Source organism: Rhea americana, unplaced genomic scaffold, assembly GCF_003343005.1.
Source record: "Rhea americana isolate MKP2758 unplaced genomic scaffold, rheAme1 scaffold_58, whole genome shotgun sequence".
Lineage (NCBI taxonomy): Eukaryota > Metazoa > Chordata > Aves > Rheiformes > Rheidae > Rhea > Rhea americana.
The window spans coordinates 4,601,583-4,723,322 of record NW_028186734.1 but is presented as its reverse complement, the minus strand read 5'-3'; the positions used below and the strand labels follow the sequence as shown (position 1 = coordinate 4,723,322).

At 42.1% G+C, this 121,740-nt stretch overlaps 2 protein-coding genes across 6 annotated transcripts in view; one reads left to right on the top strand and one right to left on the bottom strand.

Annotated features, from left to right (window-relative positions):
• Positions 1 to 38,077, top strand: part of SLC35D4 (solute carrier family 35 member D4) — a 60,903-nt gene extending 22,826 nt beyond the window's left edge. For 3 of the 5 annotated variants that reach the window (XM_085319317.1, XM_085319316.1, XM_085319320.1), the window contains exons 11-15: positions 5,043 to 5,077; positions 6,143 to 6,212; positions 8,927 to 9,020; positions 32,990 to 33,054; positions 37,387 to 38,077. In XM_085319317.1, coding sequence (XP_085175443.1) covers positions 5,043 to 5,077; positions 6,143 to 6,212; positions 8,927 to 9,020; positions 32,990 to 33,054; positions 37,387 to 37,447 — 325 coding nt within the window. In that variant the 3' untranslated portion in view covers positions 37,448 to 38,077. Of the gene's footprint in view, positions 1 to 5,042; positions 5,078 to 6,142; positions 6,213 to 8,926; positions 9,021 to 32,989; positions 33,055 to 34,762; positions 34,829 to 37,386 lie in introns of all 5 variants that reach the window. The other 2 variants (XM_085319318.1, XM_085319319.1) reach the window with 2 other exon arrangements.
• Positions 38,078 to 56,102: 18,025 nt separating this feature from the next.
• Positions 56,103 to 112,569, bottom strand: CABLES1 (Cdk5 and Abl enzyme substrate 1). The gene is made up of 11 exons (XM_085319281.1): positions 112,423 to 112,569; positions 111,386 to 111,495; positions 90,498 to 90,569; positions 86,634 to 86,726; positions 80,314 to 80,391; positions 71,719 to 71,818; positions 70,125 to 70,281; positions 69,091 to 69,194; positions 60,366 to 60,472; positions 59,231 to 59,438; positions 56,103 to 57,336 (listed from the first exon to the last, which is right to left on the bottom strand). Exons 1-11 carry the CDS (start codon positions 112,567 to 112,569, stop codon positions 57,196 to 57,198), a joined length of 1,317 nt encoding a protein of 438 aa, XP_085175407.1. The 3' UTR covers positions 56,103 to 57,195.
• Between the last annotated feature and the right edge of the window lie 9,171 nt (positions 112,570 to 121,740).

Genomic DNA, 121,740 nt, shown 5'->3' with positions numbered 1-121,740 from the left:
TTTAGAATGTATTTTTTTTTTTAAGAAATGGAGTTGTAGGAGTTGGGAGACTGCCTTTTTTGTTGTTTTTAGCAGCTCTTCACAGACTTTGATAACACATTGGCTTGTAAAGATTTTCATCAGCATAGCTTGGGAGGTGATGGTGCAAAGCAATTCCTAGAGAACAGGTTGCTCTTTGAAAAGAGAAAGCAGATGAATRTATGTTTGTTTGTGTATGTTGAGTCTGTAGACATGCACATGTGCACACACACACTTCTGTCTGTTAGAGAACATTGCAATCCATGGGCATTTGGACGTCATCTTGTCAATGGAAAACAAATGGTTACATAAACAGTGGAACAACTGGCATCTGGTTTCTTACAGATTTCTGTTTTGTTGTTATAGTCAATGATGTTCAACAGGGTGTGAAATTTGACAGAAGCTTTTGCCTTGTTTGTGACCTTCATGAGGTACCACTGCAGTGGAGATTCTCAGGTGTCTAATGAGGCTGAGAGCTTTCTGTCACAGAAGGCACAGGTAGGAGTTGTTCATGAGACCTGTGAGTATGTAATTATGTTTGAGGTGTCTGCTTCTTAAATTCATGTGAAACTGATTGGTGTGTTTGAGAGCTGAAAAGGGTGACTGACACACAGCATTATTGCATAAGCTTGATTTCCATAGAAGACAGTTAAATACAATTTAAAAYATATTTTATTCTGAACATTATCTGAATGAGTGCTAACTTCTTATAGTCAATTCTTGGTCAGAATTACTGTGAATATGGGATTACCTCTGGCAGAGGATATGCAGCATCCCGTTCTGTGATTTAGCTTGTGTTGGGGTATATGCTGCTTTCTCTACACCAGACTTCTCAAAGACTGTTTCAGCTGTGAGAGGAACTCAGGTCCATCTCCAGAATCAGAAAGTGTGACATGCTGGTGGTCTTGTCTGTACTATGAAGAAACTTCTTAGGGCAGTATCCTTGCAACTCCTTTTTATTAGGAATAGTATCAATGGGCCTTTATAGCTCCTTATTTCTAACGTGAGAGAGGTAACATGGGACTGTGTGGGGAAAAGAGAGCAGCTGTATGAACACAGCCAGACAGTGTTTATTATAGTGGGATCTGCTGAAAGTGTTTGTTTGGTACAAAAACAGACTTGCACTCTGAATGTAGATGCTGCCTGGATAGAACAGATTAAAAGTTTTACCCCAGGCTACTACATGTTTTCGTGTACTAATATGTTAGATTAAAAAATACATATGGAGATTAAAAAATATATTGCCWACATTGGCTCTGTTGGACGTTGCGAGAGGTACAACTGAAACTAGCAAAGTCTCCTACTGTACTCTGTCKCTACATGCACTATTTCTTTAATATCTGGAACAAATTTTGGGAGAGAGTGTTTTAAGTTAAGGTGTTAGCAAATGTACATGGATGGGAACTTTCCAGAACCAAATGGGTCTGAAGAAATATTTGCTGATGTTAAAAGCGTGGCGTTCCTCACTTCATCACTTGCGGCATCGCTGTGTTTTGTTTTTTTTTTTTTTTAGGTGTCAGATAGGAGGGAAAGCAAAGCTGTACTTTTATTCTCTTGACCCTCTCCCTTGTATTTAAGTGGGGAGAGGAGGAGAGGGAAATATACTTCCAAGAATATCCTTCTATTTTTTCTCAATCTTACTCCTTCCTTAAAAAAAAAAAAAAAAAAGTGTTGTATTTCCTGCATTCTCAGACTTCATTGCTGCTGATACTTGCCAGTGTTTGCTCAGTAACCTTGCATTTTCTTTTATTCATTTCCAGTCCCTTGCCAATGTGGGAGCCAGATTTTGCTCCCACAGCTGGCTGGCAAGATGCTGTGAGGGGGTTGTAGTGTCTACCTGGCATGCTGAGGGGTACCTAATGCTTCTTAGAAGTGAATCACAGCTTGTCTTGGTCTTTTTTTCCTATGGAGAGGTATATAGAGATACATTGCTCCTGGAAAACCTGAAAAAAGATGTTGGCACATCCCAATATCTGTTGCTGTTTGCAAAGGCATGGCAGACAACCTAGTAGTCACTGATGAAGAGAAAACAAAGACATAGAGCAGGAGGATGTCAAACATTGAATAAATGGCACTGGCAAAGATGTGGGGTAGAGGCTGTAGCCTGTGCAACTATCCTGTATCTGGCTTTTGGAAGAGCTGCTGATTTGTCACATTTGTGAATTAAAAAAGCTGCAGTAGGTTTTGTGTAGTAGAGAAAGGCAACTTTGTGGGCATAAATTGTTTTTCCTGCTGAAATACACCTCTTCTTAGCTAGATAGAAGACTGCAGATGACTCAGTCCAAAGTAGAGCAATAGGAGTCTGGAGGAAGAAAAGAGGAACAGAGGAGCCCTGCAAAGGGCTTTTATTTCTACTGTGGTCTGATGTCCAGACTGGTCCTTCTGGAAACCGCTGAATCCCTAGACTGGTCCTGCARCATCATTGTCTTTCCTGTTGATGTTCAGTTCAGAGCAGAGTTCCAGTGTGATTATACTGCCATTTAACCCATTTACCTAAACTTGCCCCTCACTCACAAAAACGGCTTTGTTTTCCTCCCATGTTTTTTTTATTTTTTATTTTTTATTTTTTATTTTTTATTTTTTATTTTTTATTTTTTATTTTTTATTTTTTATTTTTTATTTTTTATTTTTTATTTTTTATTTTTTATTTTTTATTTTTTATTTTAGCCTGGGATGTCTAGTAGGGCTATCGATTTCTCTTCATTGCAGAAGGAAGTTTTTCTCACCTTTTTGTTTAAGAGGCAATAAAGCAGAAAGCAAAAACGGAGGAACACAGCTTAGTCATAATTCTCATCAGTGTTGATACAGTTTCACTTGTCCTTCCAGTCAGTCTTTCTGACTCAGTCTAAAGCAAYAGGCCTTTGCTTCCTTTCCTGCCTTTAACAGGAAACTGTGGTATTGAGCCTGTTTATTGTGAACTCCTTTTGGCCATCTAGTGTGGGGAGAAAGTGTATACATGGGGAGGAGAGGCAGAAGAGTATTCTATACTGTAAGTCTTTCAGAGACTTTATATATAATGTTAAGCCTAAAACACCTGGCTGTATATCCCTCATAAACAGTTGCCTTTTTCAGCCCTTCATCTTCTACTWCTTATTTCAGTTATGATCTTCCCCTGTGAGACTTTAGTCACAGGATTTCCATGTTCTTTGGAGTTCCTCTCGTGCTGGCGCCTCTGGGARTATCTCTGATTCACTAAAGCATGCTGAAGGCAGGCCACAAAGTGCAGTCACATGGTCGCAGAGAGAACGGGAACTAGCTGAAAGTGAACTAGCATGGAAACCATAAGTGCGTTAATGCTGAAAAGCAGAATTGGTCTGGTCTGAGCGCCTTGTTGATGAGATTGTATGGGTGTGGGTACCTGAGTTAGCTCATTTACAATGAGTTCAGTTTTCTACCCATCACTGTATGTGCTGGGAACCACTTCCAACTGTTGCTCTGCCTTATCTTTTTGTCATGCAGGCTTCCACTCCTCCGCTGTTTGGGTTTGTATTTTACTGCTACTACTGGGCATAGTAAGAATTGGTGATATTTAGGAGAAAATGCCTGGCTTTAGCATTCATAACATTAACAAATGTCTTTTTGCTTTCAGAAGCACAGTGCTTGCTACTTATCTCAGAAAAGGCCCTTCAGATACTCTTTTGTCCCTTGTGTCCATCATTTGCATGTATTGTTGGTATCTGGAGGGAGGTGTAGTTTTGCTTTGAAAGATTTGCTTGCTTCTCCCAGCTTACAATGCCCAAGAATCTTTGTCTGTAGCTGTTTAATCTTGGAAACAATGTGGAATGACAGGAACAGTCAGTAGTGATGGAAAAGCCTCTGTACAGCTTATACTTAAAAACTCAGAGCATGAAGTTCTTATGGGACCTCAGAAATATTAAGTGATTCTCCAGTAAAGAACTGATCATAGCTGATTTTCTTATTCACTTGCATCTTTGTAAAAAGTGTGCATGAGTTGAGATGATGCTTAGTATTTAAAAATGCATGAAAAACACTGTTTATTTGCAGCATTTGTTTTTTTTTCTGGGTGACTTTTGGGGCATGAATGTACAGTGCATGCACAATCACACAGATAGAACTGGATATTTGTTATACAAAATATGTGTGTTCCTATAGGCTAGATATTTGCATACAGGCAGTTGAAATTCATCCTTGGACAGAGGGACACACAAGTTTACACCATTATAGCTCATATAAATTCTGTCTCAATGGTGTCACTAACTAGCAGCACTGAATAGCACTCCTAATGAAAAGGACTTGGGGGTTACRATGAATTGTGAGATCAGTATGAGGCACACTCATAGCAAATGAAGGCAAACCATGTATCCTGGAATACATACAGGAAGAGTGTGGCAAACGGATCTAGGGAAATTACAGTTCCGCTCAGTATGATCCTGTGTAGCATTTTGGAGGCTGCCCCTGCAATAAACCTGGAAAATTTTGGCCCCTGAGATCAAGAAAGATGCTGAGATACTGTGGAGAATCTAGCAGACGGCTGCTGTCATTGTTAAAGAGCCAGAGTATACAGTCTACTACAAGGAGAGTTTGAGGGAACTGACCTTGTTGAGACTGGCAAAATGCAGCCAAGGGGCAACCTAACAAATGTCTATACTTTCTTGACAAGGAGTTACAAAGATGACAGAACCAAATCTTTCTAAGGAATGGCAGATGGTATAATATGGTACAACAGCCATAAATTGTAGCTTAGGCAGTTTTAAAACTGCACATTAGGAGGGATGGGGCGATACTAGAACAAATTACACAGAGATGTAATCTGCATGCTGGGAATTTTTTTTAAACCTGGTTAAACAAAGCCACAGGGCACATGTCAGTATTGGTGATAGACCCACTTCATGTGARCCACACTGGGCTAGGTGACCCCAGAGATCCCATCTCAACCAACATTACTGATTTGATGCTTCCGCCTCATTTATTCTCTTCAGTGGAAAAAATTTCACTCATGGAAGAAAACATGCAAAGTTATCTATTTATAYAATTAATACAATCATACTTTTTTCTCTTTTTAGTGTGATGCTGTTGGCTTCTGCATCCCATCCAGCAGGTAAAGTGGACTGAGATGTTCCCTTTTTTGGTTTGCATACTGCTTTTCCCTTTTCATGCATGTAAACTCCTTATCCTATAGGAGTTTAGCCCTAGAATTCCATGGCAATATGACTAATAATAYGCATGTTGTAGGAAAAGGAAGAAGGTACCTAGCACTGTGTAATCTGTGTGATATTTAGTAATATCTTTCTTATCTGCCCTTTGTAAAGAAGCAACATAGGATAGACAATAAACAACAGCTTTTGAGCTGGTTTATGGTAAAAAAAAATAAAGATTCTTTATCAATAAAAATGAAAGGATAGAAGTGGAGAAAGAAAAGAAAGACAAAGAAAAATATTAAGTAAACTTAAATTTCCTCTTTTGCTTGGTCGTTCACATTGTGTATACAGCATTCCCACATGAGGATAGACACGAAATGCCAAGGAAGATAGACCTGCATTTCAAAAAGTGAAAGACTGAACTTTCTCTGAATCCGTAGAGCCTTGAAGGCAAGACAACTCCAGGGAACTGCTATTACCTAGAGCTCCTGGGCCCAAGTGCCTGGAAATGCAAGTACTCTAGAGCTCTCCTTGAATTTAGGAGAATGTTTCTAAGTCTCTTGACTTGTGCTAGGTGTCAGAGTTTAAATCTGAGAGGGAGAAACAGCCAATATACATCTGTTTCCTATTGCTTCAGTAAGCCAGTTTCCTGACTTCAGTAGGAAGCATTGCAGGCTCTGAAGTAAAAGATGAATGTGACGCATGTCTAACTGGTAACTGTTGCATCGACAGGATTAGTTGTATACTAACACAGAATATTCTTAGGTTTTGTGTAATCACTTCCCCCCTTTTCAACTGAAGGCAGGAACTGGCTGGAATCAAGAAGGTCAGACAGAAATCAATAAACACACTAGAAATGTGGAAAGCATTATAAACAAAAAGTCAGGCAGCTACAAGGGCTTAAAGGAATGTTAAACTAGTAATGGTCATATAATTGCTGTTCCCCTGCCTGTAACAATGGGTAATTATTTCCCCACCACCACCCCGTTCTGTTTTCCTCTGAGTGTACTGCTTTTTCCCCTCAGGTGATCTCTTCAGTGCCTTGGACTTTCCATTCCTGTACTTCTACAGATTTCATAGCAGCTGCTGTGCTAGGTAACCTTTCTGTAACAGGCCATGTGAATGTGTTCAAAATAAGAGAACCTGCTGAGCTCCAAGCAAGACTCTCAGTTAAATTTGGAACATGCAAAGCTTTAGTTACACTAGTTTCTCCTGCACAAGGCAGTAAAACTATAGAGAAGTGACTCTGTCAATATGCATTTGAAGCCTTGTCACAGATGGAAGTATGTATGTTTTTTTGGGTGAGCGTATTCTGACCATAAGTGTTCCCAGTCTCCAGTAAAATATTTTTTACTTAGTGTAAAATATAATGTTTTTACCTAATGTAAAATGCAAACCTTTGATAATCAGCGTCTCTTAAATGCTTTCCAAGTTGGATTAGCCCTTGTAAAACTTGCTGTTTGCAGTGATTACAAAGTATTAGTCTTTAGTATATGAGTGTATGTGGATTTATTTGCTTGTACATCTTGTTATTTGGCAGAATGCTTTTTTGGGGTAAAAGGGAAAAGCTTTAACAAGTGTCCCTCTATTCTGAGTAGCAATAGTTCACAGCCCTCACAGGACAACGTAAGCATGTCTTTTGTAGCTCTTAATTATCTCAAATTTTACTCCTCTTTCTCCTCCAAACTTTTGCCCAAGGAAAGTGTTTTCTTTTTAAAGGGGGAAAAGCTTGTATTTTCATGCTAATTTCTGATTGTTAAAACTTTTCTATCTGGGCTATCTATTAAAAGGTGTGAAAAACGATCATTAAATAATTCCCCAGTGTAGATTCCCCTGCATTTGGACACAAAACTTTATTCAAGAGTAGATTATCCCCACCACTAACAACTTGCATTTAGTTTTTGATGAATAGCTTGTTCCCTGGCAGCTAAGTGAAGTACGTTTCTTCTTTTCTTGAAGACAAAGTCCAGCTTCAGGCCCCAATGAATATTAGCTAGCCCAGATACTCCTTCTCTTTTACTTCATTAAATTTTTGTTCTTGAAGCCTCCTACTTATGTTTCCTTTTCATTATACATATAGTAGATAGGACTGTGTGTCACACCTCTAAAATTGGAAGAGAGTAGCTAGATGTAGAAACAAACGTCTCAGTTGGTCCTCTACATCTTGTCATACAGTGCCTTTGTAAACATTAAGGATGTGGAAGAAAACTCATGATATAAAGCAAGAGCAACTGATKCAGTGAAATCTGCCACCTGTGTAGAATGTCTGGCACATTAGGAGTTGAAGCAAACTGCTTCAATTATTTCACTCAATGTTCAACTCAATGGCATCTGCATTTCAGGTATAATATTTAGCTGTTTCACTTTTTATCTCTGAATTGCCCTAAACGGCTTTGAATCAGTCTTACTAAAAGCCTGTTTCAGAAAGGAAGATGTTGTTAAACTTTAGCCAGCTACTAGACTTTCAGAAGTTTGGGCAATGCTGCTTAGTATTTCATTGAATTCACCAGCTTCTCAGGGTGGAATGTTCTGCCCATTTTCTGTAACTGGTAGTTGACTCTGGGCCTTTTTATTGTCATCAGAGCAGCAGCTGCTTGGTTCCAGGTGCAGCAGGTCATCCTTTGGGGTCTTGTGTTATGGTTCAGTGAAAGACATTGTAGTATCTCCTTCTCCTGGGTGGTTATAGTAATACCATGCTGTGTTTTGTGTTTCAAAAACACCAGCATGGATGTGGGGCTGATTCATGACTTTGCTCCATGTCCTGAGCAGGGAGCAGCTCTTGGCTCAGGTTAAAGGCCCAGCATAAAACTTTTAGCCCGGAGAGGCCCTCAATCTGCTTCTTTCTGCTGAAGCAGAGAGGGGACCAATTGTATTGCATCAGTATCTAGGACAGCATACCCCTTTCAAGAGCCAAGGCACATTTTGCCTCACTACCTGCATACTTTGTTGATCCTACTTGCTGCTTTCCCATGCTTCCTCCCACAATACTTTAGTCTCTTATGCCTCTGTACTAGTTAGGCAGTGATTTGTCCCTTATGCATTTTGAAGTCCCTTTCTATCCTCTGCTTGCTTCACTCTGTCACTGTTTCATAACCAGTGGGATGCAAATCCATTACAAGTGAAACAAAATCCAGAACCCAAGCTGATTTGTCTGAAGTCCAGTGAGATGTGGAACAAAGTTTCTTTATAGTAGGCTTGGCTGCAGGAGCCCTGGGGACTGCTATCTTAGGTGAYTTGAGAATCAGAATTTACTTAATAGTCAGCTGAGAGTTTGAGTCATCTGTCTGCTGTCTGGTAGAGACGTACTTGACTTCTTCATTGGAAATTGGAATTTGGGCTTTATGAAGTTTGCATGACTAGAAAGCATCAGACAAATTTTCCGATAGTATGAGGTTTGGGATTTTTTTTTCCCCAATCTAAGGCTCCATAGTGGTTGAAGTGAGTTAATGGTTAAATATGTGTGGTTTCTGTTGAAATTTTCACTGCCTTTATTCAGAGTCATTTCAATGCCAGAAGCTAATATTTGACCYTGTGTTTCCAATAATCTCTACTTTTCTGATTATGCAAGTGCATTAGAGACCAAGCATAGAACTATCTGACTTTTTTCAGACTGCAGCCACTGGCTGAACAAGCCCTCAAATTTACTAGACAAAGTTCTTTGTCCAAAAAATATCCCTATTTTTTCCCCAAATGGGATTAACAGTGCTTGAAGGGTGTCTGTTCAGTTGTGCATTAGGAAAAYGAAGATGCCTGTAAGAGGCTGCTTAGTAAGAGACTTTATTAACAAAAGCTTTCCCCATCTTTTGCAGTGGACTGTTGGGATTCTTTCTGATGTTGCACTCAGTGAAACTAAAAAACAGCACAACCTCAGGGCAATATGCAGCATGGAGTTTCCTTGCAAAGGTAAGAGAAAGACCGTCACAAGAACATAGTGTATTTTTGTGCCTCCTTGGGGAACTGTGAGGAAGTTCACATCTCTATCTCTCTAATTTCCCTAGCTATTCCTGTCAGATCCCTCAGGGCCTGTCCATATAATATTCTGCTAAAGAACTGAGGCAACAAATATCAGTCACTTGCATAACAAAGCAGGATTGTTAGCTGAGGCAAAGTATTGAAGTTAGACTGAGTTTAATGGAGCTATGCTGATACTAAATCCAAGTAATACAAATTGATACTCTGCGGGGGTRTTTGGGGGAAAAATACTCCTTCTGAGAGTGTGTGCACCAGCCCTTGTTTCTAGTGAGTCTTCCCAACAGTGCTGGTTTACTGAGTCAAGAGTTAAACCTAGTTTGCTGAAGGTTAATACCAGAATTCCCACTGCTGTCATCACAGGGGAGAGCAATGAATGTCATTTGCTTTGACTTTAGCGAGGTGTTTGACATCATCTCCCACAATGATCTTATATGCAAGTCAGACTGTTATAATCTGAATGGGCAGATAATGAGATCAGTTTAAAAAAAAAAGAGAGAGAGAGAGAGATTGGATGATCAGGCTCAGAGGGTAGTGCTTAATGGGTCAAAAGCTACCTGGAGGCCAGTAGCGTGGGGTCTATCCTGGAACCTGTTTAACATCTTTATCAGTGACCTGATGGAAGTGATCAGTACATTCAAGTTTGTAAATAACACCAAGCTGTGGGAACCAGCCAGTACGGTAAATACGCAGAGTTGTCTTCTAGAGAGACTAAGACAGGCTGGAGGAGTGGACCAGCAGGAGTCTTAGAAGATTTGGCAAGGACAAACAGTCATGCACGAGGGAAGGAAGAGTCCCTGACAATCATAAGTTGGGGACTGGCTGGCTGACTGAGAAGCAGCTCGGGGGARAAGAACCTGGAGGTTTTGGTAGGTGACAAGGTGAGCTTGAGCCAGCAGTGTGCCCTGGTAGCAAAGAAGGCCAGCAGTATCCTGGGTTTTATTAACAGGAACACAGGCAGTAGATTCAGGAAAGTGATTATCCTCTTCGACTAGGCACTTGCTAGACCACATCTGGGACACCGTGTCTTATTTTGGGTCCTTCAGCACAGGAGAGACAAACTGGAGCAAGTTGAACTGAGAGCCACCACGATGGGAGCTGGAGCACTTACCCTTTTAGAAGAGGTTGAGGGAGTGGGGTTTGTTCAGCCTGGAGATGAGACAGCTTCAGAGGCACCTAACGGCAGCTGCCTAATACATACAAAGAAGTTATTTAGAAGATGGAGCCAGACTCTTTACAGTGGTGTGTGTTAGGAGGACAAGARATAACAAGTGTAAGTTGAAACAAGAGAGGTTCAAACTGACTATAAGGAAAACCTTTTTCAACCCTAGGATAGTCAAGCCGAGACACAGATAGCCCAGAGAGGTTGGGCAGTCTCCACCCTGAGGTTTTCAAAATCTGACTGAACATAGATCTGAACAACTTGGTCTGATCTCACAGCTGACCCTACTTGGAGCAGGCGGGTTGTTCTAGAGATCTCCTGAGATCCCTTCATATCTGAATTATTCTATGATCCATGGGTCTTAGGGGTCTGGATGTGTGGAGGCTTTTGTTGTTGTTGGTTGTGGTGGTGGTGGTGGTGGTTGTTTTTTTTTATTATTATTATTATTGAGTTACTGACACTTCGTTTAATAATCTAATGAGGTCAGAAGAGCTGATCTGATTCCTTTTCCTCAGATAGATTTGCCTAATTTCATCACTGTCAGCTAGGCCATCTAAAAACCACAGCCTTCTTGCGTGGTTTGTGATCACTGCTTTATTACTGCAGTGAATGAAGCTGTTACCTTAAACAAAATGGACTTGCACAATATACTTGTTTAGAAACTGTAGTCAAATCATTCGTTGTTTTTTTCTGGGGATAGTAAAAAAGGAGTAGTATGGCAGGTTTTGGGCTTGGCAAGTTTTTTCACACTGTACAACTCTCAGAGATTGTAGCTGGTTTGAATTTCCCTCAGAAGCTCCAGAACAGGTTGCTTGTGGAGATTTTAGTACTTTAGATTTCTCCTTGTTCCTTAGGAGCAAGTCAACTGATCTAAAGCTTGCTGTTACTGTTTTTTTACTATGCTTTAGGTTGGAGRTGGGAATAGCTGACTCTGCTAACAGGCATTGTGAATAAGGAAAAATGGGTCTGCGTGCGGTATTTATGACCTACCTATAAAAAAAATGCAGGCAAAAAATATGTTCAGAAATATATTTTAAGCAGATCTAGGTCCTTCCCAAGCTGAAGTGAATCAGAGCCATAAAGTCTGGAGTGGATCAAAGCTTTCCCAAAGTTCAAGGGTTTCTAGATTTGTGGGGTTTTGGCCAACTGTAGATACAGACTTCAGAGTTTGTTCTAGACACTGTTGGCAATGAGATTATATGCCTTTACTGCAACTGAAGATTTGTCTTTGTATCATTGTGTTAATTTAATCTGTTGTTTTATAAACAATCTTAAAAGTCTGTTTGTTCACGTGCAAGTCTGTGGTTTTATTAGTTTTGCTTAGGAGGGTTTTTGTAACAACAACAAAAAAAATCAGTCCTTTTCCTGTTATAACTCTTAATCTGTTGTTCAATCTATATGCCTTTTCTGGAGTTTGAAGTGGGGGATAAGTAGTGAGGACATTAGAGTTGTCTAACTCTAAAAATAATAAAACTAGCATTTTCTCTAATATCGTTCACTAGCATTTTAAAGCTTGTCATAGGAATGTCACTATGACTCAGTCATACCCTTCTCAGAAAATACGAGCAGTATGCAGGAACTGCTCAGTGATGAAATGTAGCTGATTCTTGTGTCAAAGTCCATGAATGCTTAAAATTCAGAAACATGCCATTTTTAGAATGGGGAGCAAAGGAGACTGCAGAGAGATAGATCAGCAGCAACCAATGAGATTGGAATTTGCATGCAAGGGTTGGGATAGATGTATCGGTGCCTTCAGAAGTCTACCAAGGTATCTTATAACAATTGGGAACCATAGATTTAAATATGGCCTAATTAGAAAAAATTGTATCTCTATGATCACTGATACTGCTTCCTATAGGTGTCTTGAAGAATTGCAGTTGAATATTGACTCAGCCTGACATTGCCTGGGTATGAGGCCTGTCTCAATCACACCACAAGTCGTCATAGGTGTAGAAAATGAGTATTTAAGTAATACTGTAAAAATGTTTTTGAATCCAAGTGTGCAACTCCCCTTTAAAAAAAATAAAAGAAAAGATAAGAAGGAAGTTGATGTGGATAAAGAATAAAGATAGAAACTACTTGAATCTGGACTTGCAGAATGAGGTTCAGTGGGAAAAAAACACTGTGTCACAACAGCAGCTTTGCGTTCCCACGTGAGCGTTTTTCTTGGATTGAGTAGTGTCCTAGATCATCCTCTTAATCTCTCAGACTGACYGGAGTTTTCACCAGCAGTTGGAAAGGAGCAGCGTTTGAGGCCAAAATATGTTTATCTTGCAAATGAGCCAAGACAGGAGAATGCTGTAGTCCTCAGGCAGCAATGCAGGCCTCTAGGGAGGGGAAGAGAATCAGAAAATGTTTTCCATTTGCATGCTTTGTACTTCTGTGACTGACGAGTTGGGACCAAGATTGCTGCCATCACTTTGTTCCTTGTTTGGTGCCGATAGACTAATAAATTAACCATAAGATCTAATTGGTCCTGCTTTACAGATTCAAGGAGACATTCTTTCTGAAGCTTGCATATTTGGCTTCCTTGCCTCTAATTTTTCATTCACTTAAAAACTAGAGCTGGGTCATAACTTGCCTTTATGGTACTTACTTCGGCTGCAGAAACTTGGTCATTGTATGAGGTTTTTAAATTCTTATTTTGTAATTATTTTTTGACAGCTTTGGTGTCAAAGCTTGGCTCTGTGCACAGAAAAAGTCCAGATTTCATCTGTTTGTATAGCCCTGTGTGATATTTATAATGACAAATATACTCAACACTTTTGCTGTGAAAGCAAATAGCCTGTGCATTAGTCATATTTGTATAGACACACAAGAAATGCCAAAAATGCTAAAGTGATCTGTAAAACAAAAATTGCTTTTAAGAAGCCCAATAAATGTGGAATTGTCATAGCCTTGCATACACTTAATCTCCAGAAGAGCAAGAATTTGAAGCTGTGTTTTGATTTCTTGCTTTAATTTGAAAGCGATGCTAGTATCACAGGTCATGTACTAGAAGGAAAAACTGGAGATGCTCATATATATAGACAGAAGCATCTGGTGAGAACACTAATGAGCTCAAACAGTGCAGTTAGTGAGTTTGTTATGGCTGCTAATCTGTATCTGGTGATGAAACCTGTTAGATTCTCTAGAAATTAGACAGCAGAAGTAATTGAAATCATGAATAGAAGGGAACAATGACATTTCATAACTTTTCTTCAGCAAGATACTGGTTACTTATGAATACATACTCCTGTGTCATATGTAGTGTTATCCTAATAAAATYTGCAGCGGTTTGTTTCTGGTAGGAACCTATTGAGACAGCTTATTACAAAGAGGAAGAATAAATAGGACAGACAGTGGAAAGTGGATTTTGTATTCTCTTTCTTCCTCCCTCTGAAGAAGTGAAGTTGGATAGCTAGAATCAGGTTGCATTGACTTTTTCACTGGTTCTTATACATTGAAGAAAATTTAGTTTAATTTTAACAGGAATATGCAGGTCTTCTCTACAGCATTCCTGTGCAGCCTTATGCAATCTCTGGTGTGTCTGAGTAGTGTTAGCAGCTGTCTGGTATGTAAAAGCATCTCCTGACAGCTGCTTTGGTTCCTTATTTGTTAATTTCCGAAGTGTTTGTCCCAAGTCACCCTGTGTTTTTTTTGCTGGCTGCCAGAGATTGCAAACATGCTTTTGCAAGAGCTTCTGAAAGACTATTTTACCTCCAGATTATATGCAACTAACTCTAGCCCAGTGTATTTATACCCCAGGAGTTTTAGCCTTCCCCCAACATATATAACAGCTATTAGAATACCTCTTGTGGTCTCCAGTTTGTGTCTGTGTATCTGGTTCTTAGGTCTGTATGATGTCTTGAGGAGAAAGGATAGGCTAGATTCATCTTCATTTCAGCTCAAAGATGTGGATGATATCCCTCTTAAAAACTAGAAATAGGACCAGTTCAGACTCAGTGCCTTACTTTCACYGAAAAGCACTTACTTGCAGAAATAGATGCCATTGTAAGAGAGTCTTGCCATTGGCACCTTCTGAAGTGAGTGGCTCTTTTGTACCGCTACCTCAGTGGAAGAGATGCATATATCGTAACCACAACAAGAATGTATTTTATTTTCTGGCACTTGCCCATTCAGTTGTATTGCAATTTCAAGTAGTGTGTTGGTATACTCAGACAGAAGTGACAGTGAGATTTTTGGCTGAAAATCACATTGCTTCCTTGGCTTGGACCTCATAAAACTTAATACAAGAATGTCATAAACTCCCACTGGAGTTTCATAAACACAGTATATTTTCATTTGGCAAGTCTTCTGCACAGCATGTAAGACTGTCTCAAGATCTCTGTTTCTGACCTGAAAAAACTGTGCAGATGCGTGCCAAAGCCCTGGAAGAGAGGGAGAATTGTGCACCAGAACTGATGAGGCTCTGCTGGTGCATGCTTGCTGTGGCACAGAGATGGTTTAAATACATCTCTAACCTGAGAGAGAGATTTTTTAAACCCTACAGCTTTCACATACGCTGAGAAGGAATTTAAAGGTAAAAATTAAGTAAACTTCTTCCATCTACCCACCATAATTGTGTACTTTTATGTATATGCATAAATAAGAATGAAAAATCCTCACTCATTTGTGGCCCTCATTCTATGAAATGCAGGACATGCTTTATTCTTGACACATGTAATTGATTCTTGTCAATCACCATAGGGACTATGTAAATACCTTGGAAGACAGAATGTGTTTCTCAGCTGAACTTGACAAGCAAATAAGGCAATCAGTGTGCTCTTAAATACATCTTAACAGTCTATAAAAAATACCAGTTGCTAAAACCTTAAAAGTATAGGTTTTCTGCTAGTTACCATGGAGACAGCTTGATAGTTGCGTTGTAGCATCCAACACTAATTACAGCCTAGAATTGCTGGGAAGACATCAGTCTCCRTAACAACTCCCCTGTGTGCTACATGACCACTAAGCTAAGTAGCACATGTTCCTAGGGGTACTCATATAATTTAATACGGATGCTGTCTTGTAAAAATAGCTGAGACTTACTGGAGATCTTGAGACTCTTGATAATAGTTTTAATATGTATATTAACAGATGTTGCATAGGGCTGCCAACAATTATGTATCTGCTGAAAATAACAGCCACCCAGCTTGTGGCCGTGCCATAGTTATACAAGTAAGTAGATAAAGTTATCTGTTGCCAGTTGGGGTAGTAGCATTGCACAATTTTCTTTTGTGCTCGATAAAAATACATTCCTTTTCCAGTCTCAATGAGTATTAATAAGTTAAGCACAAAGAGATGCTCTGAATTGGTTTGTTTAGTCTCTATCCTGATAACCATTTAAAAAGCATTTGGTATTGATGTTCTCTGGAACATGGAGATTACTACTGATCTGCCAGCTTGGAGTATGTCTTTGGAAGGTGCTTTTTCACCCTCACCTGTGCAAGCTACCTCTATCTTTGTATATTTGACACCAGAGAATTACAATTTAAAGATAGATTTTTGTCAAATCTAACAGATTTTTAAATTGCAGGGGAAGCAGGTTCATTGGTTCATCTGCATAATAGATTCCTACCCTCCTATGTTTTTATTTATTCTCCTGGAGTTATATATGGAGAACTGAGGCTGAGAGGTGAATCATAAGTGAGACAAGACAAAAGAATCAAGATTGGTTTGGAAAYAGTTTTCATTCCTAATGTACTGATTTCAATGCCAAATTTGTATGGAGGCGCCACATGTACTATAACAAACTAATGTAGAAGTTTTCAAAGTTAGCCACATCTTGGATTCCAAAAWTGGCCAAACTCAGCCACATTCTACTCCTTTGCTGATTCCTTGTTCTTTTCTGGATTGCCAGCTGCCCTTTTACTATTTAAAACCCTTCATGGGTGAAGTATCTCCAGATTGTCTCACAAATCTTGAGCCTGATCATTTACCTCTCTGATACATGCTGAGTTGCTTTCTTCAGACATTTCTCATGCTAGTCAGACATGGCTGTCTCAAATGGGTCTACCCTGTCTCTCTCTTCCTCTCCTCCCCAACTTGGAAGCAATCTGTCTAAAATTACATATGCATTCATTTCTAAATCCCTCTCTCTACAGTTATCTAAGGATTAGATTATGACTTCTAACCGCTGGTTGGCAAACGGCTATAGGGCTCTGAGGGAGGCAGACTGAGTGACTTATGTCTCCAATGTATACATACTTATCAGACATACTGATGTATGTCCTGTCCCTGAAAGATGATGCTTGAGACTTACRTAGGCTTTGAACAATTTCCTGAGATGTGACCTGCAAGTTACTCTATTCCTATTCATGGCTAGCWTGGAGAGGAATGGGGCAGAGTCCAGTTTTCTCTCCGTGTCTCATGATGAATTGTTGTCCTAGGGTGCAGGAGGAAACGGTTCGTACTGCAGAGGTTCCCTTCTTCTTTCTCAGATAATGGGAGACCAGGGAGTCTGTCCCTGTAGTCTCATCCATTAAAGCCTGTGAACGGCTGAGGCCCACAGAGCTAACTCTTTAACCTTGTGACATTGCTCAAAGGAATTACTCAAAATGGATTAACTATATTAACATTTTTAAAAGTACCACATTTTTAAGGTTTCTGATGGAATATTTTGACCTTTTGTAACAGTGAATGGTTAGAAAGCCCTGGACAAGCTTTTGTTTTTGAATGGAAAATTAAAACCTTAAAGAATACCAGTTCTTCCTTGCAGTCCTTAGCGTAACAAAAATATGTCAATTTCTTTCCATTACATCATTGCTAAAGTAGCATAAACACGCCAGAAAGTGGCAATGCAGAGACTGTGGTTCTGTTATTATTGGGTTGTATGGAAAAGGATCAGTCGAGAGATTTAGTTATCTGGGCTGGGAATTGTTTGTTTATGAAGTCGGTTTTCCCCAAGGAGGCATGAGTTGGGAAATACAATAGGAAATGGACTTCATACGTTCACAGAAATACCAAAACAGTAAGTGTCATGCGGGAGAGAGGTTGATGGAAACTTGCTATTTTTACTAACTGATTTTTCAAAAATACTTGATTACGCATCCCCAAGTTTCCTATGCTATTTTTGATACTAGTGATATCCCCCACAGAGTAATGAGTTTTAGAGACATGACAGAAAAGTGTTTTGCATCTGATTTGGTTGACTARGAATATAGAGACTTCAGGTGTTTCTACAGATTGCAACAATGGAAAAAGGGCATTATTTCTTCTTACAACTAAAATATTCCTCCTTAAACTAGATATCCTCACTGATTCTACCAATATTCTTGAATGCTTCTCAGTCACATTTTTGCTATTCGTGTACAAGTAAAGCAGCATGCTTGGGGTCTGTTCACTTACAGCAGTGATACTGAGAACAAGACAACATTTGAAAATGCACTCAAACTCTTTGATCTTGAACCGGTAATGGTCTTAGTCTATACAGTTCAGCCTGAGACCAGGCAATTTAGCGTGCAGAGAGCAGTCATCAGGAGTATATGCAGCATCCCCGAGATTTGGTCAGTTCTGGCACCATGGGCTACAGCACATCTTGGGTGTTTAAGCCAGTTGCAGAGGTGACTTCAGAGCACATAGCTGGATAGTGTTCATCTACGTGGTATCTATGTGAGGATTTGTGGACAGTACTGTGTTTTTTACCAAGGTGAGGCAGTAATGTCAACAGGCATATCAGGGTCCAGGTTGGAGAAGTCAGTAGGAATATGGATCCCATCCTTTGTCTTGGCAGAGATCACACACAGCATTTGGTAATACTTGCTGGATGCATTCTTGCTTGAGGTTGGGGAGTTGTTGGCGAAGAATGTTAGCTTCACTGCACATCTGATAGCTCTTAGTGTTGAGTGATCAAGATATATCTGATGTAGTGAGAATGTAAATAAAGTATAAAGCATAGTGTTTTCCAACTACATAGCAGAGAGCAAGTCCAATTAGGAGGAAAAAAAAAGAAAGAAAAATTTACCATAGGTTTCCTAGGTTGCTCAGGGGATATTTTCTGCTCAGTCTTCTACTTTGTTATGATGTTTCCTGGTGTAGGGCAATACCTAAGTGCATGACTTTGGATTGAATGTCAATCTGGCATTTGAAAAGATGTTGAGTTGTTAGGGGTACATGGAAACATGTTGACTTTTAGTTTGTAACATATCTGCCTTTTCCCCCATGTTTTGCCTTATTCACCTCATTGGTGAAGTTCTCTTTCAGAAGTCATTGTCCCTTGAACTATATTCTCTCGCACTTCAGGAGAGAACAAACTGAAAATGACTGAAACTATTAGATTCTAGTTAATTTGGACTGTGCTAAGAACTCTGAAATTGGGGGACATAGTATAGTATAGATGGCTGCTAAGCCATCTACTCTTAAAAGGTATTGTCTTCCACCACAATGCTGATGTATTCAAGACAAGCCAGTTTGCCTGTTCTTTATGGACTGAAACTGAAAAGAACTCTGTGCTCTGCCTGTTGGAACAATCTTTTTTTTTCCTGGATGTCAGCTGTCACTTCTGTGGGATGTCATGGTCCACCTGTGAGGTGCTTGCTTCCTCATCTCATGTTTTTTTCAAAGATTCTGGTGCTATAAGGTCGGCTGTTACAATAGCCCCAGTACAGTACCTGCCTGATCTGGATACTGGCTCACCCACTAGTATCTGGTACTTAGGAGGAAGATAGCCACAGGCAGGTGCTGAACTCAGTCCTTCCCAAGGAGTCTGCAGAACTATGTAGCAAACTGTCAGTGCCTTGGCTCTAACCCCAAAGGGTGACACTGAAAAATATGGTTTTCTTACTAGGGTTATCAGGCTCCTCTGTCTCCTTATAGTAATCACTATTTCATAATCTAATCTCATAAGGGTTAGATGAGGTGAAGAATAATTTGGAGTGCCAAAAGGCTAGCTGTTGACGAGCTTTTAACATAATGTGAAGACTATTTTACTGCAGTATTTACTGCAGCAGAGCACTGGAACAGCTGGCCACTCCCCCAAACTCAAAAGTAATATGTTTCAAATCAGATAGAAGAAATAATTCTTTAGCATAGTATACTGTGTTACTGACCAGGAAAATTCAGGATGTTGAATGTAAGAAATACTAGGAAAATTGACTAAGGAGAGAGGTTTATATTTTATATGAACTGGGATCTGCTCAAAAGGTTTCAGTGGTGGTGTTCCTAGTAATTTTGCAGAAGCAGACATATGTAAATCTTAAATAGAAGTGGAAAGTCTAATAAACTGCATGCCATGGGATCTAAGTTCTCTATTAGTTAAGGCAAAGATGCAAATCCCTTCTTTTGTCTGATGTGTACCTGGGTTGCAGACCATCGATGTTATGGGAGGATCTTAAATTCTCCTGATGTCTCTGGTACTAGCCAGTACTTGAGCAAACACACACTTTTGTCCATTCCAGTAAAGGAGTGTCTGTGGAACACTTTGCTGCTGTTAATGCTGTTGTTCAATGAATACTTACTCCACTATACAAATATTTAATAATTCATGAAATGAGAACAAGATGAATTGCATTGCCCTGCCAACTTCTGAGCTCAGAGGAGAGACTAAAATGTCAGGAGCAGTTTAAGGCTTTTGTGGTAGTGAGACAGTTTAAGGAAAAGTGATTCCTTGATAGGGTGGAATGACAGAGAAGTATGGTTATGCAGAACGCTCCTTGCTGGATGCTGCGTGAAGCAGTTACAGGAGGTAGGAGACTTTGGGACTTAAGTTTGGTATAATCTGGAAATACAAAAATATTTTACCTTTTGGTCAAATTTACGTGATTCAACAATCGATCTTGTAACAGTAGGAATGGGGAAAAAAACAAAAAAACCCCACCACCACCAAAAAAAAAAAAAAAAAAAAAAAAAGAAAAAGAAAAAAAACCCCACTTCCTGGCAGAATTGAAGTTACTTGGCCTAATGAAGCCTTCTCTTCTCTCTCCTCAAATGACCTTTGTTTTCCTTATTTGACAAGACTTCAGCTGCTGAATCGATTCTGCCTCTCATTTTCAGAGCTTCAGCTAAATAGATGCTATTAATCTGGAGTATGTATGTGCACCTGTTAGAATCATGATTGATAGTGATTTATATCAGCAAAGTATGTTTTGGGGAGAAGTTACGTGAATTGACAAGGTTTTCTCTTTTCCTCTTCAATGCAGAAACTGAATAGCCAGAGGAATATTTGTATCTGGATTACGTTTATAGTGGTCACATTTAAAAGAAATATTTAAATATGAACTGAAGCATGGTTAAAATTGAATTCTGCACTGTAACCACATTACATTTTATAGGCTGAAGCTCGGTAGCACTTTACCAGCTACCCTATTAGTCATAGGAAGGAGAAATGTATGTTTTGGCTGCTATCTCCAGTAGCAGAAAGTACATGCTTCTTGTTTTGGCTTTCTCTTTATTATGACAGGACGTTTGATATTTGTGTTTGAGTGAAGGTTGGGTGGAGTGGTTACTTGATGTTCAAAAAGAAATAGCTACCATAAATTTAAACCAAATCTAGTGTTTTACAAGTGGCAAAAGAATTTTCTTTTTTAAAGGTTTCAAGGTATCTTTCATTCCTTGCAAAAAATTAAGAATGAGTTATGATGCGTTGAATATTCTAATCATAATTCAGCAGTAATGCATATTATATAGTTGTACACTATATATATATATATATATATATATATATATATAATCTGCTGATTGTATATGTATGTATATATTGATATATATTTGTACCTTGATGGATGTAGACCTTTCTGAAGAGATTGAAGAGATGTCTTGTCTTTTTTTTTTTTCCCCTCTGATCATTCATTATAAATATGAGCATGGTATCACTGTATTTCTAATAAGAGGAGAGTTGTCCTTATATGGCTGAGAGTCCCTTCCAATTGTAGGATAGGGCTGGGCATATAGCTATGTTCCAGGATGACCTGGTAATGACAACTTCAGTATCTGCAGGTGGCTCATTTTCTCCCACAGCTGAACTCCTAATGAGATGCATACAGTTCAAGGAAAATAGCTTGGCCACCTCTGCCTTATAAGGAATAAAAGAATGGTGAAGTTAGCCAGCAATTCAGTATTTCTTTTGGCATTCACATGATATTCCAGGTTCTTCTTTAAAAAAATAAAAACAAAACAAAACAAAAATCTATCACTTTATCATGTCCTCGGCAATGTATTAATCTGATAGGACTGGATTCTGAATGAGTTTATGAAAGCTGATAAAATCACCTATTGCTTCAGTTTTGCCCTGGGAGCACTTGCAGCATCAGGGTCATGGGTGTGTGGGTTTACTCGTCAGATCCAAGAATAAAAAGAATGTTCAAAAAACAATGCTGAAATCTTCATAAATGTGATCGGAAATAGAGGATGTTTATCTAATTCCCTAACTATTGGAACTGTGTACATGCATCTAGGCATAGACTTGCAGAGGAATCTATCTTCTAAAATCATACTGGAGATACTTAAGAAATCTGCTTTCTTGTAGCAATTGAAAAGGTAATAAATAGAAACACTTCCTGTGAGATACAGATTTTTACTCTGGGTATCAGTGTGGTAAAAAAAAAAAAAAAAAAAAAACAAAAAAAAAAACCCTACACCCTTAAAATGTCTGATTTTGCTGGAGTTGAGCATGCATACTGCCTCTGTTCTGAAAATGTTTTAGAAGGCAGGCTGCTTGTTTTGCTTTTGTTTGTCATTTAATCAACTCTCCTGCCTTTCTTCTTTTCATACTTTTTTTTATTTGTTTGTTTTATATGCATCACGTAGCTGATTCTAAGTTGGACTAGAAGTTAATTGTTATATAAATAAAATAGATTTATTTACACTAGGACTAAGTGTTATTATTCTCACTAGACATTTGCCTGCCAGGGTATATTTAGACACTGGCTGATTTCAGGTTATAGTACATGAAGCTAATTGTATGCTTAAAGAACCATTTGAATTTGCCATTGTGATTCTAATAATGCTCAAAATTTAGAATTAAAATATAAGGGCAAGGCAGAAGACAGTGACTAAACCTCCTCTAAGGACAGTGTACTCTAGGGAAGCTGAGACCTGTGCAGGCACTTAAGCAAATATGAAAGAAATGGTCCAAAATTTATAGCAGCGGGTAAAACTGCTGAGTGGCTGGATCTAAACTGTGTAGATCATGAAGTTGCTGACTGTGTCACCATTGCCATGGTGCCAGCAGCACCAGACTGTCATTTAAGTAATAATTTTGCCCAGTTCCATACACTTCTTGATCAGGGATGTGGGGGGTTAGAAAGGTTCATTCTTCCTTTTTGCTCATCAAACAGCTACAGTAAAGGTGAGCAGAGTCCACGTTCTGTGAGCAAAGTACACCTAACTGCTCTAATACATGAATTCAGTRCACCGCCTGCTAAATTCATGCTGTGGTGTGTGCTGAAAAGGTGACTGTATCGGTCTCCAATTAAGTCTGTCAGGGAATGAAAACCCTTGGGGCATGTCAGCACTTTGTTCAGACTGTGAGGGCAGAGCAGGTAGACATGTTCAAATTACCTTTAAATTAGTAAGCAGAACTGAGAGCAAAATCTGTTTTGCTTTTCCTCCTTTTCTAACAYGTTTCACTTTGAATTGTTTGTTTCCCTTGTTCGGGCTGCTCTGCTTTGCAGGCAGGATCACAGCATTGCTGTTTCCATTTGGAAGGGCCTTTTTTTTTTGTTTTGTTTTGTTTCAAGGCTAAAGATTCTTTTTTTTTTCCTCCCCCCCCCACCTTCTTTCTCCTTACAAAAAGCTGACTATACTTTAAATCCTTCCTTGTCAGTGGATTTATTTAGTTCTGCTCATTCAAGGGGCTCTTCTATCACCTGAAGCAGTTAAGCAGCATATTTTGTCTTTCCTTTTGACTGGACTCATAACAGCAGACCCTCAGAATGAAGTAAAATCTCTCATGGGTCCTTTCAGTGTTTTGATCAGTACAGCTGAGTTGATATCTAGGGGAAGGAGGCTTTACAGGAGAGTGGGGTAAAGAAATTTTGCCCTCAGTTGCTGTATCTCTTTTAACCAAAGATCGACTTTAGCACTTCAAACATTGTTTACAAGGAGCCAGTAGTTAGTGTTCAGGCTTCTAGAAATGATCCAGATTGCAGCCTTCTTATTATAATAAGCAGTATGCTTGAAAGCTTCCAGGGACTTTTTTTTTTTCTTTCCTCTTTTTTTTTTTTTTTTTTTTTTTTAGATCTGAAATTAAATAGGGAATGCTAGTCTGATATTTTTATCTGTTTTTCTCTGAAGGATTCATTCAGGTACTTTATAGGGTTGGAGAGAACAAGCGAGGAAATCTTCCATGGACAGTATGTGCAGCTATTAGTGCTTTATTTTGGCTGATGACCATGGGAATAAAATAGTGGGTTTGGATTTTTTTCTTCATCTTTGATTCTTCCGTGCCATATTCACAAACATTCCAGATGGCATTACTTTAGTTCCATCCTATCTTTGTGAGAAAGGATCTGTACCATGTTTGTCTTCAGCAGGGAGACTTGTTCCACTCCCTGTTCTGCCCAGATAAAATTTGCAGTGCCTGTAACAGCCCTCCATAGTCAGGAAGCTTACTGGTGCTTGTCAGATGTTTCTTGCCGTGCTGGCTTTATGCTGTTGGTGAAACTTCACAGTCGGCATCTAATCTACAAAGATCTTCTCTCGAAGCTTGTAATTTCAGAAGGGCTTGTCGGTGTACAGTGGGCCATTCTAGTCAGGGTTTACACAGAGGGCGTCCAGGTCCCACAGTGTTCTTGTTTTGGATGTTCCTGGCCATCAGAGTCATGGCCTTGTTCATCTGTTTCTGTAGCTCATGGATCTCTCTGGATCAATATAGTCCTGCTTAGGTGCAAAGACGTTTCCCATTTGACAATGCTTGGTTGCGTTAAATTTGGATGTAGCAAAGCAGAGGAGAGCTAAATAGAAGTGGCTTGTAGTCCAGATGAAATGAAAAATATATATGTAAACAATGAGGAATGGTGTTAATAGTCTGTAAAATTCATGTGAATTAATGAATAGAGATGATGGCATCAAAAGGTAAATTTTTTCTTCATTTTCTTCATTTTTTCCTGTTCTGATTCTGTTTGTTTGATCTTTGTTAAATCTTTATACCTGACAGTGTTTTATATTTGAGTGTGTGTGTGTGTGTGTGTGTGTATACACACACACATAAAAGATGTAACTCCTGAAATCTGGGAAATTATTTCAGTAGCTTTCCCTGAAGAAACAAAAGAAAATACATTGCTGCTGATTTTTGTCTTTGTGGTAGTACTAGATTATCTTGATTTAGCTGTTTTCAGTGGCACTAACAGTGATCCATTTCCCTGGCAATTTTTGCTGATTATCTTAGCAGCTGGTTAAAACACACAGAAGAAGGACAAAACAAATATGGCTATAAAAAGCCTGACATTGCTTTAATTCCAACAGTAGAATGAAAACAAAGGTTACGTACAACAGAAGCTTTTTCCTGATGTTTTGAGAAGATGACCTGATGATAAATAGGATGATTTATTTTGAACAGTGAGTGAACTTGATGAGCTGTTTCAAAATAGTCTTTGGAAAAAAATATTATTTTTTGTAAGGACAGAGGTTTTGKCAGTTTGGGGAAGTGAGGTTGAATGAGATGGCTCTGTGTACACAAACTAAGGTAAATTTCCATGAAGTATTTTATGTTCACTGACAACACGAACCACAGCATTTAACCATCTAGCTGTATAAGAGTGAATCAGAAGAAATATACTTTTTCTAGAGTATATAAAAGTGTGGTTATAATACTAAAAAATCAGTTGTCTGGACTAAATTCCCCCATATTTTTCCATTCTAGATGGGAAGATTAAATCAAAATCTAAATTTTGGAAATATCCAGATCTGTTCTTGACTATATAAACAGTATGTCCCTGAATACCATGGAAATGTTAGATATTCAAAATCTAGGCCCAAATTTTGCAGTTTGAAAACCTTTCCATGTAATTCAGGTAATCACAACATCAGGAATGGAAGGGATCCAATATATTTTTGTCAAAATGACAAAATTACTTATTTGTCTACTTAGAACTGACTGGTTTGAACTATTTGAGAATTGGCACCACAGAGTCTGTGGGTAGTCACAACTCTGGTCTGTGGAGGAGGCAAGGCAGTGAAGAATGCTGATCCAACATTTCTGTATCTCCCAGGATTCAAGTATCTGCTCAGTCAAGATCTGTGAGCTCTTAGGATGCCATTGCTGTCTCCTGTCCTTAAGTCATTTTTTTCAGGAGTCATACTTTTACCAGAATTTTCTTACATTATATGTTCAGAAGTAGATCTAATTGGGAAGCTGGACCAACTTTGGTTTTGCATGTTCTTAAGGTCCTTCAGCAAATAATTCTCTGAAGAATCTACATTTTTGCTTCATTCTCTATAAAGCRTTTTGGGTTTTTTTATTTGTTTTTTAAATGCCTATTGTAAATCTTTTGTACTAAATTCGGGTGCACTAATTCTTATCCTTGAGAGGATTAGGACTGATTAGGATTAGTGCTTAGGAAATCCTTTTCCAAGACACTGAGAAGGTGTCAGGAGCTCTTGACTAGATTTCTGTCTCTAACAGAGGTGTGGGCAAGCTCAGTTGGGACTGGATATTAATGTCACTGTCTGGCCTAAGGAATAACAGATGCTTGAGACTTGGCTGGCAATAGCGGAACTCAGGAATGGATTGCAGCCCTAACAGTTACAGCAATAAAACGCACAGAGGAAGTAGCCAATTTACCTTGTAGTGTCTCTAGCCAGGTTTATCTTCCTCCAATAGGTCGTTCCTCTTGGTGCGGTGAAGGTACCCCCAGCTGGAATGCCCTATCTGTTTCCTTTCTGAAGGATTGTGTTGTGTTTGGAGTGGTCAGGTTTCATTTCTTTTACATACCATCAGGCACTTTYGGAGTTGGCACCTGTACCTCAGCACTTGGCCTGCCCTGATTTTTGTCTGCATAGTCATCTCAAGGACCCCCATGCAGGTTTCTGTGAAGGGTCAATGTTTTCCTTACTGTCAGCCTTCATGCTGACTTTGTTGCACTGAAATGTTTCAGCAAGCTTGGAGAAGAGCAAGAGAGGGTGAGAGTCTCTAGGAAGAGGCAAAAATGCTCTGTAGTCACAACTCAGTGATATATGGCTAAATTGCTAGAGGCACCTTATCAGTACAAATGGGCCAACGATGTTACTTTGGTTTTGTTTAGCATCATCAGTATCTAACAGTTGGCTCCTAATTTCGGTATATGCCTTGTACCATCAGTTACTACTGGTTCTGCAAAGGCAGAATACTCATTTCTGGTATTGCCTTTGGAAGCTGGCTATATCAGGTTTGTACAGATCTAGGACCAGAGGCTTCAGTATTGACAAGTCCATTGCAGCCATCACTGCAGTGAAAGTGCTGAAGTCTGTATAATGGCCAGTCTATGCCTGGTTGGTTGGGGCTGAAGGTGTCTAGGAGAGTATTGCAACTTTCTGGAGAAAGGGTAGGCTCAGTTATGTCAGGGCCCATCAGTGGAACATATATATCCATAGAGTTTCTGTTGGAAGAAGACTAGGATTATCAGAATAAAAAAGGGTGTCATTCCATCATTGCAAGTCATCACCAAGACTGTACACACTAATGCCAAGGTCACTGGTTGTGTGTGTATTGTCTCCATGTTTGTAGTCTTAATTATCTTCCAACAAACTCATACTGATGTTGATGACATGAAGACACTGACTTGAACTGTTGGCAGCAGAGCTTGCTCCTTGCTACTGCTGTGTATCTGGTATATCCTAATGACCACAGTGCCATCTGGGATTTCAGCTGCATCCTCAATTCATCCTGGATATCCATCTTCTTCAGGAAGCTCATGAACCATTTGACTTGACCATCAGCTTAACTCCTGGACAAAGAGGTCCTGCCAGATTTTCTGTGACTAACACAGGCTTCATGCTCTGGTTGTAGCAAAGAGGGAGCTCCTGCCAGCTCYAGTGGCTCCAATATAAGTGGACGTGCCTGAGACCTTTCTCCTAAGCCAGTGGCAACCTTGGTTAGAGAGCTGGTGCGTAGGACTTATGTCAGAAAAGAGAATGTGAAATGTAAGCATAGATATCATAGCTCTCCTGGGGACCTATCCTATCAGTTTATAAACATATCTCTACTTGACCCTGCAATATTGCTTTGTTTCTCTCCCGCACCACCCCTTTTCCCTCTTAGAAAACATTTTCCTTCTGGATACACACCACTCACCTCMTAGCATTTTTCTTCCTCCTCTGAGCATTCCTCCTTCTGTTGTCTGAACTGTTAACAGCACTTAACTCTGTCTCTGTCTCTCTTGCGCTTTTTTTTTCTTTCCAAAAACACCTTCTATGAAATACATTTAGCTCTCCATTGGGAACTTCTTTTCTCATCCAGCTATAATGTGATTTGGAGAAAGAGGGGATGATTCACGGTGTTGGTTGTGTAGTAGCATATCTAACAAAGTTCCTTGGGAGCCTCTTTAAAGCTTGTGGGAATGATGCTTCCCTATGCTCATGGACTGGTAAAGCAAATTTACAAACAGATGTAGAGGAGAACGTTCTTTCCTATGCCTCCGTTTTTCCTGTGCAAGGTTGACTTGACATCCTGGATTTGCTCCTACATTGCAACAAATGTTTCCGCACATTAGGATATTTGTGCTTTATGAACCTTAGCCTGGTGTCCACCTCTTTAAGGACAATATCATTGTTCTTGCTGCCAGTACTTCAGCCTGATGTGGAGTGAGCTCTGCAYCTGTGGAATTGACTCCAACCTCTCCTTGGATCGCGAACTTAAGCGCTGTATTGTCCTTCAGTGCAGTTTGTTGAATGTAAAAAATGATTAAAAAAAAAAAATGTGCAATGTTATATGGCTTCTGGGCCTGTTTTTGCTTCCTATAATGATGGAACTGCCTTAAATTTTCACCCTTTTTGGTGGGGAATTGGATCTGGGAATCTCTCCTAAGCGGAAGGTTTGAAACCTCTGGCCATCCTACTTCCTGTGAGTTAATACTCTAGATCCCCCACATTACTGTACTTTGTCAGGCTGTGGTGTGTCCATGGTTACTGTCCACTTATCTACCCRAAGCTCCACATATCAGGCAGGCAGTATATGCCCATTTCACAGCAGAGGAAACAGACACAAACTTTATTTCTCCTAAGGGATTCCTTACGCAGTTCAGGCCTTATCAGCTCCTGATGAGTTATTTTTGATGGTCCTAATTCCTCTGCTATACTAGAGCTGTTGCATGTTCATAGCCATTATGTAAAATCAGTTCAGGCCTCACTTTCTTCAGTTTCACTACTTACAATGATCAGTTATTGAACCTTCTCAGAATATTTCACTCCCTAGTCAGAGACTGGAGCAGATATCTTGCAGGAGCAAGTCATTTCCCTCTGTATGGAGCAACTTCTAAAGTGATGAATGAGTCTATATTTCTCTCTCTATCATCTTTTCTAGGTGGGTCCAATCCCACTTCCGGTATGAAGTTGTGAAAGGTTTGCTGTTTTGAGGCACTTCCCAGTGGCATAAGCAAACCGTAGAGCTGTATTGCCTGCTCTTTTCTGGCTTTTGTTCTCTCCCTGTTATTAGAAAATCTGCATAAAGAAGCCCCTTCTGTTTTGTTTCATTACCTAACTATTCAGGCCCAGTCTTTGCTCCAGTAGTCCTACAACAATTCTCCCTGTGCTTGAGGTAATCACTTCTCTAAACTTCTTTCTTCTCCTGGGCTGGAGATCAGCAAACTGTTTATTCATAGACCTGATCCCAGATGAAGCTGTCTATCACAAGGGTAGTTATTTCCCTCAGTTACCTGCTGAAACACACTTTGTAAAGAGCTAGAACTGTTTGAGATGTTGACGAACAAATGCAGTCTGTCATACCAAGATTTTTGTTTACTTACATAATTACCTGTAAATAATTCAGTGATTGGAACTATAGAAATATTTGAAATTGAGGTAAATATGTATTAATCAAATGCACCTTCTAAATGGATGTTGTTTCCACAGTACAATAGAGTGGCACATTAGATTTAGACTGTTTATTTTTAGGAAGCAACTTTTTTTTTCCCTTTTGTGCCAGGTGTTTGAAACGATTTCTCAGGAACAATTTCAACTCTCATAGAAATATTTTCTTAAATGATACTACACCTGGATTTTTTTTCTAAATTACTGAAAGCTGTGTCAGAATTCTGTAGAAATGTTCACAGCATAAATGTCTTTAAAAGTAGCTTTTGTAATACTGCATGGGCAGTTTTAAGCACATAAAGAATCAGTGAATGGAACTATTATTGTGTCTAAGGTTGTTAGGGCTCACCAGTCTAGTCCGAATCATTTGGTAGAATATCTGTCAATCTTGGGTAACTTAATTTATAATATACTGGTTATAGCTAATTAAAATTTTATTTCTATCTTTTAATGATTCAGTCCCATAACAAATTTTGCCATAATCAACTTTAGTTTGCCCTTTACTTGGTTTTCTTTGTCTTGAAAGCTTATTCCTTCTCCTAATGCATCTGAATGCCTCAGAAGACAACTGTGACCTTTAAAGTGAGGAAAGCGAGATTATTGCACGTAACATGATTTTTTTTTCTTTTAAAGGACATTCAAAACATCAACGTAGGTGTCTTTTCTTTTTTTAATCTAAATACTTGTGCACTTACTACACTTCAGTAAAAGCTGAAATGTAATAAGAGGAATAGCTTCTGAACTATGTCTTTAGATTTTAGATTGTTCCTGTGGAACAAAATATATGGTTGACTTCCCTGAAAATTTGTTTTTCATTTTTGAATGTGTTCCTCTTCTGTATAAACAAGAGAAGATGGCCATTTTAGCAATGTTTTTTCCTTTTGTTTTTGTTTTTTCTTGCACACACTTATTCCACGTGCTCTTCCAACCCACATTCTTTTTCTCTTTGGCACTGAGACACTCTTACATAATTTTTCAAATACACAAATGTTCTGCAGTAATAGTCCAAAAGGCTACAGGCTGCAGTAGTGTTTTTGCAAAGGTTTGAGATGATCACAGTAGAATGGTGTACTGTTTTTGATAAACCTTATTCTCAGAGAGTTTTTAAAATGTCTGTTCCTCTGTTCTTGGCCTCCTCTCATGTTTCTAATAAACATGAATATTGTGGAGTGGCTGACAACTTCAACTTGTGCCATGTCTCAAATAGAGTTTCTTTCAGGAGAACASCTCTAAGAAAAGAATTGCTCTATAGGTATTATGGCTGCCACCATTCATTACTTTCTATTTATATGTTTGATAATGAATATTGTATGTTTTTACATACTAAACTAGCATTAGCCTAAGATAAGCACAGTACAATTAACTCTACAATCATTTGCACTGGTGTATAGTTCTGTGTAGGTTAGCATAGTTCCTGCAAGATATGCAAGGGGAAGATCTAGCTTGCTAAGAATGAGATAGTCTTTTATTTTACAAAATGCTATATTTGAGCTGACAGATACCTAGCATAGGAGCTGTATTTAGGTAAGCTGTATAACAGATTGAGCTTCCAAATGGTTAGTGTTTCACTCTTCGGAGTTTCTACTCCCTCTGGCTGCAAATGAAACCCGTCTAAAGTGTGATCTCAATGTGGGCAGCTGCAATATCATCTTTCTGAGTTCTGCAGAATAATTCTCTGTTGGTGACCTGACTTTCTCCTCTGTTTCTCTTGAGTGCATCTATTTATTCACAAGTTTACTTGTATACACGTTTTACTGGCATACAGCAGAGGAGAGAGGAGTAGTAGTAATACATATCACTGTTTTTTTTTGTTGTTGTTTTTTGTTGTTGTTTTTTTTTCTGCTGGAGTGGAAACTTCTACTGTCTATTAGCTTCAAGCTTTTCAACACTGCCGGTGTTGTTGTATGCTACTATGATAGGCACTGCAGAAATAATTTAAGTCTGATGGGTGAATAGTTCATACTGGGAGATGCATTGGCTGTTCCGATACCAGCAGTTTGATTCCTGTGCAGGAATGGAGTAGATCTGCAGTCCTGTGGTGTCCTTTATGGACCAAATCCAACTCCTCCCTTATTCCCTGTGCAAGGCACTTGTACCGTAGGCAAATAGAGAACAGTCAGGGCATGATGTATGGTAATGTCAAGGAAGTAAAAAGCCTTTTGTGCATCTCTGCTTCTCCCTAAAGTAGACAGCATCCCCAAGGAGGCCTCAGGAGGCTCTAGCTCTGCTGTGCCCACCGAACACCACAGCTTGTGTATGGGGCTTGCTGCTATTTTGTGCTCTCACTGCCAGCCTCATATTACTGCCAGCTACTCTCCTCTCCAGCTAACTGTTTGACTGGGGCTGGAGGAGTGATATATAGACATCTTTTCCTGGTCAGCTGTGCTTAATTCTATGGCGATTCCACTCAAGGCAGCCTCAGGCCCTGTCTTTTCAAATGTAATCATAACAAATATACTGGGTATAGACTAACAGACTGTTATTCCAAGTTCTGCTGTGCAGAGTTTACTCTGAAGAGGCATTTGCTTCTCTACTGCAGATGTATTAGTGTTTTTTTAACAAGTCTTTAATGGATTAAGTAATGAAATTTCTGGTGTCTCCCCTGGGACACAACTAGACAAACAACTATTAGGAAATAGTTCCTGATAATTATTTAGATGTTTTGTTTCTTAATTTCATCTTTTTTACTTAGGCAATTTTGTATTATCCTAAACAGTTCCTTACATTCCTCAATGCTTGTGTTTCCCAGGCATTTGTAAATCACTACTGTCTTCCTTTCCCACAGGCATTGCTTATCCTAACTGTTGACTGAAAATGAATCCCTCCATCTAATGACTCTGTCACTGTTCTCTGAGCTCCTTCCATTTTACATTATCCATCTGGCAACAAAATGTCCAAAACTGAGTGCAGAGTGCAGATGTGGTAGCTCCATAGCTGTTGAAACAGAGATATATTACAAACTATTGTATGTCAGGAACTAGCTATTTCCAGCTGTTTCTTGGRTCAGTGCTGTAAGGATGTGAAGTTATTTGCCACCAACTTCTCTGAGCCGTTCGACAGACAGCTTGGTATAATGAGAGATTTGGGATATAAATGTACCAAAATTGCATTGCTTTTCTTTACCCCATACCCTTTTCCTTACCCCATACCCTTGTTCTTTTTTGTCTTCTCTACATCCACAAACACACATCAAGCTTTCATTCTTCTTAGAAATATAAAGTTTTTCAAGCCCAAGGCCTGACTACTGTCCCCAGTCTAGTCCACAATCAGCAAAGAAAAGCTAGCAGGTTTCCAAGCTACACTGGCTGGGCTGGGTAACAAGGGACTTTTTGCTCTGGTTCCCTGCCTTGCCCCTGCTGCATCCTAAGTTCTCTGGAAGTAAAAATAAAACTGCAGTGTTTAACAGTCATACTATCTTCACTGATTTCCCAGCCTATTGAGCAGCCTATGTGCTTTCCTAGAGGTKCCTGCCTCTTAGGTGCCTGCAGCTGGCTGCACAGCTATTGCTCTCCTGTGTGTTTGCTCTTTCTGCGGTTTCTGGCCTGCCTCCTACTGGCCRGAGGAAGAAGGAGGTGCCTGTATTTCTCTGTACTTAATGTAGAGAGGGAGGTTTGGCAGGAGTGGCAGTTTCACGTTCAGCAGTACGTTTGCCTCCCTGGGTTTTCTGTAGTCCATTGACTGCCTATTTTAGGTACTCAATCTAAGGGTTAAAAATAAAATAATAAAAAAAAATATGGCTGCATGTGTAGGAATTTAATGTCAACAAAAATATTTCAGTTTTCACTTATGATGTCAAGTTTTTTCCTTTTCAATTTTACAGGTTATCACTGCTAGCTTATCACCGTTCTTCTTTATCATGACAGCCAATGTACTAACAATTTCTTGGTAAGTGCCTACGTGAGCTTTTTCCTTGATAGTAAAAATGAATTTCTACACATTGCTTCATGTGGAAATATTTTTTAAATGGCAAATTCTATTAGTGTCAGTAATATTTTACCTGTAAGGAGAACCAGGTGTGCAATGAGGGATGCAGTATAATAATACAAATGGAACAGAGTTTCTTTTGCTTGTGGGAGAACATAGAAATTTTTGAATGTTAAGCCTAACCACAATTCACTCAGCACATTTTAGAGCTAGATAAATGGATRCAATAGGCAAATAAATGACCCATTCAAAGTTGGACTATAAATCAGTGGCGGAGTTGGAAGTAAAACATTTGAGTCATGGTTTTGTAACAGCGTTGTTCTAAGCAATAGGAATGCTTTCAAATTTCTGAATAGTCCCTAATGCAGTGTATACTTTGAAAACATTAATACAAGTAGGAAAATGAAATAATATGTAACTCTTTCCAAAGCTCTGTTTGTCTTTTGTAACATGTGTCCTAACATATTATGAATCACCTACCTTGAAATTTTTAGGAAGTGATATAAACRTTTAGGCTGCAATCGCCTTTGGTGAAAGACAAGGTTTTGTTCTGTTTGTACAGCACCCAGCAAAAGGGAATTCCACTGCATGGCCGATGCTCCTAAATGGTTCTGTCATACAAATAACTAAAAAAGGGTTAAGTGTGTATTTCTAAGGCTAGATTTGTTATTGGAAATAAAAATCTGTTTACTTTTCAGAAGTTTTAGGCTTCCTTTTTTCTTCCTAGTCTGATTGTCACCCTGAAGATTCAGCTTTGTGCTAAATGGAATTTGCATATTTTTATTCCAGGTGTGATATTTAAAATAGTAGCAAGACTCTGAATTAATGTGCCACTAACCGCAGATTTGTTTCTGAGGATATCCTGAGCTGTTTCTAAATCTCTGGTCTTATAATATTTATGCCACTTTTAAGCCATTTGAAACATACTTTTCTCTCAGTTATTAAATCAGTTATTATATAAGACGACTATATTGCTAAAGCCAACATTGATAAAATCATATAGGCAACTGAATCCTTCATTTAAATCAGTAAAAGTGGAGAGGCAACACATCCCAATAGGGTTCTCATGTTTAAACACTTCATTTACAAATAGCCTGATTTATAGGCCAAGTCTGTAAAAGCTGCTTCTGACACTTAATTCGAGCCTGTTTTCTGTAGATGCATGTGCTCAGTTTACTTTGACAATCCTGGAAATTTCTTCCAAAACTCATTCTGCTTATCAGGAAAATTTTGATTTCAATGGCTAGACACACCATTTGCATTTTTGTATGGTAAATAAGTGCATRTCTATGCCCTGTATAGCTCAAAAATTACCATCCTACCACACATAATCCAGTTTGTACTGTATTTGACTTTTCTTCATTATCTCAAAGAATTTCAGAAATGAAAAGCACACATTTCCTTCCTGTATTTGACATTTTATTGGTTATATAAAGGTATTTGTGCCTTAATCACCCAGAAGCAAAGAATCGTTTTGAAAAGTGACCTTGAGAATGGAAAGGTAAAGATACAGAATATTGCCTCTGCCACCATGCAACCATTACAGTTGAAGCTATGTAATTAGTATCTACCAGGAGTCCTTGGAAACGTAATGAAATGGATTTAAGATACTGCCATTTATATGCTGCTCTATTTTCCCAAGTGATTTCTCCTCTTGCCTCTTCTTCAGCTTCTACTTGGAAGTTAAAAGAAGTTACTGAAAGCAGAATTTCAATTTAGCTCCATATTTGGTTGTGTGAGTGTGCATCCATATATGTATGTTATGCATATGTAATCTCAAATGCTCAAATGAATGTGTATTTTTCTTTAGCTCTAGGAATACATTTCTGTGGCCTATGTGCATAGGAGACTGAACTAGTTGAACTAATACCAGTGCAACTACAACTCTCCTGGTCCAGGCCATTAACTTGCTGTGTCTTACCATGTTTTACATGTGTTTGTGTAGGTCTGTTGTGTGCATGCTAGAGTAGACTTTTATAATATATACTTATTTACTGACTGTATGCTAAAAAAAAAAAAAATCACATGCACCACTGTGAATATGAATACATGAGCCCGTACAGTTGCACACATACTACRTATCCTTTATGCATTGACAGTGATATAAATAATGAACACATTCACATCTTTGCAAGAAACTTTGCTTTGACCCTTAGGCAGCTTTTATGTTTTGTTTGTCACAATTTAAGAAGATAACCATTTCTTGTATTTATTGTTTGAATTCCATGCATCAGCAGAGTCTGGGCTATCAGCAAAGCTCTGGTAATACAGTTTGTTAGATGACAGCAGCTGCAAAGTACTCATGAGATCCTAAACCACTGAGGTTTTTGGTGTTGCTCCAGTGTTACTGTGGAATGTTATATTGTACGTTAATTTCTGAGTGATGGGCAAGTGCAGTTAGCTGTCTCCTCATAATAAACAGAAGCCAGAGGATTTGCAGATGGTAAACTGAATGTAAATCAAGGGCCTGCATTTAGCCATGTTTTTGCTTTGCTCTATCTTGAGGTTACACTAATGGTTTCTGTTGGTCCAGTAATCTGGTGAACATGTTTTGCGTCGTGCATGCAGACACCTGGCATTTCAGATCTTTCAAAAGGAGATTCTTCTTTTGTCTRCTATGGAACATAAGATATTAAAGAATGGTTTAGATGCAAATGCCCCTCTACAGAACAGTGCTGTGCAGTTTAATACCTTTTGTACAGAATTACTGGTCTAACTTTTAGAATTCTGTAGCAGAGATAGGAATCTGTTAAAGTCTCTGTTAAAAATTTAACAGAAGACTACACTTCCATAGAAAGTAAAAACGGAAAGAAAAATTTTGAGTCATTTCTAAGAATCTGSTGGGTTTAGTCCTTGTTATATTCATTGTGATTTTTCCTTAGGGTAGTAGCATGCATTAGCTGACCTTAGCTTCAGAAGGAATTAATGCAGAGTGAATGTTTATAACTGGTGGTGAAATCTAGGCAAGACACGAAGGTTAATCTTCTTCAGAGAAAAGTGCTTCAAGATTGTTAGTGATTAGACGCAGACAGACTCTTGTGTTGTAGATCTTTTTGAAAAGCTTGTGTCCTTAGCTGCCATTTGCTCTTTCTTGGTAATTCCACGTCAAAAAGTAGACTGTCTCCAGAACTGCATGTCTCTATCCCGCAGCACCTACTTTCCAGGTCTGTTTACTGTATTATTAGAAAATACTATGTTTTTGTTACATAATRTTAGTTCCTTTCAGGAGCAAGGGGAATTAGGCAATTTTATTTTTTATTTTTTTAAAAATGATTCACTGAAGCTAAGAATTAAGTAAATATAATGGTATTAAAGTCTAGACAGCCATCAGCTTTACATGTTGGGGTTTTTTTTCCAAGAAAAAAAAAAACACCCTAACTATGAACTTACAAAAGTTTGGTTTGTTTATAGAGTTCGTTAAGGAGCTTTTCTATTTCATAAGCTAAACCATGAGGCTAAGATGAAAGATCAGTACATCTAGCTTTATGCTGTTACAAAAGGGGAGAAGAGTCTGAGTCCTACCATATTCCTCTTGATTATGATAGCAGAGGAGACTTGGGGATTTTTAACTATTGCGTAAATAGCTTATTTCAGTGAATTATCGTTTGTTTGTAAAACTATTCATCCTTATTTGGAGCCCTACTTCTAGCCTGGATCTTAGAAAAAAATATTWGTGCCACCACTATGTTGTGGGGAAGTTCTTGGACGCTCGTGCTTTTTTGGCTCAAGCAGTTCTGTTCTACTGGGTTCCCCACAAAAAGCAGCAGATGCAGGAATTTCCACTGGCCTGGCTAGGCCAGCGGGATCTCCCCAGCACAAAATTCTTTCCTGATTTCCTTAGTCCCTAAAACCTAGGGTTTTGTCTCCCTCCTGACTTGTCAGGTGGCAAGTTTTCACACTAGAATACAAGCAGAAAATGTGAAGGGAATCATTAATAACCTGAAGAGGTTCAAACTCTCCTGCCATTCTTTCTTTCTTCTTGCCAATGTGCTAGCATGCACCTGTTCTCACATCTAGATGAATTCTTTTCTGTGTAGATCTCTGTCTATGTACTTTCTRTATACCACTAGCCCTAAAGTATAGGAAGGGCAGGATTTTGAGATCTGTAAAATAAGGCATTTGTAATTTAAGCCATTGTTTACCAACATGAACGAAAARATCACCTGGGGTACTGTCACTAGGATGAAATATGTTTAGACAAATTAATACCTTTCACTTTGATATTGTGACATTTGGTATTTTATCAAGTGGAGGGATTGCTGATGCTAAATTTGTGCTATGCTTTGTTTACAGCCTTGTGATCGGTGGAGTTGGAGARGCTTTGCTTGTTTATACTGAACGGACGGGCACATAAAGAGGAACCGTATCTCACCAGCTGGAAAAGAGCTGACTTGCAGCTTAAATTCTAGTATGCAGTGGCAAGAATGATGAAATGCAACCAAACACAAGGAAAGAGACCCACTGGTTTTTTTTTATTATTATTATTTTATTAAGAAGGGGAAAATACGCTATTAATAGTGCTGGTAAGAGAACAGCATAGTTGGTAGGCTGACTAGGAGGCTTTGCCTCAAAGCACAAGACAAAAGCTATTTCTGATTGATGAAGTAAAGGAAAAACTACACTATCTCATTCTGATGGCTCTGTGTGAGAACCTCTCAGTAGCAGCTTCTTGCACAGGGATCTGAACTCAGGAAAAGCAGCATTCCTCACTGGATACCCTCATTTTTTGTTGGAGGCTGACAGCAGGTTGTACCAAGCAATGTCAGAATCTAGATCCTGCCATGAATTGAGTGTCAGGAAGCATGGATTTTGTTCCCAGCGGTTCTGTAGCAGCAACCTACCACGCACAGTTCTCTAGTCATGTTGTCTGAACTAYCACGATGACTGAGGCCGTGGAACTTCTGAAGATAGTTCCCTTCTGCGATTGTGGCAGATTGACAGCTTTGCTGAGTGGGGAAATGAGCAATAAATCTCATTGTCTGTAGTGCTTGCTGTTTGTGTGTTTTTCTTCCTCCTATTGTCCAAGATTTCTCTTAAACTCTGAATTTTTGTTATCCATAGGGGGCTGGAGGGACTCATACTGTTCCCAGCAGTGGTTTGTCTCTTAAATTATTGCAAGAGGCAAAAGAGATTATAAAATTTGAATGAATGTCATAAAGAGTAGAAGGCAATTAATCTCAAAAATTCTTAAAATAATTTCGTTTTCAGTTGTTTAATGGCTGTTAGAAATTAGTCTTGACAGATTAATGCCTGGGAAAGCAAACTGTGTAAAAGCAATACTAAATGGTGATTTGATAATGTTTTGGGGAAGTTTTACTTGGTAAAAAGAGTTTGGTAACAGAAACAGTGGAGGGGAGGCACTTTTATCACATAACATTAGATATCTGAAGTGTTGTCTTTTAATCTAAGTTGACTGAATTTCAATTTGACTTTGTACCCAATGGAAAGAGAAAGATTCCCTCACAGAGATGATTCTTAACAGAGGTAGATTGCTGTGTTGATGTGGCTGAAAGACCMTCTGGAAGTAATCGTCTCTTATAAGTGGAAACTACGTGACTAATCCAGACAAGACACTTAGCTTTTAGAAAGCTACAGTTAGCTGAGACGTGCAAGTCCAGCTGGGATTTAAAGCGTATCTACATACAGCATCCTTTCAACAAATAAGGCACATTTTAGAAAGGATTGCAGTCAATTTCTATGCCTGGAAAGTTTAGATAAAGATTAGGTTTTTTTTTCCAGAAAAAAATACTGTAGTTAAAAAAAAAAAAAAAAAAAAAAAAAACATAAGTACTGTGGCCTGTATTATACTTATGGTTATCCTAATTAATCATAAGAGGTTTGTTTATACTGGCATGTTATCCATGTATGTTGGATCACACTCTGGCTTGAGTTTGGAGTGAGCCATTTTCTTGGCAGGTGGTAAAATTCACATTTGGGAAGAAAGTAGGGAGMGAGAGGGACAAGGATGAAAAACATATGCTTGCATTCGAATGCTGGTCCTGCAACCAACATGAGCCACCTGGCACAGTGAATTAGGGCCCACACTYAGCCCCTGTGAGCCAAGACACACATGTAGCCAGGGACCCTCACTGCCTTCCACTCCTGTGAATTCAGACAGTGCTGGAAGTGATGATTAAAGAGTTAAATAGGTAATGGAGGCATGCTGGCTCTCCAGGTGGTTAATTCTGCTAGCTGGTGTGACAAAATGGCAGGACCATTGTCATTCCACCTTCCTGCTGATTTTGAAATGATTAGTAACCCTGGGATAACAAGGGATTCTCATCAAAGTCACTGTGCCTAGGTTTTGCAGTCATAGCCAGAACCTTTGTTGTGGAAAAAGCTCTTTGTGTACCTCTCCTCTTGCAYAACATTAAAGGGTAGGCTACAGTTTGGATTTTTTTCCCCCCTTTCTTGTCTTTGCTATTCATCACAATGTACCAGAACCCAGAACACCCRTTTGCTTAGTTGCTGGTGGTCTCAACAAAAAGCCAGTGGCCAAACCAGCAGGGTTTTTGCCGTATTTGTTTAATTCTAGAAGGCATGTCTGGGCTGGAGGGTATGTTGTGGAAAAGTTATTTGGCTATGTTGGGCATTACATTGTCTGGATTCTGGAGGAATTCAGTTTCTGCAGCTGCTGAGTTACTACCTCCCTGTGTAGTAACTCCATTACCTAATTAACTCTTTAACTTGCTGGGCTGTTTGCTTCTGCTTTCATTTTTGTGCCTTAGTGCATTTTCAATACTCTGATATATGTAAAAGTTTGCAGTTTTCAATTAATCACCACGTAAGGAAACCAAGAAAACAAGAGTTACTAATGGTTTTGTGCTTTTCTATCAAACATGGCTGGCAAGGAAAACCATGCTCCGAACCAAACTGACCTTGCTTCAGTTGAGGATGACCCTGGAGAGTCAACACAGGGACTGTCAGTCCTGCTGAAGATTGAAAATAGGGTGGAAGTGGAGCTCCAGGGCCTTTAAATTCCATCTTTGTGTATTCAGAGCTGTACTGATGTGTTAAAATTGCCAAGCACGAAGCCATGGGTTGGCTTCCTTCCTCCAGAGCTACAGCTGACAGCAGAGCAGTGGTCCCAGATGGCAGCCAGCCCTTGTTGGAGTGTATGTAAGTGAAAGGCTGCCTAAGTATTGCCAGTAGCAAGCCTATGAATGGTTAGACGCGTTGTAGAGTGAGAGATGGTGCTGAGAGCCATTTGGAGGCCTTCTGGCTCTTAGAACAAGTGGTATCTTCATTTATTAATGTTTCCTATGGTGGAGACTTTCAGTCTGGGAACTGATGAGATGCAGCAGTTGTAAAGCTTTAAGACTGTTTTATCTGGAAGTTCAGAGCAAGCCAGCAACAGATCTAGAAGTGAGCCATGACCTGGGTTCTCCTGCCTGACTTGGTATCTGATGGGGAGGAACGGCCACCTTCAGCAGGCCCTGCAGTGGTAAAATAAATAAATAAAACCAGCTTTTCTCAACTCTGAGGTGGAAGGAGAATGACTCTGAGTCACCCCTCAACCAGCTGTCAGAGGGAACCTATGTGAAGACCCCAGCGTCCCTCCTACCTTTTTGGGGAAGAGATGCTTTTGCACCAGTAGGCTCTGGCTGAGAACAGACTGCAAGAGGTGTATTTTGGGGTTCTCAGATCCAAGCAAGCAAGTAGGCTTGAGATGCAGAGGTGATTATGGCAGGGAGGGAATGCAGGGTTAAGAAGACAAGAACATGCTGGCCACTTGTATGCTATGTATGGATTATGTTAAAAGAGTTGGCTACCTAGCTTTTGAGTAAGACTGCATAGCCTTGAGTACCCTATAAAGCTCCTTGTCAGGTTTCATTATTTGAAACCCCAACCACTGACAATGTTTTTTTCCAGCTGCTGCTGTTGGGTCAGGTCCCAGACAATGTAACCAGAATTAATGTGAAAGACGTTAGGCTATGAGCTCTTTTTTTTCTGAGGCAAAGCTTTTAGTTAATTCTTTTTTGTTCCCTCAGAAAATACAAAAGTCTTATTTTGTTCTCGGTGAGCTGCAGAGCAGGTTGGGCTTAAGGGGATTGGTGACCAGAGGGGAAAGGATAGAGCAAATGTGGTAATTTTCTGAAGAAACAATGGCCTAATCTTTAATTCAGCCCTATCTCCAAAGGAGGATGTTGCAAGAGTAAAAAACACATTTCAGAGTTATAGTAATGGTCTTCAAAGTATGAAATTTTAGAAGTCCAAACTCAAGATTGCTCATGCAAGACATGCAAACAGTTACGTTTAGTGACTTTGCAAATATGCAAAGGGCGCAGAGTGCATATATATAATTGACCTTTTCTGTGGTCATTCAAAGATACCAAATAACAAGTATAAAGTTCTGAGCACAGAGAAGCTTGTTTACATTGGAGAGATGCAATGAAACTAATTAATGCCTAAATGCATAGCAATGTTCTGTGGTTAAGCTGGTGGAAAAAAACTTCTTTTTTTCAGTATCCATCGTCTAAGGACCCTTAGAGTCTAAAGGCTTTTCAGTTCTTAGGCCTACAGAATGTAGGATGACAGACAAAAACTTGTGTGGTGGTCTCTTTGAGGGAAAGTCGATCACTGGCAGCTTTCTCATTGCACTGTTTTCATATCTACTGGTTTCGATCAAATCACAAAAGTGAATCACGTAACAGCTTTTGGATCTTGTATTGCTTACCCCTCCTTCCCCCCCCCCTTCTTTCTTTTTCTTTCTTTTTCTCCAAGTGAGCGTGGAGGCTTTCTTGGTCAAAGCAATAGGTTAGTGAGGAGGCTTGTGTTGTCTGCYGCAACAGTGTGCCTTTGTGTGCGACTGACCTTCATGGTAAGGAGACTTTAATTAAAACACAGAGAAGTGCCATGGAACGAAGAATGAAACAGTAAAGCTGATGGATTTTGGCTGCAAGTGGGTTACTAAAACACAGGCCACATGGATGCTGCATAGAAACAATCTTCTRGTCTGGTTGCTGTAACGTAGCTTGCAGCAGAAGATTTTATTGAATGAATGAAATGAATTTGATGCTTACCACTGAAGCACTTTTTTCYGTTATTGCTTATTGCAGTGTGATTGTTGTGCTTAGTGTTGGGAAGAGGACGTGTGCCAATCTTCCAGTGCCAATTTAGTAGTGAAGCTGAAAATCTGCAGAGCCAGTGATCTTAACAAAAAGCGATAGGAAATGATGTTTTTTGAAAAAGCAATGGACATATTAAATGTCTTGATAAGGGACAGAGTTCTGGTTTACAATTATGTTGTGAACAACTATGTCCTAGCTGGTGGAGGAGTGTGTGTATTTATGTTCTTATTTCCCATCTTCAAACAAGAAGATCTGAAGAGTTCAAGATACACTGTGTGGGCATAAAACATGTTTTGAAAAGGATACTTTTAATGAGTATTGTAGAAAAGTGGTTACTTGAAGCCSTACAGAGTGCTGAGAAAAGAACATTTCTCCTAATTTTCTGTTTCACTGTGAGCTAAAGGAGGTAGTAGGATGAAGAAAACCCTAAAGCAAATTTTCTTGCCCTGAGCAGAAGCTGACTGAATACCTTTCAAAAATATCATCTGTTACTGTGAACCAGGCAACAGACCCAGTGTGAAACTTYAATCCTGTTTCAGATGATAAGTACAGAGACAGACTCAAATTTTATTTTGAAAAGAAGGCATGGGTGAAGGCTTAGAGATTCAGGGCTGGACTGAAAAAAATTGAGACTAAATAGTTTTATATCAGGAGATAAAACAGGAAGAGATTTTTTTTTTCCCTGAGAACATGTTGATTGGTATTTTTGATTGGGATATGCTGTAAGTACATGGCTGTTTAGTCCCCAAAAAAGAACGAAGGAAGCCAACGCAGGTTGTGTAACCGTTTCCATATGAACTGCATTGTTTTAGAAACTTGACRCTTTTTAAACTACACTTTGATATCTACTAGAAAAGCAACTCTATTCTTCGGGGAATGCTGATGGAAAAAGTTGGGTCATCTCTTCATTACCAGAGTGGGGAATGTACCTCTCCCCTGTCTGGGGTGGAGAGGAGTCAGAGGGGGTTTTCCCACCCTTTAATAAATAGATGTCGCTACTTCCAAATAGGTGGGGGTGGTCAGTTGACATATTGAGTTCTTGATTTGCTTATATACAAAATCTTTTTGAAAACTGATGTGAACACACTTAGTATATTTTTCTTAGGCGTTATGATTAATATTTAGAAATACGTAGCTTGGAACTTGTCAAATTGTTAGTTTGTGCTTGTATAGAAAAGCGAACTGCACAATTCTCTACATTCTAAAATAGCTGAGGTCTGTCTTAACCAGTTCTACCTGGTGGTGAATACAGTGGTGAATACGTAACTGCGTTCACAGACTTTGCTTTAGGAGCCAAATCTCAGGAGCCAAGAATGCTCTAGCTTCTCTTTCTGCTATTTGCTGTTAGAGGTTYCCCACCTTTCATGACTCTCCAGCACTGGAGAGACATTAAGACCTTCTGTTTTACACACTGCTGAAGTGATAGTTGCTCTTCTCTGCTGGCTCAAGCAACTTATGGTCAGTGCACCTTTGAGAGGTAGAGTTAAGGTTTATTTCAATTTAGGCATTTGCTTCATGTTTACACTTAAAACTTCTGATTTCTGTACCTTCTGATGATGAAAAAAGCTGATTTACCAATGTGTTTGTTTATGCTGGAATTGTGTGCATCCAAGTGTCTTACAATACTGTGTAATAATAATGTCTGCCTGAAGCAAGCTATCTGAATGAAACAAGCCTCCAGCACAATTCCTTTGAAARATAAGGAGAACACACTGATGTTTGGAGGAAATGGGTATTCCAAATGAGAAACTGGTAGGTTGGAGCTTTCACTGGTTAGGTCGTAAGGCAACGCAGAGGGTCAAGGAAAGSTGCAGAGCTGGGAATTCCATTTGTCATGCCTAAGCACAAAAGGAATATCACTAATGCAAGATAAATTAAGGAGCAGCTTAAAATTTCTAAGAARCCTCTGACTCAAGCATGAAGCTGTTCTTAAGTGCAAATGTCTTAGAGATTTGTAGACACCTGCAGTAAGAGCCCCACTGCWGTAATCAGTCACATAGCAGAGGCATAAAGCATTGACTGGGATCGTGAGCACCTTGCCTGGCAGGTATTTCTCAGACTTTCCTTTGAAAGCGCTGAAGACTGTGCCAGTCTGATTAGTTGTCCTTTCTAGCCCTGGAAGGAGATCTGGTAAGAATTTTGCTGTTGGGGTGTCTCACAGCTGCTAGGAAACCAAGGGATCAGCTGCCTATGGCTTCAAACAAGGCATGTAGGACTTTCCTCAGGGAGTCACCTCTCTCTTACTGATGCCTAGAAATCAATTTGTTCTTTGCCTTGTCAGTGGAGGGGTGCCCTGTACATCATTTATGCCAGGCTTGCCCTTGGAATTTATCAAGCGAAGTTATTTCGGGTCAGAGCATTTTAATTGATACCCCCCAAAGTGAGTGTGCAACCCTGTGGGACARTTCAATGCCAGAAAAAGAGTCTCAGCAAGTTGCCAGAGGTGCTCAGCATCTCTCTGCATGGTCACCTCTTACTCTGAGATTCTTCATCTGAGCTTAACAACAGAAGGGCCAATCCCATCTTGATGTCACTGGAGATCAAGTTAGAGGTAAAATTGTGGGTAACTATGCAGGCATTGCTTTGGATCTCATCTGCCAACAGCTGAATAGTTTACTTGTGTAGCAACCTTAGATTTGCCCGTCACAAAGCAGTTAGTGGAGAACACATGAATAACTGTAATGTAAGAGATGCAATAAATTTTAGCAGGCAGAAGAGAACAGCATCCAAGTTCTTCTCTTCACCATCCTGCTTCTGGCTGTCCTGCTGCCAAAGCCTGAGCTCTGCAAATCATTCTAGCAAAGGCCTCTCTAAAAATGGCGTTGAACTTTCTTTCAAGCGTTCCATTCCTTCAGGGCTGAGTTCATTGTCTTCTCTCGTGTAATGTCTCCAGTTACATTCAAAGAATTAGGGTGTAGGATAGACACAGAAGCTAAAAATTTCAGCAAGGCAGCGTTTATTTCTTTATTATGCCTGTCCATACTGTCTTCAGCATGGGTGCTCCTTGAGCTTATTGATGATGAATAAGAACAGACTGTGCAGGGATTAACACAGATGGTTGTAGCCTCAAGACTTGATGAGCTGTAACCAAAGAAAATAAATCTCTGCTTTCAAGGAGGGGGTGGGGGAGCGAGCCTTACACAACTGAATTTCGTGTGGCTCAGCTGTATTCAAAGCGGAATAGTAAAATTGCTGACAAAGCACTGAACAGCTCGTGATCTGAATAGCCGTGTTGTAAGGGTGAGTTGCTTACTGCAGTCTCCGAATGGAAAAAAGAAAAAAAACAGCTGTATTGTTTTCTTTTGGACTAAAATATATAAACCCATGAAGCGAACCCTGCCATAATTCAGAATTCTGGAGAAAAGCAGTGTAGTTTACCAGAGGAAATGCTGACTCGCAGGGCAGTACCATGGAAAATGATGACAGAGGAACTCCTAGCCCCCAWCACAGAAACGGGTGCAAAAGCCAGRAAGTAGCATCCCTTTTCCCTTCAGAATATCTCTTGGTTTTTTGTTTTTCAGATTTCTGAAAGTATGACACAAGGGCACCATTCTGGTTCAAAGTAGTCTTTGAAAGCATGGAAATTCAGTTTTAAAAGAGTAAATGTAGCAAATAACAGCTGAGGTGATCATGTAACCTCTTGTTGTCAGGATCTGGGGCTTTAAGTTAGCCAGCAGAGAAGTCTCATGGGAAACTGCTGGGAGTTTTCTGAAGTAGAGGAAACTTAGGTCTATTACTGTGTTCTGCAGTATGATTTAATAAACTCCATGTGTACCTCTTTTTAAATTATACAAAATGAATCTACTTATCAATCAGTCATGATATTCTAGTCACTTCATATAGGCCTTGGGCTAGACACAACTCCCTTCAGACGATAGTACAGATGAGCATGTCTTACGCTATGAATTCAGCTAGGAGGAAGAAAATAATGGAAAAATTATATTGCAACAGCTACTATTGCAAGTGTATATGTTCTTTAGGAAAAAAAAGAGAAGGAAACATGCTCTTAAAAGAGTTGTCTTTTATGTTYGTCCTCTCTGAGAAACTTCATGAAGTCATTTCATGACAAATTGTTTTGTGAATTGGAGGTTTGGCTATCTTGCCTTAATAGGAAGGTACAAAGTACTCTGACATATTTTTAACTACTCCAGAAATATATTCCTGCTATAGAACTCTACCATCATTTTCCATGTGATCATTTGAAAACAAACAGTAAAGCAAGCTTGTGGCGTGAGAYTGCAGCTATAACATTCTTTAAAGTTTTGGTGTACTTTTTTGTAGCGCACATTAAATTTCCAGGTCACTGGTTACATCTCCACCTTTACTCTATAGTAGCCTTTTTAAAATAATTGTGGTTGTAGTTGCATTTAAAATTTTTATGTTCTGGCTCTCATTGCTACATTGTTAACTGGAAAATACTTCTTATCGTATGTGGAAAGCATTGTTATAAAATCAATTGGTAGGTCTAAGGGTAGTATTTCAACCTCTTTCAGCTTTTGATTCACTCTCCTCCCCCCCTCCCCTAAGAATCCCAGCGCTAGCACCTAAGCTCGTTTGTGCTTTGAAAAGTGTATTCATCAAGTTACTGGCTTCTAGTGCATGTAATTTGGAAGCAATCTAGCTATACAAAACACAGCTCAATATATCTGTAAGTGCCTTTAACCATTGTGTGAGACTGTGCGTAAAGTTTGCTTAACAAGCTGCTTTGTGGGCAGCAGCATTGCAGGTGTAGGTGGTTTTCCAGGGCATATTTGTGCCTTCRTGGGCTTCTCCAGTGTCTGATAAGGCCTTCAGCGAAGGCCACTACTGTGACTTCTTGCCTTAGCTGCTTATTTTAATGAAATTTTCTCTGCCATTCCTACCACTTTCTCAAACTTACTGATGGGTACAAAAGCTATCTAGCGGGAGGCCAGAGTGTGATCAGATAAGTCTCAAATCTTTAAGACCCTATGGGGAGTATAATTAGGATGGATAGCTATTTTAATGGCATTGTGATAGATATCCTATCATATCACTTCAGCAGATCAATTTTGCAAAGTGTCTGAACAGCACCACTGGATTCCAGAATGGGCTTTCACAGCAAGTACCAAAAGAAGTAAAGAATTTGTGTATCTATGCACAGTGTGTCTGAAAGGACAATGAGCTTTTGAATTACAATCGGTGAAGAGAAAATTCAGGAATAATTCACTGGTCGGTGTTTTTGTTTTGCCTTTTAAACTAAGCAATTCTTTTCTGTTACCTAACTCAGAAGAGATGGAAGAAGGTTGTGAAAGGGATGTGGGACTGCAGCAAGAGGTCTCATTCTCCTTTTCTTTACTTGTGATCACTCTGACCATCTAGGTCACCTCTATGGGCTCCAACAGGCAACCTCTGGCCAAGTTTCCTGCAGTGTTTTGCAACTCTTCTGACAGAGTTGGCAGTAAATAACACGTGCCTGTGCACTGACCTCTCCCAAAATGAAGATTATGATACAGATTGTCAWAGGTTATCAGTTAAGCTGTGAACAGGTTGTCAGCGCAACACCTCACAAACTTGTTGTTCAGAAATGTTGCTTGTAGTCTGCACTGGGTGAAGAATGAGATGCTAGTGGGACTGCTCAGTAAATGCACTGTAACAGGTAGATTAAGACCAGCCTTCTGTATTGCCATKAATTATGCAATGATGGATGCAGTGTCTTTTACAACAATCCCTGGAGGAGCTGGGAGGGCGGGAGGTGACTGTCCTCTTGGGCCCTCAGCGAAGCAGCTCGGAGGCGCAGCAGAGCTGTGCCACTTAGCTCTGCCACGATTTCAGTCCAAAGTGGAGCTGTTCCCTGGTTATTCTGTTTTACTCTGCTGCAGTAAGAGCCAGTAGATGTGTGAGTATTTATATTTAGTGTTAGCCCTGATGGGGAAGAGGAATGATGTCTGTGCTGTGAGAGAAGTGTCCTAGGTAGAAAGCTGCTGAGCTAGATGTGGTGGGGACCAGTGCCAGTGGCTGCAGGAACTGCAGAATCATGTTTTTTCCCACTCTGCTGCCTGCAGACCTCTCTGTGGCTGCAGTAAGGAACTGAACTTTCAGCTTGAGGTAAGGAATACTTCAGTTTCTCAGCCTTGAGGCCTTGTAGCCTTTCTTGCCACCCTCTTCATCTTTCTAACTAAGGATCTGCTTTGGATCACAGGTTGCCATTTCTTCAATGTTTGTCCATAATAATTGGGTTGCCACCATTAATTAAATTCACCAGATATTTTTCTTCCTGGCCTCCTGCAGCTTTAATCTGAGACTTTCCATTTTCCTCTACATGGACACCATCATAGCCTGAGCAGAGTCCAATTTTCCATTAATGGACACAGCAGGCTTTTAAAATAAATCAGACGAAGGGTGGAGTCCACAGCTCTGGGTGCACTGAATGAAAGAGACAGCCAGACCCAATTCCCAGCACTGCACCAGCTTTTCTCTGTTTATCTTTGAGTTTATAGAAATAATAAAAAGTGAACCAAAAGAATAAAAGCACCTGAGGAGCAGCAGTCAGGGGCAAAACAGCTAACAAGGAATGAAAGAGGAAATGGGATCTGATAGTTCTCAATTTATCTATGTGACCAGTAATTTAAACTTTGATACTTGAAGTGTTCATCAGAGAATACATCTGAATGCAGTGGCTTGTGTGCTGCACTGACTGGTAGAGGTCTAACTGTGTAATATTGCTCAGGTTAGAGGAAATTGAAGATTGGGTACTAGACAAAAAAATAGTTTTTCCTTTTTCCTTGACATAGGTGGTTATCTTAACTCAGCTGCAATCCGTATATAAGTAAGATCATACATACGTAGCCCTGGAAGGCAGATGAGACGCTTATGACTAGGATTCAGGAAATACTAGTGAACCTCTTAGGCTCTAATGGGAGGTGAGCACTTTTCAGCTCTAGTTTTGGGCTTGAATTTTAATGTTTTGGGGTGAATCTTAACATTTGCCCATGGAAATACTCCAGTTTCTGATGGGCTTCCAATCTGTGCTGCTCACTGAAGGAAGATGTTCCAAGATAGCAGGGAGGACGTGCAAATTGCTCCAGAACGAGGTATTAAACATGAAGCTTTCAAACGCACTCTAGATGCTACTTTCCTGGGTTTTTTTGAAAGATGTGCAGCTAAATGCTTTGGGATTGTTCATAGGCTTGAACTGGTCCAGTTTTAACTGGAGAAAATCTTCACRACTAGGAGAGTGAGATTAGAACAGCCCACTGGTGTTTGGAGATGTGTTGGACTTTGTCCACTTGAAATATCTATACCATGCCTAGATGTCTCTTTAAAACACGTGTGCCCCTTGAGGAACTGCTGCGCAGTTAGTTTGTGGGCTGTGTCTTGGGAGGTTGGATCACAGACCCGGTGGTCTCTGAGTAGCTTTCGGCCTTGAAGGCAGAGAGTAGGTGACTACTGATCGTACCTCAGCTGGGCTGTTCAGGACTCTTGTAGTCCTCTCTCAGCCAGTGGGAGGACTTCTTCGACTGCTGGCGCTTGGTGAGCGCTGTTCACATGTGCGTTGTTCTTCAGGGGCCGACCAGGAGGTGGAGAGGGCCTGGGGAAGCAGCACAGTCTAGACTGTTAATCCACCTCGGATGGTAACAATTTAGTCATTTTTACTGCTGAGTAGGATGAGAGTAGTTTAGAAATGAAAGCCTTTTATCCAGATTTTTAAAAAAATTACAGCTACTATGTTTCTGCATTCGTTCTTGATCTTTCTTAACTAAAAATAAGAGCAGACTTCTTGGGTTGCCAGCAGAAAATATTAATGGAAACCGCAGACTCCCATTGTTTTCTGCGTATTTATAATTTTGTGAGACATTCCTCCCTCCCTTGAGCTGCGTCTCAGACTGTGCATCTCTGCAATTTTTCTAAGTCTATTCTTGGTGCTTGATCTCCCCTCCCTATCCAAGATCAGGCTGTTTGTCCAAGACAATGTTGAAAAGTGGAAGGGTGGGGAAAACTGTCCCAAATGTACTGCTTCGGCTAGCGAGGGAATGCCGTGCCCTGCTCCTTGCAGGGAGAGGGGGAAGAGACCAACACACAGCAGGTCTCTTAGGCTTACCATTTGGGAGGATTTTTTTTTCTTTAGCATTTCAGAAATACGTTGAGATTTGCCATCTCACCCGCTTTTTCATTTCATTTCTGTGTGTGTGTGTGAGGACTGGCTACAAATAGGAGGAGAAAAAGCTGAGGCCTGTGTACTCCCAAGGGTTGAACGATACTCAACAGATATAGGCAGAAATGTAAAGCCGAGTATGTGTAACCTTGTGTCTTCCGGTGTGAGAGAAGGAAAGACGACCTGATCCTGCTGCCGCAGTTCTTGCGCTGCGACAAAATGCCTTTGTTCTCCGTAAAAATCCAGGCAACTGTGTGGTCAAAATGAGCAATTAGTAAAACAGTAGAGGAGAAGCAAATAGTTTGGGGCAGTCCAGCTTTCTCCAAACTTTTTCTTGCTCTAAGCTGTGAGCCTCTGCAGGTGCTGGGGGAAATCTTGAAAAAGATGTAGATGCAATCTAAAAACTAAACAAACAAAAAAACCACAAAAAACCCAACAACAACAGCAACAAAATCCCACATCTTCTCTCCTCAATCAATGAACAGAATCTATCCCTGTTAAACAGGTCTCTGTGAGCACAGAGAACTTAATATTAGCTTGTAAAGCCCATAAACTGGACTTTATGTTGTTCCCCTCTGCTTCRCCGTCCTCTTTCGTCCAATTAAATCTCAAAATAACCCCTCCAGCTGCTGSTGGTGGGAAACAATATGGAAACTTCCCTTCCTGGTCTGCATGTGTCGAGAAGGAAAGGAGGGAAGAGAGTGAAGTCAAAAGGGTACCTCTTGGAGGCTGGGGAGGAAGAAAAAACTAAGGGCAGTTAGTTGCAGTGGCAGCAGTTTGGGAGCCCTGGCTTGCCCAGCATCTTCGTCGATGAGCATGAAGTACTCGCCGATGTTGGCTAAGGCAACGCGAGACTTGGGGGCTCCCTACCGATGAGCAGGCTCTGCAGCGTTTACCGACACGTTGTGTGCATTTCTCCAGTGTCAGCTTATCCGTGATCAAATCTGGAGATCATGCCAAAAAAAGGTAGAAGAGCAAAAAGAAGAGAAGTCACAAAGCAAAGGGCTGGGAGATCCTCACAGCAACAAGGACCACGAGAAACAAGGGGACGGTGTGTTATGACCAACATAGTACGCAAGGTTTATGATGACTGAGAGTGTCCCATGCTGGGGAAGGAGTTCCTTGGGTGCACTATCACATCGCAGGAGAAGAGTTATTTTCATCTTGTCTCTCCCTTTCCTTTTGCTAGCTTGTCCAACTAACTACTTTGTTAAGCATATCTGCTGCCAGGAGGGACCCCCTACCCCTCACCCCAATCCTATCGTTCAGCAAGCTGTAGGGGGGAAATTTTCCGTTTCCAGTAACATGATATACTGGTGTGAGTTCAAGACGTTGTAAGTTAACCACAATTAAAATTCATCTGAAAACTRGAAGGCTTCTAAAATGGTTTAAGGAATTAAGTCATGGAGCATCTGTCTAAACAGGGTAGTAGAGGTAAGGTACCTACGTGTTTTAAGGAGATGCTCAGTAAGATTATGGTGAGGTTTGAGTGACAGGCTAAAGGAATTCGCAGAAATGGGAAATTATTTAGAGCTCTTTAGGAAATAGAAATTGTTCACGTCTTAAGTCAGCAGCAACTTCTTGGCATTGCTTTTCCCTTGCTTTGAATATAWACAGTTCATTTTCCAGGATCACCATTCCTACTGTTTCTGTAGGACCCTGCGACTGTTAGTTTTAGGCTCACTAGTCCTGGTGTCTGCTGTTGGGTTCTGGATGATGCTTCCTGGGTTTAGAGTGAATGAAAAAGATGGACCCTGAGCTCATCTAGACCAGATCCCTAATAACACATGCCTGCAAGTACCAGAGCGGGGGCCCCCTGAGCAAGGTGGTTCCCTCCAGGACTTTATTCCTGAAAGTGTCTTATGGCAAAAAGCTTGATTTAAAACATATGTCTTTAATGTAATCTAGCATTAACTTTAATATATTCAAATTTAACTTGAATCTCTCCAAATATATTTAACTTTAAAACTCTCCAAGACTGATTCTCAGGCTAGGAGGAAGGAGAGGAGAGAGCATGTGCTATATGAGTAACTTCAGCCCAGGTAACTGCAGCGTCTGGTCAGTGATGTGGTTTGAAACATGAGTGATGCAGTTAGGAAAGGGCCTCGGCCTCGGGRCTGCTGGATGGGTGACTTTGGGTGTCCCGTGCAGCTCCCACGCCTCTTCGCTACTGTCTCTGGCAGGAAGGATGAATTTGAGTTTCTTGTAGCCCTTCTGCTATTGCCAGGATGAAGCTTAAGAGGTAATGGTCACCTGGGGTGAAATGGGAGCGTACAAGRGGTAGAGAAAACATCAGCCTGAAAATAGCATGGTGCCAATAGTCTGTTTTCCCATCTCAGTTCCTGTAATTAAAATAAGGCTTGTTCTCGGGCTGAGGCACTGAGTCTTTGACTGCATGTACGTGCAGCAGAGTCAGGACTGAGGGGTTCAGAAGGGCCTTTGCTTTGTCTGCAAGTTTACTTGAGGGGATGTTCAAAATCTCTTCATCTTTTCCCCCCCTGTCTCTGGGGTTTAAAGTGGAAGATGGATGGGTAACCTGAATTCAAAGAATAATCCCTCCCTCCTTCTCCCCTCCCTCCCCCCCCAAAAAAAAATCCCAAAGCGCCAAAGGTGCAACTTGGGACAATTAGCAGTGGTGCCACTGTTGTGGCGATTGCCCAGCCTCTCACGTCTCTAAGTAACTTATCTTTTCTAGTATTCAATGTGAGGCCTGGTATTTAAAATGACTTAGCATCCCAGGAAGGTGTTACCATCCTGTAATAAGCTATTCCTCACTGTTTCCAAAGACTTCTACTGTGCACCGCACACTGGAGCAATTAGCTAAGCTTGCTTCATTTAAAGACAGTGTAAAGTAGCCCAAAGAAGTCAACGCCTCTTTGCTAACAGTTTTGGAAAGTGATTAGCAAAGGATTTTTTTTTTTTTTTAACTGTATATTTAGTGTTCTGGAATCTGTGTAAATCTAGTTAATTTGTGTATTGCCACAAGTATCAATTTACAATTAAGGGTCTCCAACCAGACAGTGACGGGTAGAGGGAGGCAGCCAAACCCTTGGCAATTGTTTTATTAAAGTGGCTGTGGAATGGAAGTATGCAATGAAAGGGTGCTCTCCAGAGAGGCTGTCCAGCCTAACCAGGCGCTAGTGAAAAATTAGCTTAAACTGGGAACCCAGACAGGTGGCAGATAACTGGCTGTATTTGTACATGTGAGTGAATGGCTGAAGTTGAACTCAAATGCTTGGGCAGAGCCTGCTACTTGCTAGCTGCAACCCGTATGGCCTAGCTGTTAATTTGGCAACRTGTGGACTAAGTCCTGAACCCTTTAGATTCATACCCCTGGATGAGAAAGTTGCTCACCCCTTGTGCTTCTGCACACAAGATGTTCTAAAGCAGCAAAACCAGGGGCTTCATGTTCCAGAAAGATGCACTGGTGCCGAAAAAAAGGGGGTTTCCAGAATGGGGGGGGGGGGGAGAGGGAAAAAGGAAAAAGAAGTGGTCTGGGAGGGAAGAAAAGTGAAGATCTCAGCTGGAGAAAAGATCCTAGAACTGGGGGAAGCGCCTGGAGACAGGGGAGCTGCATGGAGACAGGCACTGGGGGTGCCTAAGGACCAAGGACTTGGGGAGATGCTGAAGACTTTTTGGTGGGAAACTGGAGCCTGAGGTTTCTCCTTTTAGTTTGCTTACAAGTATATATATACAATATACATATATATATATAWAAAATATACAATTGTATATATACAATAACAAGAGTTATTACTAATACTGCCATTGGCTTATTTAATAAGCAGCTTTATGTCCCAYGGCAAGACAAACCCCAAAACATTTGACACATACAACTGAGAGAATTGAATAATTTTACTTACTGTCATMGGTGGAAAAGACTCTGGGCTTTTCAATTTTTTAAAAAAATTTTATTTATTTATTTTTTTTAGAAAAGGAAAAAAAAAAAACCTCTGCATGGTAGAGTGTATGGTATATAATCTCAAAACATTACAAGTGATATGGAATGGATTATTTCCCAGACTATTTAAAGTTGAACCTAAAATCATCTGTAAATCAACACTCATTACCATGTAAGACAAAGGCGAACAATCAGCATGTGGGTTTTTTTGTTTGCTTGTCTGGTACAGATTTCCTTGATCACATCAGCCAGAATTTTCCCAGGGCTGGGGAGAAAAGGGGGCAAATACTGCCTGTTGTCCTAACCCTAACAGTACTGACCAAGCTTTGTGCTTTGACATTTAGCATCATATGGCTTTACGTACGTTCCTACGTGAACAGTGCAACATCATCACCATCGTGTTTACTCCACATTCAAACCGTAACCGAACGTGACTCCGAAACCCTTCCCTGCCCCCAAAACAACAGCGAAAAGCAGGAAGCCTCCAGCAACCCGATTTCACCCCAGAAATCTGTGTAAACTGTACATCAGGGTTGGGTAGCAGCACAGAAGACGAAGACGTGGCAGCATCGTGGCAGCAAGAGCGGCTCTAGAGACGACTGCAAGATTCATTCTTCAGTCCGTATCTCGCACCCACTATCGCTTTTTCCCTGCAATACTATAAAGCAACACTAAAATATGAGTCCAGGATAAAACGCAGAAGCCTTCCCRGAAAGGCAAAGCTTCCCTTTAGCTCTATGGGGTCACTATTGGGAACAGCGCTCCGTCGCTACAAGCGAGTTTTGAACGGATCGCASGTGGTTTTGGCGGAAAAGGCGGCAGCACCGCACCTGCCGGCCGCTTCGGTTCGTAGGCTGGGCTGCTTCGCGGCCCTCCGGGGCTGCACGGCCGGGCCGGAGGGGAGCCGCGCGGGCGCCGAGCGCGCTGCAGGCTCGGCTGCTCCCGGAGCGGGGAGGGGGGGGGCTCGTCTCTCTGCCGCCTCTTCCCCCGCTCCTGGCGGAATGTAGCTAATTAATAATTGGGTAAATAGGAGTAACAGCGGCAAGCTAGCACAGCGAGCCTCCCCCTTTAGCTGGAGGGAGAGCAAGCGCATCAGCCAACCTCCCCTTTGTCCTGACACGCTTTGCGTCGCCTTTCCAGAGCCTACGGAGCAGTCATACACAGGCATTTCCCGTGCTAGAGCTTGAAAGTGTCAAAGCTAGTAAAGAAACCAGATGTTTCCTGGCCTAACTGAAGGAAATAATAAAAAMCGATTAAAACAAAAGCAAAAGAAAGTAAGCACTGGTGTGTTTGCATCCTCTGCTATGTCCCACTGCTCTACCTCCTGCTCACAAGCCCTTTGCACACGCTGAGCAAAAGCACTCCCAGGCTGAGGGACGCAGGGCTGCAGCTGAAACCTCAGGGCTGAGACGACGACGACGGTATTATTTTTTAATACCATGAATGTAAGTGTTGGGCTGTGGGGGGCGTGTTCAGGGCAAGGCTTGTTCAGTGAATCAGCATAGGAGGAGGTTGGACGTGGGTGTAAGGTCGCAGAATAAACCCAGTTTAATAGTGGCCTCAAGCACGGCACTGGCGTAGTGTATATACCATCACAGAGTTTGGATGAAAGTCTCCAACCTTTTTTTTTTTTTTTTTTTTTTTTTTTATTAATCTTTATCTTTTTAGTGCAATATAAAGTACTGCCTCTTGGGGAGTTGTTTTTCTTTTCCTCCTTTTTTTTTTTTTTTCAAGGTGTCCAGTCCAAGGTGTCATGGAAGCTGCAGGAAGTTTACTGTAAACCTCCAGTACTGAAATGTCTAAAGGAACTGAGCCTTAACTCAGATGGTCGTTGATTTTAAGTTTTGCAAAGTCAATTATAGTTTAAAAACAAAACAAAACAACAAGAGCTTATGTCCCTGCTGTCAGAGCCTTAAGACACCTGTTATACTGCTGAGCCCTACTCTTTTTTATTTTTTTTTAAAATAAAACACTGTTTTAAGATACAGCACAATAAATGTGCTTATTATGCACTCTAACATAGAGCACAGAAATACAACACTACAGAGTGCAAGTCTAACCATCTCCACAGTGGGAAAAGTGCGAAGGTTAAAAATATGCATGTGGCTTAACACAAGACATTTTTAAAAAACACGACATGGAAATCTCGTACTAATGCTTTCCACTTTATCACAAACACGAGTGAAAACTTATGGTCAGTTGCTGATTTTTTCTCTCGTAGTAGTAGTGTAACCCTTTCAAAGGTAAAACGTCRGAAAGATCAGAGAATTAAAAAGAAAAAAAATGTCCAAAAATGTTCCCATTTACCACTTTTCCAGTAGTTACGTTTTTTTTTTTAAGCAGTAAACACGTAAGGTCACCTTGATCTTCACCATCAGTAAGCGATATACTCTGAAACCACGAAGCCAGCCACCCGGCCTGAGACCAGTTCAGCGGCACACACGCGCGCGCGCACACACACACACACACATATGCACACAAGCACCCCACGGGAAAAAGTGCACTTTCAATTGCTGATACAAAAATAGATTGGCACATTCTTTTTGACACAGTGAAGATATCCTCTTTAAAAGCTTTTCCGCAACGTTAAGAAGTCCTCGTGTAAGTCGCAGCAGGTCGGTAGAAAAAGCACTAGGAGAATGCACTCGAGTGGGCTCTTGGGGTTCGTGTGATGGGGACGGGGGGGGGCAACGGAGGCTGCCCTTTAAACTTCTCTATGTCTGATTCAGGTAACCAACTTTTACATCAGTAGTCCCCACAGGTAGGGTCAGTTGCCACCCAGTTTCAGCAAACGTTAACCAACATCTCTGTCTTCAGAGAAAATACGTAAATCTGTCAAAGCTGAGAGTCTTAAGTCAGCGCAGTGTTTCCTATATGTTGTTGGAAAAACGGTTTTGGAGAGAAAAAGAGAGCGAGTGAAGTGTTACAAGTCTGCTTTCGCGTTTCCAGTAGTAACTGCAGCTCCCCAGAGCTACGCGGACGCGCTCCGGAGCCCCTTCTCGGCCGGGCAGCCAGCGCTAGGAGGTCTGCAGCAAGCGTCTGTAGTGCGGCATCACTTCGTGCTCCGGCAGGTGGAGCGCAAACTCCAAGGCCACCAGCACCGGGAACTCGAAGGCGATCAGCTCGCGCCGGTTCAGTCGGAACCTCTCTTCCAGTTTCTGCAGCAACAGCCATGTTAAAAAAAAAAAAAAAGAAGAAGTCTCCGTGAATGACTTTCTAGTAGTTTCTTGCAGACGACATTATTCAAGACATTTAAGTAAATAGGTGTGCACTGCTCTCACTAAACCTCTGCCTTGCTGAATTTGTATGGCTCTAACTGGAGAAAATTAGAGTTGTGGCTTTCTCCTCCTATCTCTGACCGAGCCTTTCTAGATACGCAAAATCAGATAGCATCAGCGCTGGCATACTCTGCTGCTTATTCAGAACTGATGATCTTTCCTTACTACCACTTTACTCAGCAAGATGCTTCTTTCTGACTGACCTGAATGGGCTAAGTGGCAGCTTATGACCATATAATGTTATGTTGCTTTGTGCTCCCCCTTCCTTCTACTGGTCAGTAGGTGATAAACTACTGGGCTGAATCGGATAGACTGATTTCCTACTGGAAACGCGGTTTATAAAGTTCAGCTGGACATGCTATTTCTCCTATTTTACTCATTCCATTTCTGGTAGACATGTCTTTTAATGATCATAGCAATTACCAATGCAGGAAGAGGAAACACCTAGCTTCATGAGCATATATCAAAATCCCTCGTGTAGTGGAATACAAGCTTCTTGCAAATGCTCACAAAATTCGTACTCCATCTGTAATCACAAATTTTCTTCTCAGCATTAGAATGTGTTAGACCCTCCTATTGGGGAAATCAGTCCCACTACAATTAGAGCTATTTGATTTTATTGATGCCTCAGAGGCAAAAGGTGTCACCTGCAACAATTTTAAGAACAGTAAGTAAAAAACTCTACTATCCTCAAGGGTGAGGAGATGGGTCTCATAGTTGGCTTTCTGCTGTAACGTACTAAATCTCCCATGTATTCTGCTATTTTCACCAGATTTGTATACTAGAAGGCAGCAGCCAGCTGTATGGGGATATTTTTCCCTCACCCTTCTCTTCTTATGGCCTCCCTGGCTTGCAGCTTCTCTCCCCACTGGGTCTAATGAAAAGCTCAGGGTGTCTTAAGGACGGACGAATATCTCAGGGTAGCAAGAGAAGTCTGATCTTCAACTCCCACCCATTATTTTTTCTGTATTTTTTGAGATTATTCTAACAAACTGACTGTCAAACCATTTCTGTGACTGTGGCATAAAGGTATGAATCCACTTCTGCTCCCCAGTCAACTTCTCATGTCTCTTGAACTAAGCAGAGTTTGGTTGTAGCCAAGCACCCAGCTGCCTGTCCAATTTTCTCTACAGATACATGAGATATTGCCATTTTAGTGCTTGCAACTGCATTAGGGAATTGCATTCCCCTTCCTCTTTTAACCCTTTAATGTGGTGAGGGTAGAAGACCAACAGACTCCACAGAAGGCAAGTCACGGTAAAGTGTTCTCATGGAAGCAAGGTCCTATGCCCAAAAGCTTAATGTGAGGAATGAAATCCTATTACACTTTCCAAATTAATATCTGCATTTACCTTTCAAAGGAGAGTCCTTAACGGCTCTTAAAAAATATATTAAGGGAAAATGAATGCCCTGAAGGTTAACTTATGACTTGTATCAGGTAAGACAATATCTTGACACTACGCTGTTCAGTGTCACCAAGCAAGCTCCTCACTCCTCTGTAGAGACATTGGTCACTACCACTTCCACATAAATGTATAATAAAGGAAAGTAGTCAGCTGGCTGAACAGCTGGAACCTAGAGGAGAGCCAAAACCACTGATAAGCAGGCTTGTTCAAGCCACATGCTGGCACATCTTGTGGAAGAAACACTTCTCGTAGAAGCCTAGCTGGAACCTAGAGGAGAGCCAAAACCACTGATAAGCAGGCTTGTTCAAGCCACATGCTGGCACATCTTGTGGAAGAAACACTTCTCGTAGAAGCCTAGGTGTACGTACGTCTATAAGATGCTTGACTTCATGTTTTCTGAGGTCACTGCCGATTTTGGCTGCTAAGAGAACACAAGCTCCAGCACAGAGCTTTCTGTTCTGCTTGTTCAGCTTGCCCTTGAGCGCGAGCTTCTCGAAGTACACGAAGGCCATGGCCACGGTAGGCTCTTCGAAACCACATTCTTCTTGAGCAAGCTTGCGCATTTCTCTCTTCAAGCTGCATAAAGAGACCAGACAAGGATGCTGTGAGTTGCATGTTAAAGCCTTTCTTGTTTCACCACAAGAGTCGTTCCTTCAGAGATGTCTGCTTAGTCAAGTGGGGGGGAAAGAAAGATGTAATTTACTGGGCAAATGTCCTTACACTCTGTTTTGGGGATTACATTTCAACTTCACTCTCACCCCCAATAAACAGCTGTAAGAAACTAGAGAAGCAACTAAGAAGTTTCGTTGCATTCAACAGAAAGATTTCATCAGAAGTCTTAAGCTTCATACAATTTATTTAGTAACAGCAGCTTTACTGCCTGTGATCTATAAGCAGTTTTACTGTTGGTTATATTTGGTCAAATTCAAATTAACAGTCCCTCAATGTGCTACAGGATTCTCTAGGTAACAAACACAGATCAGTATCCTGGACACCTCTGTTTGAGGAGTCAAACGAAGTTATCATTACTTCAGCAAACAAGTAGGTCTAGCCTGCTCCACTGGAAACATTGATGAAATATTACAACTTTACTGTGGAGATGACCACTTGTTTTGTTTCTTGTTGTGCTCTCTGAACAAGGCAAAAAAAATATTCAACATTTCTCTTTCTTCATCTCTTTTTAAGCTATGTACCATAAGCTCAGAGACATTTTTGTGGTTTTTTTTCTAGGTCTTACAGTAGAGCCCCCACTCAGTTTGCATTCTCATCCCTTCATATATTGTGTTTTACACCTGACTGGTACATGGTTGAATACATTTCCTTATTTTGCTTACTCAGGCCACTAATCAGAGTAATCATCTGACTTATTCAACACCTCCACAGGTGACTGTTCTCAGAAAACTGAGCAATATTTTGCTTCTCTTCACTTACAACAAACAACAAGTGCACTGAAACGCGAGGTAGCTGCATCACGTTGCAGCCGTATCAGGCTTTGCAATGTACCTTCGTATTTTACTGAGGGTTAACTTGATGTGAGGGAACTTCTCCTTAAAGGTCTCATTCATGTCCTTCTTGAGATCTGATGGCTTCACATAGTCAATGACTGTGGTCTGTAACAGATCAGCCAAGAGAAAACGATTCTTGCAGTTTGTAGCCAACACAACCACTCAGTACCACGCTCCCCGCTGCTGAAAAGGAATACCCAAAATGTGTTGGTCCTAACGTTTTGAGATAGGGAAAAGTTAAGTCTGACTTAGGGTAATAATTTCCTGTCAGAACAAGCGACCTGAAATCTGGAAAGACCGTTCAGCACAAGCCCCAAACAGCATGTGCCTTGTGAGGAGCCCTCCAAATATGAATGAGTTTAAGCTAAGTGTAGGTGGATAAAACCTAGCTGAGGAGTCTTGTTAAACCAAAACAAGTCACTACAGTAATTGATCCGACGACCAGATTTTGTGTGTGGCAATATGTGGAAACATATTGCCAGTTTCTTTCAAACTGATTAAGGAAACCTCTGGTACAAATTCTTCAGTATTAATATACATTTGTAATAAAATAGGCACCGAGCCTAAGTGGCAGGTATTTCAATTTAATGCAAGATACAAAACCCATCAGCCGAACAACAAGCAAACCCTTGCTTTGAGAATGTGCCAGTTCTCCTCCTGCGGCTCTTCTGCCCCTCGGAAAGAAGCGGAGAAGACCCCTGACTTCGGCAGCCCGCAGACAACCTGGTCCCGAGGCACGCGGCGCCTGGCCAGCTTCTAGTGTGGACGGGGGGAGAGCAGGCTGAAGTGTGGTGGGCGTCCACCACAGGCACATCCTGTGCTGCCAACTCCTAGCGGTGAGCCGGTGGGTGCCTCCCGTATGGATTACGTATCCTGCACTCTCCTTCTGGTAAAACAATGTTTTCCTTTCAAATTTCTGTTTATGATTCTCCTGTGTCATGGCAAAGGGCTGCTACCCCAGACAACAAGAGGCGGAAAGAGATGGGTGAAGCGCTTGCCGCGCGTTATGCCTTTTCAGGAGCCTGAGCCTCCTCGCTGCGTTATCTCCTCCCGGGAATCTGAAACCGCCAGAAGGACCGAGCGCAAGCCCTTGCAGCTTGAGGATAATTAAAATAGTGCACGGATGGGTCTGGGGGGGGGGGGAAGGGAATGGCTTGGGACAACTGCAGGCAAGCAGTCACACGCTTGGCTGCATCAGAAACGAGCAAGGAGGGGAGCAAAACACTATTATTTTTTCCTGTACTTTGTTTAGAAGCCATGATACTGAAGCCAGGGATAATCATAGGAATGTAAAAGAAAGCAGAGCATACCCCCCCCCAATAACATACAGCAGTGTTTGAGGTAGATGGATGCTGTAATGAAGAGAAAATGCGACCTCTTGCCACAGGGCACTGGTTTGGTCATGCACACATTTTAAATGTGGGCTGACTGGCACCCTGCTGTGCAACACGAGCACCATCGCCCGTGCAACGTGAGGACCATCACCTGTGCAACACGAGCACCATCGCCTGTGCAACGTGAGGACCATCACCCGTGCAACACGAGGACCATCGCCTGTGCAACACGAGCACCATCGCCTGTGCAACGTGAGGACCATCTCCTGCACAACGTGAGGACCATCACCTGTGCAACGTGAGGACCATCACCCGTGCAACACGAGCACCATTGCCTGTGCAACGTGAGGACCATCTCCTGCACAACGTGAGGACCATCACCTGTGCAATGCAAGGATCATCGCCTGTGCAACGTGAGGACCATCGCCTGTGCACAGCTGCACCCTGGCGGGGACCCCTGCGTGCCACGTGCAGCCCCATGACTGCCTGCTGCTGCCTCAAGGAACAGGGAGGAACGCGTGCAAGCTTCCCCCAAGACGCTGCCGCTTCCTGCTAGACAAGTCTTTGCCGTGCGAGTCCCGCTAAGGAGATCCAGACGAGAGCTCGCGCACGCTGCGCCTGACTCGCGCAGCAGCCGCGTGACGCCAGCGCGTTCGAACGTGGCAGCTCCCAGGCAGCTGTCTCCTCCCGCTAACCGTCCTCCTTCGCCGCAGAAGCACCCGCGCAAGCCCCTCGCCTCCCGCCTGCCTGGGCGCCGCGGCCTTGCCCGACTTGCCTCCGAGCCGCGGGACGGCGCTTCCCCGGCCTGCGTGTGCAGCGTGCGTGGAGAGTCAGAGGGCAAAAAAAGAAGAAAAAGGGAAAAGGAAGAAAAAGAAGAGAGATCAACTCAGTTACCTCTTCTGCCCTGTTTCAGACAAGGCTTCCAGCACCTTGTTTGCTCTACTGCTGCGAGTGAAGCAGGAGGCATAGGAACCTATGCAGAAAAGCAGGCTCCAAGGGTCCCCGTCCATCCGTCCGTCCATGCAGCCTCCTGCCGTGCTTCGCCAGGGCAGGAGCCTCCGCACCTCCGCGTGGCTCAGCGTGGAGCACGGACCCACTGCTCCCCGTGAGGAAGAAAAGCAGACGGACCGCAGGAAAATCTCTGCATGCGCAAGAAACCCGCCAGGGCCCGCTGAGACCTCGCTGGCGACATGGGAGCGCCGTGACCTAACCTAGCCCTATGCCGCCGTCTCGCCTGCTCAGCGCCTGCTTGTCTTTTCCCCTCTCCACTTTAGACCATCTCTCACGGCTCTTGAGCTGTCCGAGAGTCGCAGACGAAGCTGCCGCGTGGAGGAGAAGACACTACCGTATGCAGCGGGGATTTTTTCTTCTGCCTGGAATAATTCTGGTAGCGTCTGTACAGCTGCGCTGCCCAACACCGCTGCTCCAAATTTTATGAAGAGTCTGCAAACATTTCCCTAAAAGGAGCACGGCACGTTTCTAGGCCGAACGCGCTTTACCTTATTACCTCTAACGCCGTCCTCTGGGGCCGGCGTTCTGCACCTCTGGAGCAGCCGGACGCACGGCGGAGGCGCGGGGAAGTACCGGCCGACAGCTCTACCGCGCCGGGCCCCAGCGTCTCTGACCCCTGCCATCCACAAGGGTCTTGTTCCTCACGGCTTATTCGCACAAAACACATTTCACTTCAGTATTCAGAAACACTCCTTGGGGAGCTCGGTTCGTGTTCTCCGTATACAAAGCTGTCTACGCGTATTTTAGCTCGGCGACGGAAGTCGCAAGACAAATGAACCCCTTGATATGTGGTAGCGGACAGATGCCCGGTTGGTGTGACGGGTGCCGGGGCTGAAGTCTGCGCCCTGCACGCTTTTTGCAGCGCTGGCAGTTTTGAACTTGGAGGTTAGCTTGTGTGTTATTCATAAGCATTTTTAAGCAGCTGCTTTCTCATAGGAAAAGCTGCATATAGAGTTTCATAAATAGGGGAGGAGGGAGGATGCCTGATATGATTGGGAAGACTGGCAAGATGAAATATTGTTGAAAATAAATCCTACTTTGGCATGCTACCAGTTAAAGAGGATCTAGTTTTGGATGGCTCTATCTCCCTCCTAAGAAGGATGAATAAAATCAAAATAAAACACTGGAATGAAATCAAAGTTCTATAACAGCATCTTTCCAGGTGTCATTACCGCAAATCTACTCCGTACCAAACAGGCAGAAGACTTATATGTTTAATAGAAACACAACGGCAAGTCATCAGCTGCACGGCAGGCGAAAAGATGTCCACGGACTCTCCCCTTGTCTGTGCAACGCTGCCTGGCTACGCTGAGGTGACTACCTGTGCAGCTGGAAACTGTCAGTAGCCTAATGCATATGCTTATGTCTAAGGATGCCTGTGCACGGGAAATTCTCTTAGGGCAGAGGCTTAAAGTAACGAAGCAAAATGGGAGCGAATCCCTCCTTAATATAAAAATTAAACAAAAGGACAAGGAAGACTAAAAGATGATGTTTCCATTTTTTAAAAATTATTAACATCCAAGGACCTGAGAGTGAAATATTCAGAATTTCACAAGCAAAGAATCTCAAAACTGCCTCTCTGAATTAAAGTACACGGAACGACACCAGCTTATTTTATAGAGTTGACATGCTGAACTCCTTCTCAATTAATACATATGAATCACTGTTACAAAATACGTTTAGCGGAGTCTCAGTCAGATACAGCATCAAACGCACACGGCACAGAGTATCTACCACCGCTGTGGTCCTCTGCTCTGTGACTCCTGGCCTCGAGATCAGCAGGCGGAAAAGGAGCATCCGGGGGACGCTGCTGGAGAAGCAGTGCTAGGAAGGTGGTGACGGCACCGGAGGGTGTCCGCAGTAGCAGAGGACTCCTGACCTCGCAGCACCTCGTGAAAGGCCGTACGGGGGAGCGAGGGACCGAAGGCACTCGGGTCATCATGCAGAGTCTGGTTAGATTAAGTGGACTGGGCAGCGAGCACTTCTGATTTCAAAACCGCCCTGCACCACTGCTATTTGCTAATGCATTTACTCCATCTACTAATGCATTCACTGCATTTACCAACGCAGACCAGCTGTGCTTGACGCTGGCGCTGGGCTTGGCAAGCGCAGCCCACTCTGAGGAAACTGCAGACTTCTGCAACATGCTTTTTTGCAGGTGGCATACAGATGCCAATTTATTTTGACATTTTGACATGAATACACTGAAATTGTCATTAAGTACCAAAACCAGTTTTCAAGTGCATCTCCTGGGCACAGCTGGATGGACAGTGCAGGGATGTTATTACAGAAGAGTCACTCAGGTGCAAGATGCTACTAAACTGAGTTTTTTTACCCTTCTGCAAGTTTTGGCAGTATGTACCTGTGTTTTTATGTCACTGACAGAAACAGGGCTGCATGGGTCAGGCGGGTGTGTGCTGCGGAGTGAGTTTTCTCCCCTGCACGGAACGGATTTGTTTCTGCTCGCACGAGYGCAAGCACACCAGCGAGACCCCGAAGAGTCTGCACGTACACAAGTCGCCATGAGAGTCTTGCGAAGGAGCTACTGTTCTGTCGGACATATAGTGGGAGTTCCTGCCCCAGAGAGACTTAGGAATCTGCAAGAATTCCTATTTTAGCWCTATCAGCCAGGAAGACATCTGTTAAGCATGACATGATGTTTCCCTCCCCTCCCTCCAGCATGAAATTCTTCTCCCTCTTACTGTTTATATTGTGGTAGAGATTGTAGACTCTCCTACAAAGACAACCTAAAGTGAAATAATTTCTCCGGGGCAGACCAGAATTTAAATATGACTAATACAATTAACAGATGCTGCAGGGTGTGTGTTGGAAAATTATTTCAGTTGCCTTTTCTGAATCGTTCCCTGTCAGGCTGTTCGTATCACTTTTTGAAACGCTACAAGGAAGTTTACTTTTTAAAGCTAGGAACTTCACTGCCGAAAGAGGCCAAACTAAAAGCCATTCCCCTTCCCCCCAGCTATCTTTGTGGAGGAAGCTCAGCAAAGAGCTGAGGACTTGCGGTAAAAAACTTCTGCAAGTCCCGACTAATTCAGCTGTGTAAAACTGTAAGAAAATAAAGCCAATGCAAGTGATAAGAAACTTGGGCTCCAAGCGGCACGTCGCACAGGCTGCAGCGCTAACTGCACGTATTTCAGAGTAAAAACCAAAGAAGGACCAGAAACGCTGTGTGTCCTATACCTCGTGATAAAGCCTGCAGTATTTACGGACGCAAAATCCACAAGGATCTCAGCAGAGTTTTACCGGGGGGGGGGCGGAAATCCTGGCCCGAGGTAGCTCGCTGCGGCTGCAGAAGGAGCCTCCTGCATGTCCTACACCACTTGTTCCTATTCTTGTCACACACCTTCCCCTTATTAACTGCTCTCTGCATCCATAAGGCGGGGAAAAGAAAAATATATATATATATCTCTGGGCTTGCAGCTGCCAARCGCTAATGCGAAATGCAGCCAAGTAACGAAACTTTAATTACAAACTGCAGCTCTCCACTCACAACAAAACATTCAGTGCTGCCATCAAAGCCACTCTCAGCTGCTCCAGCGCGGGTGAGAAGTARTAATTAAAGCTATATTCTGTTCAGGACCGCAGATTGGCTTCAGTCTGCATACAGGAGCCCTAAATCTCTGCGGTCATTTTGCAGAGGGCTGTTAAAATGAAGATGGCTGCGCACRCTCTGGGAAAAAAGCCACAGGTTTCTCTCTGCCCTCGGACTGCAATTTGCCTTAATTGCAGCTTCCGCCGATTTTTATATTCCTTAAAGAAAATGACTTCAAATTGCAGTCTACTATGCTGCTGTTCACGCTGCTGTGAACGGCGGGGAGAGAGACCACCAGCCGAGTCAGGAAAGGATAAAACTGATGCGAGTAAAGTCGCCTGCGTAGCCAATATTAACCTGCTGTTAACCAGCTCAATGCATAAGCTCGCCTTACTTGCAGGCCAGGTTTCAAAGTCCTGTTCAAACCCAAGAGCTCCGGACGCACTGCAACACTACTCCCCCCCCCATCTAAAGGGGGCATCAGTGCAAAGGGAAATTTCCCAGCACGGCAGCGGGGGACACGTACCCACTCTTCAGCTTCTTGAAAAGCTGCTTAACTCCTACGTCGCCTCGTAGCTAGACTGCTTCACCCACGGGCNGAGTAAAGTCGCCTGCGTAGCCAATATTAACCTGCTGTTAACCAGCTCAATGCATAAGCTCGCCTTACTTGCAGGCCAGGTTTCAAAGTCCTGTTTAAACCCAAGAGCTCCGGGCACACTGCAACACTACTCCCCCCCCCCCCCGATCTAAAGGGGGCATCAGTGCAAGGGGAAATTTCCCGGCACGGCAGCGGGGGACACGTACCCACTCTTCAGCTTCTTGAAAAGCTGCTTAACTCCTACGTCGCCTCGTAGCTAGACTGCTTCACCCACGGGCAGGCCAGATCCTGGGACCCCGGATGAGGGAGCCCCTGGCACGGCCCCGTTATTCCCACCAATTTAAGAAACATACCACTTAACTTCCTCGAGCCCTCGCTGAGACTAAGGCAGCGYGGGAGTACTGACGGCTGGAAGTCAAGCCCAGGCAAAAAACCAGAATGCGAAACAAGACATTTCTCCAGATACAACAGTAGCTGACTCAGAGAAAACGAAAAAGCAGGAAGACCTCTCTCWATGCCTTTCTGGAAGATATAGTCTAGACAATCAATGACATTGATTTTAATAATTACCCCTGAAGTCCATTTCCCCCCTTAAAAATACCTAGTCGTATCTCTCCCACAGTGGAAACCCCCAGCCAGCTCCTTACCGCGAYGACAGTCCGAATGTGGACCGCAAAATGCTGCGGTTACCTGAAGCTGGCCCAAGCAAGCAAAAGAGGGGCATCAAACACCTGCCCCGGGGAGGAGACGGGGCGCGCGGAAAGCCCTCCTGGCTGCCTCACCCCACTGCGTCCACCTCAATGCCAATTTGCAAAGCCATCGAAGACTTCAGGYGATCTTAGAGGACTCCGATTTGCAGTTTAACGAAGGCTGGAAACACAAYGACTACTGCTAAAACTGTGCTCACTTTGGAGGCCAGTTAAGTTTAACAGCTTTTTTTTTGTTTGAAGGAAGACAGTGCCACGTCCATAACAACAACCATGTTAAAAGCTAACAAATATTCTCTGGAGCAGGCGTATCTGCCTAAAGGCAGGCACTTTGTGGGTTGCCAGCCAAATATTACTTGCTAATCCTAAAAGTAAAACTGGCTGAGTGTAAGCAGAAGGGAGTCTCAATTTGTCACTCAAACATTTAACCCCGATGCAGCTACAGAGCTCAGTGGAGCTTTCTGAGCAACACACACAAAATTCCTGCCAGTAGGATCAATGTGACTCCACATGAAGCACAAAAAATACACTTTTTTGAAGAAGGAGCACTTGAGAAAACTRTTATCAAATAAAGACCAGGGTGAGGGGCAGAAGAGAACCTATAAGGGCTGTATCTTTACATACATCAATAATTTCTTAACTAGTATCTTYATGGCCTGTTCCAGCTTAAAAGCAGCCATGAATAACATTTTGGGCCATTTATTTTATCAGCATTTCAAATCCTATCCTATCTGTGTATAGATAAAAGTATAAGTCATCATTTTGAAAAAAGAATGAGCTTTTTCCCAACTACTTTCCCACTACTTCAGATACGTAACTCAGATAGATATGTGCTAACATGCTTATGATTAYACTACATCTTGCAATATTTCTGCCAGAAAAGTACGCTGAATTTTAAAGACTTGGTGCAACTAATAAAAGGCTACAGACTCCTCACCACACAAAATATTGAGATAGAGCTCGTATAAAGGCACAATCCTGAGTCTGTACTATACAGTTATGAGCACTGGATATGGTGAAAAAYATATATGCTTTGCCAGTAATTGCTGCAATTAAAGGAAGGACTGTTCCATGGCAAAATAAATATTTGGGAAACAAAGACTCTACTAGACACTGAAGTTCTGTTCTGATGAATGAATGATAAGCATCAAAACACAATGCAATTTCAAGACTTTAAAAAAACYCTAATGGGTATCCTCCCATTTTGTAAGACATGCCAATTAGAGGAAGTAAAAATTTTCCTCTGAATGAAAGAGAATGAATGCATTGTTCGAACAAGCCTTTCATCTAAAACTTTTATGAAGTAGAGCAGTAATAAAAGCATTTACTTTTGCAATACCTCCATGAGTTTGTTTTTGCATGTCCCAGTAAGTAACTGGCATTTAGCACAAAGTATTCCAAACAGCTGTTATTAGCAGATTAAAAAAAAAAATCTTCTTAAAATAGGGCCAAATGCAACTCAGCATTCTAGATATTGTTAGCAAAATTGATCTATGGTACAGCTAGGTTTGCATACCACTTACCATATATGAAGGGAATATTAAAACCCGCTTATGTTTGCCACATGGCCATTGGGGATCGTCTAGAAGATTTGGGTCATATTCAACATAGTCCCCCAGGTCACTACCTATAAAACAATTGTATAYGTAAGAAGGGAATTAATTGCATCAGGAAATCTCTAGGCTTAACATAAATGGCAAAAAAGTTCACAGATAATGCACAAAATGATTGTCATGCAGGGTTTTTGAAAGAGTCTAAAGATTTTGAATATCCCAACTCTAACTCTTTCAATAATAATATAATTTGCAAAGATAAAGAGAACCTACAGCTTATGAATTATCTGGTAACTGTGAACTTGGGGCTTAGAGAACTGCAAAAGGGGTACACCTAGAAAACGGCAAAATTATATATAACTCCATAAACAAGCCCAAGGATTTAAGTCCGTCACACTAATGTGATTCCATACATCCTGCCATGCCCAGATGAGAGGGAAGTGAGCGGGAAAGCGCTTCTGACTTTTAATCCCAGCAACAAGTTTTCATCTGTTTATGCAAATRCTTTCACTTATTGCAATTAACATGCCAAAATATCCCAAGCACGTAGGGCTTCAGCAAACGTTTTGTGCCCAGTTGTGCAAACACAGCTCTTCCCACCCTAATAAAGGTCACGAATACGATTTATGCTTTCGGCTTACGACTGTCGTGCTGCCACTGTATATTTTCCGTAGCAAGGCAAGGCAACGACGAGTCGTGCGACGCCGGGCACACAAGGAGGTGCGCCGGCCGCCGTCAGCGGCTGGTAAGCTGACCACGCACCAGTGATCTTGCTTACCTAACTTCCCACGAGCTGCAAGCCAGCTTGGCTAAACAAGCACAGAACAAGGGCGCAAAAGGCGCCCCAAGATTTGTAGGATGTACGACATCAGCTAGAGACTATATTCGGCCTAATTTAAGCAAAAAAGGGGTAAAACGTGGCGTAACTCCACCAAATTCCTTCCCGATAACTGCCTATCACAAGAGTAGGCAAGGATATTARAACAAGCTGCTTAATGAGCTACCTGCATCAATGCTCCCCTGGGTGCTGTTAGCTCTCGCCAAAGACAGGCTACGATGGCTTGCGTTGCGGAACTGGGAGAAGGACGAGGTGGAGTCTATCGTGTTCCTCCGTGCTCCCAGAGCATTCGTTGGAAACAGGAACTGCGTGTAAGACACAGTCTAGAAAGAAATTCAAGATGGACAGAGAGTCACTCTCAGCCGCAACACGATTCATTTGGTGCATCCCCATTTGAAGCAAGGGAAGCCAAAGTGTGACGACTTTTTTTTTTTTTTTTAGATTTGATGGTTAGGCACGGATGAACATCAGTCTYCTACGTTTGCTGCAGTGTAGTCAGTTCATCTGTGCACAGAAGCTTTTGCAAATGCATTCATATCTTAAACAAAATAAAACAGCAAACACACACACACAAACTGTAATACACAGGATTTATAAAAACTCAAGGAGCAYACTTAGAAGTATTCCAGTTTGGTCCTGTTTTTCACTGGGCTTTCTCTGAGCAGATTTCACTCTCCTGCACAGATCAACCACAGGCAAATCAACTTCGACACTACTTGAACTTGAGCACTTTCTCTGCTATTTTTCTCCTTTAGGACTTTTGGGGGTCATATGTGAGGTACTAGTCTACAGTAAACATTGCTGGAGATCATCTGCTACCTACCAACGTGGACTAGGTTTGAATGAATAACTTGTGACAAAAATATGTTTAAAGGATGTACCAATTTTCTACTTGCCCACTTGGACAAAAGTAGATTATGCCTTACTTCTTATAGGTTTACTTTCCAAAATACCATAACATTGAAGAAAAAAATGAGTCTCAGACCCTAGACTGATTTATGAGCAGATCAGAACATGTATCACATAAAAGATGTGAGCTTTAACTTATATATAAGTAGGTAGAGTGTCCTCAAGAATTTACAGCCAATGGTCTGGCCTGTCACTTGTTTAGGTGAGCATTGACCTGGGACCTTAAAACAAATAAATGACAGGAGATTGGATGAACAAACTGTAAAAAACAAWTCAGGGTTTCAGCCAAAAGGTTTTCATTTATTAATAAAATTGTCTCTTTTCTATATATTTGCTTAAAATGAATCATTCTCCCTGAAGATTCATAATTACTTTTTCTATTCAAATGAATACACTCATAGATTTTGAAATACTCATTACGTTTGTACTAGTGTGTTCCTGCTCTTTTGGACAAATACACTGTTAACTAAAATTCATCTTATTAAATAAAATTGAAAGCAAATAAAATTGTACTTTAAACTATTACCAGAAATTATTTTCAAGCTGCTGTCAATATATGCTGCAGTGATACGCTRGAGCCAGGGGAATGCCGTGTGATTCAGTAATGCTTTACAGACTCAGATGTTGTCAGAGGCAGATTTCTTCAGGGAAACAGAGTGGCTGGCTTGGACTGCTTGGACAGTCCTCTTGCATTCCTGCTGATTTTATTTATAGGTTTTACATACTGTGCTTTAACTATTGTGTTGCACTATACATTGTAATTTATTTTCGTGTTTATATCTGTCATCAGTTACATCATGTTTTTGCCTTATTTCATAAAATCTGCAGACAGGGAACTGAAGCATTCCTACCTTCCCATCCGCTCCCAGCTCCACACCTTCAAGACCAATGATTTCTTTCAGACACACTCCTGCAGCGTGGCACTGACGTCCACCATCCAACTTCACATCCCTGGAGAACAAAAAAAACAGAGCTCAGTACCCTTTTCTTATGAGAAGCAGAAAACACCTCTTAATACACATGCCTTAAGTACCTTCCACCACATAAAGCTGAAATAAAGTAACAACAATAATCCAAACATATTAATGCAAAGTATTGACCAGACAACTTTTCCTACAGGCAGTGCTATGCTGTTTAAAATACTTCATAGCTGTAAGTCACATAAAAGCCCTACTTCTTACCAGATTGCACGTCATCTTCAACTCATGGTGCAAAAATCAGTTTCTAATAATTGGTTGCATTGGACAGGATTTGGAAGTAGGAGGGAAGTGGGAATCATATAAACTTCAGGTAAGACCCAGTGACCTAGTTTATACATTTTAAATCCATCTAATGAATAACCTACCCCTCCAGAGCAAATGTCTGTGTTTCCCTACGTTGCCGGTACAGAGAAACAGCTGCCTCGGAAAGCTGACGGGGGGAATTCCTGCTCGCCTAAGCACAGAGGGTGTTTAAAGCTGAGTGAAGAGGCTCTGCTCCTTGAGGCCGTCAGGAGGAATCCAGCTTTCCTTCTATCACCGCCGGACGGAAACTTGGCTATCTATTTTCAGAGGACTGATCCATATGACATTTTACACTTAAAGTTAAATGACATGCCTAAGAGAATCAGGCTGTAGCCCATGCTTTAGCCTCATAATCAGGATGACAGTGAAGATAAAAAAAAAGACTGTAAGTGAATTTATCTTCCACAAATGATGACTCTGTACAGCTCTGGGAAATTTATCTTGTGATATTTTGCTGGCTGATTTCCACTTAGGTCCAAGGGCATTCTCAACTCCGTGTCTGCAATTTGAATTAAGCATATGCTTAATCATCTCTAGTTGAGTAAGGTTTTGTTTAGCCTCATTCCAGTATCATTTCTAGGTGTGCGTGATCCAACTGATTTCAACAGCAACAACAACTTCAATTTGCTCAGATTAAAGTTATAAGTGTTCTCAAATGCTTCACTGAACCATGGCCTGCAAGTTTTTAACCAACGCCCGCAGTTGCTGCGTGAGAGGTGCTGMCAGCCTCGTCTTTCCTCGTGCAACTTTGGAGAGCCCAGAAGGCTTCTGAGAGCCAGCGAGGCAAGGGTGCGGACGTGCCGTGGCTTTGCTAGCCGCAAAGCGGGGAGCTGCGCCCRGGAAGCAGTCGGGACGGCTCTTGGGGTACGGCCAGCACGGAAAGGGCTGGCTACCCGGGAGCAGAAACCTCYGCCGCCAAGTGCTCCAAGACTCAACCCCTACGTGGTGCCACGGTCAACAGGCCCCATGGAGGAGGGACTGTAGGGAGGAAAAGTCAAACGCTAGGTTTAAGTTATTCAGATTACCTATAGCACCGAGGAGCTATGTAAACCAATATCCACTAGTAAAAGGTGTTTAAAAACACGTAATAGAAAAGATAATCCTTGCCAAAGAGGCCATTAAGTGAAGAAAATTTACTTCTTTTCCTCACTTTTGATTTCTCTGGGCTCTATTTTCCAAAAGCACTTTTTTTTTTTTTTGAACAAAATTTTCAAGGGATTTGAGCAGATGCTAAAAAGTTAAAATAAATCACGGTAACTTAATTTTACAACCTTCACTGAATTTGAGCAGGGAAAGCTTAAGGAAATTAAAAGACCCGGATGAMATTTCTTTAGGAGACAAAAAAATAGAGCCCATTTTCCTACAGACTTTGGGAAGTTATCCTGGTTTACACGCGTGTCATACTGAATATTCTATTCATGCATCTYATTTCCAAAAAGCATGTTGCTGAGAGGTGTTATAAACCACACTCACAGCTAAGCATATCATTTTGGTTGTCTGAGACTGAGAAAAGAAGAAAGTTTCTCCCCCTTAATACATTTCAGAGTTTTTCTGGAACTGCACTGCGTAACTTTACCTGGAGTATTGAATAAACAAGAATAAAAACAGGAAATCTCACCCTGTGCGTTTTATTAGTCAAGCATGGATTAACAGAATATAAATTGGATATTATTAGCTTTGGAAGTATAACATTTCTTTAATGAATCAAACGTATGTTTTGACGTGATCTATAAAGCCCCATGCAAGACTCCTGCTGGGCGCTTGCCCTTTAAATGACAGCAACAGTTGAGCACTTTAWCCTGTGAATAATTTAGGAGCTGATTAAATATTAAAAGGATTTCTAGATATATTAAAAAAAAMWCCTTCTACTTATTGCAAAAAKAATCTGGTTTAYTGTTATTTAGAGATGTGATTTTTTGTGTCTGTATTTTAGTGATTCCTAACCGTTAGGATTTACTCCACAAGCAAAGGCAGTTCATGAGACATCAGGAGAAAACTCTCTTCTYATTCTTCACTGGAAGCAATTTGTACTGGACGCGGGGACAAGGAAAACGACAGCCCTGGAAGGGACGTGCTRCCAGCCAGCCCAGCAGCGTCTCTCCCGCTGGCATCGCTGATTAAGGCTGCCTGCTTTAACTGATCTCTGTTTTCAGSTCCAAACTGCCACCRGGATTGCTAGAGCAACAACTCTATYTGCAGTTTACAGGGAAAGGAGGTGGAGAAGCYGGTGCAAAGACTCCTCCAACGGGCCAGTATCCTCCTTCTCCTCTCTATTCAGGTGTCAGCATGTCAGCTCCTGTCTTGATGTTCTGCCCGACATGGAGAAAAATCTCAAACTTTAAACCCTGTTACCTTTTGGGGAGGGATTCATGAACCTCACCAGAAAAAAAAAAAGAAAAAAGGAAAAAAAGCAATAAAGCAACGGTGGCTTTATAAAATTATTTAGCTTGAAATGCCGTGTTGTGTGGGAACAATCTAGATTTACCTGCCTTTCTGTAAAGCAAATATGCACTTGTTTGTGGTTTTTGTTCTGTTTGGGAGCGAGCAGGGTACTGAGCAGACGCAAGGAATGGGGGCACGTAAAGAAAAGCAGGGAGATTTCAGTCCCCTGTTATATGCGGAAAATAGATAGTTATTCTTCCCAAAGTCTATGGAATGATAAATGCTCAGGAAATGTGCCCAAGGTCGGTGACTTAATCAAAACTGTCTTGTGTATAGAAATCCACTGGGGGAGAGGAACGGCGAGGAACTCGGCGACGAGTCGGACGGACACGATAGCGGTATCCTGCTTGGCTGGGTGCCCGTTTCTGCTACACACAGGGCAATTTTGACGCTCTCGTCTCTCCTTCAAGCACTTCCCGGTTTCCACGTGCACTGTAACGCCCGTTACCCGACCTGCCAAACCAACAGACCGCGCGTGGGACAAGTCCACCTCCTCGCCGCGCACGCCTCATTTTGCACAGCGCGGAGACGGCCGGCGCCCGGCCCACCGACCCGCCGACCACGGGGGCCACGCGTCGCGAGCCGGGAGGACAGTACTGAAAAGGCCTCCGTCTCGGCCGCGCTGAACTCATCGGTGCTCCCACCCAGCACTTCAATTCAGTGACACGAAGAATAAAATGTAAGGTGAGTTGGCCAGTTTTATAGGGACGTGCACTATTCAGTGCTCTGCATTTTCCTGTTCTTTCGCACACCGCCTCCAGCACCACTGACATTCACTTCTGCTCCGATGACCGAGAGCTGWAGCTAAAGTGAGCCATTCCCATGTCAAATCTGTGTGGCACCACCAGCTTCGCTCCTGCTTCTGGTTTTTYTTAGATTAATCTCCTTTACAGAAACAGAAGCTCTCAACAGTTTCATAGAACAACACAAAATAATATAAAAGCATAATAAATTCACTGATTTCAATCAGTGAATGAACATAAATGCTCAGTATGTCTTATTAACAAGAAACCTAAAGAAATCTCTTTTCAAAAACACGTTTTTAAATTAAGAAGCGTAATAATGTCTGCCAAAGAAAAAAACCAACAGAACTACACAACCAACTAATTTCACTACCTTTCTTCTTGGTGGAAAAGACAACATGCTAATCTCCTCCTCATTTTTAATACTGCTAAAAATGGCTGACCTGCACGATCATCTCCTTTTTAGAAAACTTTTAGGCACCTTCAAATATTTAATGAAAACTAGATTGTTCTCGGTTTCATGCATGCATATGCAGGACCTTGTGAAGGTTACTGTGTCCTGCRGGCCACGTGGGACTACTTGACTGGTGCCTGCAGATTAGGCTTGCCAGTGTGGTACTGCCTCCTTGGAAACTCTAGGAGAAATGGTGCCTAAAACCACTGAATTCCCACGCCAAGTCCGTATAGGCAGTGGAGAATAGGCCAGAAACCTCTTACACTATATTATGGAGGAAATATAGCTCTACTTTATTAGGTTACACTTAGAAATGGCTAAAATCCCGTGTATCTTTCTGATCCTCAACTCTGTTTCCAATGGTTTCAATCCAATCCACMTCAAGTCAATCTCCAACTAAATAATTTCTTTTAATCGTGTGTCACCCATCCAAAAACAGCTGGGCTTGAGTGGGCTGCCCCAATGCAGATCCCTTCTGAGGGTCTAGTGGAGGCCAGTGCACATGCGTATGCATGCGTGGTGAGCTAGCGTGTGATGGGCTTGCTCTTTGCCAGAGACCTGGAGTGTTTCTCGCTCTCGCTTTGGAAGAGAAACCGTTCCAAGGCTCAGCTCCATTTACTGCCAGCTTCGCCCACCACAACCCGCCTTTCAGCGAAGGAGGTGTGCGCCACAGTGACAGGAGAGACGCAAGGTGCACCTCTGATAACAGTAATTACTGTCCTTGCTCTGCCAATCTGCAGAACCAGACAGGAATTACTTCTCATCTGCTGCTAGGAAGAATAGAGCGGATGCTGAACCAGAAATCCAGTTCCAATACCCATTACAAAGTAACTCTTTTAGCCATTGGAGGACTGTATTTAAATAACAAAGAGGAACTCAAAAAAATAGTATTAGATTTACATTATGTATGATGCTTACAATTTGTTAGTACTAAGAAAGAATACTGCAGTGTCAACATGCATATATAGCATAGTATCAGTGAATGGTGAGCAAAGAGCAGAGAAACAATTTTTATAAAGCACAAGCATCTCCACCATGATAAAAAAGGTGTAGTCATGGCTGCATTTTCTGTTGCATCTGTTTCATTTGTAAACATTACTGCAAAATCTCTGTGTTATAACAGAACCGAGTGTTTTATGGGTAAACAAGACTTTTTCAGCAGAAAAATGCAGATCACGAATACCCTGTAGCCACTAACAACATTTCTAGTAAATTTAGAGTTAACAAGTGCTCAACTGATTCTGCAGTACCACCAGCCCATGACAGTACCTGAATTGCCTGAGCACTAAACTATGCCTCACYCAATGACTTTATATTTCATTTAAACCAAACCACACCCAAAGATCCCAAACAGTTTGCAATACGATCAGTGTGGCTGCATCCTCTAGGTGCTATAGATGATCCTGCAGTTTAATCTTTACACTGCCTTCATCTGGACACCTCTGCTCTTACAACTGCTTTGGTGGTCTAGATGTGGSGTAAAAAGGCAGCTCTGGTCCTGCATATTACCCTACTCTTGGCCACAGAGACAGGGGAAGCTGCACCTGATGTCATGCCATGAGCAAAGATGTACGCAGTTGTAATGTACTCAGTCCTGGAGAGCAGAAATTTTGGCTCAGATCCACAGAAGTAGCTTGCTTGCAGTGATTTCAGCCAGAGATAATGCATCTCAAGACCTTTCTGAATCTAGATTTTAATTCCCTCCTTCTTGCTTGCACAAAAACATTATAAGCTAAAATGTTAGGTTTCCATCAGACATCAGTTGGGGCAAAACTGTGAGGGCAAAAAATTCTAGAGATTATTTTTGTTCATGACTTTTTCTCTCTCCAGAACATTACTGTTTGGTTTAACTTTTCACTTCTCTTCAGGAAAACAGAGCAAACTAGAGAAAAGAATTTCCCTGGTGCATGATATCCTTCTTAGCCCCAGCACCTACAACSAGGTGGGCCTTCTGAAACAGCAGGTAAAAATACCTGTCATTTATCGCTGGCAACTTTGGCACTGCTCTGGAGTACATTTTCTTTCAAAATCCTTCCATGTGCCGCTCTGGTGAGCCTGTAGCTGCCTGACTGCAAGCAGCAAGGGAGGAGGATACAGCAAAGGCCAAGAGAAGCTCAGATTTCATCTTCTCATACTTGAACGGCTCTCCTCTCTGCAGCCCCTGATGCACATTTGCATGTGTACAACCATGTAAYACCACAGTCTGGGGAAGACTCTTGCTATTATGGCTTGAGCTCAGYTCAAGAGCTGGGTAGGAGAGGGCCACAGCCTTGAGTATGGGTCTTGAACGCAGTTAATAAGTGGGCGATGCTGCCCCGTCAATCCTGGCCAAGCAGGCAGAGCTCTGCTGCGCTTGCAGGAACAGCTTTTCAGACAGGTTTTAGAAATGGGTCTCCTAGTACAGTTTAGCTTTATCCAGCCCAGATACAGTAGAGCTCTTCTGTGCTGTCTACAATGTAATGGGGACTGGCAGCCACCCCAAAACCCAGCTGTGCTTTGTGGTTTCCTCGCTGGCCCAGAGCCTATGAGTCCAAGCAGAGGTGGAGAAGCAGCAGCAGCTCTGCTGAGTGCTMCTGTCACACCAAGTATTTCTCTGCTGCATGCACAAGCAGCCCCCCTCCTCTGTTTTGACTGTGGACATGGACRAAGTGGATGATTTGTCCACTGGACGATTTGTTTCTTTTCCTAAAGTGTTCAGAAACGTTACTGAACGTGAACTGGTCAGGACATCCTCCCCATGGACAGATGAATTAGAAACCCAGGAATCAACAGAAAGCAAAGTTAAAGGATGCTGTCATTACAGACTTTCAAAAGTGTCTCTGCTCCCCCACCCCCTGCTCCACATCCAAAATGTCTAATGAAGCAAGCAAACACTGTGCAGCCTGAACAGTGTGACTACAGTTTATGCTATACTGCCTCGACTGTTCTTTGCACCAGCTGTTCCTGGAAGGAGGCACCATTTAACTGTGCCTCTCTTCCTCTGATGCTCTAGAAGAAAGACACAGGGCATTTTTTAAATCTTGGCGTTTTAACAAAGGGAACTGAGCTGGACTGTTGAGTACTGGCACTTTCTACCCTCTCATCCCATGCCCTTCTTGCGATGCAAGCACAGTACAAGACATTACATGTTGAAATAATATTTAGGTTTGCAGCTGGGCTCGTTACTGATGTAATTTAGAAGATATAACCAGCCATCAGCCTTTCAGAATACATTCAATTTTCAATAAAGTGGCAATTTCCAGAGGGCAGTGACCATAAATGAATGACAGTACACCAAAGAAGAAAGAATAAYGCTGATAGTCTGTCAAGAATTTGCCTGATGTGTCCTTCCCATTTAATTAAGGGAAATATTTTACTGTAGGAGACAGGAGAGCAAGTCAACTTTCCCACGAGATACCTCTTTCCTTTGTACATTAAAAATAATCTCTCTTTGCTTTGAATTGCTGATGCATGAGCAGCTTTTGGCAAATAATTCTCCAGAATGAAATAAATGGCTGAAAACAGTGAGCCAAATTCATCCTTTACAYGCTGGATTAGCTTGACTCAAGATGATTCATGAGTCTTACTCAAACCCACCMCGTTCTACCAGGCGAATATTTCCCCAAAATTTTGCAAACACAGCTGCCTCCAGACTCTGGTTTGCTGCTTTTCCCTGTAGGGGCTGAGCCAACACTGACCAAAGGCAACTCACAGCTCCTTGGCGAGTGGGCAAGCTCGYGGGCAGCCAAGGTGGCCACCACCTCCTCTGCTGCCCTGGGCTGCGGCGGCGCTGCCCTTCCTTCCCTCGCCCTGTGCTTCTGAACGCGCCTGCAGCAAGCCGGGCCCCGAGACCACGCTTCCTAGCTGCATCGAACGTCTTTCACTTCTGCGGTCCCACTGCGACAGCAAAAAGCTTTCCCGGGCTTTGGAAAGCCGCTTCAGTGCAAATAAACCCTGTGGGTGACACAAGTCAGCGCAGCTCCGCGGAAGGTGCTTACACCAACTACGACTCTGCATGGCATTATTTCCAAAGAAACCAGGCAKCATTGAAAACTCTGTTTTCAGTAACTCAGTGACCTGAGAGATAGCTAAAAGGACAAAAAACATTATATAAATACCTATAAGTGAATTACAACAAAAATTATGTTTAGATTCAATCATTTCTCTATAGTAGTGGAAAAACACACCATTACACTGTCAGCACAGGAGATCAGAAAGTTAAGACTGTTTATAAAATAAAACTTATGCTGTCTAGAATACTTGCTTCGTCAAAAAAAGAGTCAAGTCAGAAGAAACAAAAAACAGTGCATTTTTCAAGAATGTTGATGGGAAAGGTTCTCCTACTTAATAATCAAAGATACAAGAACACAAATAAATAAATTGGGGACTCAAAACTGTAGTTTTAACCTGGTAATGTCCCACAAGGCAAGCACATTTATCTTTTCTCAGARCAGATATTTAAAAGCATTAACCTCTGTCATACTGTTACTCAGTTCTATACGCACATCCAGAAAGACTACATAGTATGTGTATAAATATACATACCCGACTTGGGTACAGTCTCGATATGGCAGCACTGAAAATATGCTACAGAAGGATCTTCTGCTGCTGATAAGGACTATTCTAAAATATAAAAGAAAATGAAAAAAAATCAAAGACTATAATTTAAAAATCCCACCACAATATGCAAAGCAACAGACGTTATCATTGAGGAATTTATAATGAAAGATTTCTACCATTGACAATTTCTCTSCCCTCTTTTTAACATGTGAACATTTTCATCTCACAAATAAGGCACTGCACAACTGGATCTTTACAGAAATGCTGAAGGCTGTGCCTTACATTACACAGCTAGCAAGTCGTGCAGTGCCATCCCCTGTAAGGTTTTCTAAGAAGAAAATATTGAATACATTCTACTTGTAATCCAGACTAGATGTTTTTCTAAAAGCCCTATTGAAAGAGTATCCATCAGGAGACATGAGCAGTTGTTCTGATAACTGTCAGCTATGCCTAAACCAAACCAAAAAAAGCCCAGCAGCAGCCCTGGCTGATCCACCCCAACAACTGACTGTAATGAACCCCAGCTGATCCACCCCAACAACTGACTGCGATGCACCCCAGCTGATCCACCCCAACAAGCAGCTGTGATGAACCCCCAGCTGATCCACCCCAGCAACCAACTGCGATGCACCCCCAGCTGACCCACCCCAAGAAGCAGCTGCGATGCACCCCCAGCCCCTCAGCTGACCCACCCCAACAAGCGGCTGTGACACACACCACAGCTGTGTAGCTGACACTGAGCCTGCATTTTTTGGACTCCAACTGCCAGCTACTGATCATGACCTTTCTCTGCTAAACCAAAGGACACCCTTGATTTTCAGCTTTCTGTTCCTGAAGTAGATGGATTCCTGGATCAAGTCAAAGTTCATTATTATCATAAGCTTTCAGATCCCTCCACTGTCTTCCTGGTCCTCTGGTCCTTCCTTGAATTTTCTCCACCTTTTCCATCATCTTTCATGGCCTATGGGCACTATCACTGGACTCAGTAGCTRCACAGACGTCAGGTATAAACGTCATATAAGCTTTGGTCTCACCTTTAAGGTCAGCAAGTAGCCCTGACAGTTCAGAGCTGATCTCAGAACCCAGGCTACTCTTACAGTAGACATCCTGTGTTTCTCAGCCAGCCTCCAAATCTCAGCATCATCTGCAAAGTCACCGTGTGACATTCAATCAAGTCCCTTAGAGCAGCCTACCCATTTTACWTCCACACTATTACTTTTCGCCACCAAGCTCTGACATATCATTAAACAATATCAAAACTACCTTGAGGTAAAGACTCACTTTCCATAAACCTGTATAAACTGCCATTAGCTACATAATTAAAGGGAGAAGCAGATGGGCAAGATGCCAAGAGACACTTGATCAAGATGTATGGATATATAATACCGATACGTAATTGTTTATTTCTAAATATAGCCTCTTTCCTCACCAGCTTCAGGACACAGACAGTTGTGTAACTGTACAATGAAAAGACCTTTCTTCTGCCTAAAACTGCCCAACAGGCTRCACCCCATCATATCCCCCTAAGGCATGATGGGGGCAGTCTGTGCACTTCTAACCTGACCAGCATTAGAATTTACTTATGCTGATACTAAAAAGCTCCGCTTATGGTCCAAAGTATTTCATTTCCTTGCTCTGCCCTCCAATGTTGATTCTTCTCATGTTGTTTGCCACAGATCAGTATGAGGCCAAGATTTCACCCCAAGTTTTTGTCCTTTCTCCTGCATTGGTCAAAGCTGGATGACAAACCCTGGCAAGTTATTTTATTCCATGCTGTCTGAAAATCACTGGACATATATGTAAGTTTTGTACCCATTATACTGTTTTTTAAAAGCACCATTTCCTTATGGGACAAATTTAGTGATAATTCTTGGAAATCAAATGAATGGTTTACGTCATCAAGAAAGTTGTTGCGTATAACTATTTGGAAAAAATGTAGAATGATCAATTTTCCTTCTCCTGAATTGTTCTACAACTGCAATTCTATTTTCTTCTTTAAAATCATATTTAAAAGCAAGGTACTATTCACCCAGTAATAAAGGAAGGTTTCTAATGATAAACAAGTATATGGCATTAGAAAGTTCTCCTGCAGCGGAAACAGTAAAATCCCACTGTTTGTTTGAATGCYGTAACACCCGTTACCCATGGTAAGCATCTCAGAAGCTGTAAGATGCTGTCACGGTGCAGCAGTAAGTCATAAAGCTGGGTGGAATCATTTTTCGTATTTGGGCAAGGCAGTCAACAAGCAAGAAAACCTGGCACAGGATTGATTTTGTGCTTGCCACTGCTTATTGCTGAATGGTTATTACTCACAACAGCTTTCTTGTTCACTGAAAGCCTTGTTTGCTGATGTATGAAACTTGGCACAGATTTTCTGGCTGACATCAGAAAGCATCTTTGAATTCAGAAAACCACAGTTCCCACCAGGCATATTCCCCCTATTCCCTCTAGCTACTTCTGGAAATACAGCTCTTCCACCAATGCCCTATTCCTCCCTCAAAAAAACCCTCTTAATATTTTAAAAAATCAAACTGGTGCCTTCCACATCCACAAGCAGGRGCAACACTGGGAATCTATCATGGAAAAGTTGCTGAATCAGAAGAAATCAGACCAAGAGAAACAAAAAGCATCAGCTTTGATTCATTTGCATTAAGACCCAAGAGTTGTCTCCATGTTTCCATAAACTGTAGGACCCTCATTAAATAAAGATCTTGCAAGCAGAGTGGGAGAGGAGTGCCTTGCTTCTCCTTGTCTGTGTGGCTAGGACACCATAAAATCTCCATTAGCAGACCATTTGGAGGTTGGCGCAAAACAGATTTAGGAGCTGGGCTGGAACAGGTGCAGAGAAGGCAGCCTGGGAGTGTGAGCAAAGCTGAGAAATGCAGAGCAGCAACATCTCATAGCTCTGCAGCTCCCCTAAAAGCTCATCTCAGTGGATGACTTCTTGAGGAGACACAGCRCCGACACCTCCAGGGCCAGTATAAAAAGCAGCCAGATAGGCAATCCTTTTACGAAGGTCAATGACATCCTCTATCTCATTCATCTGGTTCAAAAAGAGAAACGACCAACTTTGGGCCCCAAGGAAAAAAGAAGATCAGAGCTGGTCTATCTACCGTAATTGGTCAAAAGCTAAGCACAAAAGTATAAAATGTATTAAAAGTATAAAATAAATATATTATTTCAAGGCTATGAGTGGAAAATGAAAAATTTGCAGGCTGATAATGGTCTGTTGGTCCAGAATGTCCAGAAATTTGTTTTAAGTATGCTTTAGGAGGGAAGGTATGGAGGAAGCTGGCTGCTGTTTCTCAAAGAAAAACACTTTCYTGGATTTTAGCTCTCTGCTGAAGAGTTAAAAGCATCTAAGATACTGCATAGCTCTGTATCAGCTRTCTCAGCAGAAGTAGTCCAAGATGGAGTGGGTTTACATGCCCTGATTGCCACTGTGCCATCCAGATATGTTTACAGTTACTGCATAAAAAGGTTTTCATTCTTTTGTTCTTGCATTTCACCAGAAAGCTGTATTAATTACTATGGTTCAGAGCAATCATTATTTTTGCAAGAGAGCTCTGACAATGTGCAACTGTCTGAGAGTGTAAAAGCTAATCTTCCATTTTTTTAAATGAAATGTATGCTATAAAACCACAGAAACTTGCTGAGCACAAGGCTCTCAACAAAATCAGTATCTACTGACTAAAAGAACAAATACCTGTTTTCTTTAGCATCTGCCCTGGTTTTATCATGTAGCACTAAAAGACTGCAATCATGCAACGTAACATATACTCTCTACACTCTGAATATCGTAACCCCTTTTCTCATACCCAATCATTAAGTTTGACTACTAGGGCTTTGCTCCCCGCATGCAAAGAGCAGGTACATGAACCACGTGCACTGTCCGGGTAGAAGACATCCTTTTGGTGTCTCCCAAGTTTAAGCCRGGACCATCTGAAAGTGGCTGAGAGTAATTATCAACAGTGAGGACACTGCAAATATTCAGCCTCTGTGCGTGCCTGGCCCCACGATTAGAAGGGCAGTAAAAAGCTCACGGGTCTGCTTTTACCACATGCCCTTCTGTAGCCCATGGGTTCTGTTTGGTTTTGGCCAAAGAGTATGTAGTAGAACTACATCCTAATAAAAACTTGAAAAAACAATAGCATGGAGGTGGGAGAAGACTGTTTTTTTACTGCTTTTATACCTGCTATATGGGACGATTCTGGAAACAATCTTGTCACATCCTCACCCTGAACTGTTTGTTGAGCTGGCTCACCTTGCTGCTCTGGCGGCCCCTCCTCCTAGGYAGGAAATCTGCTTCACAGTTTATGAAAGATACCACCAATAAACTCGCTGAGTAAAGGCGCTGGGTTTCACTGGGTCAAACCGCACACTGGTGGCTACATTTGCTGATTTGTCTGATAGGGTTGGCATCATTTTAATAGGCAAATTACTTTGCCCTGTTTTACAAGACTGCTTTGGTAATACAGCCCAGGAAAACTAATCTTCCATAATAAGCCATGTCCCACAAATCCAAAGAAACTGGTTTAACCAGCACACAAAACTATCAACAGGAAGCTTACAAGGAATCACTGACACGCTGCGGTCTGTAGAGGTGGCTTCTCCCCCGCTGAGCTATTCCTGGCCAAACTATTATTTTAATTGTGGCCAATCCCACATTTCCACTGCTTGGGCTGAGATCCCCGATGCAGGAAAGGTACCCGGGAAGATTTTCTGCCCACTGCGATACCTGAGCTCCCCTGCATTACAGGGACCTGGCGAGGACACGAACAGCAAAGACTTCAAAGCACTCAAAAACTCTGCTGATTTTAGGTTGAATAGCTAAACTAGCTTCACCTGAATTTCCAGAGGCCCTTTTCATCTAGAATGGCCATTAACTTCAGTGACTGCAAAGGTCTTCAGACCCCTTGGAAAAGCAGGGTACATACTTCAATTACTTACTGCTAGATTTAGCTGTCCTTAAGGGGACACACAGTGTCGACTTTACATTTTATATTTAGCTAACATCTCTGTGACTCTTTGTCGATAGGATGAAAAGCATTTCAAAAACAATGCATCTTATTGTATCTGTGTTCCAGATAAATGGATCTTTATTGTAATTATGGAAATAACCTGCAATACTGTGCGTGCTGATAAAGATAAGGAGTCAGTTGAATAACAAAAGCTTATTCACTGCTTTTGTGACAAGAAAAATATTCTGGTTTCTTATCAGACATAATTACTGATATAAAATTTCAGATAAAATGCTGTGTGTATTTTGCAGATACGTTTTTGCAACAGATGGAGAAAAAGAAAGTCTTATTTTGTAGACTGGTTATGAATTATTTATTCATTTTTATAGGTAATATTTTCATCACATTTATGCATATATTTTATATGCGTATCTCAGACATTAGTAGTTCTTTGTGGAATTTGTATAATACTTTATGAATAAATATTTTCTAGTGTAAGAAATTCCCAGAACGTATGTATATTTGTTATGCATAAAACAGACTGAAATTAGGGGGCTGCTTTTTAGCGTTTGCTTCCACACACATTTGCTGTTAAGACAATAGTCAGCCACCAGTCAGACAATAGTGAAGTCAATGGCTTTGTATGCATCTGCCTTCAACATAAGTGGTGTCTAAAAAGCTACCACCTCCCAGAGCCACATTTGAAAAATATTTATGTTGACTAGGACTGTTTGCTACATTTAATTATARATGTGAGAATAACCATGGGGAAAACTTTACTCTAGCCAAGTGCCACCTGCCAGAATTCGATTCATAAAACCTGTTACTCAGTATTATATCGGAATTTCTAGTGATACGGTTTGGTGTCTGCTGAAACTCCTCTCCTGTGTCCCAGGGAGCCCCTCCGCCTGCACCTGCCCCGCAAGCACGGATCCCGCTGCATAAACTGAATCCCTGCYGCTGTTTGCTGGAGTCACTCTGGGCAGGTTCAGCCACGTGCCCTCTTCCACATACCACCCGGCACCGTCCTCAAAGACACGCAGCCAGACCAGGCCTAGCCCTCCCTGACGGCACCGCTGATTTTCCTTTTACACGGTTATTTGCGTTACGGAGACGCAGCCCTTAAGAAGCTGCTGGAGAGCAATCCCGTTGACTACCGGTTCATGGAGCCGGGAGCGCACGGCGCAGCCTCCAGCCCCAGAGACGCCGTTAACCGCTGCTRTTGACTGGGTGGGAGGTAATTTGCAGTGGGTCACTCTGCTGTTTCATCGGGATACTGAACCTTCCCTTTCTGCCCTGCCCCACGAATTGCCTTTGAAGCAGCAGCCTTTGCATGCACAGTACCTGCCATTTCTGGTATCATGCTGCCGCATGTTCTTGATAAAATGAACCTTCTTAAAGTTCTTTGGTCTGGGGGATCCTGAGAGAGTCCGACATCTGAAAAATAAATCAGGTGGGGGGGGGGAAAGGGGAGGAAAAAAAAAGCAGCGTACTCAGTTCCCTGCTGTACAGCAAAGAAGTGTGCACAAAGGCAGGAAGGAAAGACTAGACAAATGACTCAAATCACCCAGCTTTAGGAATCTGCAACAACAATGAAGACAATAAGTCTGGAAAGGCGACAGGTCAAATAAAAAAAAAAACTCAAAAGAAAAAAAAAAAAAAAAAAAAAAAAAAAAAAAAAAAAAAAAAAAAAAAAAAAAAAAAAAAAAACCTCCCTTCACTTGGCTATGATTGAGGGTTTTTTTCCTTCCTTGGAGGCTGCAAGACAAGGAATTCCATTCAGCTAATGGGGACTAACTGCATCCGAAAGCAGCCAGGGCTTCTCCCGCTCCCTCTTCTTCCCCTCCCCAACACAATAGCCCTCAAAACAAAAGGCAGATTATTAGGTTTAAGTGTGTAGCCCATTCTCCGCATACCCCTTGCCCCCCTACGCCCACCCTTCTTCGGCACATCTGGTAACCATGTGTGGCAAGTGCTAATGAAGACTTTCCTGAGCGCGCTACAATTAGTTCCGACTGCTGCTCGGCTCTCTTGGCTGCACTGAGGAGAAGGAAAAAACAAAACAAAACAAAACAAAATCTTCCCTTCACTGCTGCTGAAACCTCCCCCTGCCCCTGGGATTCCCCCTCCTCATCACGCTGCTGAAATTAAAACAAAAAAGTGTAAGCAAATACTTTAAGGCTCTTTTCTGACTGATTTTTTTTTTAAATCAGCATTTTATTCATTTTGATTGAACACGACAGGCAGGCAACAGTGTTTCTATGATCCTGTCCACAATAGAGAATTGTTAAACAGATGTCCATTTTTTTTTTCCTTCAAGCCTGGCAATATTATACACATAGCAGTTTTATCTGCTTGAGCAGATCAAATTTGTGTGCGTGTGTGCGTGCGTGTGTGCTGCGTTGCCATTTGGAGTGATTAGAATAAGCCGCACAGAGGCAAGGCGCGCTGCGTGCAATTAAGCCCATCTCCAGACCCCACATTTTTGTTTACTCTCGGTCTCCTCTCCTCTCCCCAATCAAGCTACCAAAGGAGCTGTTTTAAGTTTCAACAAGGACCACGTTAACTGCTGGTCTCCACATGAAACAGAATGCTAAACCCCGGCATCTCCCGAAGATCTAAGCGCCAGCCTCCCCAAACCGCTTTGCATTTCTCTCTGAAATCACGGTGGCCCTCACCTTCAAAATTCCTAATGCTTCCTCCTCGCAGACAGCCTCAGCATAACACAAAATTTCCCGGTGTGAGACTTCACATACTCTTTGTCACTTCTCTCRGCTCTGTCACGCGACGTGATTGCCACTGACCAAACCCTACTTGAAAGCACGTTCAAATCCTACTTGAAAGTAYGTTCCCACTAAACAAACAGCCGGGATAATTGCTGTAGAAGTGATGATATCTGCATACATCATATTTCAATTATACCTTATTCACACAAAAAAATGGCTATGACCCTCCTACTCGTTTTGAACAGTGCAGTATATTGAAATGCAAAAAACTAAGTTCTAAAAGCAGAACAAAAGCAAAACGGATTCTTTAGAGGACTTATTCTCTTAAAATGTACACGTATCTACTTGCCAAATGATTTCTCAGAGAAGATGATAGGCTGGAGAAAGGCAGGGAGGGAGGAACAAAAGGGGTTTTAATCACGGTTCGGATTAAAGAGTTGTATAACAATTGCTCTCCCTCCGGGCACAAACACTGTACACGCTCACTGTAAATGATCAGCATTTAAAGAAACAAAGTGCACCACGAAGCATTTAGCACAGAGACAGCTGCATATACGCGTTAGCACTTTATCAATCAAATAAAGTGCATCGCTCTNAAAAAAAAAAAAAAGTTAAAAAATCTCAGCAAAATAAAACTTCCTGTAATCTGCTATGATAGCTTAGATTTAGCTTTCAGAGGAAAAAAAAATGAAATGAAACCTGGTAAATCGTTATATGATTCTTCCTTCCCATACAAACACACACATTTCTATCCTCCTCAGCTTTTGCTAAGGGAGTTATTGAGGAAAGTTCTTTCTTTTTTTAATTTTAGAAAAACTAAAATTTCTCATTTACAAGAGTGATCCCTATTTGCTTTTAGCTCTAAATATCAGTTTTCATGTTCCTGACAGCATATAAAACAATTGAAAACAAACTATCCTGGGAAAATCTCTCTTCAAAGCATTAATCCTTAAATCTATTTTACTTCTGGACACACTTTTTATAAAAATTGCGACTAGAGACAGATACTGCCCCAAGAAGGAGCAACGAGACAAATTCACACCCCCATCCCGTCTGGATCTTTTTATTCAGCTGAAACCCGGACATGCTGCGTTTCACTGCTCATCACTGCTTTTTGCTCCACTGCATCCTGGAGCAAGAGCACCGAGGTAGCTCTCGAGCTCATGGGGCAGCTGGGGATTTCAGCACAGCTTTTGGGAGAGAGGAGTTAGCGGCCAAGACTATCTTGGCCTCCATTAGCTACCAAATCTGAGGGCAAACTGCCGCAGTGCATTGTATTTTTGAGAAATCTTTCCCCTTTTCAAATTACATGAGGAAGTTGGGAGGGATGGAGGAGGACTAGGTTTGCTGCATCTCCCTCACCCCTGTCTGGAGAAGAAACTGTAACCCCAGCTCTGCCCTACGAAGACCCCACTCCAGCAATCACCCCCTCACTTTGTTGCCTTCCTCCTGTTAGCAAAATCCTTGCGATTCCCTCTCTCTAGGGTTGCAATTGCTCCTTTCCTTCTTCATAGGAACGTATCACCAAGAGAGTGATACTACCAACAATTCTGTGAATTAGCAAGTAAAATTACTGCCTCACTAACCATGCTTTGTTTATATTTCTTGCCAGTTATATGCATTTGAATCATTCGTGAGAATGCGTCATAGCATGCCGGTAAGCATTTGGCACTAGGATTTGTAAAAATAATCAAGTCTTGGAAATAGGCCAGTTGGTAGAGCTTCTGCTCTTCAGTCTTCACTTCCAGGTGGGGAGAGACAGACAAACTGCACGGGGATAAACAAGGCTATAGGCTAAATACCGATATAAACCAGTCCCCAACACAGAGGGACACTGAAGACTAAGCCACTGCCTGGCTCAACAGCTGTGCTGGAAGCATACCGCACACTGCTCAGTCCATTTTGGAGCTGTTAAACAGCTGCTCCACTTTCCCTCACTCCAGAGGATGCCTAGGGACCCATTCCTGCAGTGCCCAGTGTTGCCTCTTGGATGTAGAAGCAAAACTGTGATGAAGCTGCTGATATAACATGGATGGGAGTAGATATATTATTGAGGTGGTCATCAAAAACCAACCAGCCAACACACAAAGACAGTAATGCTGGTTACTGGAATAAGTTTGTATATACTGAGAGAAGCAAACACTACAAAAAGATGCTAATCTTAAAAAGCCTACTTTACTGAATATATGTTTAAATATATTATGTTAAAGTCTAATACTTGCCACTGCTAGTGACAACTAAACTTTCTTCTCTATTCATCAGATTTAAATAGTCCCATTTTATTCAACAATCTAAAGCCAGTTAATGTCCAATTCACGACATCTGCCATCTTGCAGGGCACGTGAAGTCTCCATCCCTTTACCCGCTACGAAGCATGTATAACGTACATATGTAGCTGGTTTTCAGCATGGGCAAGGACAGCTAGTCTGTGCGTGCACATGTCCTACAGACAAGTAACCAGACAGACAGTAAATAAAATGACCTCCGCAGTGGGGCATTTTCCTCGATGTCCTCCAGGGTCTCCAGAGAAGATCGCTGGGAGATCAGTCGACGCCTGCAGAGAAAACAAAACACAGAACAGCACTGTCGGTTACAGCGTGTAAGGAAGTGCTCAGAGGTGTTATTTAGTCAAGCTTACAATCAGCAGAGATAACTGATCTGAGCCATACCTTTGGGTATTAATCAAGTTTGGTGTTTTTTCCTATCTTGCTTATCTTAAAAAAAATCAGTTTGATCTCAAACAGAAACGAACTATTTAATAAAAGCTCCTACATCAAAATGGAAGAGAAAACTTTCCATTCCCAACTGTTCCTCCTCCTTAGTTTTTCCTGCTCCTTAGTTTTCAAATTTTCCTTTCTTTAAAGGGGTTTAACACCCACCTGACACCAGTTCCTCATTTGCAGCGTTACAGCTTGCAATACTGTACAGCTCTACCGCAAATAATGAGGACAGAGATGCACCCGGACCGACCCCGCCATTCGCGCCGGTTCGGGGGATGCTTCTTGCTGTAAGTGCTCCTCTTTGCTCCCCGTGCACAGCTTTCACCAAAAAATGCCACTCGTTTTCTCAGTCATGCCCCTTCTGTTACTATCTCACCCACCTTGTGAGGAGTCACTAAATAGAAGGAAAAAAAATCAGAGTTCCTAGTACTGGGTACAAGCCAGTGGTTTAAAAAGGCGCTTTCTGCCTATCTCTCTGAGCAGCACAGATTAGTTCGCTTGCGTTTTAAACCAATTTTCTTCGCTTGCATCAGATCCCTCCCCACGCTGTGCTGAAATTAAGTTGTAAAGGAAATTTTAACCTCTCTTTTCAAGCTTTTCGCATTGCTGTAGTGGGCAGGCAAGAAGCTCCGGCACAGGGCTGCCTCTCACCGGCCTCCAAACACCCGGAAAGCAGCGCAAAGCTAAGAGCTGCTCTCGGGCTTCCGAAAATCCCTGGAAGTGAGGGAGGACGCGACACACAACAGAAATAACCCAAACCACCATATGGGCACTCCTCCCCAACCCTGTGATTTTATATTTCATATCCAGTGATAAAGGTCCTTATACACTACCGCATTTTTCTCCAATTACTTTAATATTCTTCCCACTGAGCTGCCTGACTCCCTTGATCAGCGTATAAAGAGTTTCCAGGGTCGGAAAATGTTTCGAGCACCCCGTGCTTGGCTGATTAATTTATTCCCGGGCTGTAGTTTCACAATAAACCTTTTTCACTGATGATGCCAGTGTAAGCAGTTTCTGATCCTTCCTGCAATTTGCTAGCCCCTCCAACTGCGCTGCTGCAACTGCTCCTGGAGCCACGCTAGGAATCAGATTAATGAAATATTTTCAATTCAGAACAACCCGGAGGTTTGGTGATTCAGTTTATTAGTAGTTCAGATACCAGATTTGTATCATGAACCCGCAGATAACACTTTTCAAGACAGCTCGAATGCATCTGTGGCTTTTCAAGTGCTTAGAAAATCATAAAAAATACCCTCAAACAATTTATAGAACAACTAAGTGTGAAGCATAATCCTCTTAGGAAAATATGTAATCCTAAATCCCCTCAGGCTTTATCTACATTAGAATTTTAGAAGATCTGGTACAGGATAGCATGTGCCTTCAAAATGCTGCTGAGGAAGAGGGAATCCGCATATTAGGATGTGCTAAACTTGCTGACACAGGCAATGAAGACGACACCAGACATGTCTCCTGTGCTCAGGGGTGCTCCCTTGGCTCCAGGTATAACCATGGTCAGAGGGGCGTTTTTCTAGGGAGAAATTCAAAGCCAGAGGAGTTCCCTTCCATTTTCACTTCCATCAGACCATAAACAAAGGTGGGAGCCTTCGACCACCGGCACCACGGGATGTGGCAAACGACAGCCCTTGCTTTCTAGCAGCTCTTTACATGTTATTAGCTTAACGGCGCACTTACACAACGATACTCTCCCATCTTGTGGGGTTACAATGCAAAAAAGCGTACTAAAACTTCACACACTCATTAGCCAAAGAGAGATTAACACCACTGCAATCTTGCTACCTTAATCCTACTACATATATCAGACTAATAATGTAATTATTTCACCTAGATGCAGGCTAGACGCCGTAAGGCGCTTGTGCAATACCAGGCGTGTACTCCAGCCACCACCGTAACTCTTCTCCAAGCCTTCCCTCAGCCAAAGCTACACATCACCCCAACTTCACTGCTGGCTGCTGGGTGCACATGGGTTTGAAGATTGTACGTCCTAGGTTTGCACCTGTGGTTAAAGCAGATGCATTCACTGCTTCGTGGAAATACGTTTGGTTGCCTTTCCTCAACTCTAGGGCAGCTTTAAACGCTGGTCATCCAGCTGTCCACTGACTATCCGAATTCCTCTGGCAGCCCGTGCTGTTCCTAACTCTGCAGTTACAGCGGATGCACGAGTCCTGGCTGTTAACCGGGAACGCGACTCAAGCTGGAGGGGAACCGCTGCCACCACTTTTGCAGCGGTGAAGAACTCACACACGGCGTTCACTTGTAGTGTTTAGTGGGGGGGGTCTAAACACGGCAAGTAAGATCCCACGGGCTGTGTGAGATGTGCGGAAAGCTGCCGTGCTCACCCAAGCTTGGAAGGGGAGCACTGACAGCTGAATGCAAACTGAACTCTGGAAAAATCCATCGAGGAAGCAAGGACGGAAGAAAGGAAAGATGAACTCCCCAGAACCGAAGGAGTCTGGGTCCCACCAAAGCCTAAAAATGACCTAAACCTGTGTTGGCCTTGGGACCAAAAGCAGGCCTTGGGAAAGCAGGCACAGCTGGTACTGCAGTCAACCCAGCTGGAAACTGCCCCGTCTTTCACCTTCCCCAGACTCACCAGTTTTAATCCGCCCGGCTCCCTGCACGCTGCCAGGAGCACTGGTGAGGCAGGCTTGCAGCGACTTTGCTTTGGTGAGTTTATGCTGCCCAGGAACTGCCCGGCTCTTTCACCGAAGAACCTCAACCACAATGAAGTAAGTGCAATTATTCCATTTTATCTTAAATCGTTATTTTGAGGCCTAATCAGGATGACCTAAATACCGATATGTATGAGCCTTCCACAGCTGGATATCAGACCACAGATGCCAGCTAATGAACTTACCTACTGTGAACTAACTCACACCCTGCGCCACAGGGATACGAAAAGAAAAAAATTGCTTTTGGAAAAGTAAAGCTTTTGAAAGGGTCAAGGAATATAAGCATATCCAGCTTCTCACTATCTTAATTAAAAATTAATCACTTCAACTTTTGTTTACTATTTAAATCAATTTATCATATTCCTCTCTGTAGGCAAGCAGTCAGGATTTTCTACACAACTTTTAAAGGTTATTCTTCAAAAATTGATTAACATATTTTACCAGCTCATATAACTAGACTTCAAAACCAAAACTGTTCTATGTCACAAATCACCACTGTTCCAATGCAAAGCTGGGTTCATACCTGTTTTATAGTAAGTGTCTTGCTTCAAAAATAATTAGGGGAAAATCTGTCTATTGTTAAATAAGGCTACCTGTAAACAGACCCAAACAAAATGCCACTCATGCAAGATTCGTGCTTCTGGGCTAAGTCTATAGGCATATGAGTCTTGAATATACAAATGTTTTAAAACTTGTATACGTTCTATCCTAGCCAGTTAACACATACTAACATACAACTGGCTTTTATACTAAAATTAAAGATGTTTCAGTAAAAACTGTATTTTCTTCCAGTGCAGGCAAAGCCTCCAGACAATTGCTCCTCTAGTTTATCTACCTCATCCTAGCTAAACCCAGTTCACCCTGTCTCCCATCATCCCAGGTATATACAAGAGAACATTTTTAGCTCCCAAAGACGGTGACCTCCTAATTCTAACGACCAGTCCTTGTAGCACGTTGTTGATTGCTGTCTTGTGCAATTTACAGACTTCTCTATTTTAAAGTCATGTAAATCACTTTTCCTTAAGGAGCTATCTAAAATAAACATTTCTGTTTCTTCCCCATTCACTGGGCACTTTTCAAATGAGCCTAGAAATTACTAATACCCTAAAATCAAATTCCAAATCAAATCCAAAGAAAGAGACTAAAGAGGTATTTAGTGCACTGGTATTTTAAATTGTTGCTTTCTAAGACACCCATGATCCTGTCTGCATACTGGATTTATCAATGACCAGATGTCTGAATTTCTGTGTAAGGGTCTTAGAATCTAAAATGTTGTCTGTTTCCTCTCTCCAAAGTCAGATTAATATGTGCCACCCAGTTGCAAAAATGAAATAAAGCACAAGGATAAATGAAATAAACCAAAAGAGCAAAAAGCCAAAACGAGTACTCTACAAAAAAATTCACTGTAACCAACCCACTAATCTATGGAAAATCAACTTCACCATCAATTGTTGCAAAATACTCAGCTCAATTATGTTAAACAGACAAAATCTTCAGCCACATAGAAAGAAGGTGATAAAAATAAGGAGCTGCAATCAGAACTCTTGATAAACCCATTCAGGAAGGAAGGAAGCAGATGATAATCCAAGAGATAAGGAAAAATAAATCCACATGTAATGACTTTCTAGCACAGCTACAAAACCAGGAGGAAACAGCTACACTTTAAATATTCTTAATTTTTGTAAAAGTTGTGGGTGTGTAGGTCCTTCTTGCTTCTGTTAAGGTTATGAACGTACAGCTTCTGAAGCCAATAGTGCAGATATTGCTGGTTCCCAGAAGAGAATCATTAGGACAGCCTTATCCCGCTTGGGACAAATTAATTTTTCAGGACTTTTTTCAGAGATACCTATCAAGTGTGTATTACGCAAGCCCAAAAGCAATTCACTCAGAATTCATGATTTAAAGCTCTTGAAGAAACTGATCTAGATCTGTAGCTGTTTCCATCTAAGAAATGCTCTACTTTAGATGAACAAATACGGATACAGTTCGCTATTGCTCAGGAAGTTACATGTACCTGGGTTCATCACTGCTACACAAATCCCCTTAGAGATACAATTATTATGGGACACACTGGTGCTAATCACTCAAACATTTTCTAAGCGAGTAAAGACAAAAGAGCTTCAGGGAGTAAAGATGCTTCGGGGCCTGCCTACCGATGTAAGTGGAGGGTTTCTCTTCGCCATCTTCCCTTTTTTTAAAGAACTCCTCCAGGACTCCGAGCGGAGCTGGTGCCCCAAAGCCAACCTACTGCAGCCCTTTGCAAGCACACCCTGCGGAGTTTCCAAAACGCATCCTGGGCTTGTAGCTCCCTTGAGACAAATTAGGCAGAGCGTTATCTCAGTCCTACCTCTACGCTCTAAGATTGTTTCTTCCATCATGCTTCACATTGCTTCCCCAGTGCCAAGAAGGCTGGACTAATAAAAGGAAAACAAGGGGAATATTCAGTAAGATCTAAGGTCAGGCTTCTAGGCGCTAGATGGGAAGCAAAAAGGCTAGAAGTAATATATATATTATATATATTATTATACACATTTTATATATATATATAAAGGACATTTTTAGTCAACAGTTCATAACAAATTCTGCTGGTTCAGTATTTCACAGTTCCCTCAGCACATGCTGGCCATAAGTGTATCTTCCAGGTAACTCACACCTCCAGAAAGATACACTTTGATTTACCATTCTCCTTCCACTCCTTTGGGGTTAGGATTTGGGTATAAATGGAAATGTGCTTGCTGGCTCTTTCCTGAGCTGGGGAAGGAGGGAATTAGCAGAGCGTTTCCAGGCCTGGGCAGTGCCTCGTCCTGAGCAGCCACAGGCGTGCGTGCTGCCCGCACCATCCTGATGCCCTCCCCAGTTACGCACCGTGGCCAACTAAAAGCCGCTTCCCTCCAACTCCAACTCCTGGTCAACCTGCTGGCTATAAACCTCCACTCAGACTCCCAGGCCAAACTGGACATTTTGTCCTTCTGAAATATTAAACAAGATGCCAGTTGTATATTCATCGCTATTCACTTCATGACCTCTAACTCCAGGACCCAATATTAACCCATATGAAAGACCTGCTAATGAGCCACCTCTCACCCTCTGCCTGCAGTTTTTCCTAGAATTCCTGTGTCACAGCTCATTTTCAGCCTGCTTTTGCCAATATCAGAGAAAGACAAACCCTGAGACTATTAAATATTCCTAAGGAAAACAGAGTTTCCAGGAGCTAGCCAAACTGATATAAAGCAGTGTTTAATTACGTGTTATAATTATGAAGCAAAGCCTTTCTCCGTAAAGGACATCAAACTCAATTCAAAACTTTCAATCTTTCTAGTGCATTGGCAAAGCTGCCCAGGCTGGGAGTTAAAAGCATCTGGTATACGTTGAAAATGAGTTAATTGAGTTGCCAGTTCAGTAGCTCAGTGTACCAAACTCACACACACACACATTATATACCAAGAGAAATGCATTTCTGAATCACCTGCTCCCAGGCAGGATGTAAATATGGTTTATGACCACAGCCCTTTGCACTGTGTGGTGTGAACGAAGGTCTCTCTGACACAAATTCGGAGCCAACAGTACTGTCAACAACCTGGTTCTGCTGGAAATATATTCCAAGGAGAGAGACGCCTTCAAACCTTAGGCTAGAGATAATTAAGCGATATTAGGATAATAGGAGATATTTGAGTTAATTAGGAGATCAGGAGAATAATATCAGGCAAAAGCTTGCTCAATCTTCTTCAACTCTTTGGGGGTTAGCAGAAAGGAGGGGAGAGCTATGACATGAACGTGTCTCATTGCCAGACTCCTCGTAAATCAGACATCCTACTTGCACTTACTCTCCTACCTGTATTGTCATCTAAATAATTTTCCAAGCCTCAACCTTTCACAATTCACAGAGCAGGAGCTTGGAAAAATGCAGTATGAACTGCTGCCTACTGACTTCTCTGCATATAACATGTAGGTGTAACAAACACTTATATCCTAAAGATAGGAATTTTGTAGACATATCAAAAGATTGCATACAAATTATCAGACTCAGAGTACAAAAAGTAATAAACAATAAATTGAAATAATAATGACAATATTAAAGTATTCTACTGACACTTCACAATGTGCCAATGTAACATAATATTTTGTGCATAAACTTTTATGCAGTTTTATGCACTTGTTCTTTTAAATATCTATCATGACTTTGTCAGTCATGACATGAGGCCCAGTATTCCACAGGCCTCAGCTGGACCTGCTGGACTCGTATCAAATACAAAATCAGGACTAACAGCACTGTGAGGAGATAGTGGAATTACGAGTATTGCTGAGAAGCAAACTGCTTATTAACAAAATATTTGAATAGCATGTGTGTGCACCATGCAAATATGCAGAAACACCGGAAATATGGTGGAATTGTTTTTTTTCTTTTTTTCAGTATCTTGCACAATTCCACTTAATACACTCGTCATTGATCTTGCCAGAAGATATGGTTCTGGGAGGAAATACATTGAGAATTAGGGACTGATACAAAATCTCTGGTGAAGGAAAAAGGGACAGTTGAGAGTTTAGCAAGAATGGAATAGCAATCCCCGAATGTCATTGATTTGAGGGTTCCCTTCATTTCTACCTTCCTCAGCTGGATTTCCAGCTCATGGAAGACAGATCCTGTTTGAAATCATCTTCTCTGTAGGCAACTGCTTCTGCGCCCAATCCTCCTGCTTTGGCTTGGCTTGGCCATACCAAACCATAACAAGGAGCTGTGCTGCACTTGTAAGATTCATTTAAAGACAGCAGAACCCTCAAAATTCCTGGAACACCCCAAACCTGCATCCTCTATGATATGTAACCAACGACTTAGAGATTAACTGTCCTCTGTTAGCTTTACTGACTCTGCAGCAATGTGATAGCTTTGAGAAAGCTTGTGTGCAGTGATTTATTTTGAATACACCAGAACACTGCCATAGCTCTATTTTTTTCAGAAACCGTTACCTCACAGCCTAACACATCTTATCATGGTAATATCACTGGGCACCAGCTTAATTAAAGATACTCAAATATAGCAAAGGAGCAAAACAACAAGATCAATCATCGATCTATGACAACAAGGACGCTTGCCAAGGCAGACACAATAGCACTGTAAAGAACGTAAAATTCTTCATCTTCATGTCCTTTTTCTACAATAAAACCTGGAAGATAATAGCTTTTGTCTGATAAACGTTAATCTAACAGATTCTTCATGTGCTGTTTCTGCCTGACAAACTCAACTCTGTGCATTGTAAAATGATGAACATTCATGTCTGTCCACAAGCAATGGCGCTACTGAAGAGCCCGATCCTAAGGACACCTATTCCTAAGAAGAGAAAGAATAAACACTGACATCAAGGGCATGGTTTGAATAAGCCACACTACAAGACCAGCTTTTAAAGTATCAAATCCACTAATGTCATATTTCAGCACAGGCAAAGTTCTGAAATGAGCTAGGAAATACACTTGAAAGTTGAGGTTAAACTACAGCTTTTACTTGTTTGTTTTGATTTATTTTATTCTTGATATTTCTTAGATTACCTCCAACCCTATCTCCTGTCTCTGTCTTGCCTCCAGACGCACATGTACTATTTGGGAAAATATATTCTGCATTGCCACATCTTCAAATTAGAAGAGATATCAACTGGCATTAATAAATCACCCCACTGAAAATGTATCTTAGACACAGCAAATTCCTTGGATAAAATTCTCTTGATTGAGAGGGGAAAAAAAAAGACGTTTCCTGTGTGAGCAGAACAGAAAGACCAAACAAACGAAGTGGTAGCTAACATGAGGTATTCCATGCACGAGATATGAACTTGGGCACAGACGGTGACCATCACGGTGTTCAGCGGCGCAGACTTTGGAAATAATTCTGAGCACAACTGCTCCAAATTCCCTCCGGATCAAGCACTCTTTCCCACCATCCTGCTACGTACCGAGTTAATGCTGACATGCTTTCCTCTCCGGCTCCACGTACTGCTAAAGCCCAAGCAAATTCATATGGCTCAGAGATGGCAAATATTAGATATTCAATACTGAATACTGGATATACTTTTGGATATCTGAGATAACACCAGGTCCTGGAAGACAGTCCAGTGCCCTCTTGTTTACTAGTTCACGCAGTCAGTTTTAATGCCAAAGACATTTAATAATGATTGTGAAGTTTTTGGAGTGGCTTTTGTTAGAGAATCTCCATCCTCTGCTTCCTAGGCTCAGGGAAGGCGGTTAAGATCCTGCACTGGACAACAGAGACTCCTCCCTTGCTAAAAGCCACCATGATAAGCTTTACTGGCAAAATATCCAGAAGGACGTGAGACACAGCCAATAAATCCAAATTCCCCAAGCAGAACTGAAGCCAGCTGCAGGAGGTGCTGGTCTTCAACGTTTGGGAAAGTGCAGGAGCGACTCAGAGCCAGGTGACATGAAGAAACCCGGCAGGGCAATCTAAGCACACGCGGTGATGCAGCGATTCTGCTTCTGTGCGCTCCTACCAGTGTGGCCACCGGGGTTGCCGTGCTCAGTGCATTTAGCTAGAGCAATCGAGCTTCGGAACAGGAATTTGTTAAAGGTCCTCTACCATCATCACATTTCCATAAAGCAAGTGAAGGAAAAAATCATCTAGCCCTTCTTCAGCCGAGAACCTATTCTTTTGTACTTTTCCTTGTAGGCATTTCATTTGCTTATACATACATGCTTTTTAGTCGGTCTTAGGAGGAAAAACGTCTAAGCCAATGCAGAAATGGACATATTTGATATCTAATGCTTTGCCTGGAACAAATCGATGCCATAACCATTTCCCTCACATGATGAAGGTTGAGCATAAAACCTATTCGGACGCAAGGTAACAAAGATTTTCTGCCTGTTTGTCCTTCCTCCTCCTTTCCTTTCTCAAAATCCCTCTACTGTCAGCAGCATCCTTTAGAAACTGGGGGCCAAGATTTCCTTCAGAGGTGGCGTTACTGCCGCTTCTCAACCATTTGGAGTTTTTTTTCTTGATAACAGAAAAAAAGGTGCTTCGCCTTCTGACTCGGCGGCAACTTTGCAGCTCTGCAATGAATTGCAACGAACTTGCAGCTCACTAGCAAGGACTGAAGCTGACCAAAGCTTCCAAGGAACCAAGGGCAAGTTTGTCAGAGCATCTCCAGCCACCTCCTTCAGGCCAGCAGCTCCTGTTGGCTGCCCAGATAAAACCTTCTGCATTCTTCAGAAAGTCTACTCTCTTTCCCCATAAAATCCCTCAAAGCGTTGCCTCGTGAAGCATGCAGCGAGCCCTTTGCTTGCTAAGGGAGCACACTGCAGGGTTCTGCTCGCACGCTTTAGGCGGGGATGCTTTGCTTAATAGCATGGGAGAGAAATTTGAAAGGATTTACAGATTAATCAGGCAGAGAAAGGATGTGAGTAAGGACTGCTAGAAGTGTATTCCTCCGGGATACTATCTGCAGCTCAGCATACCACAGATGAAATGAAATACGCTCTGGGAATGCAAATGAATTAGGATGTCACAAGAAATAATTCAATTTGGACCAGCAGGGATTTAAATTTGCTTAGCTACCTACAAGATCTTTATTTAACTGTAATCCTGGAACAACATCTAGTATGAACAGTGATCTGCACTTCATTTTACCGCTGTTTCAAATCAGGCTTGATACTTTCCTCTTCTAACAATTTTTAGGTCATGTTTACATTATATATCTTACACATATACTATATGTGTGTGTGTGTATGTATGCACAGATGCACTTGAACACTCATGCATACTCTGTAACACTTTTGACTTGCAGAATAGTGAGATTTTTAAAATATTTAAGAACACAGGTAAAGTTTTCATTCACATCACCAGTGTGGAAGAGATAAGTGGAACAAGACAGCTAATTAGTCATTCTTCCTTTCAATCCTCAATAACCACAAAGAGAGCCTGCTTTTTTACTGCAGGTCTTGTCTTACATCAAATAATTTGTCGATAACAAAAATAAGTTCTCTTCCAGAAGGCACATAAGCGAGTATTTTGATAGAATAGATGAAACAGCATTAGAAATTAACTGCAACACTTCTTCCCTTCCCCATCCGCTAGGGCACGTCCATGAGGATGCATCGCTAATCTACAACTGTATTATTCAGGCTGACAAATTTTGCGCAGCCTGCCGTTGCAGGGCTCCAGAGCACAAGCCGCTAATAGCTGCCTGCCTCGTTCAGACAATTAGCAGATGTAACTTACACAATTAACGCCACCGCTGCCAGCATCTGCAACAGAGACTCGGCTCTTCTCGAGCTCATTTGAAGTCGTTAGGGGATATGTTATTAGTACATCTGTCCTGCTGTAAACATAATTATCATTCGCAATTCTATTTCTCACGCTGATCAGGAAGCGCTCTAGGTCAGCCTTTCCGCTGGAGAGCGCGCGCACACGGGCAAGGGGACTTCACCGTCCCCCCAGCCAGGACTGTATTAATTGCCAGGACCATTTCCAGTCAAACCAACGGCAATTTTCTGAACAGACATAAGGCTACTACTACTCTTAGATATTGGAGTCTGTCATATTTATGCAGTTTGTTTGGCTCATGAATCAGTTTTACGTGCTCTGTAGTTCTCTCCTGCTCGCTCCTACCCAGGCTCGTGCAAATCCCTTGCACAAGCCCAGGCTAATGGTGCTGCACCACAGGGACTCACTGTCACCTTGACCATGTAAGTATCAAAAATCATGTCCATGTCATAGAAACTAGGGATCACCTAGGGTAATGCAACATCACTTTTAAGACAGAAAAATAAGCTTGGGCCAGCTGCAGGCAGACATCAGTTAAACTGATGCCAACCAACACAGTGCTGAATTTTGTCCAAGATGAACGTGAGGTTTTAAAAAGCAAACACTGCTGAGATTATCTCAACTTGGTACTTTATGTGCAGAATAGCGCACAGCTGGACTTGATATGCAGGGAAACTATCTTCATTGACAACTCTGTATGTTAAACTTCCCATCAGAAACAGAGACCCACAGAACATCCTGACACCAAAATAAGATTAAATGAAGGGGAGGTCAGGCCCTGCACAGACCTCCTGCAAACTACAGCTTCACAACTTGTTTAACCCAGTCTACGTTTGTGCTAATAAACATATGCTGTGACCAAAAGGGGCCACCCTGCCTTAACCATGTATGCACTTTGTTCATCAGGAAAGCAGAAGGGCTCGTGCAGCCAGCCAAGCCAGGGAATCAATCCTGCTAACAAGCAGAAAAGTGAAAAAAACCAAATACTGATCAAACGGATTGAATTCTGCGAGGGAGGAAAAGACCTGCCCGTTCAGCTGCAGTCCTCAACTAGATCAGCCTAAAACAATCCCCACATCACAGCAGCAGACTTGGTGTTCCCGCTTCCCGGCCGGCGCTCCTGTAGTTCCACCCGGTCCCGGTGTCTCTCTCAGCTGCACCTACGAGTTTCACCTTAAACTCCGCCACTCAGTGCGGATCTAGAAAGTCACAGGTTCAGGCTGGATTCCTACAAGTTCAATGGATACAGATACCACATAGGCTTTTGCACAATACTGGCCAGATTGAGCATGTAGGTAGGCAAAAACACAACTCCAATGCAGCTGATGCTTTTTTACTTCATGAAAATGAAGGAGGACAATGTAATGGTATCAAAATGAGAATCTGATATATTTTTTTTCATAAATCAAACATTCATTTTTTTTTCTAGTATTTAAAAGCTATCTGCCAGGACAGACAGCCCATGGTTGATGGGATCTTGCTGCTGCCCTAAATAAAGGGCTGGGAAGGAAACCAATTCCTGATGATATCACAAAAAAAATGTTTCAAAGGGACATTATTTTGCTGTTGATAAATGGGTGATAAAGTGCATGAAATATTTTTAAAATGTGGGAAAAAATCATAAATCCCAGCCAGGACAATTGCTACCATAGATTGCCATTTGTATATCTAGAATGACCACATGCTCATAGAAACTACTAAATATTGACCAATTATGGATTATATTCAAGACAATTTATTCCCAGATCATTCTGATGTTTCATTTAATTTTGTTAAGACAGAGTAGCTGTGAGAAATGTGCTCGCACAGTGGTTGAATCAATTATTCTCTTTAAATTCAAGAACTGTGCATATCCAGACTGCTTAATTTCTCCCATACATCTCCATTTGCACATCTTTCTTCTCTGAAGAGCTTTCAGAAGTTGAAGTTTTAATCAGAGGACTATTTTTGATTCTGACTTTCCAAGCTGCAGTAAGCTGCTTCGTGACCTAATCTGATGCCAATGCACCATCATTATACAGTGGTTTCGAACCAGCTGTACACTAACTAATATCTTATTTTTAATCACTGATACACCAGGTGTCTTGCGTCCAATTAGAGCTATCAATCTGCAGACATCACTCTTACTGAGGTCAGCAGATGACTTGGTGAGGCAAGTGCTGCTTGGGGCGAACACAGAGCATCGCAGAGCGGTGCCTGAGCAGTAACCCCGCGGCCGTGCCCCGGCACACAGCCGCGGTGAGCAAAGGCCAACTTGCTTTTACCTACGCCAGCCGCAGCTTCTGCGAACGGAACAGCGTTCTGGAGTACAGTGGTTCACAGAACGGCATTGAGCAGACCAAAGGGACGTGCTAAGGTTCATTACAGTCGAAAGAAAAAGCACAACAGAGCTGTAAAGGCAAAACCTTTACGCTGAAAATGCCAAGCAGCCACAGCAAGTAGCCAATCACTGAGTACAAGGTTTTGACTAAATTGGAAAGAGAGAGAGAGAGAGAGAGAGAGAGAGAGAGAGAGAGAGAGAAATCTGTTTTCATTTTCATCAATATTTTCAGCAACATCAACTAATCTCAGTTTTGTGGGCAACAAAGCTTTTTGATTTGCTTGAAGTCAACACTTCCCTTTAAAGCTAATTTATTTCTTACACTATATATTCACCTATATACATAAGATTTAAAAATACTCATCCTCAGGAAGAAAAGGTTCGTACTGTTGGAACATGCTACCCTTCTGAATAATTTTGTTTTCTGAAGAAATGCTCACAGAGTTTCCTCTGGTTTGGTTTAACAGACTTAATGGTTGCATTTCCAGGCCAACGGAAAACCTGGCTTACACAAAGCTTCCTCTTCTTCTCCATATTTAACAGTTTGCTGTTATGATGGGAAGAGAGATGGCAACTGCCACTAAAACTTTAATCTCCTCTAAAGTCATAATCTTTATATAGGAAATATAATGAGCTTTCTTAGTGACATACTGCAACAATGTTTAACAGGATTGCACATGCAAAGTTATATTTAAATCCACTGAAAACGTAACCTCATTCTCCCAGGGAATGCTCTAGCTATAATTAATAACAGATTTCATTAATATTCACTTTATCCAATTTTTGCTTTTAGACTTGTATCTAACTAAAGATGGTGGAGAAGAAATCTCTTCCATCGAAGAAGTTATGCTAGGCATTTGAGATAACACATGGAGCGTGGCCGTACTGTTCTCCATCCTCTGCTACCCCCCAGTTTTATTATCTTGAAGCTCTTTTAGCTGCCAGTTGTGGACTGCAACCGCTGGAGGACGGGCTCTGCGGGGAGCAGGCGGTATCCTGTCACTCCCATCACCTGAGCTACAGGGGGACGGGAGAAAAATGAATTTCAAGGTATTTTGCACCGTGGTTGGAAGCACTTGGCGGCGGAGAGGTCTCTCTCCTCCAGGTCCTCTGCCCGCGGGGCGCCGCTGAGCGTGCAGCTCCTTGGCATTTAACCTGTTGCAGCGCGTTTCCCGAACCATCCTATTTCACCTGTGAGGGGTCCAGAGGAATTCGGCTCTCGCGGTTATTTTCCGCAGGCGTTTGAAAGCGGAGCGAGCAGACCAACCCGGCGCTTGTTTGTATTAACCTGCTCGCTTTAATTTGCAGGCAAACAGTGTGCTAGTCACTTCAAACCCACCAAAAATTCCTGTTTTCTCGCTAAAGGGCTGCAGTTTTCTGAGCAACCCGGAGCACCGATTCCCTGAAACAGGCAACAGCAGGTTGTCTACCCGCTTCTCAAACGGCAACAGTCGAGACACCCTTTTTACCGTGCACAAAGTCGCAGGTTTCCCTGGGCAGTGCARAGGTTAACACCAGCTCTTTCGGGTGGTCCTGCTGACAGTGCTTAATGCTGCCACAGCGAAAACTCGTACGCCCCAGCTGGGCTCCTGATTCGCATCGCACTGACCCCTGCACCTGAAGTTGTCCATACTCGGTAGCTACTTAATATCCTCCCAAAGTCAAAAAAATCCCCAAAACCTAAACCCCAAAAACTCTCCCAACCCACCATCAAAACCATCCTGAGCACAGATCTCTCCAGCATTTTGAGCATGCAGTAATAACAGGGGAAGGGAAAACTGGGAGGAAAACGGGAGGAAGAAGGAAACTGTTGCTGTCCCTTCTCAAGCATTTATTTTGACTGAAAAGTTTGCTTTTGCCCCAGGACAGATAGCAGAAGCAAGACCTGCTTTTCTTTCCTTTCCTTACTGGAAAAAAAAGAGACCAAAAAAAAAAAAACTATCCTACTTCAATATTATAAATATCACATCCTGCCCCCCTCGTATTTGCGATGGAACTAGAGAACCGGAGAAGGAGTTTTCATCTGGACTGTAGGGTCCTCCACCAAGAAATCATTCAGCTAAGCGTTTTGTATTTTTAACTCTCATCCGAAGCGCAGTGAACTACTTCAGAGAAGAGCTAAACGCTCATTAAGCTTTTGGCAGAACCAAGCCTTTTAATTTCAACAATATTTATTTCGATCTCTGAAATGTGCTCATTTTGAGCGCCGGCTGCATGGGCAAATAATTTGACAAACCATACATGTTTTGTTAAAGAAAAAAGAGATGAAACTCAATATTACACACCTCCCAAGCCATTAGGGCCAATAACCCTCTGCAGCTCCGCCAGGCCAGAAGAGCTGAGGTCTGACTGAAATATTTACTTTACAGTAACACAGCCTAATTTCAAGGGAAAGGTGCCAGTAAGAGCAGGGGAGGCGACACGACCTTTTTTCAGTTCACAGAGTGCAACAAGAGTTGGAGAGAAATTCTTAAAAATAAGAATCAYAAATACAAAAGAAAAAAAAAACCCAAGGGGCAGCTCTGTGCCCCATCCCAGCGTCATCTGCTGTGACCGTTTTGCAGTCCTGCTTCTTGTTTAATGTATTTTTACTATTGCCAATAATTGTTGTATTGTCAAAAATTGTAGGTCATCCAAAGCCAGAGCAGCAGAGTCATGGGGAGAGCTGTCCCCACTCCCACCGATTTGCACGGTGACAGGAGGTGGTTTGAGGAAAGCCCTCTCTCCTGGAAACCCTCTGCAAAAAACACCTATATGCACGGACTCTAAACGCGCATGCAGACACCCCTTCTTCCCTTAGTATTCACCGTCAATCTTCAGAAACCAGCAGGCACAAGAGACCTTTGGCTTTGTGTTATTTGTTTAAATAACACACACAAAGATAAAATGCATCAAAAATGTATGAACATGTGTGAATCTTTGAAGAGGCTTGTTTTTTGCCTTCTGGTATGTAGGCTGCATCTTTCTAAATCTTTTTTTTCTTGATCTTGAAAGTTAGAAACTTTGTCCAAAAGCTGTACACAAGAAGATTAGACTGAGAATCTCCACCTAATCCCAATAGTCCTGAACTCTAAAAGCATACTGCAAGCCTTTGAAGTTGGCAATATTGGAACTAGTTCCTCTACAACAAAAATCCTTAATCAGACTGTGCGATTCAGAAATGTGGCTAGTGCCTTCCAAATGTCACGAAAAAAATGCAGTGAAGTCTTAAAAAACACTAGACCACTGCTTATAGCATCTTTTAGTTGCCTCTGCCATTCTCCCAAGGCAGGAACACGATGTGCCTGCCTATGCTGCATTTCCAAAATGATTAGTGAACTTTGCTGAAGGCACTTGCATATGCAGAAAAAAACAGGGAAAAAAAAAGAAAAAAACCCCTTGAGTCCCTCAGAACAGATGCAGTGGAGATGGCTTTTCCAAAAGTTGGATGCTTCCAGAAGTTTAAACCTAACTCTAAGAGACCTGAGTCCCTGACCTCTGCGCAACCTTGAACCAGCAGCTATTTCACTCTAAGGCGATACTTTGGGTTGTGAAAGAAACTGTTGCAACAGTGGGCACCTTTCCAGCCTCTGCTTGGGGACCCATAACCCCCTAAATTGCCCCGAATCACCCGAGGCACCTTGAGGCATAAAGGTCTTTGCTCTATAAGCAACATTGGCTGGAGAACAAAAAACTAGAATGGAAAACCATCTGTAAAAAATTTTGACAGCAGCTCATCATGGATCCTTAACATATTAAGCATTTAAAGGAGAATATAGTGTAAAATGCCTTGAAAGAGTCTAATTCTCATACCACTTTGGTCATAAACCAACTTTTCTCACAGACTTCAATGATTTAGTGTCCAATATTTGTCTAAGTTGTAATACATCACATTTATTTACAGAAACCTCTCAAAGATAACCATTAGGAGTCACTGTCTCTGAGATTTAAAATATACAAGCAGTATATTAATACCAATAACTTGATCTGATCCTGCAAAAACTTATTCACTTAAATATTCTCGGCAAATGTACCACCTGCATGACTAATGAAGTACTTCTGCTTAAGCCTCAGCTACCAGGGCTATTGCTCAAATGTAACTACGAAAGCGCTAATTTTGACTGTGTTAGGAAATAAAGCTCAAGACAGCAAGCTACCCGTTCGAGTAAAATTGAGCACATCTGCAAGTGTGTGCAGGAGCACACTCTGTTTTTTATAAAGCCATTTTTCTCTGAGAACTGCCTATTTAGTAATACATATTTTGTTTCAAACTAATAATCTCTTTCCATAAAATGTGACCAAATATAACACTAAATATAAAATAAATAACCCTAGAGAGGATATTGCTTTAGAACAGGGTTGGGGAGGTAGATGGGAGAAAACACACACACAAATTTTTTTTTTTTTAAGTGTTTCAATGTCATAGATATTAAATGAGGAAGTAACAATTCTGATGAAGACTTGAAACTATTTTCACGTGAAACAGCTAACTTTATAATATCACACAGCTCAGATCATCTGACTTCTCTGCCTGCCCGTGTACCCAGCATCACAGCCCCAAGCTGAATAAACACAGAGAGGGAAGAAAGAGATTCTTGTTTCCTGGTAAAGCTCCTTGCATTAAAGAACTGGAAGCAGGGCAAAAGGCCCATTCAAAAATGTGTCACCAAACGCTTCGCCACAGACCTAGGAGCTTTGTTGGGATGCAAAAAGAAAAGAAATTTGAGCAGCAATATTGCCTGATGGGATTATGTACACACAACAATTTCCCATTTACAATACTGTATCAGCAAGTCAAACACAAGCTGAAGTTCTTCTACCTGTGCTTGTACCAACCAGATATTACAGCAACAGAAAGGCTACAGACCATAAAACCGCTACTGCAAATGCTTAATCTTCCAAGGAGGATATCAGACAGGCAATTAAACAAACAATATTCCTTCCAAAAGGATAGTTTTATTATCTGGATCTCTTTCCTCTGTCTCCAAGGAGGAACCCAGGAAGCACATGCTTTTCTAGCACACCTATCTGGCAACGTAAAGCTTTCAAATTATGTATAAAGTAGCATCTGGATAGCTAAGTAATACATTGAAAATAGTATTCCAACAGTAGTTCTAGAGCACACAACGATGACCTTCGTTTAGCAACCTGCCGGACTTGTCTGCGTATTACAATTATTATACTAGTCATAAAAAGGGTATGTTGTGGAGAAAGAGGCCCTAAAACTGCATCAGTGTTTCCCCTTCTAAATTCCTTCCCTTGTTTTTTCCATCAAGCGTCTTCTATCTGAAGCCATTTTGTACCTATTCACAACAAGCATATCATGCTTTTAAGAAAAAAAAAATTTTTTTGAAAACCAAACTTGGGAGCAAAACCACTATAGTTCTAGAGAGGGGGAAAAAATAGTGTTTTAGCAACTGGAAAACTTATCAACTGTGCCTAATACTGAACACCTACAGCTACCGATAAAGAATAAATCCCCCTTGCTTGTGCAAATATGGCCAAATATAGTGTGAGTACCCAGCACTGTTGGAAATAAAATGTATTCAAAGCTTTTGTAGTAACAGCTCCAGTCATTCCACTATGCTCCAAAGGACTCTGCAGAGCCTTTCAGGCTCCAGTAACAGACAATGTCAAGAATAAAAGGAAGGTGAAGTAACCCACGTGCCTGCAGTGAAGCTTGACTTTTGAGAGCAAGAATTTATTAAGAGGATGAAGAGAGGCTTTGAGGGGAAGGGAAGAGGAGCAGGAATTTGGGGCTGATCCTCAGGTTCTGCAGTACCTGCTGTCCACCTGCGGATGGGCTCACACCGCAACTGGCTGCACTTCCAGCACGGGTAATCCAGCTCCTTGAGCCTGGCACGRCCAAACCGTTGGCACAAATTCAACGAGTGAAATGGGAGATGCAAGCTCCAACAGATCAGCATCTCAACTACCTTTGACAGAGCTGTAACGAGAAATTGGAGGATTTCCTCTCTTGGGCGTCATCTGCTAACTGCTGTTTGGAAAACAGGAGGGTTACATGACTTTATCTTTCCTTTAGAAACAGCAGCATCTCATGAAGAATCAGTCCAGCTAAGAAACCAGAAATACATTTCCTTCACTGTATGTCCAATCATCCATCTATCCGTACATGACATTTTATTTTCTCATTGCAAATCTTTGCAAAGAAGGAAGTTTAAACTAAGTGCTCTTACGTGAGGGCTCAGGCTCCACACGGCAGTAAAAAACACAATGCAAGTATTTGCATTTTTGCTTTCTTTCGCTTTTGTCTTCCTTCACATCCTCAGACCTGAACAAGAATTAGCATGTCTAACCTGCAGGGCAGAGGGGACTGGCTTTGCAGCTGGATCAGTGCTAGCAGATACATATATACGTACTTCCCAAATTCTGCTGGCAACTGGCTGGGGGAAAGGGGAGAAACCAACTTGCACTCTAAGAACGGCAGCGGGCAGAAAGGTGACAGCACAATTGTCAATCTATATACAAAAAACTGGTATGTTGCCCCATTGCAGATCTGGTCTGTGACTAAGCATGAAGATTAATGCTGTATTTACCTACAGACAGGTTAGAGACAACATTTTGCTTGATCGCTTCCACTGCAAGCGTAATTAGCTATACTTTGTGTAAAAGTTTTTTTTTAAAAAAATCTTCCTCTCCAGACCTCAAGATCTGAAACCACTACTTCCTCACGTATTATATGTTCTCTTTCAAAAAGGGTAAGGAACAAGAGCAGAGCTGTGTTCACTGCGGTAACAGATCTGTGTATTGATCAAACTTACATCCTTCATCAACACGCGATACAGAATTCTGGAATTTCACTTTTTGGCTTTACTTTTTCCAACAAATGGACATGAATGACCTCTGTTAATGCAAATAACTGTAATCAAAAGACAAAAAGTAAATTAACCCAAACAGATTATCATCTGTGCCAGCGCATGAGCTTGGATCAAAAGTATACTTTCGAAGCAAGTCTTGCCAAGACACTATGCACTTTTTTTTTTTTTTTTTTGCATCGTGGAGCAGTCTGGGTGCACAAACAAGGGATTTCTTTCAGATGGCACTAAGGCAGATGACATACTGCAAGAGCACAACTCTAGTGCCCTGTCACTACTGGGTGTTCAGACCACGGGTTCAGACTAGAGCTGGCCACACTGTGCACAGCATGGACATCTGGGCTGCAGTTTTCTGCTCTGCAGATCTGCTCCTGTTGGGCCAAGTTGCATGTTAAGGCAGACACGGCCTTTCTCGATTCAGAAGGCCTGGGCTTCTGGCAAAGGCTCCAGGCTTAAATAATTCATAGTTCTGATGGTTCTCATTAAGGTTAGCTTCAGTACGTTGTATATTTGAACAGCTTGCGCAACGCAAGAAAGAGCATAGCCCAGTGGGACTGACGCTGTCACCTCACAGCGTGACACCAGCCCATCACACGAAGAGCTGAGCTGGTCTTTCCGATGTGTTTTCATTTCGATTTTGCTCTCATTTGGAATGTGTGGAAATAACAACTTGAAAAGCAAACAAGGGAGCGTTACGGCTGCATTCGTTTAGAGAAGCACAATCTGCACCTCTGTTTCCTGCTTCTTAGGGCTCACATACCTCCACAGTCTAAGACATAAAAGACTGGTAATTTGGTGGCCTCAAAAGTCACATGTCAAGTTTTATAAACAGCATTCCTGTCCATTTCTATTGATGTGACAGCATAAACCACGCTCTCGTACCCACTGATTTAACCAGAAGCACTGTTACCTTCAGTAAAAACAGGATCTCAGTTACAGTACTCAACAACACCCACAACTCCCCCACAAAATGACAAGGAGGAGCAGTATATAAACAGGAGCAGGTCTGGAGAACCTGCAACATTATAATAAGCAACATTATAATAAGCAAAAGCAAATAAGGAAATCTGTGAAAAACCTTAACAGAAAAGCACCTGCTGTTTTTTCAAAGTGAGATTTTCAAAGGCACTCAAGAGCGTTCCTCAAATTCATGGTTCACAGGCTCCTTCAAAAATCCTAGCTTAAATTGCTCTAATGCTCTGCTCTCTTTAGCCTGAATAACCCGAGACAGAAGGCTAACTCAGAAAAAAGAAACACTGCAGAAGTGAAGTCAAGTCTTCATTACCCACAACCTAACACGTTGGAAAAGTGGTTCAAGAGCTTCTCAGAAGCTGCACTTCTTCTAACACATGTAAATGAAATGAGAATCAAAACAAGACCATGCTGAAATGTTCCTGGGGATTGCACAAAGCAGCGGACAGCACCAACTACCAGATGGCTGGCCGCTGTGTGAAGGACCATGCCATCCTCACGCGATGACACCACGCTCATTTATCCACTCAGATATTCAAGATACGTGACTGCTTGAGAGGTCTGAAATATTATCTCGGCAACTTAAAATAGAAAAGACAGGCCTAAGTCTGTTCTCACTTGTACCTGAGCAATGCTGTCATTCAGAGCCTGCTCATTTTCAGGCTTCTTGACCTTGGCGAGCGCGCAGCGGCTGACGAGCTCCCGTTCACTCCAGCCCCGTTCTCTTCCGTTCCTCCTCCCCAAGCAGCAAATTCCAATTATAATCCCCATCTTCGTGAGGTCCCGCTGCACAAGGCAGCTCGTGGGGTTGGGGCTGAGTCTGTAAACGGTATGGAGGAGCGACAGCATTTTGTACAGCCCCAAGCACAGCATCAGAACCGCACCGCAACAGTTCACCACTCTTGCTGCAAGGCTACCTCCTTGCAAGAAAAAAAAAGCCTGTGCAAAGCTCACAGATCCACTGGGAGAAAATACACATTTCCATCACACATTCAACCCTTACGCAAAGCACAATGCTAGCAGCAAAAACTACTGCTGTACTAGCCGTCAAAGCACCTAGTTAAGAGTGCAGCCAAATTTCTACAAAACTTATATTTTTCTCTTTCAAATGCATTTACTCAAACTAGTAAGGAAACTAGTAAGGAAACTACTGAGTAAACGAGAAGCCAATATTTATAATAATCTCTTTAAAACAGAGAGAAGCAAAAAACCTTCGACAATGAAAGACATTCCTTAAAACACATGTGCACAGACACTTGCTATTCATGAGGCTGCTCAGCAGCTCCGCAGCACCTGGACCAGCTTCTAGTCATACACGCAGAAAAATAGGGATTTTGCCGATCTCAGAGAAAGGTTGTTACGGAGGTACCTCACAGCGGCACTTCGTGCTCTTTAGTAACTAATCCTGTGTTTTTCAGCAACGAGCTCCTAGCTGTGGCTTCCTCTCTGCTAGGTTTCTGTGACAAGATAGCATTCTACCAGACAGTAACCGGTGCCACTTAAAAATCAAACCCAGCTTTGCTTTAATTAAAAAAACAGCTTCGTAAAATTAAGGAGGCGCCTAAGATACACAAAGAATTGAAGACGAGAGGTTGTGTGAAGTACCCTTCTGAAACTGTAATTGCACCTTTGTATTTTAAAGAACGTTCCTACAAGACTATTAACAGCAGGCTGCGATTTCTATGGCTTTTTTACGTAATGGGCCGCAGCACCTGCTCGAGACGTCCCTACCCGAGCAATTAAACCGCACTTTGCACCCTAACATCCGAAAGCTGTTTTATTCCTCTCCAGATTACCTGAAAAACACCTCAGTGCTTCACTGTGCTTAATTAAGAAACCGCATCGCCCCCAGCCCCACGTGAGCGAGAAGGAAGAAAAGCAAGGGAGGTCCCGGCCCCGCGGCGGGGCGCAGAGCCCCGAGCGGGCTGCAGACCAGGCGCGAGCTCAGCGCCTGGCACGGCAGCAGAATGTCTTTACAATCTGACGTGCCTACGTCCGATTTTCCTGACAGCATGTAGCTCTGAAAACTTACTCATATTTACCAAGAACTGCAGTTCTACAGACCTGTACGGACACCAAGAACGCAATCAGTTTTTGTTTGAACATTCGTTATCAATAAAGCTATCTAGCTTTCTATTTTTTATCCCACCAATGTTAATACAATAAAATCCCTGGTATCACCAAAGTTTACTTACAAGCATAGCTTTATACATTGACTCTGATTCAACTGAGTAATTTTATATATACGCAAATGCATACTTTGGGCTTTGCAAGATCCTGAGTCAGAAAGGATGCATCCTCTTTTGCTGTCCAAGACAAGCTGAGGGAAACACATTTATATTGTGGTGAATGAATCATTTTTTCCCACAAACCTCAATTTCACAAAATTGTGAGCCTCATCTATAACACTGTGGAAGGCTGCTAAGAGCATGTGCTTGTCCTTCATGTTCATATGTAGGGTGAAGGACTTTGGGGGGGTTGCGGTTTTTTGTTGTTTTCTTTTTTCATTTTTTTTTAAAAAAGATACTTCTTACAGAAAGGTAACTGGCCCCTGTTTAACTTTTCATTCACTTTTCAATTCTCCAGAAGAGAAAAATCTTCTTCAGGCAAAAGCTCTGAAATGTAACTGCTCAAAGCAGGGTTGGTCCTGAAGCACATCATTAGAACAGAAAATTCATTTACCATTCATGACAGGAAAGCAGTTGCTCCAAATATAACACAGTAGCCAGTGTAAATGAACCTCACAGTTCCTTAAATATGTACTCTTCTAAATCTGCATATTGCAGCCTGAAAAGCTGAAAAACCCTGAGACATGTGCCAGAGCAATTCCTAAAAGTCTTCCTTCCACTGGCACATCATGTTTTCTCTAAATAGCAGTGAATTTTTCTTCTCTTAACTGATTTGCCGAGTTCTTTACCCGGCTATTTCAACAAATAAAACTTCTGCTAAGCCCCTCTTAGGAGATCAAAGATCACCCTTCAAATTTCTCACTGTGTTATTTGCAGACTGCAGGCAGGCAGATACACACCTTCCATATGCCAAATATATGTAATTGCGGTTTTCTAAGAATGACCCTTCTTATGGCAAACTGATCGGTTTGGGGCTTGGGGTTTTTCTCTTTTTTCAGTCGCATTGTTAAAACAGCCAGTCCTCTGCGTCCGACTGCACCTGCTGCACTGCTAAGCCTGCTGCCTTGTGGCAGTCCCACAAAACCAACGGCAAGTTTTGCGTATACAGCAGTGTTGGTTAGAAAGGGCCAAGTCTGTCCTTGGAAGCATCAGCGTATGTCCAGGGGTGAGTTTGGTGGATATTTGCACTGCTGAAATAGAATCCAGCTTCTCATGGGATCAGTTGGTATCTGGAGAGGTTTCAATGTACAGAAGAAGTGGTAATACCAAAAACTAAGCTTCTATATTTTCAGGTTAAATTCTGAAGACAAGCATTTATGTACATGCAGTTTAAAATTTGTGAGTCTACTAAGAGCTGAAATAAATAGAAAAATAAATCAGGATTTGTTGCTGCATCATTATTCATGCTTCTCATCTTTCCCTCACATCAAACTTCCCACTGGACAGGGCCCCAAGATAGCCTAACTAGTACTGGTTTTTTCAAAACAAGATAGCCACAGAAATACTCGAGATTTTTTTTTTCTTTTAGAGATAACACTTGGGAATCTCATTTATGTTTTAGCTGTTTTGAACTGCTTTAAGCTAAAGCTATATCCCCAATCACCGATTAAAGCATACTTTCTATCCAACAGCTATCCGCAAACTACAGTCTATCATATCATATCATATCATCTCTATCACCAAACTATATTTTTGCAATGGTCTGGAGGGCTGACTAGCCACGTGGTTGCTAAGAGTCTCATGGCTTCAAGACACTTGCAGAAGTACTGTGCAGCAGATAAGCTGTGCAGCTCATAAAAAGAAGGGCCAGGTTGACTGCCTGTCCAGGAGCTTTGCTAGCAGGAGGAGGGTAAAAAGAAAGATTTACTAATGGGAATGGAAGTACTAGGCAGCAACTACACAAGTAAACCTGCTGAAATGTCTTATTCCACTATTCTCCTGATATCTAATGAGCATGCCGTATGCTGCCCAAGCACCTGCACAGTATATACTCGTGGAGTTTCTGGAATTGGGGTTGAAGCTGAAATGCTTTTAATTGGTAGACAGTGAAGGGAACCAACACAAATACAACTCTTCACATGTTACTGGGTCAAGTTTTCTAACAGAAGTTAATGAATACCCACAGAGGCAGAGCCTTCTTCTCCATCTGCCTTCAGGGCAGTCTGATTTAGAAACCTGCCAAGTTCTGAGACATCCACATAGCTGGGTCCATCTTAGTGTCTGTCAGTCTATATAGGTGTCTAATTAATTCTGTAATAGTTGTGTATACTACACTGTCCCAGATCTTCAAACCTGACAGCGAGCAGCTGTTTTAAGGGTTTTTTTCCCTTGTCAGATTATCATTTTTATCTGACAACGATGCTTGGAAAGTAGTATAATAAAGCCCTGCAATTTGCCAGAGCAAATTTCTCTAGGGTTTCTTTTTATAAGCTTTGTTTATTAAGGAAACCCAGCTGATGGGACTGTGCTGTCCATCCGCCTGTGCAATGTCTTAGCGCTGTTCTCCAGTAACTTCTGAACCATTGGTGAACTTAAACTAACACCTGAAAGATGACTATGTTTCTACCACTTTAACGGAACAATAGAGATGCTTAAATTTGTGCCCTGAACAAGAAAAAAGGGAAGGCAGAGATCATTGGTGATGGATGCCGGTCAGCGTGGACATAGAGGTGCCGTGTTCACCATGTGCACTGCTCAAAAAGCAGACACAGTCTCAGGCCATCTCTTGACTGGCATCTCTGGCTGCTGTAAGAGATGCAGAGATACCCATGTGGTAGGGGATTGGGACAAAGGCGCTCAGGATGGCAATTGCTAGGATCCAGGTTTCACAGCTGCTGATGTTTAAGTGATGGTGGTAAGGTGTCTCACTCGAGGAACCTATCCGAACATCACCAAAAGAATAGCTCGTTTCATCTTCCTCCTACCTACAACCTGTCAGCCAAAAAGCCCTTTGCAGATGTAATTTAAGCAAGTGACTAAGCTTCAAGGTATACACTGGCTTTATGTGGAGGGAAGAAAGAGACCTGAGCTCTCCCAAGCCCACCGTCAGTCAGCAGCTGCACGGCTCTAAGGTCCCAGCCTCTGAGAGGGCCACAGGATATGCTAAAAAGAGTAGGGTCCTGTGTCCTTCCCAGGACTCCTGAATGCGAGTTGTGTATACAGGAACAGCAAGTTCTCTCCAGCGGTTGTGTCCTCTGGGAACAGCAGGCTCTGGGATCCAGGAAGACTTTGTCACTGAAACTCAGCTCTGACCGACCCAAAGAGAGGCCCCAGGACACTGGTGCATCCACCTGCCCTACCCTAGCTATTCGAGTCTTAATCCTACTCTTGAACATCCCTTCTTCAGGATGGCACAGGAAGGCCTCTTAGCTTTCCAAAATGATGACAGAAGTCACCGGAGTATCCTCTTTAAAGGCAGCAGTATCAGTGGTAGACAGGGTCACACACCTATGAAAAGACTTAGTTCAGCATGTGCATTCACTTCCATTCACTTCTCAGACCATTAAACTGCTGTTTTCACGTTATTCTTGGATACATAATTCTAAAACTGTGGCTTTAGGTCCAGTGAATAACAAACTCTCAATCACACACAAAAGGTCTAACATGTTTCCAGCAGCTCATAAGCAAACTCCTGATGTTGGAATAACCCTGAAGGGTGGACAGTGCCCCCATGTTTGGTTTTTTTTCTTTTCTTTTTTTTTGGTTTTGCTCCTCTTTCAGGACTCTGCCTGTAACACACTTGTTTCGGAGAGACTCTCTTCTTTTGTCTCTGAAGTGTTAAGTTTGGAGGAATTTTTTGTGGTGTGCAGTGACTGTCCACTAAGCCTACATGCTCTGCCTACCTCAGGTGGCTGAGGACTGTCACACTAAACTCAACTGCTGGATTCAGCTCCGCAGCAAAATCCTGGAGGCTTCCTGCAGCATCAACAACGGATCACACTTTGTGAGCTGACCACTCAAAAGCTGTGCAAGTCTAAAACTCCATTATCCCTCTTCACTGTATCTCTAGAAGATGAATACTTAGGCCAAAACATAGTTCTGCTTGTGCACAACAAATGGTATCAGCCATTCAAAACATCCAAAAGCTATCGTATTTTCAGTAACAATATGAAGTACTTGCACGCCAAAATGCTGTAGCAGTAAATGGAAACCTGAAAGAGGAAGCTGCTTCCCCTCCACATTATCAAAACTGAATAAGACGGAAGGCAAATAGCACAACGAATTCAAATGGGTATAAATAAATTGAATCTTTACAAATGTTAGTAATCATAAATTAATTTTAAATTTACTTAGGAAATGAGATTTGCTCTGTAGGTCAATACATATAAATTTTCCTATAAATCCACACGAACCATAATAACTTAACAGGTCCTTTAAATGGGAACATCCCCTCCCCCCCAACAATTACTCAGTGTATATTCCTTTCTACCACCTTCCCATAACCAGCTGCTCCGAGAAGGAATCTTCCTTCCCATCTGCCCTTAAACCTGACATATTGCCATGGACAAATGCAATTGGAAGTGATGTCTAAGCTCCAAATTCTGCCAAAGCTACCAGCAATCAATTTATTTCTTTAACAAAAAAAGAAAAAAGCACGTGCTTGTTTGAGATAGCCTGGGCCTTTCGAAAAGATTTTACATAGAAGAGGAACCTTCGCGCACAGAAGTAGCAATATTCTTCTCAAAAGACTATGTCAAAAAAAAAAGGAAAAATCCAAGCATAAATAAAAAAAATCAAGTACAAGGGATCACTACCTATGTCCAGACTCTGTAATGATTTTAAATCTTTTTGGTTATAACTATATGCCATAGAGGTCCTTGCTAATTTAGATGGAGCTGTCAAAGCGAGCTACAATTTGGCATGAAGAAAAGCACGGCAGAATTTGGTTGTAGTTCCCAGAGTCTAGTGTCCTTAGCCACCCCCTCACCATACAACCAAAGTGAACATTTTCAGCTCTAGACTAGTTGCCTTTGGCATCAACAAGCCAGTTTTTGAACAAGCTTTTTTTCCCCATATATGTATAATTACATACCAGCCTCCAAACAGCTAGAAGCTTCATGTTCTTTTCTGTACCATTTATTTCTCATGAATACCCATACAGCACAAACCCAAACCACATTAATGATAACCTTGTTAAATATAAACTAGCATGCAATTACACAAACTGCTAACACAAACAAAAAAGGCAGGAAACTCTGATTACATGTTCACAATAGGTTCCGAAAACTAAATAAAAACAACAACATAATGCAGCCTGTCCTGTGCGATACTGTAATAGAAAATGGTTTCATGTTACAACATAACTTACATGTCTAAGCACAGAGGACTAGTCTTTCAAACGACACATCAAACCCTATTTCAAACCTGCTGCAAGGAGAGTGAAAGGGCAGGAGGAGAGACAGCAGATGTACAATGTTTTTAAATTAAAAAAAATAAAAAATCTCTGATTTTCCTCTCTGCTTCTCTGCGTCCTCCTTCAGGTGAGCTAATGTCTGTCTCAAGGCAATCGCTACGATTGCTGGGCTCTGCTCCCTGCACTGTGCTGGTAAGGGCAGGCCACGTGCAGGGCGTTTGGCTCCTTCCTCTCCATTACGAGAGCAGCAGAAGGTCTGCTTGAACTCTCCGTTCTTGGGCCCGCGCCAGCAATGTGCATGCCTCTGATTTATCTTTTGTGCAGGAAAGAGCGAACCTAGCAAGCGGAGTCTGTGTGATGCCTTTTCATTTAAACGATGTGCAATGCTAGAATACCACCTCCATGTGTCAGCTGCCTCCCTGGGTCCCTCCCGACCCTTCAGCTGCTGTCTATTTTTGATGTTTAAAATATATATATACATTTTCCAGATTAGAAACAAATCTATTGAATAGGAGCCAAACTCTGTGCTAGACTGCACATTTGCAGCGTCACAGTAGTCAGCAAAGCTAAGGGCATAACTGAAATCTCAAAAGGACAAGCCAGGACCCGGATGCTACAACAGAGACTATCTCACTTAACACTTGAGGAAGGTTTAGCCAGGTGATTTCCCCTGACCTGTACTATCAATTCAGTCTCTTTGCACGCCAGCAGAGTGGAATCTGTGCAGTGCTGGATTCCTGGGCTGCAAACAAGAACGGTAATCATCTTTCTCTCTTAAGCTTCACATAGTTCTTTAAAAAAAGAGAAAGAAAGAAAAGTGGAGATTGTGGAAAGAAAAGCTGAGAGATGCAAACAGGGGCAAGAGAAAACAATGACAGGAAGAGGAAAGCGCCATGTAAGAAGAGATACAGGTGAGAACCCAGCATCCCTTCCAGAACGGACCTAAGAGAATGATACAGTAGCACAGGATCAAAGACTGCAGGCAAGGAAAAACACAGAGGATCCTTGGGAATCCAGAAAGATAACACAGGACTCCTAAACTGATTAATAAACTCAGTCAGTTAGGAGAAGGCTAAGGAGTATCCAGCCTCTCGAACACTAAGCGGGTACTGCTAAATGCATTACCATCAGCAATCAAAAAGTTGAGGAGCAAAACTGCAGTCCCCAGATCATGCTCTGTGGGTCACTCCCAGCTCACAGGGCCGCCGGCAACGGTTTGCAGAACCATGTCGCTGTGTTAAGTGTACAAGCATATCCGCTTCAGGTTGCGCTGCTAGTGATCCGCAGTGCAATTAGAGGGTTGTCACTGTGCTAAAAGTTTTGGGAGCCACAGGACTGGGAGAAGCTTAGTGGTAAACCACCAGTAGGGAAGGCAGGGCTCCCTTACACAGCACAAAAGGAGCTCAAAAGACCACAGATCCAACCCAGGTGCAAGGAAATGGTAGGGCACACAGCTAAGACAACCTTCTCTTGGAACATCTCCAGTTTCTCCAAGCTGGTTAGTTTTGGGAGGGACTCTTCTACAGCAGTCTACGCTCAATTACCCTTATAAACCCTTGCAATAACATGTGACTCGAAGTCTACCTATTTGTCCAAGAGAGAAACAAGAAGGGAGTGTGGCGAATGGAGAATGTGGGAGTGGCAAATGATGTGGGCTTGGAAAGCACAGACATTTCTTCCAGTTTCTTCCCTGCTTTTCTCCTCCCCCCTTGCCCCCCAGCCTTTGATACACTGCCGGAAAAGTGAAGGAAGATTACTTTGGATCCATGGAGCAATTAACGCATCCGCGTTTGTGCATTTTACATGACTGCACCTTCTTAGATGAAAGTCTTAGCTATTTAAGCTAAGCGAGGTTATTCTTTGGGGATGAGCTTATTAAAAGGCAAAAGGATACCCAGCGGCAAGGAACAACCCATAGGAACAAGGAGTGCTTGCAGATAAAGCGCTTACTTAAGGAGCGAGCAAAACACTGCTTGCACCATGTGTCCGCTACACCTGGTGCCTCGGGTCTGATTCATAATCCACAGGCATCAATGGAAAGACTTCCATTCACTGCGTGCATAGGCTGTGGATCTGGCTCCCTCAATAGTTTACTTCCTTTGCTTTTTTGTTTTCAGCATGCTGCCTAGAGAATAGGCAAAATGATGGACCAATCCCCCATCAGAAGAGAGAAAACGGTGACACGTATTCCGCACAAGTACTACTACTAGAATAATAATAACAACAAATAAAGGTTGTAAGGCAGGAGCAGACGCATGTGCGCGTTTCTGCCAGGAGCGAAACTTTCAGCTACCTGCGCTCCGCCGCGAACGGCGGCCGCGGGCGCTGCGCCGCGCCGCCCGCAGCCGCTGACACCCCGGCAGGCGCCTTTCCGCCAAGGCCCGGCAGTGGCCCCGTCTGCCCGGGCGGCCCCGGGCTCGGGGCTCCCCGGAGCGGACCCGCGCCCCGGCGGCGCGCCTT

Excerpts from the sequence above, each read along its gene's own strand:
- CABLES1 (XM_085319281.1), bottom strand. The coding sequence starts at position 112,569 with ATGGGGATTATAATTGGAATTTGCTGCTTGGGGAGGAGGAACGGAAGA. Across the intron at positions 111,496-112,422 it reads TGAATGACAGCATTGCTCAG|TTGTTATTTCCACACATTCC; the intron begins GTACAAGTGAGA and ends TTGCTTTTCAAG. Across the intron at positions 80,392-86,633 it reads CATGATACCAGAAATGGCAG|AATAGTCCTTATCAGCAGCA; the intron begins GTACTGTGCATG and ends TTTATATTTTAG.